Source organism: Corylus avellana, chromosome 4 (genome assembly GCF_965113065.1).
Source record: "Corylus avellana chromosome 4, dhCorAvel1.hap1.2, whole genome shotgun sequence".
Classification (NCBI taxonomy): Eukaryota; Viridiplantae; Streptophyta; class Magnoliopsida; order Fagales; family Betulaceae; genus Corylus; species Corylus avellana.
Genome location: NC_142493.1, coordinates 35544445 through 35678326, shown reverse-complemented (window position 1 = coordinate 35678326; position 133882 = coordinate 35544445). Strand labels below are relative to the sequence as shown.

Below are 133882 nucleotides of genomic sequence, written 5' to 3'. Positions count from 1 at the left end.
ATTTTATTTTATTTTTCAATGTGGGACTCCCAATGCTCATACGAAAGCTCACCGCACCTGCTGTGTGAATTTTGGTTGATGCATTTTATAGCATATTCGCTCAGACAATGGTGTTGAGACGGTGGTGAAACGCTACTCGTCTATTAATCTGTCATGAAACACAAGGAATAAAGCAAAAAAACTGAGGGCCTCTTTCGGGTAGGAGAAGTAATCATTGATTCTTACTGTTTTTCAATCGCCAACTTCGAATCCTTGAGCTTTGCCAGACACACGTAATGCAATCCAAGATGTTTTTTCACACATACACATCGTCTTCGGCGAAATCTTCGGAGAACCATCTCCCATTTTTGACCCTTTTGCATACCATGTTGAGTAATTTCCGAGAAATTTAACCTTGGCTTTTGATTGAGTAAGTAAGCGCGTAGGCAGGTAGGCTGCATTTCGATTAAAATGGGTCAAAAGCTTAAAGGGCTACGCTAAATCGATCACTTTATTTCACATGACGGTGCCCCCCATCCGTATCAATATATAAAAGCTAAATCTTTAGCTAAATAATCCGTATCTTTCTAGAATAGCTCAAAGCTCTAAACAAATAAATGAGAATCTATATCCAACACATACTCAATCTAGGACTAAAACGCATAATTCTTTCTACATTTTAGAACTTTCATGCCCTTCTCAATCCACTCCTTTAATTTAACCCATTATTCGTGCAACATATTGGTGGCATGGCAATTGGCAAGCTCTATAAATAGCAAACATGCCTCTTGTGGTGGATATAGCACAAACTCATCCTCTTTATTAATTTTCAGTGTATGTCCAAGATGGAGAGAAACCAGAAGCGAAGAGGGTTCATGAAAAGCATATTATCTATAGTTGCCAAGCCATCTGCGCCTGTGCAATGCAGCAACAAGGTCAAGCCAAGCCCGCCTAGCCCACTTCGCCAATCCAGCCATGTGGGTTTCTACAAGGAGGAGATCAGTTCTGCAAAAACCCCGCCAACAATGCCAAAGACTTTCTCCGCGGCAAAACCAGTAGCCGGTTTCTATGGCTCCAGTACTACTACTGGAGTGTTTGATTACCATAGCGATTATGGTGGTGACGAAAACGTGGACATGAAGGCTACCAACTACATATCAAATGTTCGAGAGCGTTTCAAGCTTGTCAACGTTGATTTGGATCACAGGATGCGCTAACGATCATCACCTCCGTACATATATATATGTGTGTGTGTGTGTGTGGTTCCAAAAAGAAATCACATGTACCTGATTTATGATCAGTAGTAATCTAGATTACGGATAGCAAATCAATATGCGTCCTGAACTGTATCTCTAGGAGCCGTTATGCATACCAATTTTATCGTTTTCCTTTGAAGTTGGTTCTTATATTTTTGTGATTACATGTTTGATCTTGTCATAATTCCATCAGATTGAAAGTCCCAAATATCTTTGAGGTGTTAACCACTTAACCTCCTTTTAGACATCAGCCTTCGAGGTTCATTGGAGTGTAAATCTTCGTGCTCACAACATAGCTCAATGAGTCTCTAGCGCTTTCAAGTTTCAACGAGCTAGCCTCTCTGAAAGGGTCCCAACTCCCACGCTTTTTTCCTATAAGTGCTTCAATAAGTGCTTGGTGTGAAGTTACAGCTTTTCGAATATCTCCTTTTCTATTTTTTATTTTTCTAAAAAAAAAAAAAAAAAAGGACATAAAAAACGTAACTTTCACAACATGACAGTCGACAGACATTATTGTGAATGCTTTTGCCGTGTATATATCCAACTTTTTTGGCACAACTTTGGCTCATCTGTTTTCTTATGTGATCATTTTTAAAAAAAATAAAATAAAATTATGAAGCAATAACATCCTATATATGAGGTCCTTTTTTTATTTTGTATTTAAAAAATGGTATTTTTCTTTATAAAAGCGATCATTTTTTTAAAATACCATTTTTATGAAGAAAAATACAATTTATTTATTTTTATAAAAAAAATAAAAAATAAAAAAAGCCAAATAAAAAAAGGACCACATTAGATGTTATTGTTTCATAATTTTTTTTTTTATTTAAATAAGAGAAAAATTAGGCCAAAATTATACCAAAAAGTTATTCCTTTACCATTTCTCTATATATATCCAAACAGCAAACTTACGTAATGAGCAAATTAAGTAAATAAATAAAGGATCGGTTCTTTTGCATATGGCCCACGCGGTTGATCATGAGGGTAAGTAGATCCCAATTCAATAAGTGCATTGTAGGAAAGAAAATAAATAAATAAATAAAAAAGGACGAGAGTTTATTATTATTATTATTATTATTATAATTGTTGTTGTAGTGGTAATAATAATTGTTATGCTTTTGGCATATGCATCTAGTGACGCATTGCCTTCCATCTTACGAAATGAGAACATGCGTCACAAAATACAGATAATGCTCCATTATGCTCAAAATTGTTGCATATACCATTGGAATATTACTGGCTAAGCGTGAAGTTAATGTTGAACATATTCTCACAAAAAGTTGTATGAACAACCAATAATTTGTAAACCCATAACCGTCCATTAGCGCACTTTAAGATATATATACCATTGCGAAATGTTGTGCGATAGACCACTAGCTATTACACGATAACACAAAAATTTACGTAGTTAGATACTTCCATAGACAAAGATGATACTGAAAAAATCACAAGACAAATTAATTGGTGCAATAGCTCAATCTCTCTCTTTAGCTATTTTTTTCCTTCTTGTGCACAAGTGGACTCAAGTCTATTAGCTTAAACTTTTGGGTTAATGTGATGTTCAAATATGTATAATTCAATCGGCTGGAACCACGCCTAATGCAGCGAAGGTCACTAGTTCAAATCATCCTCTCCCTTTTATGCGGACATGTCAATATATATATATATATATATATATATATATATATACTCTTAGTAAAAATTCTCCAACGGCTTATTTCCTCAAAACACACAAGGCACCATGCGGCTCTCACAATGAGAGAAAAAACCTAAAAAAACACTAGGGTTTTGTAAGATACAAGTGGACTAGGTTTTGTAAGATAAGTCGGCTACAATTTTTTTTTTTTTTTTTTTTCAACTCTTACGATGATGTCTTTAATGGGGCCAAAAGTTAAGCTCAACTCTCTTGAAAAGAGAGGTTATTATACATGTAGCAAAATTAAAACCACAATCTAACAATATTTCTTCATTGTTAAAGTGGATTTCTTAAAGTAGCTCAATTATCTTCCTAGAAAATGAAAAGGAAAAAATAAAAGTGATTCTAATCCACTTGAGAGAAAGAAAGAGAGAGGATTCTTCCTACATCAGATATGGAGTAGTAGTTGGATTTGGTGCAATCTTATTTAGTGGATTAGATATGGTCTGACACAGCAAGCATAACACGTTGAAGTAGAGTAGTGCAGTTCTAGTTGCCAAACTTACAATATATTAATTTACTAGAGTAGTAGATCGAGTCCGTTTGACAATGTAATTTTCGTAGTCAAAAATATAATTTTAAACAACTCATGAAAATTGTATCGATTGAGAGTCTACTTCTAAAAACTTACGATTTAAAAAAAAAAAAAAAAAAATTGTGTTTGTAGATAATGGGTGTGTATTTAAAAACAAATAATGAGTATAAAGGCCAAATTATAATTTTATTAAATACTTAATATTTTTTAAAATTTTATAATTTTAAAATTACTACTTTGTAAAACGAATGATTTGAAACCACGGATCCTAACAAACCCACGGGCACTTGGAAGAGGTTTACCTGTTACTGACTGAGCATATCCAGCAGTGTTTCTAAACTAACATTTTAGTCAAATTTAGCTATTTTGTTAACTTTTCTTGCTCCAACAGATCCTGTAAAATAGAAAGTTTTTCTACTACTGCTACAGTGAACTTTTATATTTATAAGTTACTGTAGCAACTTGTAAGTAATATTTAATTATATTTTCTCTTTCATTCTATTTTTTTAATCTTTTATCTCTCCTCTTCTCTTTATCTCTTTTTATGGGGAAGACAATGAAATTATAAAAAATTAATAAAATAATACTAAAAAATAATATTTAATTAGAATAGATAGTTAAAATAGATGTTCTTGTTGGAGTGTGTAGTAAAAAACTAATAACTAAAATAATAATTAAAAAAAATTATATTTTAAGTAGTAAAATGAAAACTGCTGAAAATGCTCACATAAAATGACATAATTATAGGATGGGTGCCCTTCGTCTTTTTTGCCCTTTATTGATTTTTCTTCTGGAGGCATGCGAGTCATGCGAGGTTGTCTCCATTTTTGTAGACAAATTAGGCCTGGTCCACGCAAGAAGACTTTTATTTGTGTTTTTTTTTTTTTTTTTTGGTGTAAAAAATAATTTTGCATTTGGTTCTTTGTTTGAGTAAATCTGTTTTTAATTTCCCAAAACTCTGAAAGATCTAGAAAAAAATATTCTAAAAATAAGAGGATTAATAATTACCTCCGTAATATTGAGATCATGTTGACAACACATTAATCAAAGTAATCTATAACAAATTCACATATTAAGTTATTCAACATATATATCCAAGATAGAATTGATTTCTTGGAATATTAATCTACCAACAATAATTCCGCCAAAAGAAGCAGACCCTAGCTTCCACACTATTGTGTCAAGCTGGCATTCGAGATCGAGTTCTTCTGAAAAAAACGATGATTGAAAAATCGCATATTTTAAAATATACTGTTTGAAAAAAGATTTTTGAAATCACATTTTTTTTCAAAAAGCACTTTTGAAAAGGGGTTCAATCAAATGAGTTCTTAGTAAATCCAAGCAGCATTATTTTGCTTCTGTCAAAAAGTTAAATGCATTCCTTTTAATGCATGCTTCGAAACAGCATACTTTCAAGAGTTGTGCATAGAGGTGTTGGACTTCACTCGTCTTCACTCAGCACTGACTTAATATTTCGTTGGAATTGGAATTTTAATTACCACTTCTCGTTTCCTCCCAATAAAAGGACAGGTGAGAGTGACAGGCATATACAAGGCATGATATATAATTAAATGCAATATGGTTTCCATGTGACTGGGTCCTGCCACAGCATCTCCCATTTTTCACATTGCTACAAATATTTTATTTATTTATTTTTTTTACATAGAACAAAATAGGTAGGAGAATTCAAATTAGTGACTTTCGTTTCATTGGTTTTCAACTAAATGAACTATCCCAAGAGAACACTATTGCACCTAATTTAGCCACCTAATCATGATATTATCAACAATGGTTTAATTTCCATTTCAATTCACATAGAGTAAGTTTATTAATTTCTTTTAGTTTGGTGTTTGTTTTATTATGGTCAATTATTGACTTCCCGGCCAATTCATTTACTTTTACCAACAACTAAACTTAAACCCGGCCCACAAGCGGAAGATACTACTCTCAACTTCTTATTGAAATTTTGACAAAAATTGTCAATCCGCCACGTTAATATTAATAATAAAATGACAAGTGTTCCCCTGTAATAAAAACAGGCCTGACCACTCCTAAGCCGACCAAAGCAGGGAATTATGCTTACAACCAGAAGTTTTAAGCCATTTTTATACCCTAAAAGCTAGTGAAACACCATGGACTGATTTTGCATCTATCTTAAAAAATTAAGCAACAAAATTTAACATATAAATTTAATTGTTTAGTAGCAATTATATATGGTAAGTGTTAAGATCACGAGGTAAAAATATATATATATAGGATCCATAAAAGCATTAATGTTAAACCAAGGGTTTGCCACTGCCAGCATAAATGCACAATGAAAAGGGGTTAAATACAATATATATAGATTTAGAATTGAGGAACTTCAACTCCACCGTTGACTAAAATGCAGAATGGGAGAGGGAAATCAAAATCCTATCAGATGTAAAGTGACATCTACCTACAAAGCTCCTTTCCAACCAGCTCACTGATGTACGTCCTACAACTACAAGCTCCTTCCCAAACGGCTCCACTAATGTACGTCACAGGAACGAACGATATTGCAAAAACAGCAGGTCAATGACATATTCTTTGCGGTCCAGCCAGCAAACTATAAAGATCCAGAAATACTCATATTATTATATATCCTTAATTCTTCCCCCTACAATGATTCCTCCAATAGTATCCATATTATGCTTGAATGGGTGATCGGTGGCTTTGCATAAAGATCTCTGTAAATCTATTCACTTCTCTTGTTTCTAAGGGTACGTATATTATGCTGCAAAAATGAAATCTTCCTTTGATCGATATTGTAGTTAGTATTAATTTTAATAATATTAGTCTACTACAAGTAATGCTACAAGTTCCTCTTGTGTCCCTCTAAGAATAATGTGGTTATTAAAATCACTATTGAACTTGTAATTGATCATTATTGAAACAAATTGTAATTTTAATAGACGCATCATTCTTAGAGGGACACAAGAGAGACTTTTAGAATTACTCGTCTACTATTATCATTTTTAGTGAGGAAAGCAAACCAAAGTTGCTTCCCTAATGAGACCCTGGGCATCCATGAAATTGACAAAAGATGAGTGAAATTTAATCAAGCACTTAAATTGCATGATAGACTTTGATAAAAACCCTCATGATGCATCATCATGTAACTCAAAGAGATGCAAATTAATGAGATGTGGGTGTTGCCTTGGGGAAAGTGTCTTTAGCCCCAAGGCCCACAACCAAAGAGAGCTTTCAACAAGAGCCAAGGGAAAGAAATGTGATGAGTGTTTCTCAAATTGATAGGACTTGGGCTTTCGGAGGAGAGCCCCACTAGCCATGACTTCCCAAAAGAGAAGTAACAAAAATGGTATAAGGTCCACGTATCATAATGATTGACGTTGACGGTGTCGATCTGAAAATGGCAATAAATCTGACATATCCATAAGTACTGGTGGCCTCACTCAACATTGAGCTCCACCACATTGCCATTGATCAATGGCTCCAAGCCTCCAAGCCTTTTGCTTTAATCTATTTAGTTTCTTGACTTTTACACACCTTGTTCAAGAACCATTTGGCCTCATGTACTTACGTGTACACAAGATGATAGATAATAAGTTAATATACAGTACTCGACTGTGTTACATTCCTTGCTTTCACCGTATAAAACAAGGTGTACAAATATTCACATTTAAAGGATACCATAATTTCTCAATTTTCAGCACAAACGTTTATGCCAAGTAGAGTCCATTAGTACCTGCTGGCACAATAAATATGCATTCAAGGCTCACTCAATCAGCGTCATCAATATTATCATGGCCGGAAAGCAATCAAACAACTTGAGCCCGAGAAATGTAGTTGCAGCTCATGAACAAGATAAAGAAGATCATAAAGCTAGAAGATGTTAAATATTAACGATCTCATTCAATTCAAACCCCTGCAGATAATACAAGACATCTAGATAAGAAGATAGTGTTCAGCTCACCCACGAATTCAACCAACTGAGATGATATGTAAGCTCTCACGGGATGATCAGCTTCAAATCTGCCACCAGATATACAAGATAAGCAAAGGATCATCAGATTATTAATTAATTAGATTGATTTGTATAGTACAAACTTTCAAATGTATTAGATAACCATTTTTTCTATTTTCCATGGGTATCCGGCCGACAATCTACTTCAACCGTACTTGTTCAAAACTATTGACCCTCCGGTAATATCTTGTGCTTTTGAGAGATTGACAAAAGAAATCTGTCTAGTGGCCCACTCTGATCGATGATGGGAGAGGTTGAAAATAAAAGCGATGGAATTGTCGCAATCAAATTTGGAATTTATTTCAATGCCCAAATGTTCAATCTTTAGGTTACATTAATTCCTCCTTCACACACACCCCACCCCCCACCCCACACCCTCCCCCCCCCCCCCAACCCCCCCCCCCCCCCCCCCCCCAAGCCTTCTATAACTAAGGTTATTAATCTTTAAAATGAGGGGGCCATGACCCAGGCCCCCTTGTTGCGTCCTGTATGGCAGGGATATATGAGGGAAACAAATGTTATTGAAATGGTTTTCATGTGAGGAAAGAGGAAAGAACGAGCAACTAGAGCCGTTTTACTATGTGACTCATACTTGATCCAGGCACATTTGACAGTCACCACAGAACCGCCAAATTGATCGGAAACAAAAACAAAACAAAAAATTGGACCTAATAGATGCTGCCATATTAGTTTTTTTTTTTTTTTAAGTGTTTTGTGGTTAGTTTAAAGTCATGAGTGTGTTGTGGGGGCACATATAAAAAATCCATTTAATCAGTAATTATTGCGTGACAAGTGTTTTTCGAAAAAGTAAAAGCAGCTTTCAAAATGTTTGCCAAACAAGATCCAATTGGAGTTGAGGAATATTGATCGAGGATGTTATGACAAATATTCAACATTCAATTCAGCGTATTCCGTCGTCCAACTGCAGTGCCCTCTAACGTTGGACTTTTTTGGTTTTAATAGTTGAGTGTGAAACAATAAATTACGGCACCAATCACAAACAAACTAAGAAAATGACAGATAACCAAAACTGAGTGTTCGAAATTTGGCTTTAATTTGAGATACCAGGAGCCCCTCTGGTTTTGATTCTCTAGATCTCAATCCACACCTGATGTGCTATTATTGGTCCCCCACCAATGTCATAATTAATTAAGTTGGACTTTATCGAATTTTTCCATCTTACAAACAGCACGTACGGATCAAAATTTATGTGTGAAAAATAATAGCCATTGGATTACACAAATATTTTTAAAATATGAAGAAAATTATTAAGTTTTAACGGTTTTTTTTTAATTGCAAAATTTTGATCAAAACCAAAGCAAAGCATTGATCTTTGGGCAAACAATTTTTAACACGAGCTTAACGCGAAATTAGCAAATTAGAGTTTAGGAGCATAATCAGTTTAATTAAATAGATCAGAATATTAGGAGTTGACATCTATTGTCTTATATACATGCTTCAACAGGACCCGAATCATGACACACGACATAATCAAGGCTGACAATTTTCAACATAACTTATGAATCTAACACGAACCCAACACAAAATTAGTGAGTTAAGATTAATAGGTCTAACTCATTTAATAAAATGAGTCAGATTAAAATTGACCTATATAATCTTATATTCATGCATGCCTGAGATTGCCACTCGTAACTTGTTAAATAATTTGCTAATTTCGCATTGAATCCTTATCTTCGATCTCCTCAAACTGCCATCAAGGAGGAGAAGATAAAGATCCAATTTTGGTCCGTAAGAGCAATATATGTTGCATTCTAATAATTCAATGACTTTTCCATGGATATATGTTGCAACTACTCAAAAAATAATCCTTGAAATTTCTAGTATTAAACAACCAAGTTAACATTCTTAACACGAAATATACTTGATTAGGAATGGTTAACTGGACACTCATCATTCTAAATCAAATTTTAAAGTAGGATTAAAACCTAAGATCTGTCCTAGTTCTGAACCCCATCACAATCACATCTTTACCACTATCACATGCACTTACTAATTTTTAAAAAGACACATTTAATGATGTGACTTCTTTGTTGTTCACTCTTTTTCTTTTGTTCCACAAACTGCTAAAAGCATTTACTTAGCTTATCTAGTGCATGCCTTTTGAATCTGATCTTGGAAACAGTAACAAATAATACACTGCATTTTGCTGTCCAGCCTAAAAAAACATTAAAAACAAGGAAAAGGTACTTCCAAAGTTTGGTGAAAAGAATATTCATAACTGACTCAGCAAATTTATTTTTTATTTTTATTAAAAAAAAAATTACATTTTTTATATTTTAATTTAACTATTCACTTTCCCAAAACATCGCATAAGGTTCTATTTTATCTATCAACTCTTATTCTTTTATTTAAATATTTTTTGTCAATAATTTTTATATTCTTTATTGAGAAGAAAGAGAATATATGTGTTAGAGCATTATCATCCGAAAATGTTACAATATGATCAAAATGAATTACATTCGGATCAGCAAAATGCTCAAACATTTGGTGAGCTATAACATTATCATTCATTAACTAAATGTGAAAGACAACATTTTCTCTCCTCTCAAAGTAGCAACTGACCAAAATATTTTTTCAAATTGTTGAACCGTATTCAACTTCTTTTTTCCTCCCATTTCAGCATCTCAGCTAGGTGGATGAGATTGACATAGGCTATTATAGCATTCACACAGCAAGAAGAAAGGAGTCTTACAATAGTATTATTATTGAAGAGTCGGAAGAAGATGCATGCACCAGTGGATGCTTATGTAGGCTATGTGGTTATCACATTTTCCAAGACTGCATATATTGGATGTATGTGCAGGGAGGCTTTGGCTCGCTCCATTCTCCAATATCATCCACAAATCATACGATCATGTCAATCTTGTTTAACAGCACGGTGTACAGTGCTTCACTGAGTTCACTCCACGCATCGCTCGCTTCTGGAAACTCTTTTCTTTATTTTCTGTCTAAAACCGCATTTTCACCATTTCCACGGTCACATGCATGTTCTCTCTTTTCTTCTACGTGCATCATCAAAGTTCTAAACCTATCTAATTATAATATTAGAAATAGTTTCTGATACGAATAAAGGAAAATAGTTTCTTATTTGTTGTAAGCTGTTATCTTGTAGTTATTATAAAACGTTGGTATATATATGACTTGAAATAGTTGCATGTATTTCGTGGCAGAGTAATATAACTAGATTAATGTGTTTTGAGACATAACTTATCTCAAGTTATATAATTGGATTACATAAATGTAGGCGGCTCAATAAAAATTGAGGCTTAAGGGAAAGTTAAGGTTAAAATAGAGCATTTTTAATTTTGGAATATTAATGTAGTAAATTTGTATATTAAATGTTTAAATTAAATTAATTTAAAAACCATTCTTATAGCTTTTTGAGATGTAAAATTACTAATAAATGGATAATACGAGTAATCTATTTTATTTTTCTTGTCAGATAAACAATTGTAAGTAGAATTTAATTAGTTGTATATTAAAATCAATAATACACGATCGAAACTTGTAACAATGACCAACTAAAACTAATAAGGTTTGATAGTAAGTATAAAATACAAAATATAAAACAAATAAAAAATGATGGAACCAAAAAGCAAGAGATTATAAGTGGTGAAAGAAAATAAGAGAAAAAAGAAATATAAAAAGAAAGTGAGTCATACTTTAGTTTAGAAATTTTTAAGATTTTAAACCAGCTACATCATTTTTTATTATTATCATTATTATTATTACTTTCTTTCTAAATCCTCATAACATGTCAAATGAACTCCTCCCATTTATTTTTCTTGGGGCATTTTACATTTTTTTTTCTACTCTAGCGATCTTTTTGACAAATTTAATATAAAAGGTCATTCGAGAAGTTTAGCCACTCGAACCATCTTGCCTAGGGGTGCGTCATACACCCTTGATTTTTTCTTCTTTTTAATTTTTTTTTATTTATTTTTTTTTAAAAAAAAAATTATAAGAGTATTTTTGTTTTATTGAAGAAAAAAAAGTTATGAGACAATTTCTGAATAAAAAGTCTGAAAAAACATTATAAATTGGGTTATAATTTTTTAATGAAAAATTCCGTAAAACGAACGGAATTCTTGGTATTACTATTAGGTCAGATGACATGACATAATAGCCGGAACACGAAGATGGTGAGGTGGGATCAGAAGTTCTTCACTTCACGGATCGACACGTAGCAGTCTCGGGACCTTAAGCCATTCATTACAATCCCTACCCTTTTTAAGGTTGCTCCCACTTCGCTCAGTTTTCCCTTTTTTGGTACAATCCCCTGGTTCTCACGTGCAACCAGTCCTAAACTCTCCACCGTCCGATCCACATCCTTTTCCCATCAAACACATCAACAAACCACGAAACCAAAGAGCTTACGTACACCTTCGTAGTAGCACATTTGCTCTTCCTTATTCGCTTTGTTTAGAGTGTCCTATCATTGTTAGTCTTAAGCCAAGGAAAAGGTTTGTAAGATTCTGAGAAAGGAGAAAAGCTCATATAGCTAGCTGAGAGAGAAAGAAGTAAAATAGCCTTTTGATTTCTGTATTTTTCTCTCATAGTGATCAATATTTGCGTGTGGGAAGAAAATGGGGAGGGGGAGAGTGGAGCTGAAGAGAATTGAGAACAAGATCAACAGGCAGGTGACCTTCGCTAAGCGAAGGAACGGACTTTTGAAGAAAGCCCACGAGCTTTCCGTGCTTTGCGATGCAGAGGTTGCTCTCATCATCTTCTCCAATAGAGGAAAGCTGTGCGAGTTTTGCAGCAGCCCAAGGTATTCACCAAAACAACAAAACCCATTTTGTCAACCCCTCCCAAACACAAAAGGCAAAAACAAAAATAATCCTTTCTAATTTTTGTGTTGTTTTTTCTCTTCTCGTCTTTTTTTTTTTTAGACCTCCAAGATGATATTTGAAAGAGAAAAAAGTAGATTTTTTTTGGGTGTTTGAGTTTTTGCCGTTTTAGTGAATGTCTTGGCGTTTTTAGTAGTTTGCTTCGGAGTTCGTATTCCTGTTAGCTAGATCTGCAACTGGAAGCGCCATAAAAAGAAGATCACTGTTGTATTAACTCCCTATCTTGTTTTTTTTGTTTTCTCTTTTGGTTTCCAAAGTCTCTGCCTTTATTTTCTTTGCTTTCCCTTTTCTAGCACTGATTTTTAAATCTGATTTTTTTCCATTTACATTTAATTTGGTTTCTGAAAGTGATCTCAGAATCTGATCTTACTTCTCCATGTGGTGTCTTACACTGCGTTTGGTTTCTGTAAGAACAAGTCAGGAATTCATTGTGCCTTTCAAGCTCCGACTGAGCCATTCCTCTACGCTTTACAGGATCTCTCTCTCTCTCTCTCTCTCTCTCTCTCTCTCTCTCTCTCTCTCTCATGGTTTTCATCTCTCAAATGTTTTCATGATCAAGACTAAGGGTGAGAAGATGAAGATGTTTGTTACATCTGCCTTGGAGTTTAATTAGGGTTTGATCTTCCCAAAGCCCCTACTTATTTTTCCCCCAATCTCCTCAAGCTCCTTCTAAGTTTAATTAGGGTTTCTCTCTCTCTGTCGCTCTCTCTCTCTCTCTAACACCAAACCTTTTTTTTTTTTTTTCCTATCAGATCCGAATTTTTGTCAAGAATGACATGTTTCGAAATCTGCCAAGTTTAAGAGTAGGTTTACATGTGAGCCCTAGCTAATATCCATGGGTTCCCCCAATTTCCCCTTCCGACTAGTTCCAAACCATATATTGTGCAATAAATTGATTTTAGGGCATAGTGTGTCTACAAGGAATTATGAAAACAAAGAATTAAGAGTTTTTTCTTCAAGTTCAGGGTTTGGCAATAGGAGATTAATCACTTCTATGGGTGTTGATCAACTTGATCTAGAGTACATACACACATGAAATCAAGTAATAGCTAGGATATATATATTACTTCCTTCTACCTGAATTTGTTATTCTAAGAAATTAGATCGTGCTCTATGTTAAAGCACAACTTATATAAAAAATTTAAGTTAAAATGTAGGTAAATCGATAGAGGTAAAGTTCGAACTCATAACCTTTGTTTTGATACTATGCATATTAAAAACTTGTTCGAGATTGTATTAGGAAATAGAACTTTTGTCTATAAAAAATGCATAATTTTTAAACTTCTCCAATTTTGGGGTTTTTAGAGGAAAAAATTAATTTTTAAGTTTTTTAGCCGAACCAACATTTTTTACCAAAAATATCTATTTTTAAGTTCTAACATACTCTATATCACTATTTATCCTAAAAGTTTAAATTAATAAGAGGTGGTTAACTTAATTATTTAATTTATATTATAACACTACCTAATCAGATCATTGGCCGGTGTACCATTTTCAACATTAAGCTGTCTAAAAGGATTACCAATATTATCATATTTTAAGTTGCGCCCATGCATGTAGTTGCCAAGAATTAATGGAGTAATTTTCCTTGATCTATATAGCAAAATACAAATGCTAAATGACTTAGGAGGATTGTGTGCATGATTATTCGTTGTTATTTATTTTTATGACTATCCATCTCATGATAATCAAATATTTACTTATTATTACTATTATTATTATTATTTTCACAGTAAATCACTTTTTTATTATAATAATTATAATAATAATAATAATAATTATTATTATTATTATTATTATGTACACTTGAGACATCTTTTGATCATCATCTATGCTTGATATATATTATTCTTGACATTTGAGAAATTAATATTCAGCATGCTCAAAACGCTAGAGAGGTACCAGAAATGCAACTATGGAGCACCAGAGCCAAATGTGTCCGCGAGGGAGGCCTTGGTAATTAATGGTTTTTTTTTTTTTTTTTCCTAATTAACATTCTTTATTATATATATTATTTAGCATGCCAAATTGAATAATGGAAGTTGATTCTTTACATAGATTTTGGTAGAGGTTATACGGCTTACTACTGTAATAATAATGAATTAATGATGAAACAAAATACAGTGGAAGAAAGCCAGTGCCTTAAATAAAATACTATAAAATTGTGGGATATATATGTCTTGAAGAGAATAACTGAAATATCTGTGCCAAAATACTTTGAAAAACACAACTTCGTTGGGAAGAAAAAAAAGAGAGCCTTTGAAAAATATCGATCAATATATACTTGAGTTAGCAATTTCTCTCTGAACACTGACAAATTGCAATTCATACATTAAGCCATTGATATTTTGGGCTTCGTCAGTAATGTTAAGATCATAGACAAGGTAAATGTTGCTTAAGTTAATTAGCATAGAATTAAAATAAATCAACATTAACAAAAAAGTTTTCCCATTTACCTAGAAAATATGTGGCTGCTGGCTATAAAGAGTAATTAATTTCCTGGTTAGATTTACCAATGTTTGGAGTCTTACATATCTTCAAAGATTCAACATCAACAGGGAGTTTTTTGAGGGAGGTGGTTGTTGAAAAGATGAAGTTGAGAGAAGGGTTAAGGCAAATTGCACTGCATTGCATTTACAATATATTTTTGTATTTGATTCTTAATTTTTTTTTTTTCCTGAAGTTTATAATTGAGTGCCTTTTTGAATTCTATATATTATGAATCCCAAACCAAAGCACTTACTCATGAAATTTTAGTAGAATTAAGTGGCTGTATATTTTGAAGTATAACATTTTAACATATTATCATGCTATATATAAAGAAAGTTAAATAAAGAAAATTTCATGATAGAGGGCTTCAATATTAAATTACCACTTATTTTAAAAATTTAAGCTGATAGAAAATGATATTGTAAAGCCCAACACGCAAAATAGTTGAAATGAAAGATGAATTATGGATACAAAGTTGCAACTTGAACCTTGTTCTGATACCATGTCAAATCAACAATTATATCAAAAATTGAAGTTTATAGAAAAAGAAAAGGTTAGTTTAATAATTTAAATAATATTTTAACAGTAAAACAAGACCCCTTCCCAGCAGAATTGAATGGATTCAACGGTTTTCTCTTTCTTTCTTCTCCTTTTGCTTTATTTTAATCAAGCAAGACTCAACTCGATAGTAACCTATTTCAAATATCTTTTGCCACTTAAGTAAGAGCTAAAAGACATATTGCTCGATCTGCCACAATTGTGTTCTGTTGTGTAAGTTTCTATATATGTTCTAACTAAATTATACTACTATACCTAGGAGTTGAGTAGTCAGCAGGAATACTTGAAGCTAAAGGCACGTTATGAATCCCTACAAAGAACCCAGAGGTACTGCCAATTCCATTCTCAGTTATGCAAAAATGAAAGAAAATATATATATATATATATATATATATATATATTAATGCCGCTTATGCATTTGATTGTTATCATATAGGAATCTTATGGGAGAAGATCTTGGCCCTTTAAGCAGCAAAGAGCTCGAATCACTCGAAAGGCAGCTTGATATGTCACTGAAGCAGATCAGATCGATACGGGTACACAGACCAACAGCCTTAATTATCATATTTATATGGATTTCAGATATAATTATCCTTCCAATACTGTGTTTTTTCAAGGTGCCTGTTATACTATAATCATGCATTTTCAATGATCACACAAGTTTGTATGTATACTTGTCAGCACGAAGCTCTAGGGATTTATGCCTACATTCTAAGACACTTAGACTAGTAGAGGAGTGGTCTCAGAAGATTCAAATATTGTTAAGAGTAAAGTTCTATTTAGAACATATCTCCCTTGTCCATTAGGGTTTGAGAAAATGAGTAGATTTTTAAAATGATATGCAATCGATCTTGACCTCACAACCTTTATTCTTGTACCTTGTTAAATCACTATTCAATTATTTAATTAATATTCTAACGTACTTAATTATGTGACTCCTAATAATAACTTAAGGTGTCTTGGTGTTAAAGAGCATCAATACAGAGTGCATGTAACCAGTAATATAAAATAAGATGGCTTGGAATTCTTACCTTCGACACTAAAAAGATAGAACTTGTCTTTGTTGAGTTAATTAACTCGTCTACTTTTTCTGGCCATAAATCAATTGAGCAAGGCAGTGAAATTGATTTTAAATACTCAGATATGTATAACTTTTGTAATTCTCTGAATTGACAGACACAATACATGCTGGATGAGCTCACTGATCTTCAACGCAAGGTATGAGACTACACCTTCATAACTTCCTTATCATCATCTTCTTTATCTCCACCAACTTATTTATCGAATTTTATTTATGCAGGAACACATGCTTAATGAAGCAAATAGGACACTGAAACAAAGGGTAGGCCACCTTTCCAAAGAAGGGAGAGAATTAATTTCTAGCCATGCACTAAATAGTTTTCACTTGTGTTCTAATATATATATATATATATATATATATATATTCCCCGTCTTACATAAACTAACTAAATTTGTGAAAAACAACAATAATAATAATAATAATAATAATAAATAAATAAAAAGTGATAATTTTGGAAACAGCTCTAATTGCATATAATCCAAATAATTATCCATCGTACGTAGTACCATGAATATGACTTTTCAGCTGATGCTTAATTTGCAGTTGGAGGAAGGATACCACATGGACACACTCCAACTAGATATTCAAAGTGCCAACGATGTGGGTTATGGCCGACAGCCTGCTCAAACTCAGGATGATTGCTTCTTTCATCCCTTATGTGAACCCACGTTGCAAATTGGGTATGCATTCCTGACCTTTTATTAAGGAACCTATTTCAATTTAGGAGCCAATTACAGTCCCTTCTCCATGTCTACTGATACTTTCAAGTTTCAAGTACCCTTGTACTAGGTACAGAATGGCTAGTGTCAGAAAAAATTCAAGGATTCTCCATGAATTACAATTGTAGGTTCAGTTTTTTTTTATCGGAATCCTTACAATCGATCGGCTGCCTAAATTGCTTGCAAGTCTGGTAAACCAATTGCAAGGATCTTTATTAGGGCTTTTCAGTATCACCCTTGACATAAGTACGTAGTGAATTTAAGAAGCCAGTTGGCTAGCTACTTCCAGCTTTTTTTTTTTTTTTTGGGTGAAGGAGTTGGCTTGCTTGGTGACTTACCTAAATAACTGGAGTTCTCATCCAATCTTGCAATCTTCAATGTTTATTTGAAGCACACGAAGGTCTCCGGTTACTTTTTCATGGGAGGCAAGCATGCCAAACTCAACCAAAAGAACAACTAACTATGGTTTTTAACTTCAATGTTCTCAAATAGTGTAGGATCAGGCAATATATATGGAAATCCCATTTGGGGCTAGCTTCATGCAATTATAGTCAAAATCCAGAGATGAAGTATCAATTTTCTCATCTTATTAGAATTAGGAAATGGGGTAGCTAATCAGGAATAGCATCATCTTAGGCCCTAAGGGTTTTCTAATGTCTAATTCACTCATGCACAAACTCACCAAAACCATAATTATATATCCCAGATTAAGCATGCATGGATGATGGTTATTGGCCTAACCTATCAAATTGGCTTATTGAATTATTGCAGATATCAGCATGATCATCCTATGACAGTCGTCACAGCAGGATCAGGATCAATCGTCACAGCGGGACCAAGCGTGAATAACTACATCTCAGGGTGGATGCCATGATAAGAGAAGGGCATGCATGGTCAGACATGGTACATGCATTCCTTCCATAAGAATTAGTATATTCATCTTCTTTATGCTGTTGGATGAAAAGTGACATATGTATAACAGTACTATGGAACTATCTTTTAATTGTATGCATATATTTGTGTGTGCTCAAGCACTGCGCTTGCCGCTTCTTTCTTTTAGCAGTTGCACGCGTTGTCGTTTGCATGTCAGAATTGAGCAGTTAACGTGTATACGACTAATCTTAGATAAGAAGCTAACAGGAACGAACGAGCTGCATGTAGACCAAGAACACCCACGAAAGTGCTCGAGCTCATCCATCAATTGACCATTAAAATTAGGGTTTTGGTCTAATTATAACCACCTTTCAAACTGGGGCCTTGTATTAACCACGTGCATAAATGAACGACCAAATATATATAACTGCATTGACCACCTCTCATCTGCTATCCCTCCTCCTTCCGTTTGGAAGATAAGAATAGTTCATAGAAGTGTAAATTGTTGCGCCTATCATGTGGCTTATTGGGCCACTAGATCTCATTTTGGCTGCATTCTTACTCATCTTCTCCTTTTTTTTTTTTCCGTTTATTTATTTATTTATTTGACATGTCCACACAAAAGGAAGATAATAGACTCGAACTAGTGACCTCTATTTTATGAAGCGTGATCTCTAGCTGATTGAACTACCCCGGAAAACCCCTCTTTCCCCATTTGTAGAACTGGCAAAGATCCATCCCCTCCCTCTTAGTTTGTTTTTCTTTTCCTTGTTTGTTTGTGTTGTTGATTTTCAATTAAAAAAAAAAAATTCCAAATATATAGAGAAAATTTTTATGATTAAAGTAATGAAAAACCATCTGCCATGTCTATAATGTTATGCAACTCGAACAGCATCACCCGCAAAGCAATTGGGTAGTTTACCCGAAAAACTTGAAAGAGGACCCCCCAAAGTGAGGGTCTTGCTTATACTCCCAGCAAAGGATGATGTTTTATATACCACATTTTTTTATTATTATTTTTCTTTTCTTTATTTATCAAAATAAGTAAGACTACAAACTACATGTTTATCTTACTTTTATCTCATTGTGTTGTTATGACAATGCCAATTAACCTTTTGATCAATCCCTATTTAAAAAAATAAAAAATAAAAAATAAAAAAATAATTGACTGGCACTCCCACAAAATAAAAGTGTTTTTTTGAGCATCATTCAATCGGAATTCGTCACAAGCTTTAATATGCAAGAAGACTTTGGGCCTGATGAAGATAAAAGGAATAGAAAACAAATCTTCCAGTGGCAATGCCAATTAGCCCCCTCAACCTGCCCATCCGCCTGAACCCATAGTTATGTATGTATATATATATGGGGTATTGGAAGTCGATCGGCTTGAAAGCTGAAGCCCGTAGTCTATTGTTGCAAACATTGGCAGTAGAACTTCCTGGGCCTGGGTTTGGGCTTCAGTTAACAGTCTATATCTTGGCCCAGTTTTCTAATACACTGGATGGGGATCGTGGAGATAAATGAACAGCCTCACCTTGTTCAAAACACCCGGCGTATCATTCTTGTTATAGCTGACGACTTTTTCTGCTTGGTAAAATTCGTATTTTCAACCCTCTCTGCAAAACCACCCATGTTCGGGCATTGATAATTTGATAGGCCTATAAATTTATATGGGCCTATATATTTTTTCTGAGTAAGACTATAGGCCCATTTAAATTATTGATCGATAAAGTTCCCATAATAATACTCTATTTTTATAATAAAAAAAATATTTGAGTAATCCTAAGGAAGAGGAAGGAGAAAATTAGATTAGTAACTTCTCTTTTATAAGACATGTTTCAAATTGTTGGATCTGTGTTTTTATCAAATTATTAATTATCTTAAAAGTTTAAATTGAGCATAACAAATTAATTTAATAATATCATGATAATATATTTAAGATTATCATAAAGAAAAAAGTTTGCAAAATATTCAATGTTCATCTATGCTTTTACTCAACCAAAATGAGCTAGCCACAACTTCAGTTATTTTTAGGGAAACTACACTTAACTTTTAGAGAGATGGAAGGTATAATAGAGTGATGTATAGCATTACTCATTTTAATATCCTCCTGAACTATTGCGTAAAATGTCCATTATGTCTCTAGTGAGATGAGTGGAGGTATCAAATTGCCTTGATAAAACGAGTAAAACATACTAAAATGCCCTTAAATTATGTTTATTTAATATCAATTAACGTGATGTATTTTAAGTAATTTCTCATGCCAACTACTTTTTAAAAAAATAAATAAAGTATGTTAAAATGTGTGAGATGAATTTTGGGGGGGGGAGGGGTCAATTTTACTTTATTTGTTTATCTTATGAAACACTTGAAATTAGGGGGGGGAGGGGTCAATTTTACTTTATTTATTTTTCTTATGAAACACTTGAAATTAAACATAAACCCTTAGGAAAAAAAAATAAATAAATACAACACTTTAGCCTAATATGTAAAAGATAAGTGTAAAGAATATCGTTAATACTGTTATTTTTTAGACATTCTCAGCCACCTAAAATGCAGAACTGTAGTAGCCAAAGGCGCCTGTTGGTCGGTCTCTGTTGGGCATAATCTGAATGTTTGGAACTCTCCATGGATCCCCTCCCTTGCAGGTTTTAAGCCAACCCCTAACCCATCTTTGTTTTCCCTCCCCAACCTGGACGTGTCTGATCTTATTTCCCCCATTACTAGAGATTGGTTCTCACCTCTCTTAAACCTTCTTTTTGATCCCATTTCTGTTGCTCAAATTCAAGCCATCCATCTCCCCCTTTCCCCCTCTTTGGATCGTTGGGTTTGGACTCCTTCTCCCAATGGTTCCTTCTCAGTTAAATCTGCCCACTCTTTGATCTCTAGCCAACTCAACCCTTCTATTTCCCCCCTTTCCGAGTCAGATTGGAAAAATCTTTGGAGTCTTAAAATTCAGCTCAGACTCAAACATCTTTTATGGAGAATCTCTTGGAATATACTTCCTGTGCGTACTAATATTTTCAGATTTCTTCCTAATGCAGATTTAGAGATGCTTTGCTGTCCCATGTGTTTGGGCCCTCCTGAAACTTTGCAACATTTATTTTTGGGTTGTCCTTTTGCTAGAAGATTGTGGCTTAACTCCCCATGGCCTTTGATCACCGAAGTTCTCAGTTCCCAGCCCATTGCTGTTTGGGCCAAGTCGTTGCTGCATCCAACCACTTCTCTTGGTATTCAGCCGCAGGATGTCCATAGCTTCCAGATTTCTGTTTTGGTTCTTTTCGATCAGATTTGGCTCTCCCGTAACTCTCTTATTCATGGTGGATCCCATCCTGACCCGGAAGCTGTGTTGAAGAAGATTCGCACTACTACTCTCCACCATCTTCATGCATGGAAGTCTGGAGATGCCCTCTCTGCAGAATGGCTTTCCCCTCCTCCTGGTTCTCTTAAGGCTAATTTTGATGTGGCCATTAGGCCTAATTTTGCTGTAGCTGCAGCAACTCTCAGAGATCATGAAGGTAACTTCTTGGCTGTGTGCTCCAAAAAATTGCCGTCTATGGATGCTAATTTGGGTGAAGCTCATGCGGCTCTGTTGGCTACTTCTCTCGCTGTCTCAGTAGGTTGTTCCTCTTTGATTTTAGAGGGTGATTCCCTCCTGTCTATTGTAGCTATCAAAGATCCACACCTTTTCTCTGATTGGGTTTCGGCTCCTGTGATCTCTGATACTCTTGATCTTCTGCTCTCCATTCCTGTTTGGTCAGCTTTGAAGATTTCTCGTAGTGCAAATGTTTGTGCACATAATGTAGCTAGATGGGCCGCTTCCCACCATGTGTTTGGAAGCATTCCCACTTCTTCTTCTTTTCTTAGTTCTGTTCGTTTTAGGAGTGGCAAGGACCCTCCCTTGTAGCCCCTTTCCCTTTTCCTTTGTTTGATTATAAAAAAAAAAAAAAAAAAAAAATGTTTGTGCCAGGTTGAAAAGGCCAAAAAAAAAAAATAATAATAATAATAATAATAAAATTGGATCTCTCATTTGATAACGGAAAATCCAGTTCATGTCGATAGATAAGGATCGATGTTAGTTAACGGAAATCCACTTTGATGGATCCCATTACACTCCAATTTAAAGGCACCCCTATTCCTGACATGAGTCTTCTGTTTGTGGACAATGACAAATCATATCATCACCTGACGAGATGTAAATATAGGCACAGTAATTCTCATTGTCCAATGCCAAACACCCCCATAAGTGTTGGTTCCTAAAATGCCCCGTACAATCATGTTTTGGCAAGGCACCACAGATCCACAGGCCTGCACTTTTGTTCATGTTCCTGATTTAACCCCCGCCTTTCCCTTTCCTTTCTTTTCTTCTTTTCTCTTCTCTTATCTTCTATAATGTTCTTCTAAACAGTTTCATAAAATAAATTTCCATTCTTTAATTAAACAATCAGTTGGGACATTACAAATATTAAGAGGATTCAAACTTCAGAACAACAAACAATAAAGTAAAAAGTTACAACCCACAATTTTATTAATGTGACACTATCAATTAATCCTTTTTAATTATGTTTAATCTAAATATTATATATTATCCTTTTATCTCACTTTGTTGATGAAGTATTGCAAACTAGTCCTTAAATAAAAAATGGCTAATTATAAAATACATTTTTATCTCCTTATTAATGTAATATTGCAAATCTCCCTTTCTTATCTTAAAACTCTTAACCAAACACAATTATATTTGTCACCGTCCTATTCGGCTATTCCCTTCCTATCCCCGAGGCCAAAATAAAATACTTACAATAAAATAACGAAATTTGTAATTAAAATTTGGTTAAACTTTGATTAGTCCAACGTAAATGTTTATTCTTTTCCTGTTTTTTTTTTTTTTTTTTAAATTTAATTTAATTTGTCGTTTATCGCTTTCTTATATTCAAAGTCCGTTAAGATAGGAGCTTTTTCTTATTCTAGACGATAGACCATAGACCCAAAAATAGAAAAAAGGAGAAAAAGAAAAGGACTGCCCGCGTACAAAGGCAGCCGCAACGAGATAAGACATGCGCATGGAAGAACACGTGTCAAATGGTAATCGTCTGAGTCTCCACTAATTCCACCATCCCATCTCTTTCCCTCTCTCTGCTTATAAATAATATCCGCTCTGATCCGGAATCTTCATTCGAGACTGAGACACTGGAGAGACAAAAAAACAAATCACGGAACAGAGAGAGCAATTAGGGCTTTGAATGGGGCGGAAGAAAGTGGTGCTGAAGCGGATCGAGGACAAGAGCAGTCGCCAGGTGACCTTCTCGAAGAGGCGAAACGGCTTGATGAAGAAGGCTCGCGAGCTCTCCATTCTCTGCGACGTCCAGGTCGCTCTCATCGTCTTCTCCAGCCGTGGCAAGCTCTACGAGTTCTGTAGCGGCAACAGGCAACTTGCTTTTCTTTTTTCTCTGTGTATTCTTTTTACGCTTCAATTACACTCTGTTTAGTTGGTCCGAAACTATTCCTCTGAGCTTTTGAAATCGAGGAAACGTAAACAACAGAGAAGCTCCAAAGCCATTTTTCTCTACTTCCACTGAAAATGTTCTATGCATTTTTATTCTTGTTTATAATGTTTAACTGCGTATTTAAGTTCACTAAAAAAAATCGCTTTGAACTTTTTTGATCTTCTTTAAATTGATTATTATATTCATCCTTTCTGTCTGAATGTGGTGCTAATGTTAGTTTATTGCTAGTTTTTTGATTACTACTTGTTAGTGGACGTCCGAGGGATACAACCTTAGAGGGTTTCCTTAATTTTTGTCATGGCTTCTGGTTTGTTATGTTTCGTCATGATTCCGCTGCACTCCACGTGCCTTTTGTTACATTCGTGAGGAATCTCTGCTCTCTCCCAAGTTTGTCGCCTACATAAACTTATATATTTGTTCTATTGTAGACATTAAAGGTTCCAGCTGTAGTTTACAGAATGTAGGCCGTCAGCCTCGTAATTAGATGTTGTATGTTCTGTCTCATATTGGCAATCGTGTTTTTTTTTTTTTTTGCATTTAAAGACGCTGAATACTAGAAAACCCGAAGAACGTATCTTTCATTTGGCGGGGCTAGGTAGGATCGCCCATTGGATCAAGCTAACTGGTAAAGAAGATCCACCTTGTTGGCAGTTGTTTTTAGTGCTAAGCACCAACAGCTCTTGTCAGTTGTTTTCAATGCCTAACACGCGACTGCACATAAGAATGATGAGACAGAACTAGCCAACGCATTCCAAAAGGAGTGGCTCTCCTTGTGGTTGACCGAACCATCCTTAATTAATAGTCTTTGAGGGTGGCTAAATGATGCTGAACATAATAAGAATTGCTCTAACAACATAGAATAATAAATAGAAGGTTATAAGGTAATTCAGAAAGGAAAAGAAAGTCGAATAGGGTTGAGAACAAACCCGAGCTAAATCCCCAAGTAAAAAGAGGATAATCTATGAAAAATACTCAAAATTCGAATGTCAAACTAAGCCCACAAGTCAGGCATAAATAGCTTAAAAGGTCCAAAAATTACAAAAAAATGATAAAAATGTCTAATTCTGAAAAATAAAACTGCAAATCAAAACAAGGATTTCGGTGATAAAATATTTCATAAGGTTTTAATTGAAATATTTCCTAAAATTGCAAAAAATATTTTGAAACTCTAATTCAGGGGGGAAACAACGGATTTGAGTCCAAAAATAATGCTCACTTAAGAGCTTTTCATAATTGGTGCGCCGAAAAGAGCTTTTTAGATTGAGGCCTTATGCGCGATTCTTATACTTGTAGCAAATGTTATACCCGTTTTACTGCACACCGCACAATATTGCCCCAGTTGTGCCTAATCATGTTGATTCTTTCTATTCTTTCAATGATATTCTCTGTCGAGATACGCCAACACCATCGACTTAGTATCGGACAGTTCAGCATCTCTTTGTCCTATAGGGGTGATTTGTCCACTCCCATTAGGAGTCTAGATGAGCTTAAGGGGTCCAGATTTGCATCACTAAAGCTTTGATTCTTCTGCCATTTGTTGATGTTAGGTTTTTTGTTGGCCAATTTGATGCCAAAAATTATTGTATGTAAGTGCAATTTGGTTGGGGTAGCTTGCACTTGGGTATGATTGCTAAAATCCATCAAAATGATGAAGAACCGAGGAATTCATTCAGTATATTGGTCGCTACCGTCTGGACAAGTATTGTTATTAAGAAGCTACTGAGACACTCGTTCGGTACTCGTCTGAACGAGTCACGTAAGAGTTGAATTGAAGAAGCCCTTGAGAACCTCGTTTGATAGGAGTCCAGACGAGCCATATTAGAGCACTAGCAGCAGCTTCCCTTTGATTTCTCCCAAGTTTAGGGCACAAAACTACTTTTTCATTCCCTATGAAAATATATTTCACAATAGTTTCCCTTACCTTTCCCTATATCATTAAAATATTATTTCTTTACAAAATACAAGTTTCTTACTTACCCTCACTATTTTCACAAAATCTCAACACAATCCCCAGTTAAAGACAAAAAGATGAAAGATGAGAGAGGAAAGAGAAATATTTATATTAAAATAATGTATAAAGTGGTTCCCTACACATTGGAAAATACTGTAGCAACCCTTGAGGGTTGGTTAAATGTAGGGAATCTAATGTGAGTAGGTTTTTGTGGTTTTTTTTTTTTTTTTTTTTTTTTTTTAATTTTTAAATTTTCCCTAAACATAAGAAAGAGAATGACATATAGGGCATCTGCTGCTAGTACTCTTAAAAAGTAAATTTGAAAGCCTCGGGTTCGGATTATATGAAGCTCTTGATAAGCTCATTTGCAAGGCCATTTACTATAGGTCTAGACAAGGTGAAGATCATACGAGTCCCAAGATGGTTGTTTTCAAGCCTGTTTGGTGCAGGTATGACCGCCACTAGGATATAAATTGTGAAGCCCTAGCCTAGTCCGAATGAGCCTACTTATCCGTCTAAACACTGCCATAAGAATCACACATTTCAGTGTTTGATTTGGACAAAAAACTAAGATATTGGCTTAGGGTATGTAAGGATTACTATGCACGACTTTCAAGGTGGCTGAAGCCGATGTTTATGTGAGCCAAGAGCGAACTCAGAGTTCTAAGTTTTTTCTTCCAAATCTCTATTGTAGTTTGATAATCCACACCCGAAAACCATTAACCTTCAACCCCTGGAGTTTCTGAGCGTAAGAGAAAATCAAATAGAGAAGATTGATCAGTGTAACGACCCAGGAAAAAGCGATAGCCACATTTGCGCTATCACCCAAAAAAGACTAGTCAATTTTGCAGTTTCCCTAGAATTCATTATAAAGTCCAGTTTCACCTAGTAACTAGGCAATGTGGAACTTAGTATTCATGACTATCCACCCTATGTGGGTTATTCCTCATCTTAGCAATATGGGATCAGGGTGTTACAATTAGAGTTCTGGAGCTACTGCGGTAGAAACAAACAAGTTTGGTACAAGAGTTATTTGCAAATATTTTGTAAATTGAATTATTTGTAATTTAATCTTCTATAGCGGAGTAATTTCTTGAGTTTGACTGCTCCAAAGTGTTTTACCTTTGAAGAGTTCTTCAAAAGATTTCACTTCGTCACCAAAATCCTATTAGAGATTTTGGAGGAGTACATATAATGAAGTTCCAATATTATTATGCACTATCACCCAAAAATGACTAGTCAATTTTGCAGTTTCCCTAGAATTCCTTGTAAAGCCCAGTTTTACCTAATAATAGGCAATGTGGAACTTAGCACTCATGACCACCTACTCTATGTGGGCTGTTCCTCTTCTTCCCAATATGGGATTAGGGTGTTACAATCAGAGTTTTGGAGCTACCGCAGTAGGAGCAAACAAGTTCGGTACAAGAGTTATTTGCAAATATTTTGTAAATTGAATTATTTGTAATTTTATCTTCTATAGCGGAGTAATTTCTTGAGTTTCACTGCTCCGAAGTGTCTTACCTTTGAAGAGTTCTTCAAAGAGTTTCACTTCTTCACCAAAATCCTATTAGAGATTTTGGAGGAGTACCATATATGTTGAAGGCCCAATATTATTATTCTTTAAAAGATTATAAATGTTTTTTGTGTCTCTTTATTCTTATATCTTTTTGTTTAATACAAAAAGCAATTCATTTTCCAAAATATCTATGTAAACTAGAATCTACATTTCCTTTTTACTCAATGTAATTCAATAATATCTACATTTTAATTTCTAATTACAAAGGTTTATGTAACTAGTTCTTATTATTCAGCTTGGCTAAGATCCTTGAGCGTCACCGGAGTCGCTTTAAAGAAGAAATGAAGACATCCAATGGTCTTAATGACATAGAAGTAAGTAGTTACTTTTTCATTCATCTCTATTAGAATATCCTCGGGATTTCTTGTACTTATGTTATAATATCCTTACGATTTCTAACATAATTGCCTTGCATCAGACGGGATTTCTTGCCCTAGTTGCCTATGATTAATATCATGATATTTGTCTTATTTTTTTAATGTAATTATGTAGGAGACTTTATTCTCATTAATTATTATTTTTACTCCATATACTGTATCAACAGGCCATCTTTCACTATAATAGGCCTACTCTGTTTTTTTTTTTTTAACGAATTATACTAGGCATACTCCTTGTATAGTTATAACATAAGAGCAATACTCTCTTTTAGGCCAAATATGCCTCTGATCTTCTTTCATGAGTTGGGCTAACAAACAACAAAATTATTGACAATCCTCTCGAGTCGAACACCAAACTTCGGGCTATTGATGGTGAGCTACTTACTGATGCTACTCTCTACAAACAATTGGTTGGATGTCTCATCTACCTCACAGTCATTCAACCAGGTCTTGCCTATGTGGTTCACTTGGCCAATTTATGACTGCACTACGCTCTGTTCATTTTATGACCATACTATGCTCTGTTTACTACGTCAAGCTAACGAACAGTAAAATTGTTGTCAGTCCTCTCGAGTCGAACACCAAACTTCGGGCTATTGATGGTGAGTTACTTCTTGATGCTACTTTCTACAAACAACTGGTTGTTTGTCTCATCTACCTCATAGTCATCCAACCAGATCTTGCCTATGTGGTTCACTTAGCCAATTTATGACTGCACTACGCTCTATTCACTTTATGACCAAGCTATTCTTGGATCCTCCACTATGTGAAAGGCACCCTTTTCCAGAGTCTTCATTTTTCATCTCCTTCATCCTTTATCTATGAATGTATTTTGATGTTGATAGGGTAGGTGGCCTCATTGATCATCCTCATTTCTTGACGCAATGAAGAAACAATTTGTAGTTGCTCGTTCCAGTACTGAGTCTAAATATTGTGCACTTGACGCCACCTATGAACTTTTATGGCTCCACTAGTTACTACGAGACATGGGTGTATCGCAGAATACTAGCTGCCCTATCTACTATGTCAATCAGAATGCCATTCAGATTACACACATAATGATGTTTTTCATGAACTTACGAGATTGACTGCCATTTTGCGCATCATCATCTATAATATGGAACTCCCTGCCTCTGTCCTATTGCCTTTATTGATCAATTAGCTGATGTTCTTTCTAAAACCCATCCTTCTCAACTTTTTCATGCGCTTGTTTCCACACTCAAAATGATTTTTACAGCACCAACTTGTGTTTGCGAGGAAGTTAGAATATCCTTAGGATTTCTAATATAATTGCCCACATTAGAAGAGATTTCTTGGCTTGAGCCTGTAATTAATTTCATGATATTTTCCTCATTTATAATTTAATTATGTAGGATATTTACTCTCATTACTACTTGTATTTTGTACATTGTATCAGTGGGTCATCTTTGAGTATATGAATAGACATACTCCTTGTATAGTTAGAACACACAAAACAATACAGTTCACTTCTCCACATCTCTCTTTTTTCTTTCTTTCTTTCAACAGTCTCGAAGTTAGACGACTATTTGATTGAGAAAAAAATTCTGCATCAGGTAACTCAAAATGTTTAATAAATCCATTTGAATAATTTATTAATGAAATTCAATGACTGGAAATTAGTTTCTTCCCCTGTTTCCTAAAACAGTTTCTATTGCTTGCGAAACAAAACTTATAAATACATTAATACCCAAAGCAATTATCCTGATATTTCAAGGAGCTACTTTCGGATAATTAATCAGAGGAAGTTTAATTGTTAGATCCCCTCTGAATCCATGTGTAATCGTTGAGAACGGCAAAACTGCTAGCTCAGGGTAAGTGTTGGGTCTGATCAGGGAGAACTACTTGACCTTGTCCAAAATGCATATTTCATATGCGTGTAAAGACATGCCCTTTTTAAGTTTAGGTGGAATTTGAGCTCAGGCAAAACTTAGGAAAATTGCTAGACTATTAATGCATTTAGTGAGCCTTGTTATCGTGCAGAGATGGATTTAATGGTACTAGTGAGATGATCAATAACCTTGTATTTCCAAATTGATACCTTTTTTCTGGATTTTGATATACAAAAGGGGCCCTCCATGTCCCATCTCCATTTCTTTGATTTTATGGACCCTCGATGTTCTAAATGGTGGCATGTCTTTGGTGGTAGACTTATTTGACGTATTCCATACTTGTGTAATGTCCCTTTTGGCTTTCTTAGTAATACATCTTATTTGTCATCATGGTGATGGGAGTATAGGTCGTATTTTATATGGAAATTGTATCAACTACACATTTAAGGTCTCTCTAAGATCAAGCATGACTAATAATTTGAGACTTGTACATAATAGATTGCTGTCACTGACTAACATGTATTTGGTATTTGAACCTCCACTTAATGAGAGAAAACAGTCAATCAGTACTAGATTTGGACAACAAGCGAACTTCTCTTATGGAAGTCTTCATTGGGAATAGCTGTGGCATCATAATGGTGACGGTGATGCTGAGTTTTCTTGGGGGGGGGGAAAGAGTGATGCAAAAGTTTTCTGTTTTTTTCTTTTAAAAAAAAAAATGTTTTCTGTCGCTGCATATATGAATTTGGTGTAATATTCTTCTTTTGCCCTGCAAGGAGGGCATGTACCGTATTATTGCAAGGACTGCTGTCTCTGATACATAATGGTTAACTGCTAAGTTTCTTGTCAACAGAGCTACCATCCAGAATATGCAAATCAAGAATCACATGTGGAGCTACTAAAACTAGTACAAAAGTAACTATTCTTTCCTTATATATTTGCTCTTCCTAAATGCTTATCGCTTATAGTTGATGGATTCAAAAAATGTCGCATCCTTAGGCAGCTAGAAGGGCCAAATATTGAGCAGTTGAGTGTGACTGACCTTGCGCAGCTGGAAAAAAAGTTTAATACTGCACTTACATACACGAGATCTAGAAAGGTCAGTTTTGTCTTTTCCTTTTTTTCAATGAAGATTATAAACTCTTACATTATGTAAACCCTTGAGTGTTGCATCTAGAACATGGAATGCTGGCAAACCATAAAACTCATTAATGTCCAGATTTGGGCTATATTATCACTCTTCTCATCCTATTCTATCTAAGAGTTGTACTTGTAGTACCATATGATTTTCAACTGTTCTGTTAGTTTTGAATAGTGGCTGCTGATGGATAACTGATAGTTGCACACTAAAAATAACTAAACTAACTCCACTTAGGGGGAGAGTACCACATATTGATTGCGAAATACTCTGCCTATTTTATCTCAATCTTCTACTCTTTATAGAAAATGAAACCAAACTCCTACTCAAACAATTTCCTAATCCTAATCCTACTAAACAATTGCTCATAAGAGCTTATTTAGTTTTATAAAACTCTTCTAAACAATCAACTAGACCACTGCAACAACAAACTGCTCATCAAAGCTTATTGAAGGAACAATGACTCTTCTAGACAAATCCTACTCCAAACCTACTTCTGTCAATATCTGCTGCTGAACATCTTATGGCCTTGTCCTCAAGGTTCAAAGAATGAATTTGTAGACAAGACCAAACCAAATACCCCCCCTCATTGTATGATATCCACTAACCAGCTCTCTTTCAATGAGAGCTAGTCCCCGAACAATTGAAGCTCTGTATAATATAATTCCACCAAAAGTTCCTGCTTTTGTGTTGCATGTGCTAACTCATATGCATGTGGGACCTTGCAATTTTTGGGATTTTGCCCTCAATCTTTTCAAGAGCTTCAGTCACAAAGTTGGATTTGTCTTGTTTCACAATATTGTGACTCCTCATCTTTTTCCACAGAGGTGCTAGCTCATCCTCAAGAGGTAATATCGCTTCCTCTTCTTCTTCCTAGCCAATGCCAATTCCGTGGAGTGGAGGCGACACTCTTGCTTCAACATCAGAGCCTTCTTTTCCTCCACAGGCTTCTTTGGTTGTTTCTCATCTTTCATCTTTGTCTTCTCCTCCTATGGTTTTTTTCTCCTCCCTTGTCTTCTCTTCTGCACATTTCCCTCTCAAGGATAAACTTCTGAACTCGGTACGTGATGTTGCAAGCTGCTACAACATGTGCTCAAAGAGTTGCTCTAAACGATCAACGCTATGCTCCAAGAGTCGTTTCAAACGATCAGTGTGGGATATCGCTGGCTCTAATACCAATTAATGGACAACTGATAATTGCACACTGAAAATGATTGAACTAACTCCACTTAGGACGGGAGAATAAGACAAATTGGTTACAAAATACTTTGTCTATCTTATCTCAATCTTCTACTCTTTATGGCAAATGAAACTAAACTCGTACACCAAAACAATCTTTTAAATCTAACCCTATTGCAACTAAACTATTGCTCACACCATCTTATTTAGTTTTATAAAAAAATTTCTAAACGACCAATTGCTCATCAAAGCTTATTGACTCCTACAAGGACTCTTCTAGACAAATCCTACTACAAGTCTGCTATAAAATGTGGCATTTGTGTCTTGCTTCAACCTAGAAAGTCAGATTCCAGACACTGTGTTGGGGTGCATGGCTTTCTATTTAGCAGCACCATAGGGTTCAGGCAGATATTGCAATGCACAATGGAAACTCTACCGGCTTGTCCACTTGTTTTCTTATATTCAAAAAAATCTCCATCATCTTGAGCAAGGTCATGAGTACACCCTGAGATATAAGCAGGTATAGGAAGTCATGTTGCCAGATCTATCTTGTTCCAAATATTCTTGTACACATAATTTATTGAAATTTCTGTGATTACATGAAGCCAGGGCATTTTATATAGTCTTCAACAATTTTCTTCGTTAATCTGTTCTTTGTAGTCTAGCCAAATGTCTCTGGCTTTTATACTGTAGTAACTCTTCTTAGGCTTGTTCTACTATCTAGTTAACGATTGAAACATAAGGAATGTGGGTCAGAGATTCTTCCCTGGGGACTTTTGTTTTTTTCTGATCAAAAATTTCTTACCATATGAACATTTTTCACTTCTTTCCCCTACCGAATTTAAAGCATCGGCTCGTAAATATTAAGGGATCCTTGCAGCTTTAAAATTTAACCACTAATAGTCACATGCAACTTCAATCATTGTAGGTAACATTTCTCAGTCATGGTAGTACGTCTGGCTAAGCTAACTACATTGAGTGAAAATAATGTATTTAAGTCTTTCTAGTTTTTTCTTTTTTTTGACAAGTAATTAGCTTCATGGAGAGGAGAAAGGGGAGATTTTAATTAATGACCACCGTTTCTTGAGGCATGGTCATTTACCATTTGGGGTCATTCTTTCAGGTATTACTGATTAAAAGAATTAAATTCTGACAAATACCTATTTTAAATAAGTTCCATTAGGAATAATTTACTAAACTATGTCCTCAGGATCTAAAGTCAAATATCCATTCGGGAAAATTATGCAGCACGGAATTGTCTGCTATTTTGTATTGTTGTGCTCCATTCTGCCTGCACAAGAAAGTATCATTTGACCTAGGATTCCATCTGGACAAGTTATATTGCTATTCCTATTCATTATTGTTATTTATTTTTTCAGAGACAGCTGATGATGGAGTCCGTAATGAGCCTTCATGAAAAGGTATGCAATTGACATTGCTCCTTTGGGATATTTACTTTGCAGACCTCATTTTTTGATGTTAATTACACAACTTGAACCTTGAAGGAAAAGTTTCCTCTTAGTTTTTGTGAATCCTCAAAAGGTCAATGTGATGTGATGAATTTCTTATGAGCCGGACTATAGTTACTTCTTATTAAGACATTGATTACCATATCAGGACTCCACTTGAATCTTGAAGGATAAGTTTTCTCGTATATTTTTGTGAGTCCCCAAATGGTTAATGTGATGTGATGAATTAAGATCCCTTATCAGCTGGATCACAGTCAATTGTTATAAGACGTTGATTACCATATGGGGAGAAAGTTTCATCTTATACAACTTTTACTGCATCACATTTATCTAACCCTGCAGTTTGCTGGCTGCTTAAATCAGTAAGGCTTGAACACTGCCTCCTCTGGTTTTTGTAAGAAATGATGACCACTTGGTAGTTGTTGCTTATCATACAATGAAATTATTTTCCTTCATACCCAAATTTTTTGAGAAACCACCCCCCCCCCCCGGCGCTTCTACTTCAAAATCTTTGGGTCATTTGTACCGTCTATGAAACCTTGCCTGCTTTAATGGTTCTTACAATATGTCATAGTAGAATACCAAAATAGAGATGTATATCCAATTATCCCTCTCGATACTCCTCTACTTTATATCATTCATGAACCCATCAGACCGTTCAAAATCTTGGTGTTTTAATCTACTCCCAAGAATTTGGAGATATGCTTTTAACAAACTTTGTTGTAGGTTGTCTGGTTTTGTTATTAGATCCACTATTCTGAAATGATCTAATCATGCCTACTCCTTTGGATTACCCTGTCTCTGGCCAACTTTCGGATTAGGGATTTAAAGCTGCGGCCTAGGCAATTAATAGAACATCGTGAAGAGGAAGCATTCAGTTCAGATTTTAACATGAAAAAAACGAACTGCTGAATTATCTGTAAGAAATAGCAAACATAGCCCCTTGTATTGTACATAAATGTGAACACAAAAATCATCATCATCATGTATCCCAACTACATTAATGAGCTAGTAGAAAAAGAGTTGAAGAAAGAAAGTGCAAGAACTTTGGTTTATTTGGAAAAGCACCAGAAATGATAACTGAGAGCAAGATGAAGAAAATTGGGAAATAAAAAGCATAGCATGATTCAGTTTCTGAAATTGATTGTCTGCATGTATCTGTCTGTATTTTTTATATATGAATTGCAGCATGAATTGCATTGGCCAATTGTGTCTCCTTTGCTATGAACAGGAAAGGATGCTAAGAGAAGAAAACGAGCTATTAGAGAGAGAGGTAAAAGCATAGATAAAAAGAAAAGGCCACAGTTTTTTGAACTATTTTGTTTAAAGCATTACTAGTGGCAAGATAACAAAGAGAACTAAATCATTATTGGGGTGATTGTTTGTTACTTACAGATTGCAGCGATGAAGAATAGTGAAGGCAGAGCTGAGGTGTTGATCGGGTTAAGTCTACATGAAAACAGCCCCTTGCCTCATCCTCCGCAACCAGCAACACTACGTTTGCTTCCATAGCAGGTTAGAGCTGGCATCAACAGGTGCTTCACATAACCTGCAGTGATAAAAGGAGCCTCTGATACTCTTTACTGGTCACCTTTTGAACATTTGAGTGCATGAAATAGCCTACCGTGTACCATTTAAAAGTTGGTTTCTAAGTGTGTCTCCATTGCTCGAGTGATTCATAATCTTGTGTGCTCTGGTTCTTTATTATGACAATAAAATAATTCAAGGATGCCATTTGTAGTTTCTTACATGTTTATCTGATCACCCGACCTTTACCAAGATGTTTGCAATGTAGTTTCTTACACCATGTGGTAAAGAAGAGCGACAGAGACGAGGAAACACAAGGTGGTGGTGGTGGTAACTAGTAGGGTTTGGAAGATTGCAAACATCCATGTGGAACACTTAGCGGCACCGCATGCATGCTTAAAAGGTGAGTTGCTGACAGTCTAATCACTCTCTTCTAAGACACATATGCCAATGCATGCATTCCCAATTATTTGCCTTAATTATAACATTCACCGCCAAGTGGCGGACTTTCTCCTCTATATTGGGTTTCTTCGCTCTCAAGAACTAGGTTCGTGTAAGTGTGTGTGAAAAAGAACTAGGTTCTCTTATCAAAGCTGACTTTTGTAACCTCACCGCCAAGTGGCGGACATTCTCCTCTATATTGGGTTTCTTCGCTCTCGAGAACTAGGTTCGCTGACTTTTGTAGCCTTTGGAGTGTGTTAAAAGCAGTTTAATTTTAGTGTCTTTATAGACCTATAGTTTCTTCTCAGCTATACCAAAAATGGCACTGGTCACAGTTGCACGTTCTAGTAAACCATTTTTGACATGACCCGCAAATGGTATACAAATTTAACATAAAATTAGTAGGTTATGATTGAGGGTATGACCCATTTAATTAAATAGGTTAAGTTTAAATTGAGTTATATAATCTTGTACCCATGCCTTGACACGACCTAACATGTAACATTTATAGCTTATAAGTTTTGACATAACATGCAAATCCTACTCAAATTAACGAATTAAAGTTGAAAGGTTTGATCTATTTATTAAATAGATCAAATTATAGTTAAATATACAATCGCATATTTATGCCTTATCACAATTTGAATCCAGGAACACAAGTCATCCCTAAATCCCTAATAGTGTCATAGAAATATGTCCTACTGTTATGGTCCATTATCTCTCTCAGTGCCTTACTTTCATTGGGCTTAAGCCCCTCTCTCTTTCTCTCTCTCTCTCTCATTTTACGGCAGTAATGCAATATGTCGCCTTTTTAAGGTTCACTGCTTTAACGTGGTCCATTTTTGTGTTGGGCCGTGCATGGTTAGAATATGGGCTATGATAAAAATTTGCGGTCTATGGTCAAAATGGAAAATCAATCAAATTTGTCTGAGGGGTATAAAGTGGCAAAGTCAGGTTTTATACCTTGGTAGCTGAACTAGTATATGGAAAAACTTATAACAGAACAAACAAAAACCAAAAAAATAAGTCAAGGTGGTCTGACTTTTTGTTACAACAAATCGAAGAACTTTCCATTACAGAAGCGAAACACAATGACACAAAAAAATTTCTCAATACTAGTCAACTGTTTTGCACATATTTTTTGGCAAAGAATTTTGAAAGAAAAGGGAAAAGGGAATTGATTGGTGGGATATTACAACTAGAAACGAATTTTGAAATTTTAACCCAAAAAAAAAAAAAAGAAGTTATTTATTAATGAAAAAAATAAAATAATGAAATAGTTACCAAACAAATCATGTTAATGTTAGTATAGAAGTCGGTAATTAGCAAGCTCACGTTAGTTGACCATTGCATGTGTTTTTTATTTTTTATTTTTTTAACAACGCTTGGGTTTCTGTCGAGGAGGAGCAGTTTTCATAATGCATTCAAAAGTTTGTTAGCTGTCTCTAACTAAAATAAATTCACTCCTCTAAATTCTAATAATGACGTTCGATATGAAAGGGTACTTCTTTCGATGCCTCTACGAAAGAAGTGTTCATTTGTCAACAATTAGGTGTTTAAATTAATGAATTTGGTTTAGGTGCTAAAAAAATTAATTAGCATAAAATCGCTCACTTTTCTTCCAAATCAAACATTTAAATATTAATATTTGATAGAAGTCCTTGGAATCCAAGGTGGTAGGGTTTGACAAGACATTTCAAATTTAAAGCAACATACCACCAAGTTCACAAGTTATCGTACCGAATTTTCTGGGCTTCCCACGTCATTGCTTAACCCTTGGGCTTCCCAAGTCATTGCTTAACCCACGTGCCAATAGTAAAGTTTTGAAAAGTGTTTTGAAATAGTTTGATAAATTTTTTATATTATTATTCTTTCATTTATTAAATGCTGAATTTTTTTCTCAAATACGACTTAACCAAGTAGATTTACAATTACGAGCCTACCGACAAATTTGGTGGCCTGCCAGGGCATGTCAGACAGATTTGGTGACCACCGGTCAGTTCTAGCAGTCTCGCAGTGGCCGTTAGTTAGCTCTAGAGGCCTAACACAGCTACCACTAGGATTGCCATACCACAATGCCACCACCGACACCGTGGTCCATACTGCAATAATTTTTATTTCTATTTTTATCTTTTCCTTTGTTTTCTTTTTTTAAAATGAAGTATTTTCCCAAAATAAAATAAAAACAAACTATTACATTTCACACTCCAGGGTAGTGATCGCCTAGTGACAATTACTACGATAGTCCACACCAAATGGTCAACCACCATAAGGTTGACTAAAGTTCATAGCACCGTCGCGGGACTGTCAAAAGTTCTTGGCAACTACTGTAAGACCACCTAAAGTTTACGGAGGCTGCTGCAGCTGTCCAAATTTCACATAAAATGGTGCAAGGTTATTGAAGCTTCATGGCAATTGTCACAAAATCTCAAAAACAGTTAATTGCGGCCAATGTTGGGTTACTAAAAGTTCATGACGGCTGCCATAGGCCGCTCAAAAGTGTTTTTCGTTTAGTTTTTTATGAGAGTTTTGATTTTTGAAACGAGTTTCTAATTTGTTTTAAAAAGTGTTATAGCACATCATAACAAACAAGTGAAAATACAAAAATAATTTTCAATTTTATATCACATCATAACAATTTTTATTTTTTATTTTTAAAAAATACACCTCAACTTTCTAAAACAAAAAATACCACTCAAAATATATGGACGAAATAATCCGTTCCGTTCATTTGTCTGTATAAAAATTTGATTTTGAATTTTCAATTGGTGAAGGTCGTTAAAAAAGAGAGATGTATAATAGCAATTTATGATTTCTTTTTGTTCACTCTTTACCAATTACCATATATTTTTACCTGTTATCGGTTATCACTCAAATGGGTGTGCAGTTGTACAGTTTTTAATAATTTTTTGGTGAGAGTATCGACCAAGTTAGTTAGAACACTGATAGCAATCATATATAAATACAATTGCCAAACTATTAATTTCTATCTTAGGCTTCTGTTTCTTTCGTTTTGTTGTTTGTTATTGTGAAGTTTCATCTTTTTCTGTTGTTTTAATTTTTTGTACTCATTTCTAATTTGCTTTAAAAAAAAAAAAAATTAAGGATCGGTAAGAGAACAGAGAGTACAATTGTGGGACTGTTAAAATTACTGTTCAAACCATACCTATAGATCCACTTGTTAGGAATAGGTGGGTCCGCAACCTCTTGTGAAATTCGAACAACTTAATAGCAAAAAAACAAATTAACTCTACTTATAGATAAGGAACAGCCCCAGGAAGTACTCACACAATTGCAATCCCACAGGCCACAGGGCCACAAATATATAAAGTATTTAATGAATGTCCTCTTCCTGACCTTTTTTTTTTTGTTTGTTTCTTATCACTGTGGGAGAGGGGGAGTCATCTTCCTGACTTTGTAACGTAACTATCAAATATTATATAATTTGAAATAGTTTAAGAAGACACTATATTAATATTTTAATCAGCATGGGAATCCATATCTTCACTTTCCCATATCATAATTTATCCTTTAAAACACGATAGACTTAAAAATTAAGTGCATGTTTCACGAGGAAAACTATCATCCTAATTGAGGCTAACCCGTGATGGTGGGTCTTTCAGTTTTCATAAGATTCAGGATTAAGGCGATAAGACATCCGAGTCGCGACAAGAAAACTTTTATTGCCAAGCTTTGTACTAAATTTAGCTGCCTTTGCCCGTAAACCATGTTGCTATACAAAACATGATTGCCCACAATTATTGACTCTTCCTAATTATAATTATAGGAGTAAATCTAGAAATTCTTTATATATATATATATATTATTCTAAAAAGAATTTAAATCTAACCTGCCCAATACCATTATTTTCACGAAGTTTTTGCTCAAAACTCATGAGTATTTTATGAAATTTATCTCCATTTATTTTGTTTCTACGACAATCGTTTGTAGAAAACATTTATAATTAAAACATTTATCTTATAATATTATACCAATGAGGTTATTCTATTCTTAGACAGATTTGTTTGTTTAGTCCAAAATCTTAACTCCAATTGATGAATACTGAATAATACATATTTATGTGAAAAAAAAAAAATTAAATTATTCAATTTTTAAAAAATAATACCGAATAATAAAATATTTTTAAAATTCTGGTGAAATTGTGAAAACCACATTCAGCCCCAAGTACAAAGTTATTATCCTCTGTGGGATAATTAGTGCGAGCGACCCGAGGAATCTGCGCATTACGCCACGCGCTTAATCAATATACGTGAGGCTGTCCACAATTCGTTGAAGATAAGGTCCCACGTCACCTGGCCACATATAATCACTCTGGTCTTACAGATCACACCCACTCCACAACACGGAGCGTTCTCTAAACGCGCACTTATTACGTGTGGGCGTTATCTTACCCGCCACATAAAGCACGAGCCCAATTGGAACGAAACACCACGCACACAAATTCTTTTCATATGTATCTGAAATTTTCTCCCTATCCAAACGAAAAGAGTTTCGAAAAAAGCGAAGCAGAGCTGACTCTGCAATCAGAATATCACCGCCGCGTCTCTTTCTCTCACTTTCTATCTCTATTTTCTAGAATTCGTCTGAAGAATTTCCTGGGAAACAAACAAAACCCTTGCCTCTAATAACTCTCCACTTGTAGTAACGTTGAAGTCTCTCCAATCAACTGAACCGCTGTAGATAAAGTTTCTGAGTCTATCCGCTTGCCTCGTTTTTCGCGAATTTTTTTGTTAAGATTTTATCTTCCTCGTAAAAATTTTCTCAATCGGATAGGGTTTCGAAGATTTCGTCGGAAAATCTCCATTTTCCCAGTAAAAAACGAAAATGATGAGAAGGCAGCAGCAAGATCAGCAATCAAGGGTTTTCTACGAGCTCTCCGCTCTGGTCCTCAACATCCTACGATCCCCGCCGTCTCAGATCCCGTTCCCCGACCACTCTACGGCGGAGGCGGTGTCAACGACGTCGTCGTCGTCGACGTCCCGGCGGTCATCTCCGGCGGCACAGATCTCTCCTGCGGGGTTCGCTTCGCTGCTCCTGGGGATCTCGTTGGCGCTGATGCTCTGCGGGTCGGTAACCTTCTTCATCGGCTTCATATTGATGCCATGGGTTCTCGGGCTGGTCATGGTGTTCTACGTGGCGGGGATCGTCTCGGCCCTATCCATGTTGGGTCGCTCGCTTCTTTGTTACGCCACGGCGCCACCCACGCCGCGAAAGGACATTCCTGGTGAGAGATATTCTCAATTTCTTGGGTATATATGTGTTTTGGTTTGTGTAAAATTGGTGTTTGTTTCTTTGTTTTATTGGAATTTATTGCGTTGTTTCTTGCTAATTATGCCAAGGAATTGGTTAATACTTACGGATTTCGGAGATTCTGTTCCGTATGTTTTGTTTGGTTCTTGGACAGCACGTGTGAAAGGGAATTGAGTTGCTTATAAATTGGGAAGCTAAGCGAATTTTGTAGATTTCTTCCGATTTGAGTACTTTACAAATCAATTAATTTATGATCTTGGTGTTGGGTCTGGGTTCGTGTTTGGTTCTCGTGGTGTTTGGGTTGGTGGGGTTTAGGAATTATATGCAATTAGGAATAATTATTTAAATTAATTATGCAGAAAATTGTTTTTGAATAGTAGCGTGTACGTTTCTCAATTGGATGTCATGGCTTAAGAGGCAATTGAGGCGAATGTCATTTTTGCACAAGAAATATACAAGTTTTTAAAATCTTCTTGGTCCTTCCACCTCACAGTTCATCCTGCTCAATCATAGTCAAGCTCAAAACTTTTTAACTTGTTTCTCTTCTGCCTCATCCATGGCCTTGGTTCTTTTTACAGGAATTTGAAATCTCAGGGTCCTCCGCACTTTCTTTTTGATTCATATAAGACTTCATTTCACATCGGAATCTTTGTACATGTGAGGTATACGCATAGAGAAGATGTGAATTTCAGCTTAACGGCAGGATTTGGAAAGATTCCGTAGATACATAGGTCAAAAAGTTACGGTAGCTGTCAGTAGGCCCGGCTTCATTGACCACACACTAGATGATTTTTGCTGCCGTGTGGATATCTTATCAAGCAAATAGTACAAAGTTTCTTCTTCTTGGATATGGAATAATTATGTGATTTACCAACAAGCGAAGGAGAGAACAGAAGGGCGGGAAAAGAGGGGGGGGGGGGGGGGGGGACTTCAGGTTTTAGATTGATTGAAAAGTATCTCATTTTATCAGATATGTGGGATACTTTATGTTGGTAGTTAACAACGGCAAAGATGGGATTATCTTTTTAGCTCTCATTTATATATTCTGTGATAGTTTTTAGCTGTTATATAGTTTTTAGTGTGTGATAACAGTTGATATGTTTTTTGTTTTGTTAGTTTGCTTGATTATGTTAATTTGGATATCCAGACAAATGATCGGACACCCAAGTGTTGTGTTATTGCTTATTTTGTCAATGAACAAATAAATTAATAACAATATACAAGTCTTCATTGTTCATTTTAATGCCAAAAGGCTAAGTACCTGCCCTTCTTCCTCATTCTTTTTTTACTTTTCTGATGGTGTATTGTTGTTTAGTTATAGTTATTAATTTAACATAGGCATGAATATGTATTTAAAGTTTTGATATGAAATCGCATTTGGCAAAAACTATGGTATTTGAGGATCTTGCTATCAGTGATTTTTCTACGTTACCTACCTTGAACGATCGATCTATGAGACACAACAGCTGAGAGAGTTTGCTTGTACTGTGATGCTGATAAGGAATGTTAGTCACATAAAATCCATAGTTCTTGAACATTCCTTTACGCATACTTATCTTGACAAGTAAATGGAGTATGACAAGCATGAGATGAATAAAAATTGAGGCACCCTCCGCATCTCCTATCAGGTTGGGAAGAAAAATCGTGGGAAAGGGGGAGGGGGGGTGGAGTTGCTTGAATATAAGATTTTGTTTACTATTTATGTGCAGCGGTGTTCATGTTAAACAGTTTGGAAGATTGCTGATTAACTTTTTCTTCCCCTATGATTTCCCATTTATGCAGCATGGAAACTTTTGTGAAGATTAAAGGTGGTTCGGAGAATTATGTAGGGGAGGATCTGAGTGGCGGCAACGTCCCTCAGCGTATTGCTTCTTCTAGCTTGTGGATAATTGTTTATTTATGAGTTACTGGATGTGTGGATATTAGTTGATATAGTGAATTGTTAAAAGATTTTTATGTACTACACTACTACTGCCAAACGAATTCCAAGTTGTGAGAAGAATTAGGAGGGCTTTTCCCAGTTTCTTTCTTCTATGCTATTTCGTTTTACTATAAACTTTATGTATCCTTCTTCATGGATATATACAATTTTACCTTCTTCTTTTTTCCCATCTTTTTGGAACAAGATCCTGATTATTATCTTCATAGAGACGGCGATGATAGAAATGAAAGGAGGAGATGAAAGAAGTGAAACCAGGCTTGTTTTTAAAAATATACTTTTGAGTGTTAATCCTCTTTGTTTTCTCCTTTCAAAATAAAAATATCAACAAATAATTTAAAATATAGAACTTTTAAAACTGTTTTTTCCTTTATGTTACATTAGAATTTTTTTTTTTTTTTTTTTCTTGAAAAAGTCATTTTCCTTATTGGATCATGGTTTTCTGGCGTGGAGTTGGGTGTGCAGTTATTGCTTCAATTATTAATAACAAAGTAGAAAAATGAATATAATAATGAGGATAAAGTATTCTTCTGAATTGGGTTTGAGAAATTTTTTTTAACACAATCTATAAAAATAACATGTGTTATTTGAACATGTATTTTTAAATAATAGGGACAAAGTTGAAAAAAAATAATATTAAAAATGTATGTGCATTTTATATGTTATTAAAAAAATATACATGTTATTTTTATAAACTGGCTTAGAGGAAGTTTCTTTAATCTAGTTTGGAGGAAGAGAAATGCTACTCATCTCAAATTATTTTTTAAAAGTTGACTCCTAAATAATGTATCAAAATTTGGTTTCTAAATTATTTGTGACTATCTTATGAGATGGTGACATATTATTTATGAACCAACTTTTAAAAAATAAATTTAGGATGTACCACTCTTTTTTTTTTGGGAGGAAAACTAATAATAAAAAGCCTGATATTGGGGTATACTTTAGACTTGTTCAAGGATAAGGTTGGTTGTGGGTCAGGATGAGAATGGTAAGAAGCTTGCTTATCTGTTTCAGAGTCAGATACGGAGGCTTCGAATCGAGGTTTCTTAATAAATAATGAGTTGGTGGGCTGTCAGTTTTATCACTCTTGTCTCTTTTCTTCTTTTGGGGTTTTCTTCCGGCCCTGGCTCGTTTTATCGCGGCTAGTTGTTACAACTATCTCATTATTATTAACAGGTAATGCTGAAATAATTTATTTTCATTTTCATTATCTCCAACTCGCATAAATGAGCCATTACTATTTGCTTCCCTTCAAACATAATTGAGATCTACTGCATTTGCCCTCACTGGTTGGTTGCAAATTTCAACACGCAATCCCTTCCCCGGTTTCCCTTACTTGAATAAAAAAATATTAAAAAAAAAAATTCGAACACGCAATATTATTTAGCAGGTTGGTGAGGAATGGTTAGCATTGCTTACAAGAAACAGCAATATGAAAAAGTCCTTATAAAGGCTCTTTAATGTTTTTTTACTTTAACTACTAACTCTGAACAACAAATCGGTAGAAATCCAAATTCAGATGAACATGGATGAAACCATGGGCCTTGCAACAGTAACTGGGGCGTAAGAATTAGGAGTCTAATTGGGCCAAGACATGGCCGGCTCTTTTTGGATATCACTTAAGCAAATTTGTGGTCCAATTGTAAATTGCAGTCCATCACCAGCCAAGTTGGACCTTATCCAATGTGGAATCAAAGACAACTTCGGCAAATAGATCCAAAACTAAGGCTGCATTTCTTTCAAGAGAAATTGAACAAATACTCATCTTTAGGAAATGTTGAGGCCCATTGGGCTTTGTCAACCTCCAACTCTGGTCTTGCTTGTCGGACTGTCAGATTCGGCAAAGTCACGTTGGTTGATTAAGTTAATTATAAGATTCATAAAAATTAAAATTAACCAAATATTTTCAGGCGATTATTCATGTACGCAGACAGTGGCACTGATGCTGAATTGACTCACCTTTATCTTAATTTGTTTTTCAAAATCACAGACGTAAAATTTCTAATTTTCCTACCTTTTATCTTAATTTTTGTTTCCAATTATTAAAATCCGTAAGGAGGACCCAATTAGAAAGAAGAAAAAAAAAATGTCATTTAGCTTAATTTGGGTAATTGCGTGATAGAGTATAATCATAAAAAGAAGATGACACAATGCACAAAACTAAAACGTGTCCCTGAAGATCCTAACCGTTCCGTGTATCTTAGATATATAATTATCATCCAACGATGGTGAGCGAATTAAACACAACATAAACCTCTCATTAGAAATTTAATCATCAATCACTGTTCAAACTTGAAAGCAAAATAACAAAACCGGAAACATTAACAACCAAAGACAGCAACAGTGAACAGAAATTAGGCAGATCGAGCCAATTGTATGTGTACGTTTTAGCTGATCATCCGGTGTAGATGTGGACGCCAACAGCGATGAGAAAGATGGTTATGATGCCGAAGAAGATGATGGTGTGGACGAGGATGGATATCCCACTCGTATGCATGTTCCCAAACTCCACCACTCTGCCCCTCCCGGGTAGCTGAAACAACAGCCCCGGGCTCAGCAGCACGAAGAACACTACTGCTATCACCACTGGACCCCAGTCCGCCATGTTAATTAATTAATTTCCACGTAATTCTCTCTAGCTTTAATCTCTTTCCTCTCTGAAACTGATGATCACTAGTACTCGATCTCTCACGTACATGAATAGAGGAACATATATATAGTAATCCAAACAAGTTTTCTATTAATTGGGTTGGAATGGCAAGGAAGAAAGGAATAAAACAGAGCGTATATCTGAAGAAGAAGATATCTTGGGTTGGGTGCCTTCACATAGATGCCAATCTCATGCGTACGCGTCAACACGTGACTCGAGCTCTTTCAAAAGACCACATCATTTTCCTAGCGATGACAAGATTTATCAAATTTTTATTACAATGCTGAGGTTGTCATGGGATTTGTTCTTCTCAGATACGGCACAATTATTTCAAAATATATATGCCAATAAAAATATTCTCGACACTTTTTCAATCCAACCAATCGGCTACAGCTAGCCGCTAGCGTCCTCTCATGGAGAAACTTATCTTTAAATTAATTAACTGTGTTAAATTACAGGATCAAAGGATTTTAGTTTATTTCTCTGCTCTTTTTTCCTTGGACGATTGGTTCTTTTCTTCGTAAATTGCCTGCCACGACTACGCCTAATTATTAGCATGGTAGTGGGCGATATTGTTCAATAATATGAACTATAATGAGTCATCTTAATTTCTCCCTTCTTCCCTTTATTTTATAGGCTAAGCTAACTAGCTAATTAAGCATCCTCCATTAGAGTTTTACTTTAATTATTTCTCCTATTTAAAAATACAATTTAATTCCAGTTAAAATTTCATTAATAATTTTCTTATTACCAGCTATTTTCAATTTGTACTCCAGTGATCATCTGCACTGTTGCATGTTCAAACGTGTTATAAATCATCCAATCACTCTTTGAGTCTCCAAACATCATAAAATATGCTCAATTATTTTTTTGGGTCCTTGTCAACTTTCTCCGAGTATCGTAGACTTCTATATCTTTATTTTCCTATATTTATATAAGAGAAAAATGAAAAATTAGTTCTTATGGTTTACCTGATTTTTGTGGTATCAAAATGAACTTAAAGGTCCTCAAAGTATGCCAAAAAACAATTTAGTCCATAGCGTCAAATTCTGTCTACTAATTTAACAGATTTTGTTAGTGTGACACTGACTTAAATATGACAAGTATCACAATTTTATTGGTTCTAAAGTTTTATGTTATCATAATCTGTTAAGTTAGTAAACGGAATTTGACTGTAGGGACTAAATTATTTTTTTGGCACACGTTAAGGACCTTTGAGTTCATTTTGATACTACAATGAGTTAATTGCAAATTAAGTAAACCACAATAACTGATTTTGTATTTTTTCTTTTATATAAAGGGATAGATGTAGATATATTATATATTCATATACAGATTTGCAAAGGTGTTTCTTAGTTTCTTTGTTTCATGGGTGACAAAGACCATGTATGGTTTAAGTAGAGTCCTTTTTGGGTTTGCTTCAGCTTGGCTTTGGAAGTTCAGATATGATATATGTTTATGTAACATTCATTTTAGTTTTAGGTTGGTGTGTCATTTTTTTATATTTATTCTATGACACAAATAATTTGGTTTGTATTAAGATTCTATAAAGTTATTCTTATGGCCGAGATCACATACAACTCATCTATTTAAAAAAGTAGCTAAATAATTCAAAATTTATTTAAACAGATAAATTTTATATAAGATCTTTCTCAACCTATAATTTATGTAAAAAAATTGTAAAATATCTGGATCCCTACAATCACTATCACATGTTCTCCCTTACTCCCACTTAATTTACCTTTAAATATAAATGGGGTGCTGATGATCATATCATCTCCAATTCCTAAGGTTCTTCAAGTTCTAGCTACCATCCGGATCGGAATTTTTTTTTTTTTAATTTAAAAAAAAAAAGAGAAGGTACTACTGGCCATCGATGAGCATATAATTAACGTACTGTGTTGAAGCATATGGTTTTTACAGCCATTTGAGAATAGAAGAGAGCATTTTGTCCATTCATAAGCTCAGCCAATCAAACAATGGATAAGGCTCATCCCGTGTCAATACAACCACCTAACTAGATGTTGCTAAAAAAGCCAGCACATGCGCGCAGCTGCGATCACCACACAAATACAATGCTCTATTGCTCAGGCGCCCAAATCAAATGCTTGATTTATATTTCTATCTTCATTTAAACTATTTCTGCGCAACTCTACTCGATGTTAATTATGGAAATTAACAAAAATATTAATTGCTTTCCCTAGTCCCAGTAACCAATTATTATATATATAAGCAGACAGAGACACCTCCACTATGTCAATTGGCGAAGAATATATAAATGTTCCGATCCTGTGCATGCACTAGCCCTTCGAAAGCAGCATTTTGTCTAGTTGGGTAATTCCTTGGGCTGTTGCTCATTCCCATTTTGAAAAATCATTTTTCTTGCTCTTAACTCTTTAAGCAACATAATTTGCGTAGGCATAAAATGTAAGCTGACACTACTAAAGATGAATCAAATCAGAAGCCCTGGCCTTCTCAATATTATTAATCAATAACTAGAATTAACACATATAGAACACTCTGCGATCATGTTACAAATGAATAAAAACATACACCCCCCCAATTCTCCTCCTTTTTTTTTCTTTTTTTTTTGGGTTGGGGGGGTTAACCAAGATACAAGTGAACCTTAATGGCGAGCAAGAAGATGCAAATGAGACCAAAGTAGAGGAGGGAATGGATGAGTATGGATGCCCCACTGGTCTGAAAGCCGCCAAACTCCACGCAGCCGTGGCGCCCTGGCACCTGGAAAAGCAGACCTGGAGTTAACAGTATGAACAGCACCACAGCCACAAGCACTGGGCCCCAGTCCGACATCCTTCAGCCTTTCCGATCCTTGTGCACCCTCGAATCGTGGAAGAGAGAGAGCAGAGGCAGAGAATACACACTAAAGAGAGACTTTGGTGTTTATATAAGAAGGGAAAGAGAGAGAGAGAGAGAGAGAGTAGAGACTAAATAGTACTAAAGAGAGGCTTTGATGGGAAGGAAAGTAGATAATTAAAGAGAATATGGGGCGGAGGTTTAGGGGAGTTGGTCACCTGGATCCACTTCTGCCGACCCACTTGTGTGACCTGTGCTTCGCACGTGACAACTGGGAATAACGTGCTGCCCATGCTTGCTTTCAACGAATAATTAACACTACTTTTGTTCCAGTTCTTGTGGGTTGTTAAGAATATGTAACGCAGAAGCAAATACAAAGTGGAATTAGATTAGACGGGGGATATTGTACGTTACCCTTTATGGCCCGTTGGGCATTTAGTGAATATTGCGTATAATCAGGGCTTTGTTTAGCTGATGGCCCAACTTGTTGATGGGCATTGTGTCGGTCTGCTAATCAAACCCAGGCCTATTTCCCAACATAATTTTCCATTTGCCTTATGTTAGCACGGGCCCCCCACGTGATGTGACCCAAGTACGTGTGAGGAAAAGGTCAAGGTCAAGGTCGAGGTCAAGAGCAAGTTGGAACCAAGTGTGAACCGATCGAGTTCACCGAACCTTACCTACCATAGTTTGACCTCCGGTTCCTCGTTTTGTAAAATAGGAAAAAATTATTTTCTGCTCTTCTTATTCTATACTATGAGCCACTAGTTATATGTGGTTTTTGTCATGACTCTTATGGATCCAAGGGCTTCCTAAGTCTTAAAATAATGCGTGGAAAGTGAAGTCCGTGGACCTTGAACAATTCTCACCTCTCTATTGGCTTCACATTCAAATTCTTTAATTTGTAGAAGGTTATGTAAAATAGTTTGAAAGTCATATTTAAAACTCTTCCTATTATATGTACAACTAGCCACTAGTTATGGGATCAGATTTTTTATAGTTTCGTGTTAAAAAAGAAAAGAGTGTTGAAAAAGAAATGAGCAAGTATAATATCATAAGGTTGTGAGAGGGAGCCTCCTATTTCAAAGACTTCTCACTCATGTGAGTCTCTTCCTCGACTAGAAATTCTCACATATTTTTGTAAAAAATATACATATATATAAAATTAATAAAAGTAATCTCTAATTATGGGTGATCCTCGTCCTTACTTGTGCATATTTGTGTGTATAACTCTTATGAGTTCATAAAATTCCAATGCATCTTAAAATAGTACCCGAAAAGGTGAAGTCCGTTGACCTTGACCACATCTCTTTTTCTTTTTTCTTTTTCTTTTTTTTCTTCTTTTTTTGACAAGCCTTGACAACTTCTCACCCTTCTGTTTGCTTCCGAAGAATAAAGAAAACAAAAATGCTTAATTTGTTTGGCATATCTTTTGTCAAAATGGTTGGAGGAACTAATACATGGTAAGCAATAGTCAGTAGATATGGTTGTTCTGTATCATGGGTTCTATTAGTCCAAATTCGACACCCCATATGCTCTTTGATACCCAAGATATTATAGGTGAGTACAACCACTAAATTCCAAAATTATGAAAATGATAGATATCTCTCCATCGAAAAGCTCTAAAAATGAGCCCAAATTGCCCAATTAAAAGAGCCTAAATATGGACCCACGAACCCACTGTGGCACTACCCAACCCGACTTTAACTTCCTTTTTCAACTAGGTGACATCATGGATTTGGTCCATTGGCTTGGTGATAATTGACAATATACGGAGGCTTCAGGCCCCCAACACCAAAAAATCTAATTGACACGTCGTGATCTCCATTGCAATTAATATTAAGGGAATCCTATGTTACCTATGATACTAAAAGATTAACCATTCATTTTATGTGTTTATGGAGTAGAATTTATATAGCAAGTATAATTGTTAATGTGTTTTGTTATTTTTTATTTTTTAGCTTGTAAAAAAAGTTTGGACTGACATAAAAGTGAAATCAATTTAGGTGTTTTGAAAAATATTTTATATTTTAAATTGCTTGTTAATACATTTAACTTTAAAAAAAAAATAAATAAAAATAGGCTGTGTTTGGTAATGTTTTTTAAATGGTATTTTTTGTTTGAAAAAATTATTATGTTGCGACGTAAATGTGAAAAGGTTTTGAGAGTTTTTATGAATAGTTTATGCTTTGGGTTATTTATTAATACATGTTTTTAAATATATAAAAATAAGAAGAAAAGTATTATCAAGCAAAAATTAATATGAAACAAGTGTGTAATCACAAAAAAGTAATACTATTTTTTACACCCATTTATTTATTACATCCATTTCACACTAAATGACATGATGTGTTTTAAGTGGCTTCCCATATTAACCGCTTAAAAATAAAAAGCTTATTAAAACACGCCACACTAACCAAAATATGATGGACGTGACATGAAGAGTAACATTGTTCATCTCAAAACTCAGAACTTGGGGTATTAATCTCAACTAGTTAGTGTTGGCAATTTTTTACACAACTCGTGAACGTAAACCCAACATAAAACTAGTCAGTTAGAGTTAAGATGTTTGATTCGTTTAATTTAATAGGTCAGGTTAAGGTCAACATATGTAGTTTTATATAAATGTATAGATACAATTCGAACCTGGCATGTGATATTTATGACTAACAATTTTTTATATAATCTATGAATTTTACACAAAATTAGTGAATTAAGGTTAAGAAGTTTTATCTATTTAATGAAATTGGTCAAATTATGATGGATATATATAATCTTATACACATACCTTAACACAATATGAACTCGATACACAAACGAGTAGCTCCTAACCCATACTGCCATGATTCACATCACACTGAACGTGCATGAACAATCATGCATGTCCAACTAAATTTTTTTTTTTTTTTTTAATTTTTTTTTTTTTATAATTAAAATATTATATTTTAATATTTTAAAATATTAAATCAGCCGGGCGTGTTCATGCGCACGCCGGCGTGATATTTATCATCACTTTTTATAAGTCTATAAAATATTCAGATTTACCATTTTATTTGAGAAAACAAAAAAGAAAAAGAAAAAGTTGTTACGAAACACGCCAGTAATCTGAAAACTCAGAAGTTGGATATTGACTTAAAAAAAAGAAGTTGGATATTGATCTCAGCATCGTGACGTGGGCACTTTAAGAGCAGGAATATATTATATACACCTGTTCCACGTGTTTTACATATGTAAATCTTAAAATATTCAGCTCACCATTTCCATTTAGCTCTGTCCATCACTTTGACGAGGACCGAGGTCGAGAATCAACGGGTGGGATGATGAGATTCCCATGATACCCCTGGATACTCTCAGTCAAGACGTTCATAGATGAAAAATACATTAGGCGACTTGAGGAGATTAATGGCCGTGGGATGGCATTTCAGGACAATGATGGGATGGCATTACAGGATAATGATGGGAGATTAGTTGGCCAATCCAAGGATGCGCCTTACCTTAGAGTCAGTCCAAAGGGTTCAGCAACACAGCTGTGGTCACACATGGTCAAGGTCACTCTCGTAATTTAGTGCGTGCCATAAATAAGCCACTTGGTTGGCCCATAATCCACTTCTATTTGAGAGATATTCAGCTGCGGCCGAACTAGTATTAGAGAGAGCTCAAGCAAGGAGTTCATTGGGTGGGCAATTAATTAATTAATTAATTTTTTAAAAGAAATTATAGATTTTAAAATTATATAAATTTTGACTTTTTAATTTTTTTTTTATATATATTAAACGGTATTTTTAAAAAAGTGGCATTTTACTAATAAAGTTTAAGTATATTTTCATAGGTTTTTTGTGCTTTATGTTATAAAAAAAAGTTTGAGTTAAAAATTATATTTTAATTTTTTGAAAATGAGTGTTTATTTAAAAGTAAAGAATAAGCATTTTGGCAAGAAATTTGTATTTTACAGTCTCAATAATGCCACATTTTTTTAATAAATAACATTTTTCAAGCAGGTCATGCAAGAAATGATTTGAATTAAAGTAAAATAAAAAAAAATTACAGGAAATTTTGATGGAGGCAATGGACCCTACTTGAGTAGAGAATCCCTTCCCGGGAGGCTCCATCAGACCGTTCCCATCTTTTGCCCTCTGGCTCTATAGGAGATGCTGCCCATATAAGATGGCTCACTTGTTCTCATACCTCTTATTCTTTTCTACGCTTACCGTACTAGGCCGACTATTTAGTTGAAGTCAAATATCTTCCTCTTTCTCCCTGTGTGCGCTCTTTCCTTTGTTGTCTGAGCCTGGAGGTGTAACCGGAACGAGTGTGATCCGGTACCGTGATTGCTTCGTCCTGGAATTGCTTCTGGCCCCGACTTCCTCTGCTCCTGGAGTACGGATAATAATCTATCAGCTGCTTTTCGAGTCCTCTAGAAAACAGTCCCTCGTTGAACTGTGGAGACCGACGATTCGGATGAGCGCAAGCGAAACGCTCTCTCTGCAATTCGTCCAGTTTTGATTGTTGTAGAATTTCAGTAAGATGCAATCAGGTTCGGTCCATGAGCTTCTCCTTCTTCTATGTCACTCTATGGTTCCACATTTCTATCGAAATCGTTTTGCTTTGATTCATTCAGTCAGCAAATATTGTTGCCTCATTTGTTATGATAATTGTTTTCTGATTCTGGTAACGAATTTGATTCGCAATATTAAAGAAAAAGAGAAAAAGAAAAACTAGCGGTATTCTATATTTTTTAGATGGTAATGATTGATTCGTGTTAGTTTGGATCAAAAAGTTAGTTAAATTGACCGAGTAATTGAAATTACAAATATGTGTTATTTTTTGCCTTTCCGTTATTCTTTCAGTGACATGTCTGAGTGCTATTCGCTTAGGAAACTCAGGATATGACATCAACGATCTGTTTGGAGCAGCTCAAACCCGTTGGCTGAAGCCTGCGGAGGTGCTCTTCATTTTACAAAACCACGAGAAATACAAAATCACAGAGGAGCCCCCTCGACAGCCAGCTAGTAAGCTTATTGTTATTTAGAAATTTTGTCGAATACCTATCTGATTTGTCAGGTTTACTATGTCTTACTGGCTGTCCATATTACTGACTGGTGATTCTTCAACAGGTGGATCTTTGTTTCTATTCAACAAAAGGGTCCTTAGGTTCTTCCGTAAAGATGGTCATAATTGGCGTAAAAAGAAGGATGGAAGGGCTGTTGGGGAAGCGCACGAGCGACTTAAGGTCTGTTAAATATGGCTATGCATTTATTACACTGATTTCTTATTTCTTTTTCTGATAATTGTTTCTGGGGAGTGATTGATTTAAAGCTTTTGAAGTTTAGTTTTTGATTTTTGCCATATTATTTGTTCATATATGGTGGTGGTGTGTATTTAGTTGTTTGATAACTCTTCTGTTGAATTCGTGGTTCATGTACAATTATGTTATATGGACATGAAGGGGCTGGCAGAGAGAGAGAGAGAGAGATACTTGAGAAGCTGCACTGATCTCAGGGCACCTTCAAATTTCTCAGTTTTTTGTATATTTTGAAGATCAGTTGTGTTTAATTCCTTAATGTGTTTATTATATTACAGTTATTATAATCTCACTTTTATTCAGTGATAGGTCTATTTGGGTAATTTCCATAATGGCTTTTTTTTGTTTTTAATCTGGAAGGTCGCTGATAGTTAAATAAAGTATCTATTGATGGAAATACTGTTCCGATAAGTTTAATGCATAATTAATGCACTTACAACTTTTTTCTGAGGTCAATGAAGTTCTTCTACATGTTGATTTCTTCAGTCTGAGGATGACATTTGTTTGCATGGCTAGGTTGGAAATGTTGAAGCATTAAATTGCTATTATGCACATGGAGAGCAGAATCCCAGTTTTCAGAGACGTAGCTATTGGATGCTGGATGCGTGAGTAAAGTTTTTATTTATTAGCAGACTGTATATGCCTTATACCTTTGCATTTCCTGCTATGACTTATGGTTTTTACTTCGAAAAATTCTTTATACAAACCTCTGTTAGGAAAAGCTTAGACAGGTCTTGACTTTCAATATGTGAGTGCTTGGTGCATATAATATGTATAGTGTCAGTTTGCAGCCTTGCTATGTCAATGAATAACATAATAAGCATCGATATGTTGTTGAGCATGTTGGAAAGTTATTTATTTGCATGTTAATTTCCTTGGCAGGGCATATGAGCACATTGTTCTGGTACATTACAGAGAGTTAAGTGAGGTGAGTTTGGAGATACTGATTATATAGCCAAGGTTGATCTCACGATGCTTATACTTGAATCTTTGTTATAACCTTTTCTTGACCTTGCCTGAACTGTTTATAATGGCTTAGACCAATCAATTGCATTTCCCAGTATATATTCTTCCTTCCATCTGCCAAGTTTTCAATGCTTTTTAGCTGTACTTTGCTTTAATCCTGTCCTAATGGATGGGCCTATATTGCATGCCCAAGCCTGGTTTTCGGACCTACTGGGCCTGAAATTGCCATCTTTTATGAGATCATAATCACCTACGAAGGACTTGTCTCTAGTTTCTTCCAGAACATCAGTCTCATAGAACCAGGATGGGTTGATAATGCTGTAAAGTTTTCTTATGTTAGGTACTTCTGAATCGGGTGTCAACCATGTCACTATCTCCAGTATTGTGATCTGATTGTGTCCTAAATATGCTTTCTTCTTTTTTCCTCTTGAACTTTTCACTAGTCCATGTATTTTATATGAGGATCACTAGGCTTCAGGAAACTAACAGCCCAAAGCCTCCAACCCAAAACAGACCAACAGGGTTGGTTTCCAATAGTTGGGCAGTGTGGTGCGGTTTTGGACATTACAAACTGACACCTATCGGGTTGGTGGTCTGTTGAAGCCCGAACTAACGGGCATCAATTAAAAACCCAAATATCCAATTTCCCTTCCCATCTCCTGTTTTGAAACAGCACTGGCTCTACTCTTTCGAGTCATCATACCTTTCTGATCTGTGCTCTCTTGCGTTTCAGTTCTATTCTCTCTTGTCATACATATTTGCTCTCTCATCAGACCGTCATCAATGTCATTCCTAGCATCTTGAGTCCCTCCTCTGCCTTCGTTGGATTTCCTTCTATTTGTTGAATTGTGTTCCAAATGGTGTCTTGTGGTTGTAGCTGCAATTGAATTGGCGGTGACTAGTGAGGGATTGAGATAAGGAGAAGCAATATGAAGGATGGGTGGTTGAGGAGGACATGGAGTCGTGGATCAAGTCGTGAAAAGGAGAGCCAAACCAAAAGGTCCAAAACTAAAAAGCAGCAAACTGACCCTCACTGCAATGACTACTGCTTAGTTTCCATCAACTGAATGGCGTGGTTCATGGACAGTTTCCAGGAACCAATAGTATCTGTTTGGTTGTCTGAATCCAGTGAAAATCGATTGTACTGGTTACCCAAAGATTGCATATTTTCGATGTAGCACCATCATCTATTATGATCATAACCGCCCCCACCCCCCCGCCCCGGTGGGCTCAAAAATGACGCATCCTAGATGTCTAGATGTACTTTTTGTGAAACATTCTCTTCTACTTCTATGCTTGACTGGTATTTAATGTTTTCATTGTTTGCAATGGTAAGTATGTTCTTCAATTTAATATCACTGGTTGCATTATGGGTTGCAGGGAAAGCCCAGTCCTGGAGCTGTTGCACTGTCATCTCCAGGATCCTCTTCTCCCTTCAGTCAGAGTCCTAGCTGTTATACCACTCCAAATCCGGGCTCTAACTCCATAATTACTGATTTCTTTGAGCCTTACCAGAGTTTATCAAGTCCAGAAGTTAGTTCTGAGATAGCCACCCAGAATAATGGGATGGATCACCTGGACAGGATGGGTAGAACAGCACAGAGAGATAGTTCTGCTGACATTGAGGTTACTCAAGCTTTGCGAAGGCTTGAGGAGCAATTAAGTTTGAATGAAGAGAGATTCCAAGAAATTAGTCAGTTCAGCAATCAAGATCAAAATTCAAATGATTCAAATATTCTGGAATATGAAAGGGAGAACTCCAAGCAGGATCAATATTCAACTTTACTGCATGGACATGCTACAATGCAGGATGACTCAAACAACCTTGAGCTTCTGCATGATGCAGGTTCCCTTTTGTGTCTTTCATCATGTGCTTAGAATTGGTTGTAATGAACTTGTGTGTCTTTAATCAGATCTGGTAGATTCTTAACGCTACATTCTGCTTGGCTCAGTGGCTGTGTTAGGTTTTAGTTATATTTGTTAATTTATTTTCTGACATCTTGCTCAATGGTGATGATATTTGTTATTGAATCAAATGTGATGTTCTATCTTATGTTTTATTCTATAGCATCATCAGCTAGTGTTAGTCCTTGGTCCTGCAGTTTTGATTTTTAATATGTTAGTTATCATAACTTCTCTTCACTCTTTTTTAGATCTCTCACAAATCTACATCATATCAACTGGATCTGGTGTAACATACTGTAGAGAGGTTACTGGGCCAAAAATAAAAATAGAGTGTAGATAGGTTGTGCAATCGCCTGTGCAAAAAAACCCCATGTGCATGCTCAAACATAATAAAAGGGAAAAGTTACCACAAGAAAGAATAAAGGTTCGGAAACATCTGTGCATGTGTTTTTTAGCCTGAGAAAAATGCCTACCTTCCCTCGTACTTGAGCACAAGCTTTAGAAACATGGCAACTACTGCCAGTTGAACTATATAGATTTTTTAGCCAGTTGAATTATATAACTGCAATGCCTATACTCTCTGGTAGTGAAAATGAGGCTATTCATTTTCTTGAAATTACTATAGACACGTGGAGGAAAAAAGCAGTTGAAACTTCATGCCCCTCTTTCCTGTTTTAAAAAATAGGTTTATACATCTAAACTCTGTTACATTAACTTTCTAAAGTTGCTGGTCAGACCCTTTACTTTCCTACTTAACCTAATGGTTTTGTGTGCTTGCAATAGTTTCCTGCTTGTGAAATGTCATAATGTTCTCAAATTTGCAAGTCCAAAGCTTCACACTCATTTTGTCCCTCAGTTACTGCTTACTCTGCTTTCTCTATTACTTCATTTCTTTTTTAATGTAAAAGATATAATTAAATCGAGAGGAAAGCAAGAAAGAGCTGCTGATGGAGAGTCATTTTCAGCAGGTGAGAATGGCAAACATCACAATCAATCATTTGAGCATGATTTTGCAGATGGAAGTAAAGGAACTTTATCTTGGGAAGAGGTGTTTGGGTCGTGTAGCACTTCATTTGGTGTTGGGTCCCAGGGAGAGCATTTCTATACATTGGATGGAAACGTGAGTATCACAAAGAATCTCATGATATCTCCTAGTTCACATCTATGATATCTCTCATATTATATCTGTACTCAGATTTATCCCTCGGAGAATAGTAGTTACTTTTTCTTTTGGGACGCAAGTTTATACTTATCATTTATAATATGCCTTAATGCTTTCTGTCCTCTATATAATATTCTTAGATAATCCTTTTGAATTATCACAAAATTGTTTTATTTTTAAGTTCACTTCATCCTTACAACAGGAAAAGCCCCTTTCTCCTACAAGGAAGGCACCAAAGGAAGAGCAGGAACATAGTAATTGGCTAAATTTCAATGTAGATAATGTTGAAAACAGTAAGATCTCCTCTGCTTCTGATAACAATTTGACACTGTTTTAGCATCTAGTGGATTTTTATAATGCTTTGACGACTATCTTGTATTACCAGCTTCTTTGTTGCTGCCTAAAGAAGCTGATGGTTTAAAGTTTCCTGAATACTCTTCAGTGATGGGAACTCATGAAACCAATTCTGACTACTACACGACTTTGTTTGACGAAGGCCAAATAGCAGATTCAAGTTTGACTGTCGCACAAAAACAGAAATTTACAATTCGTGATATATCCCCAGAATGGGGTTATGCCACTGAGACTACAAAGGTATGAATCGTGTAATTCCTTGTCTTGTGTGCTTTTTCCTTAGATTTATCATTCTTCTTTCAGTAAGGTGGTAGTCTTGTTTCCAAGAGTGAATATTTGGTTTATTTAATGGATCTACTCCTCTAGAGCATCTAGAACTAGGCTGCATCTCTTGAGTGGTTAATGGAATCCTTATCTGAAATTAACATATTCCTTGTTTCTATAAAAAAAACTAGGTGCCCTTCTGTCAAACTTTTCAAAGCTCGTTTCATTTTTAAAGCACTGAAAAACACTCTTCAGACAATAGTTGCCAAATGGGTTTTCAGAGGTGGCCCCCACTAATACAATTTTCAAAACAAACCACAAAACACTTTTTGAAAGCCAAAACATGAAAAACTTCTCAAAAAAACAAAGCACAAATCACTTTTTTGAAAAGCTTCTCATACCTTCATATAGGAATGTTTTGGAAACACATGCTTGCTTTTGTAGGTGTGGAAGCTGGCCTAAGTAAAAAAAAAAAAAAAAAGAAGTGAAAGCTGGTCTCCACTGGTGGAGGCCGCCCTTTACCAGAGGTGGGTCTCCCCTCCCACCTCTGGAGTGGGGACTCATCCCCACTGCGTCTCTCACAGAGGCATGGGGGTCTCCATCCACCCCCTCCACATCTCTCATGAAGGCCTAGAGGTGGGTCGTCCACCTCCGCAAAGGCTATGGGGTAGGAGGCCCACCCCCTGCCTCTTGCGTAGGCTTGGGGATGGAGACCCAAGAGGCATGGGGTGTCTTCCACCCCTATAGAAGGAAGGCACATTGAGACACATCTCCTCTATGTCTCTCGCGAGAGTGTGTTGTGCACCCCCACCTCCATTTTTGGGGGGGGTCTCCACCCCACTGCCCCCTCTGTTTGGGTAGAGATCCAGGGGGGCAGTGGAGGATGCGACCCACCCCTTGTGAGAGAGAGAGAGAGAGAGAGGGGGGGGGGGTGGTCATCTCTCCCCTCAGTTAAAGGAATGGCAGCCGCTGCCACTTGTGGAGGTTAGTCTACACCAGATTTTTTTGTTTTGTTTTATTTCTTTTATGTTTTGGAAACTTTTCTTATTTTTTCTTTTTAGAAACACTTTTCAAATTGATCAAACAAATTTTCTTCTATGGACCTACGAACAGTACTTTTCAGATGTAGACCCCATACAACACTTCTCAATTTTCACTTTTTAAAAAAACTATTTTCAAAACCAAGAACTTTACCAAACAGGACCTGTTCTTTCAGCTTATTCTAAATGATTGAATGAACCACGATTAGTTTGATCCTTTTACTAGACTCGGTTTTAATACAGACGCAAAGCCAGTGTATCTTTACAGCCTATGACTGCTTATCATCCCAGCACTGAATGATGGTCCACTTCTTGATGATTGAATGAATTTCAGAATCCAAACTTAGGAAACTATGAATTCTCTAAGTGCCTATTTGTGCTGCTGAGCAAATAAATGGGTTTCCGTGGATAGTCTTACTGTGCTTTTTATTAAACCCTTTTTTTGGGGGTGGGAGGGAAGTTGTAGAGAAATGAACTTTTTTTTTTCTCCCAAAAATGTTGGTTCTCTTGATCTAGATAGCATTAGGTGCAAGCACTCAGGTAAGGTCTGCCTCAGTAAATTCTGGTGTCGTAAATTTTCTTTCTATTGTTGAATTATTTATGGAGAATCTTTTTAAAAAAATCTCTGGCAAAACGTAATTCGATTGAAACTGAGCAGCTAATGGCATTTCTGTGTTAAATGACTTTTGAGGATCTGTCACATTAATCTAGCTATTTAAGGTTTGGTTTAGATCTGATGATCTGATGATCTGATGATCTGACATGCACCCCCCAAGCAGATTATGTCTCTATTGTATGATAAATTCTGGCTTAAAATTTCTTTGTTGATGCAGCTGTTGTTTCTAGAGTTTTAGTTCAAACTATGAAGTCCATATTTTTAATGCAGGTTATCATTATTGGATCTTTCCTCTGTGATCCATCAGAATCTGCCTGGACTTGTATGTTTGGTGACATTGAAGTTCCTCTTCAGATCATTCAGGAAGGTGTCATCCATTGCGAAGCTCCTTCTCACCCTCCTGGAAAGGTGACTCTCTGCATTACTTCTAGCAATCGGGAATCCTGCAGTGAAATCAGAGAGTTCGAGTATCGGACCAAGACTGGAACTTATACTCGCTGTAATTCACCTAAAACAGAAGCCACCAAGAGCCCAGAAGAGTTGCTGTTACTTGTTAGACTCGTGCAGATGCTTCTGTCTGATTCATCAACAAAGAAAGGTGACTCTGTAGAATCTGAAATTCATCTATTGAGAAGATTGAAAGCTGATGATGATTCATGGGATCATGTCATAGAGGCTCTATTAGTTGGTAGTGGAACTTCATCTGGTACCATCGATTGGGTTCTTCAAGAGCTTCTAAAAGACAAGTTGCACCAGTGGCTTTTATCCAGATCCCAGGACGGATGTGATCAGTTGGGCTGTTCCTTGTCCAAGAAAGAGCAAGGGGTAATACACATGATTGCCGGGTTGGGCTTTGAATGGGCTTTGAGCCCAATTCTCAATAGTGGAGTCAATATAAATTTCCGCGACATTAGTGGGTGGACCGCTCTTCATTGGGCTGCACTCTTTGGAAGGTAATTGGAAACCTTGATGTGTTTTTGACAAACACGTATCCTAATTCTTGTAAAATAATTGATATTTCCACAAAGAAAGAAAGGAGGATTATAGCTCTCAAAGAGAATGAAGAAGCATCTGTTCTTCAAAGTTTTAGGAACTGATAAAATTGATGTCTTCCCTGGTTTTGTCCGTGGGGTACTTTCTGGAGAGACATAAGGGGGTTAATTTCTAGTATCACTTATCAAGTAACATAATGCACTAAAATGAGAAAAATAATATGTTAGATACATAATTTTAAATATCAAAGAATACTACATACTCTTATGTTTCAGTTAAGCATAGAATTATACACTGCTGAACTTCATATTATGATTCTCTCTGAAGATTGGAATTCAAATATTAAATGTTTGACCTTTCTAACTTGTTCATGAGGAAATGTTCAAAAAGAATTATTACACAATTCAGGGATTGCCACCCAAATGGGAGAGAGGCACTTGTATTATTTCACTCTATTGAATACATATGGCTGAAGGGAAAAAAATATGTAGGATGACGAGCAGTGAAGTCAATTCAAATTATTATAGATTATTGTATACTCACGGTGTCCTTGGATGTGCTGAACATGACTGGAAGAAACCAGTTTTTATAAAGTCATAGCAATACTTATATCATTAGTTTCCATGGTTAAAATAAATGTTGATAGTTGTAGGTTTTATGTTCCTCAAATCAGGTTGTTTTAGCCAGTATTAAAGTGATACCATATCATTATTATTCAGGTTGATCACTATGTCAGTTTATATGCAATAAATCTTATCTACATAATGGTTAAGGTTGTTGATCCCTATGTCAAAATTCTGCATCCTCTTCATCTGGTATATTATTTAATGCCTATATGTTCTATGAGTGGTATACCATTTATATTGTTCTTCTGTAATAGGGAAAAAATGGTTGCTGCACTTATTGCTTCTGGTGCATCAGCTGGGGCAGTGACAGATCCCAGTTCACAAGATCCAAGAGGTAAAACTCCAGCATCTATCGCAGCTACCAGTGGGCACAAGGGACTTGCAGGTTATCTTTCAGAGGTGGCACTTACTAGCCACCTGTCATCCCTCACACTGGAAGAAAGTGAGCTTTCTAAAGGCTCTGCTGAGGTTGAAGCAGAAATAACTGTGAATAGCATCTCAATGGGGAGTCTCACTACCACTGGGGATCAGGTTTCCCTTCAACATACCTTGGCTGCTGTCCGAAATGCAGCTCAAGCTGCTGCACGTATACAATCAGCTTTCCGTGCGCATTCTTTTAGAAAACGACAACAGAGAGAAGCTGCTTCTACTAGTATGGATGGCTACAGCATCAATTCAGATGAAATTTCAGCTATGTCAAAGTTAGCCTTTCGTAACCCACGTGATTACAATTCAGCAGCATTATCGATTCAGAAGAAGTACCGAGGTTGGAAGGGTCGCAAGGATTTCCTAGCATTTCGCCAGAAAATTGTGCAGATACAGGTATCGCATTTTCCATCTGATTTATTATTTTCAATATGTAGTTGTATGGCTCACTGAAAATTGTTATTTTTTGCTCTGGTGCTTTACTCATTTACATGTATCAACTTGCCTAAAGCATGACTCAAGGAGTATACGAATTATATCTCTTTATTTTCTTAATAATAGCTTACTATTGAATATCTAGTTTAAATACCGAAAGTGTAAGCAATGGGTTATTAACTTTTCTTGCATCGGCAGGCTCATGTGAGAGGTTATCAGGTAAGGAAGCATTACCAGGTAATCTGTTGGGCTGTTGGAATTCTAGACAAGGTTGTACTACGATGGCGACGGAAAGGAGTTGGTTTGCGAGGTTTCCGGAATGAGACTGAGATCATCGATGAAACTGAAGATGACGACATTCTCAAGGTGTTTCGCAAAGAGAAAGTGGATGTGGCTATTGATGAAGCTGTCTCACGGGTAATGTCCATGGTTCAATCTCCAGAGGCTCGCCAGCAATATCATCGTGTGCTTGAAAGATACTGCCAAGCTAAGGTTAGTTGGCTAGAAATTTTGAATCAACATTCAACAAAAGCAAAGTTTGTGGACTATGATCTGTCTGCTTAATACGTGCTTTCAAATCACTAAATCTCAGCCACAAGTTCATCTCTAAACATTCATTAGTCTTGCAATTGACAACATTTAGAATTAGAGACTACCATATAGAAGGGGGAACTTAGAGTTCTGATTTATTCATGTATATAGTTAATGAGAGTAAGATAGAATCAGCATTACTGCATGACATGATGCACCAGCATCCAATCTTGTGTCTAAGATTAACCTATATACATTTATCACCAAGTGTGTTTTGGTCCATGTGTTCCAGTCCTCCAGACCCCAATCCCAACGCTTCTTCTATCTTAAATTCAAAGTTCAAACTGTCTGGAAGTAACTACTCTTCAAATGAGTTTAGAAGTTCAGTCAGTTGCTAGTCACGATTTCTCTTAGATGGTCAGGATGGACTGGTTCACTTGGTGTCTTCTTTTGTTTCCAGAGCATGCTCATGCTCTCTTGAGAATGTGAATTTCTTCTGTGTCCAAAGTTCGAAGGCAGGTTCTGTGTATATTTCCGACTTTAGGTTTCATTAAGTTATGATGTATGCTATATTTGATGAAAATCATATTTTGGGACTTGCACAAATGAAGATGTGATTCAAGTTGAATCATGATAAGCGGATTACTTTAGAAGGGTCTCTATTCCATAGATTTGGGAAACCGGGTGAATTGTCTTCTTTTACCATACATCATTCACTCGACCATGAGAATTGGATTAAAGATGGCATGACTCCAATCTCTTATATAAAGTTTATCCCGACAGTTGGGGTCTTTTTATTTTGGCATTTCTATTTGCTTAGGGGTATAACTTAATTTATTCAACCATCATGCAGGGTGAACTTGGTGGCATAGCTAGTGAATCAGTGGGATCAACTTCTGTAGGTGATATATCCAGTATGGAAGATGAAGATATGTATAAATTCCCATAGAAGCATCTGTTGATCGTCCTAACTAATCTTAGGTTGACTAATTTTTTGCTTTGGCTAGATGGTTTAGACGTTTTCTGTGCATAATGGGCTGGATTTCGCGTTCTCATATGTAAATGCTTCGTGTAATTGCTGTAAATGGGTTTTAGAGGGGTTGAATGGGTTTCAGTATCTCTCTTTCGATAAATTCCTCTCCATCTCTTTTCCTTCTCTATTATTTCAATTAACTTTCTTAGTATGGTTTCTTTATCTATCTGTAAGGTGTATTGGTGCATTTTGTCTTTGATGCGGTTATCTTCCACAAGTGATACCATCATGCATCCCACTATACCACATGACCCAGTTATAATCTAAGGTTCTGTTTGTTTTGATGTAAAACATTTTCCGTAAAATGTTTTCAATTTTTTTTTTTTTTGAGGGTTTTGCTGGGTTTAGAAAACTTGATTAACTAAAAGAACATTTTCGATTTACTCTAAAATACCCTCTGCTTTTTTTAAAATGGGTTTCAAATTTTTATGGCGTAAAACATTTTCCGTTGACAACTACTTTCTTCAAGTCTCTCCTCCAACAATCACCTACTTCATGGTACACTCCAGAAACCATCCCCTTTCCCATCTGGCACCAACCCAACCCAACATAGATGTACGCACTCCCTTCTCAGTACCCCCTTAGTCGCAACTTATTAGACTCTTCAATTCCATAAGCTTGATTCACAACCTTTAAAGATGCTGAGAATGAGGGCGAATGTGGTTACATTCACAAGGTCTATGTGACTCATTTTCGATTGACATAATATTTTATATATTATGTGACTAAAGAGGATTTTCTCTATTTCAAATAAATTAGATATTCAAATAAATTAGATAATATCTAGTTAATTATAGTGAAGATATGTTTTTATCTATTTATTTTGAGAAAACAAAAATATCTCTACCATATAATTAACTGAATATTATCAAGTTCATTTAAAAATAAGAAGATGTTAACTCATTTCAATTGTTTTGAATTGCCAAGTTTGAATTTAATTGACCTAAGTTTGATCAGTTGCGTTCGTCTGCTGCCGCTGTCATCTCTCCTCAATGGAACGTGCCACGTCAACCAGCTATTAAATTTCAAAATTGACACCAAAGTTTGACCGCTTTCTTTCTTTCTGTTTTATTTTTTTGTTTTATTTTATTCCCTTTCTCCACACCTCTTCGTCTTCTTCTTTTCTCGCTTTCCTCCCATTACTGGTTCTTGACTGACCTGATGACCGACCATCTAAGAATAAGATGGGTCGAAAACAGAGAACCCCATAGCTGTCTTTTCTGAAATGATCCAGATTTTTCAGGCCACTTTCTTTCTTTCTATCTATAATTCCCTTTCCCCACTGATGTTCTTTGTTTTGGACCATCTGATTCTTTAAACTCCATCACCAGGGGTTGAAATTTATTGTCCCAATAACAAATATAACTTCGATTTTATCATATTATCGAAGTTTTATAGGAGTCACGTGGTTAGCATTCCATGCCAAAATTGCAAGAATAACGAGAAGATCACATCATAAAATATATGGTTTAAGCAAAATTACTTACTAAAAAAAAAAAAAAAAAGTGAGCAAAATCATTTTCAAATGAAGTTGACAGACATGCTTCATAGCATGTCAAATTTTGGTCCTCAGATCCGGGGACAAGTAGCAACGGCAAGAAAATTTGTGGGGGAGAAAAGAAGAAGATGAAGAAGCTTGGTTGGCCCTCAGATCCGGCGACAAGTAGCAAGAGCAAGGGGGGGGGGGGGGGGGGGAGTGAGAGAAGAAGAAGAAGAAGATGCAGAAGTGTGGGAAGAAGAAAGAAAGAAAGAAAGAAAGCGTCAAACTTGCGTAAATTTTGAAATTTGATAGCAGGTTAACGTGGCACATTCCTGACCTTGCATTTCAAAATTGCTGACCGGCAATTTTTTAGGTATTGCCGTGGATCTTGATCTTGATCCGAAATGGAAATGGAGAGGAGGATATTGTCCAATTATTTGCTTTGCTCTTCACATCGCTGTCAAAGTTGAAAGAAGTGGCCATTTCACTATCTCACCGCAATAACCGAAGTCTCAGTCACTGCGCATGGGCCACGATAGGCTCAATGACCACGTGTCTTCCCAATAAGGTGAGATTGACTTCGTTCTCGAACTCACGCACGCGCACACAGTACAGACACAAATCTGGTAATTTCACATCGAAGTTCCTTCTCTCACAGCCTACCAGTGATGGATTCAAACCACAGGATGGAGCTCCTTAACATCGGAATCCAGAGGGTCATAGAGGAGAAGAAGATCAAAGATGCCTCCGGTGATACCCTCATGCTCATGGACGACAACGTCGATGACCAGCTTCTCCTCTCGGGATTGCTCTCTCAGGTCACTTCCATTCTCTTCTTAAATTCTCTTGCAAAATAATAGGATATTGAATTAATATGACCCAATAATTTATAAACATCAAAAGCATTATATCGATCAGTATAATATGTTCTTCATCGCCTACAAACTTTGTGTTCATTTGTCTTGATCGATCCCTCATCCCTTGGGCAAAAAAAAAAAAAAAAATCTGACTCCGCTACTGTTCATTCATGCATCTCCAATACCCTCCTTGCTGTACCATTGGATTTATGTTTCTTTCATAGGATTTCAGTTTGTTCATGGGCCAGTTTCGGTGCCACAGAGGACTCTGCTTTTACCAATGTGTGTGTGTGTGTGTGTGTGTGTGTATATATATATATATATATATATAGAGAGAGAGAGAGAGAGAGAGAGAGAGAGAGAGAGAGTTTTCTTAGTAATACTCATGCTTGCAATAGATTTAGCAATAGCATTGCGAGTACAGTTTCAAAATTCCGAAAGATACAACAAAGTTATGTGTAACTTTGCTTCTATAAACAGTTGGAATCGTTGAAAGGAGATGGCCTGATTGAGGAACCTGAAGGTTCAACTGAGATAGAGGAGGTGTCTTCTGGAGAAGTTGATAATGTGGAGACGAAGATGGAGAATGCTGGTGAGGTCGATGGTGGCAGCAACGTCGGCATTGGTACAGAAGAGATAGTGAAAGAGCTTAAGAAGGTGAAGAAGCAGAATTTTGTAACTCACTGCCTTCTTTCTGTCATGATTGTGCTCATTCTTGCTTGGCAAGTATCTGAGGTCTCCCTAATATGGAAACTTAAAGATGGGTTAAGCCACCCATTTAGGTCCTTCGGAGGTGTGTTCTCACGGATTCTGAAACCTGGCTCCGATACAAATGGTCAAGATGCAGAAAAACAGTTCTCCGCTGCCAAACAACGCCTTACTGAAGCAGCTGCTGCTCTCCCCGCTGCCAAACAACGCCTTACTGAAGCAGCTGCTGCTCTCCCATCTGTCATAATTCCAGAAATCCCCCTTGGGGATTTGCCGGATTTGGTTTTGGACGATGAACATCAATGAAAAGTGTTTGTTTGATACGAAGCCAAGAGAGAAATGTATGGTCTTGAATACAGTATTGCTTGGTTTAATCTGCAATCGTTGTACAAAGCTTCCTTCCTCTAAATTCATTTATTGAGATGTTTGAAAGACAAGATTGTAATATATCTTGCCCGTAGTGTAAACGTTTGAAGTTCTCTTGGAGGCTTCATTGAAGACCTATGAAGCCATGCCTAAGGGGTGACCTGTCATTTCAAATTTAAAGTTAATATATCTATTTGATGTCACATTATTTAATTTTTTTTTAAAAAAAGAATAATATGCAGAGAGTTAAATACACAATTCTTTCATTAATACTATTATTCCTAGAGCCCGACTGTTCTTGAAGTTGAATCTAGGAAGACAAATTCTTATAAGAACTTTTTATCAACAACCGATCGAGCCTTTTTTTTTTTTTTTTTTTGTCTTAGCCGTAAATTGTTAATAACTGAAAAGAGTAATGCTAGGAAATTTCCTTTAGAAAAAATTGAGGGGACGTGTTCTCCCCCTCTCCACACATTTAAAAGAAATTTCTTTTCATCCTCTTATGCATGAATAGATTTTCCCCACTGTGTGAGGCGTACAAGAAGCATACAAGTCTTCTGTACAAGGATTCTGTAATGGATTTTTCTTATTTCCCTACTGTGTGGGGGCGAACAAGAAGCAGACAAGTCTTTTGTACAAGGATTCTGTAATGGATTTTTCTTATTTTGCATTTTGCTGAGCATGGTATAATTTGCATCTTTTGTTTTTTTATTGAATATGAACTTCTATTTGACCCATTTCCGATAATTCCCTTTTTCCCCTCCCCACGTTGAATAGAAAATATATATATATTGGCAAATAGTAAACAACCATATGAGCAGATGCAAATTACCTACCACTTCAAGACATTTCAACATTAGAAGGTATTAAATTGCCCACAATTTAGGTCCGTAATTCGTGGTTGCACATCAAGTTCAAGTCGTGTCGAAATATAGTATAAAATTATATAAGTTAATCTCTAACCCGATCTATTTAATTAAACAGGTCAAATCTCTTAAATTCAACCTATTAATTTTGTGTCACGATCCATATCTCTGACTCTTCCAAGACTAAGACTACATTTTACTTTCGGAGATGTAAACTAAAATGAAATAAAAAGTCTTCAAATTTTTAATATACCCAATTCATTCAAACAGTTACCCAGAAAGGTATCTTTCATTCAAACAATCACACCCAAGAAATCTCTGAAATATGGGACAGAAAAGCATAATGAAACGTTGAAAACAAATATCCAAAGAACAACCCACTTTCCATGCGATATGCCGGGAACTAAACAGTGATAAGCAAACAAGTTCTAACCCAGGACGTTTTGGCCATGTATTCGCGCCATTTGTTGAATTTGCGTGGGTTAATCTTGTCTTCATGCATAATTCAATCGGAATATGTCATTCAACACGTAAAAGCTTCCTTGTGGTGTTGGCATCAGATGGAACATCTGAGTGCATAAAGCATGACAAGAAATTTTTGTTAGAAAAAAGAAAAGCAAAAATAAATAACAATTTCTCTTATTGGTAATTTACACACGCATTCAAATGGGGGGGTTCAAGACCTCATCCTCCAACCCGAAGAAGGTGCCATCAGAGCTAAAGCTCACTAGAACAAGAATAAACTAATAACATTTTGATCAATTTCTCAACACTATATCCAAGGATAAAACTACATGTAAAGATACGGCACATATAAATTTACTTCAAAGGGAAGATAGATCGGGGTAGGTTTTACATTTATTCAAGCACAAAAGCACCATGCAACTTTTCAAGCAATGCCAAGTATGAAATGCTTGCATGGCTAACAATTAAACAGGGGGTCATGTCCTTGTCACCTAACCACATCAAAATTATAGTAGGCCTGCTTGATGCAGACTAGCATTAGTTACCTGAAATATGTTGGACTAGGAGTCAGAGATTCAAGTGCAATGATTGCTATTAAAGAACTGAGCCTTAATAAATAGTGAAAAACATTTAAGGAACCAACAAGTTTAATAAACAACTCGAAACATTTCCTAAAAAAGCTTCTACTAAAGCTGTCCTCATAATCTTGAACTTGAGGTTCTAAATATAAATGCATGCATAACAAATACCATAAAGCACTGGAAGAATAATCGAGTTGGACAATAAGAGCTCAGCATGCACGTAATATAAATGGTTCAACACTGTCTATAGCAGTTGGTCTGAAGTTGGACTTTTCTTGTGAATGTTCTGATGTCTAAAAAAAAAATTGATGTTAATTCATGCAAGGCTTATTTTTTACAATTAGTGGGGGGCACATCATTCCAAAATCTCGAATGAAAGGCTATGTTAGTCTGCTTCTTTCTCATTATAGGGAGGAAAAAGATTTACAAATTCAAGTTTCACGGACAAAATTACAAATTGCTGTCAGTAAGAAGGGAGACCAGCGCCTTATGAAAATGATAAAGAATTCATTGAAAAGAAAATCCACTACGTCGTGTTCCTTTGAATCTCAGATATATTGTTAGCATTAGTAATTCAGTTCTGAATACCACCACGGCAACAAATTGAGGGAGATATTGAAATGGTACACCTAAAGGAAGTGAAACGTACTGCTATTAAGCAAAATATGCACCAAAAAATGTTAACCAACGTGACAGACAAAAAAAAAAAAGAAATAATGCAAATAAGTACCAATGTCATAAAAACGATATCAATATATTCATCAAGCCATGCCACAAAACACTTGCAGTTGAGTATATACATGTATAAAGTATAAAAATGCTGTCCCATATTAGAAAGATGTAACTCGTATGAGTAGGTAATCTAACATAGTTAGGTCCAAACTCATAGATTTAAGTTTTTAGATTAAGTAATATCCTAACAAGTTATATCTCCTCACCGTGTTGTTCTCGCTAACAAGTGTTATCAAAACCAATAATGGTGCACGGTATGATGGATGATAGTGGTGCCTTTTACAATTGGAGCTAGGATAATTTGTATGCATAGATAGTGGGTCCTTTTTGCGGATGGAGTAGGAGCAAAGGTTCATGGCACAGATAAAGCCTATATGACTTACACAAGTGATCCTAGAGACAGGTTCGAGGAAGAGTATAGCAATGTATTAGTAAACTCGCACAGGGAGATTGTTAGGTATTATCAAAAGGTTAAGTTCCATGTTAGGAAGATGTCATAAGTATATCCAAAATGTTACATTATGAATCCTACTAAAAGACTAGGTGTCGATCTCCTAACACTTGATCAAACAGAAAATATTGATTAGAAACACTGCAAGGATATAAAAGGTTCTTTTTAAACAAAAGTGTAGATCTGCCAGAAACAACGATAACTGAATTCTTAGAGAAAGCCGCAAACTCCAAATTCCAAGCAAAATCAATTTCAAGTAGATCTAAACCTCGCAAGCCAAAACCTTATAATCCTACATAGATACACGTAATACACACAAACATAATCAACAACTATTTGAAATTAAATTCTCCAACTATCTCGAGCCGATTAGCATCGGATCAATCGGAACGCACCTCGAAACCCTAAAAGGATTACAAATAGAGATCAAGACGCGGAGATCGAATGCGAAGAAGTGAAAGAGAGATAAAGAGTGTGGTTACCTGGCTGAACTTGAGAGCGTGCTGTTCGCCGGCGAGCTGGAGGTTGCCGCTGACGAAGACGAGCATGCCGCCGGCAGGTCCGGAGGGCTGGCAATCGACGGTGGTTATGCTGTGCTGGCACTGCTGGAAGGGGAGGCTAGTGAGCTTCGCGACGATGTTCTGCGACCCTTGGATCTTCTGGCCCTCGAAGGTCAGCATCGACTCGTCCTGGTACAGGATCCCCAGGCCCGCTCGATTCGCATCGAACGCCGAGTAGTAGTGCTCCACGAATGCTCTCGACAACTGGTCTGGATCCATCTCCGCCGCACCCGATCACTGCCCTCTCCACCGCTCAATGACTCACGCAATAGAGAGAGAGAGAGAGAGAGAGAGGGGAGAGGAAGTTTGGGAAAAAAATATTGAGGAGCGTTTACTGTACGCTTGTATTTATAATTTATGGAATTTATACCGTATCTCGCTTTTTTCTTTCTTAAATGAGAGCGTGTCTGAGGTGTTATTCCAGTTAATACAGGCTCCTACGGTCCTACCCCTTTCACATGTATTAATCAATTTCCAACATATTAATGTGAATATTTGTTTTATATTCATATATTGTGCGAGTTGCCTTTTTCCTGTTGTTAAAAAATTACAAAAAGTCTTGGTTGATTATATTCCGTAACTATTTAACCCTTTTTAAATCCTCATCACAATCACGTGCTAGGTTTGGTTCATATTAACCCTGCCCATTTAGTTAAATGGGTCATATTTTTCAACCGTATTCCACTAGTTTTATGTTGAGTTTGTAACGAATTCACGAGTTATATAAACAATTGTTGGTCATAAATGTTATAGGTTAGATTTAAGTATTATCGAGATATAGATATAAGATTATATAGCTCAATCCTAACTTCAACCAATTTAATTAAGGGAAATGCTTGGTGTTCTTCTAGTGTTTTTCTTGTATTCTCCCAACTGTGATGTGACTTTTAAAATTACCAATAAATTAAAAGTCAATAATGACAGTCTCAAATTTAACGGTAATTGTAAAAGCCACATCACAGTTGGGAGAACATTAGGAGAACATTAGAAGAACACCTAGCATTTTCCTTTAATTAAATATGTCAAATTTTTGAATTACAACTTCTTAATTTCGTGTTAGGTTTGTATTGAGTTCGTGATTCGTGTCAAAAATTGACCGTTCTACTTCAAAGTAATTATATAAAATGCAATTATGTGCACAATTTGTGGTATCACTAATTGAAATTGCTATTAATTTGAAAACTAATAGATACTCTTGTGATTACATATATAAATTAGTACAATACTCTATATAAAATAATCCCTTGATGTAAGTGATTACCACATGTTATTTTAATGAGAGTATGCTTGGTGTCATCCTTAACACTATTTCTTGCAAGTGCAATTGATGCCAAAGTTCCCGCAACTACAATGCCATTAAAAACCTTTTTTTGGGCACACCAACATGATTGGTGTCATCCTCATCACTGACTTCATATGTAATTTGCAAGCAACATCCGTGCGCGGATTTTGGATGAAGTCAACCCCAAACTCAAATTCAGTTAAATTGCAATTTCGCTGTGATTTTGTGAAGATTATAGAAATTGAGGTAAGTAGAGATTCTTTTTATTTTTCTTTTTAGCTGTGAATCCATACAATTCTATCAATGGGCCAAGCCATCAGTGGTTCTTCTGACATTCCGACCCTAAATTAAAGAAGACGATTCACTCCTATAAAAAATAACGCATGACTTTCTTAAATGAATGAAAATTTTAAAGTCTAAGGCGTCATTAGAGATGTTGGAATTGTGTGGTGTAATTTGAATGATTTTGGTCATTCATCCAAAAAAAGGAAATAAGTTATATCAATAAAAAAGAAATTAAATAAAAAAATTAATGGGTAGTAAGATGGTTGACCACCCTTGAAGGAATAACCAATCACTCCCTCACTTTTTTTGATAGTGAAAATTGACGTGATCACACACTCACAAATGGGTCAAGTCTTCAGAGAAGGACTCTAAGGGCTTGGAGTCACCCCTAAGTCATTGAGGGTGGTTACACCAGCTTATAATGACTCAAGGAGTGGATAACAATCATCTTTTAAAATCCTAAGAGATTGTGCAACAATCCTTAAAAGTTCGAGAGTAGCTGACCACTTTCTCAAATAGTAAAATGACGGTCAATAACTCTTCCAATCACCTCAAGGGTTGGTTATAACACTTCTTTACTTTTTTTTTCCTTTTTTAATTTAATGTAAAGGAAGATGCGGCTAAATTCAACCAATTTTCTATAAACAAACCGCATAAATCTTTGGAATTGTAGCTCCTGCAATTCCTTGGACCTCGTTGTTGAGAGAACCGAATATAAGAGTTAATTGGAGGAGAAGAATGGGTTGGTGAAAGAGAGAGAGAGAGAGAGAGAGAAATGAATAAAGAAAGAATGAGTTGGTGCCTAGTGTAAAGTGTGGCATAACACTGTTCACAAATATATCAAAAATGCATTTTGCATTTTGTTTGCATAATCGAATAGAGGCTTTTTTTCTTTTTTTTTTTTGTGAATTGGTTATCTGTTTTAGTTAAGAGAAATGCTACACATACTTTTAAATTCACACGTATACTAAAAAATCATTATTAAGTTTTAAATGAATTACTATTGAATTCTGAATCAAATGGTGATCTTTAGTGCCACATCAATGAATGTATATTTGAAAATATAAGTAACATTTCTCTTTAGCTAAAATGAAAAAATAACTAAGCGATAGCTCAATTGGTTGGGATCACGCCTGATGAAGCGGGGGTCTTTAATTCGAATTCTCATTTTCCCTCTTATGCAGACATGTCAAAAAAAAAAAAAGGAGGAGAAGAAGAAAAAGAAGAAAAAAATAACTAAGCCATTTAGAGTGCTCAAAGTACTTAAGTGCAATTTCAATCCCACAATACTACCACTACAAACTCAAAGGTAAAATTGGTAAAAACAGTCAACATGGTCTTCCAAACAAGAATAAGAAATTTTTTGGGATTGTGTGTTAAGAAGCTTAAAAAGTTTTTTTTTTTTTCCTCTTTTTCTTTTTCTTTTTTCTTTTTTCTAATTGAATAAGGAAGAAAGAATTATAAGGGAGGTTCTTTCTCATTTCTGATCCGAATGGAAGATAGAATAGGAGATACCGTGGGAATGCTTCAAAAAACAAGATTGGAAGCGGCCTATTTAACTAAAGCATGTGCACGAAAGTTGGCACATCGAGAAACTTTCAAAACATTCCAACTTTGAAAAGAAGAAATAACTAAACTAATATTAAAAATACAATTAGCAAAAGTACAATAAGAGAATAAAAACGGGTTGTTTATAGCCAAAATAACTAGAAGGGCATCACCTTCCAACATAAGCTTATCACAACCTGAGGAGACTGCCAACCAAGCAGCCAACAAAGCTGCAGAAGCTTTCCCTTGCAGAACATCAGAGGAATTAAGTTTCTGAGTGGCAGCACCTATAATGTTGCCCATATCATCATTAATCACTGCTGTCACAACCGCAAAATTCCCCTTCACTGCAACATCAAAATTGCTTTTTACATAACCTACAATCGGAGGCACCCATAGAGTGGGAAGATCAAGCTCACGCCATGCCATGCAGTAATATGGTAATTATGACTGCTTGAAACCTGAACAATAGCTTGACTGGAAGAAGGTTGAAGGCCATCATGGACAAGCAAGTTCCTAGTGAATAAAAAATGGTTCAAAGCAAAAATAGGCCCATTCAGTAAAAAACTAAAAAAAAAAATCTACTTTTTTGATATAATTAAAACTATAAAACACAGATAAAAAACGTCGACAGCAGGGTTCGAACCTGCGCGGGCGAAGCCCAACAGATTTCAAGTCTGTCTCCTTAACCACTCGGACATATCGACGTTGGTGTCAGGTATCCGTCCATCAAATATATATCCTTTATTATATGTACATTCACGACTGCATACGATCGAGGCATGACTGGATAATTTTTATCCTAGTACATGTTTATCTTTTACCGGAGTGGATAGCGGGATAGTTGCTTAAACCACTCATTTTGATGGCTGTTTCATGGATATCTGTAGTCCTCATCCCTTTGGAGTGCGTAACAATATCCAACAGAAAGCGTTCAAAATGTCACATTTTGAAAATTATTAAAGAAGCCAGAAGTGCAAATATATGTAAATTGCAATCAAGATTGCTGCTACAATGTTACAACTTTTTTTTATTTGATAAGGGGTAAAGGGTTATATGGAAAGGGTCTTTCTTACTTTTGAAGAGAATGGAAGAAAGTATAAGAGACCAATTGAGAATGCTTCCAAACATAAAGTAGAAAGCGGCTAAGTTAACTAAATAGCCTTTCTAGCTCTGAGAAGAAAGCAGATTAAAGTAAAGTGTTACGTGAATACATAATGGGGATAGAATTTAGGTTCTGAAGGGACCTACACCTTAAATTTTAAGAGAACTTAAACTTTTTAGATTTTGAGGAAACCTAAAAAAACCTTTTCAAACTCAAGGTTTTAGATTAATTTTCTGATCCTTTCATTAATGAGCTTGATGTCTTTAAATAGACAATTACAATGCATAGTAACATAAAAGACTAATTAGAATAAACTACTGATAATACTTATCCCTAATATTTAAATTATACTAACTAATACTTATCTCTAATACTATATAGATAACATATTATCCTAAGGTATTTTAAATCTAAAATACCTCTATTATTATACCCCTAACATAAAGATACAAAATCATGCTAGAAAAATTTCAATTTGTAAAGAGGCTGGGACGGTGGATGGCAATGATGATGGTAAGAACATCCACTTCAACAATAAGAGAATTGCACCCACGAGAAGCTGCAAGATGAGCAGTTAGCAGTGTAGCAAGGGCTTTACCAATAGAAGCATCATCAGCAGCAGTAAGGCGAAGATGTCTGATAGCAGCTTCAGTTATATTACCATCCGAGTCACTAAAAACAGCATCTGCCACAGCAAAATTTGAGTCACTTGCTGTCGAGGCTTAACAGAGATCAAGTTTGTTAATTAATCATGTTACATTGAATTTGAATCCCTGCTGAAGTTCGGGGTGTTAAATCAATTTCCACAATGATACAGTCTGTAAAGAAAACTCTCCTTTCATGTGTTTCTGCTAGAACAATTGAAGAATAAAGAGAGGAACAACAACTTGTAACCCATTAGTGAGGCAAATGGGCTGAAAATGATAGAAGGATTTCAGTACAAAGAAAAGCTCGACACCCAGAACATTCCATTGTAGCTCGTATCTAATATCGACTACATATGTTTACATTTATCCAGAGAACGATCATAATAAGCTTGTGGTTCAAAGAAATGTACACAAATGAGGCAAGAATTGTGATATTACTCAATTTTGATACAGCGTCGTGGTTACATGAATTCTCAGTTGAACAAACTTTTTGCATTGTTAGAACCACAAAAATTACAAAGAAAAGGGTGCTATGTAAGTACACATCAACCAGCTTTATTGAAGCCGTAATATACACAACGCATTCTCCGGTTGCTGAGAAGCTATACGTCGTTCCTTCAACTGAATCATTCACTATAATACAAACACTGACATTGGAGAAAGAGATCATTTCAAGAATTGCAAATTTGTTATTGAATGGGGAGAGGATGCAACCCCAGAGCTTCTATGATACATCAAAGTCCAGGGATTTTTCTCGGTCATTTTCGAGTGGTATCTCTGAAATTGAGATCCTCTTAGAGAACCTTTACCTGCAGATAACTCTCGAACAACCGACCCGCAACAAAAAGGCTTGGAAATGAGAGGAACTTTACACATGGAAAAATGAACTGTCTTCTATATCTGGTCCAAAAGAAAACCAACAAAAACTCAACCCCAGCCAATCAAGCATGGCTTCTATATACACTCTGCAACAAAAAGGCAGATGTCTTCCTGGATACAACAAGCACAAGCAACAAGTCAACAGAATAGCAATTAGACTATAATAATTTTATGTTTAAGAAAAAAGGATAAAGAAACACATGTAGTTTGATGCAGAGCCTTTGGCATCACTACAAATGCATTAACTCTCTATAGAACAAGAAAACTGGCATTCTTCAAGAGGAAGAACTATAAAATCACAAATCATATATTGGTTCAAGAGAACTTACTCTTAGGAGGAACTCTGAACCCATTTAAGCTTTCCTAAGCATCCACGAGAACAGCTAGTCATGCTTTTGTCAGCAGCAAGCCTTTGAAATAGAAATCATCACTATATATTCCCATTTGAAGCTGATTGGAAAAAGAGAGAAACCTCCCGATAAAGTTGTTGAGCTTCAAATGGTTTTGAAACATATCCATCCATTCCACATTTTAGGGATTGCTCATGTGTAGCCTGGATTACATCTGCCGTCATGGCCAAAATCGGCACATGCAAGTTTGAAATGTTTTGCGGCGCTTCCACAGATACTTCTCCATGCTGAATAAGATTATTGAAACTGTGTTCCATGTCCCTAATTCTTCTTGTAGCTTCAAACCTGCGAGGATGAGAGACAAAATGGTTCTCAGATCTAGTAGTACATCAACCAATCATGTCTATAAATTAGTAAAAATTAAACTAAATTATCAACCGAGAGAGCAAAATATGAAGCGTTAAGAGAGTTATTATTAATAAGAACGATAACAAATTTGACACAAACGACTCCCATCACATAGAAGGCAGCCTACAATTATCTAAATGGTCGACTTGCCAACTAGTAGTACAGATTCTAGCCTCACATCAATAGAATGATATTCTATTTATTTATTATCTTATAAAAAAGCCTTTAATCCCCAGCCACAAGTACTTGAGAAACTTTGTAAGCAATCAAGCATCACATACCCATCTATTTCTGGCATTTGGATATCCATGAAACAGGCATCAAAACGGTGAGGTGGTTTAAGCAGTGAGATAGCCTTTTTCCCACTGTCTGCACAGACCACTTCAGCTCCATACTTTTTCAAAGCACCAGCAGCTACTCTGAGATTCACAAGATTGTCATCTACAATAAGAATTTTTCTCCCAAGAAGAAGATTGCGAAGAGAAAAACCGGGGAGCTCCCCATTGCGGGGATTGCCCTTGTTCCCAACACCCATGGCTCGCTGCAATGAGGCAGAAAGCATGCTTGCTCTCAGGGGCTTCATGATGACAGGTGGAGTATAATCACCTGGAGTTGCATCACTTATTCTGGATGAACCAATAGGATTAGCTAGAAGGAACAACTTGGGAGGTATCCTACTATCACTTTTCTTGACAGACTCCTGATCCCAAACCTCCTGTTCAACAAGGACCATATCGATAACAGTGTTGCCACTGCTTATGTTAGCAAAACCTTGATTCAAATCAGGAACTACTTCAACACGAATTCCAAGCCGTTGGATATGATATCTTGACACCTTGGCCCGGACAGGTCTGGGATCTACAACCAATGCTCTCATGCCTTGAAATTCGGAGGATGTAGACTTGGATTGGTTGTTGATTGGTAGGTTTTTATAATCATTTGGATGGGGGCTGCCATTGGTAAAGACAGCAGTAAACGTAAAGGTGGAACCAATCTTTGGTATGCTCACAAAACCAATCTCCCCCTTCATAAGGCCAACTAAACATTTGCTTATGCTTAGGCCAATACCTGTGCCCCCATGTGTTCGGGAGATGGATGGACCCACCTGCATAAAAGGGGTGAAAACACGAGATTGTGCTTCTATAGGGATTCCTACTCCTGTATCCTCAACAGATACAATCAGGTTGATAAGGTCAGAGGAAGGTGATGAGAGGGGACAAGTGGATCCCTCTTGACTGAATGTCCTAAATCCTTCCCAGCTACGCTGTCTATCTGCAACAGGAAATCCGCTTAAGGTGCTTTTTGATAATGATTCTGTCTCAACTTCTATTGACCCGATCACCTCCTCAACAAGATGAACAGTGACAAATATGTGTCCCTTCTCAGTGAACTGCAATATAATTAAATTATCAGAAGCTACCTACGCAAAGAACAAGCAAGACAGCTTAATTTTAATTTTCATTAAAAGAAGTTCCTTTCAATTCCTAAAATTTTATAATGATACCATTATGCCTATAGCACAATTTAAAACATGACGGTTTCCAAAACAAGTTAAAAATTAAATCCATTTAATTTCATCATTCGACTCCTTCTCCACCAGATGGGGAAGACGCTTTAACTCGCAAGGCAAAATATTTAAATATCAAAACCAAATTTGCTTCGCATAAGGCAATGACTGAATAGATTCTCATGATTGATCATATTTCACCCTTTTTCAACTATACTCAACAAAATTTTCAAACCTACTGTGTACTTACTTTGATAGAATTACCCATAAGATTGGTAATGATTTGGCGAAACCTTCCAGCATCACCAATTAGCATCTCGGGAACCCGATCTGAGATATAAACTGCCAGCTGCTCTTCCCCACAAGTTTAGTCATGTAAATCCCATCAATTAAGTTATTAGACAGTGAAATTTAGAGCAGAGAATAGAATGTAATGAGTGACAATGCAAAACTAGAAACACTTGCTACCTCTACTCCTTTTCCCGGGGTCTTTCCAGAAAAGAGTGACAGAACATCATCCAAAATTGCTCGCAGATCAAACTGCACAGCCTCAAGCTCAAGCCTACCAGATTCAATCTTTGCCTGGTCTAAAACCTCATTTATGAGTGAGACTAGAGCTTTTCCACTGTCCTGTGCAGTTCTGACATAATCTTGTTGAGTCACATCTAGATCTGTGTCCATGAGCATATCCAACATTCCTGAAAAAATAACAGAATTTCAGCGGTATGGCTCAAAAAGCTCTATCTTGAGCATTGGTAAATATAGATTTCAAATACTCACCAAGAACACCATTCATTGGGGTTCTGATCTCATGGGAGACAGTAGCGAGGAACTACAGAGGGTTGAAATTAAATTAGGGCCACATGCGCATGATAAAAGCAGCCTAAACATAGTGTAATTAAGTAATTAAAGACATAAAGTACCTGGGACTTGGCAACATCAGCAGCCTCCGCTTGTTTTTTGAGCTCCGTCATCTTCTGGCAATCATCCTCCACTTTGGCAATTCGATTCACAGTTGCATGAAATATATATCCAACAAGTAATGCAATCACGAGGATGCCAATTGATGTTGTTATTGCTAACCATGGCCATGGTGGTTTTTGTTTGAATCTGTAAAGAATAAACTTAGTTCTGCATCCACTTCAATTCTTCAATTCCTAAATTTCTTATTGATACAATTACACTGAAGATAAAGGAGACTTTGGTCATTTGGGAACCAGTAACAGGACAGTCACATCAACTTATTCGAGATTGGCTAGTCAACTTATTGTAACCCCTTTTTTTTCTTTTCTTTTTTTTTTTCTTTTTTCATTTTTCATTTTTTAAATGATGTAACCCCTTGATCTGACTCTGTTATTGGTTACAAACTAACCAAAGAGGCCTACATGACCCAGAAGCTGAACCCAGAATAATCAGCATAGAGAAGAATTTATTGATTACCTGCAACGCATCTCATGCTTCCTGAAGGGATCTCCAAAATTAAGGGCACTAACATGCTGCAAACCATCATCTAATACATTTGAACCATACATGCTGATTGGATGATTAGTAGTATCATACACATTCACGAGGATGGTCTGTTTACTAGCAAGCTGTTGAAGCAACTTCTCCACAAGTGACTCAATATCGAAGACTCCACCAAGATACCTGCTTGGCAGCAGTGGGAATGGTGAAAAGGTTACTTAATAGTTTTTTTATTTTTTATTTATTTTATATGCTCTAGTTTAGATGCAAGCCTCCCATTAATGTCACCACTTCAAAGCCCTTTTGGTACCACCCACGAACAAGAGCAATCCATTTTACACCACATGGCATCTTAATGTTCCCAGAATGAGTTCAGTTTTTACCATAAATTTAAGTATAATTAAGGCATCTGTCCCTTTCCTTCCATTTTAATATTACAGGCTTCACTGCCCTAATGAGATGTTCCTAATCAACTTTGCATTTATCCGAGAAAATATACCCATCAGTGGCTTGAATCCTCTCATTTGGGGTAGCATTTGAGGGGAGATCCGTCTTGTAGACAGCAAATGTCAATATAACTCCAAGACGGTTTGTTTTCAGCAGCCTGAAAGGAGCAGTTAGAACCCCCTTCCCCGATGCTCTTGCACTCAACACATTTTCGCGATCTTCCTGTTGGTACATAATAGATTGAAATTTGTCAACTGAGGATTACACATGAAATAAAAAACTTCCAATAAAGCCGTGGTACAGTGTCAGAATGTTAAGACCTAGAAGAAGATCTTTCTGAGTCATAACCACATTATGTTTTAATTGAAAATGGTCAATCATTCAATGTGCCAATCACCAACAGACAAATGAATCACACAACAATATGCAGAAGATGAAGAAGAAACTTGCCTTCCCCGACAGCATATCCAGTGAAACCACATGAGAAATGGTATCCTGTGCAAAGATGACAGGAGCATATTCTTCCTGAATTGGTGATGGCTCTAAGGCTTCTGGGGCATAGTCATCCTCATGAACTGGGTTTTGTTCCAGGGTATCCATCCTCTTAATAGTCCAGCCTTGTTGCTTCTCGAATTGTTCCCTTTCAGAGTGGAGCACCCTTACAGCATATGCCACACCACTTGTAAGGGGCCTCTCAAAAGCAGTTCTTTCCGTATACCTCGCAAAAGTCCTCTATAAGTAGTGAAAGTTAGATTGTTTTGTTGAGCAAATACTAGTGATCATATGCAAAAGAAACCCAGATCTGGTTTTAGATCAAGTTAAATTGACCAAATTAACATATGGAACTGAGACCCCATATAGATTCACCATATTTAACACCTCGAAACTAATCCACCATATGAATAAAATGAATCCCATGACGCAGTTATGCAATGAAAATGAAATGAAAAGCTAAATGATTAAGAAATGCAAATTGATCCAAATAAAGGAGGTTATTAGACAAATAGCTCAAGCATGTTTGTGAATTAAGACATGCCTCATAATTAACATTCTTGACCGAAAACAACGGAAAAAACAAGGATAATAGCAAAGCAATTAAGAACTTATACTGGAGAGTTATGGACTCCGCCAGATTTTAGTATCCTAAATAGCTCAAATATGAAAGGAGATAAACGTACCTGATCAATAGCAGATGGGTTCTTGCCATGGTGAAAGATTGAGATCATAATGGACATGGCTTGAATATGATTCATACTCACATTAAACTGATCCTGCAACATCCTAGCCCTCTCATCACACATACTTGCAAGGCTCTCTTTCCTCTTCTCAGTAGCTTGTGAGCTCATGTACCAGAGGATCCACAGAGACACTATGGTCCAACCAAATACCCATGTAATCAAAAGTTTCCTCCACCATTCCTTTGGGACGCTCTTGGACCCAAAATACTGGGAGTAGTTATGTTGGATCTTACAACTGTTGCCTGAGATCTTCTCCCAACATCTGAGCCACATCTTGCCACTATTACTGAGCAAACCAGTTTTGCTGTCCATAATTCCACTATTAATGAACCAGTTCATGGAAATTACAGACACAATCCAGTAACATAGCATCAAAAGCAGATGCCCCACCTTTAGACCAAACCCAACTACGTTAAGCAAACTCATCAACAACAGTAACCAACACAAGTTAACAAGAAACAGTAACAATATGAAGTGAGTTTGACTTCTTGCTACTTCCAGCGAGAGAGGGAGAGAGGACTGTCAAATCCAAGGAAACTGTCTAGTTAAACCCAACATCGAACAAAACATTTCAAACTTGGAAGAAGTAGAGGAAGAAGAAGAAATGAAGAAGAACGAAGCTCACCCACCTCCTGACCTCCAATTTCACTAAAAACAAGTAGATTGAAAAGGATGTGTGGAAGTGGGAAGATGCTATCTTATCCACCCAAATAGCTTCAAATTGGGAATGCAAGAGAAAGCCCAAGCTTAAGGGAGATAAGAATTTCACATACCCGAAAGAAGGAATCAAAGAATCCCCAAGATTCTAAATTTCTAATCCCACACAAATTGATTTTATCCTGTTAACTACCAACCAAAACCCAGGACAAGAATTGGCAAGCTAGCCAGCAAGATTCGAAATTTAGCTAACCAAATCAGCAAAACCAGACCAACCCCAACAAGGAATCCGACAGGAAATCTAGCTTACGGGGTCCTTAACTTCCTGAAATCACACAATAAGGAATTTAAGCATGTGACTAGTGTTGGAGCTCGACTCTTTGAGTGAACCAACCTGAATAGACCTATGCACAGAAGCACCAAAGAAAGGACCAAAAATGGTGGTAGAAGAAGCAGCGGTAGAAGACAAAGACGCTGAGCAGAGTGAATTCATGGACGTTAAGGAAAAAGAATCTATGAAAAAAAGATGAGAAGAATATGGTGGTAGAAATGTCTGCTAGCATAAGGCCATTATCTCTATCCACATAGTCCATACCATCCAATCCCACACAAAATTTTTATTTTAAAGTAGAACAATTATTTTGACATTTAATAATGTTTTTAATAAACAGATAGTATAAAAACCATATAATATAAAAATTATAAGGGCATAAAAGGTATTCTCCCACTTGGAAGAAATCACTGCTTTTTCCAACTTTCCTTTGTGTTCACATCCCTTATCCATCCAATCCCAGTAGACAACTTCTACACGCTAAGCCCTTTAACTCTATGTGTTTGTATGGGCTGTACTTTTGTATGACAATATTGCCCTTTGCATGGAAACAGAATTTCACTTTACTGCCTCAAGGGCATTAGATGCCCCCCCCGGTACTTTTCCCTAATTGCCATTTGCCATTTGCCATGAGTTTTGACAGACCAAGAGTCAAAAGAGTAGGTAAAGAGCTATGGCAGGCACCCATGATTAGAACCCCTCAAGGTGTTATTATCTTTTTACTGTTTTGGAATCTAAATCAAGTCACGGACAGCTCCGAATTCATCGAAACCTCCTGAAAAACACATTTTCTAGCCTAAAGTTTGGTGGGTTAGGAGCTAGGCCAAATTACTTAAAGCAATTTTGTAGTTTACTAGGTCGGTGAGTTTTAAGACTACAGATTAAACTTGTCGTAATGTTGAGATCTAGTTACAGTTAAATACAAGAATGGTGGCTCTATTAGTAAAGGGATTGCACGCTGCTAATCAGAAGTGAGAATTTGTAAGAGAATAAAAGGGTTAGAAAATTAGTCAGGGTAGATTCAACAAAATCACTATGATGCTCAAGTCAATTTAGTGAGGATATGAGAAAATTTTGGCGGAATAATAGAAAAGTAAATTATGCTTACCCTTTCTTTCTTTTTATCTTTTTTTTTTGCTTTTATTAATTAATTAATTAATTAGGCTTAGCTGAGCTAGGGCCCTTTTGTTCTATTTATAAGCTATTGTCACATGTCTTACTTTTTAAAGTTTAAGGAATCTTTGTCAATAATTTGTTACTTACGCGGAGATTCTTCAGTTAGAGAAGCACACGACATGAGCAAATCGTTGGCTGAACTAGTAGAGTGGTGGATCGATTGTTTGGACGTTACATTTGGGTGAGAGTGCAACTGGATTCTTATGATTGTTTGGGCCTTCTCGACCTCTTTAGGCCCTTCAGCTATGGGTTGTCGGGGATTTTGGCAATATCAGTGAGTGACTTATTAGGAGTTTGCCATTAATTAGATTTTCTAATTCTATTTTTTAAAATTTTATTTTTTTCTCAAAACAGAAGTATTAACAATCCTTCAAATATAAAATACGACCGGAAATACAATAAATAAATTTTACCTTTACATAGGATCAAAATACTTTTTTAATCTAAAAAAAAAAAAAAACAAACAGAACTAAACATCATGTATTTTTCTTTATAATGATATTGACATCTCATCTGATTTATGAGTTGAAAGTAAAAGCCCCACCAATGATAAAATAACTTTATATAGTACAAAATGTAGTTGGAACCAACCCCCCAAACCTATGGCAAATAGGTTGGGAACCTTTATGGCTTTTGTTTAGCGTATAGGAAGCAACAAGAAGAATTGGTAGGACAAGGAAGTAGGTATGGCTGTAAATTATGTTGGAGTGGGGGGCAAGATGGTCATTAGGAGAAGAGTAACAGGGAAAAGTGGTTGCAGGACAATACATGACATAAGAGTAATTTGGGAATAAAGCAGTGGCAAAGGTATAAGGGGCACTTTAATCAAGGCTTGTCACGAAGTGATTAGGCCATCACTACCCACCTCTTTTTGGTGTCCTCGGGGTCTAGGGAGCTCTTTCTGACAGCGACGTCCCACGTCAGCGCACCGGTTCTCTGGCACGGACCAATCAAGTTGTCCAACGTGTAATGCCAATAATGGCTTTGCCGTTACACGTGTACGACGAGGGCTCTTTCTGCTCTGCTTGGACGTTGTCGCCTGTCGGCTCTGTACGCTTGCCTGATGAACTAATGAAGTCCTGCTTCATTAAAATATTGCTCGTTGAAGTTGCCCACATTTGGGTTGTTTTTGGTTCTCATGCACGATGCGGCTCAACTGGGGACACCAATATTGCTTTTTGCAAGAAATGCTATATACTCTCATTCTCTCTTTTAAAAACATATTTGTTAAAGTAGTATTCAAATTTATCCTTAAATTTAAAATTTATTATTATTAAATTTAAAATCTAATACTAGTTTTTAATATTACATCAAAAAATGCGCACGCGAGAACGTATGAGGGAGAGAGAGTATGTCTCTTGCTTTCATAGATCCAAATTTTTTAGTGAATTTAGGCAAGGCAAACTTTCTATTTTTATCGTGATAGGGTGCAATGAGATCTGTAGTATGTGTTCAATCACCAATTTTCTTATAAGCTTAAACTAATATAAATATGTCAATTTAATTATAACCATATTTAACAGCACAATTATGACCATATTTAAGCCACTTAATCGAGTAGTAGCCTTTGGCTTAGTTCGGTTGCAGGGAAAGAGAGAAGCCTCGAACAGAATGAGCCAGTGTTATCACTAGTTCTTCAATCGTTAGATAATTATGGACTGTTTTTTTTTTTTTTTTTTTTTTTGTGATAACCACGCATAGATAACACTAAATCACGAAATATAATTTCCAAAACCTTTTAAATATAAGTTAGTTCGAACGAAATTAATGAAGCCTATTTTAAGCTTTCTTGGAGCAGCTGAATGGACCTATAGTCACTCAGTACATAGGAAGCCATGAACTGGAATTTGAAGTATAAAATATGGGCATATAAACAATAATAGAAAAGTTCATATGGAAAGACATGCGGGCTTTATTTTGCTTAAAAGTAATGTTACTCTATTTATATTTTATTAGATTGATGTGAGAATACTCATCGGGTCTTTAAATGTTTACTTCCATTTTACTTGAGCTAATGTGGTAATACCAATTAACCATTAGATCAATCCTTATTATAAAAATAATTCAAAATCTAATAAATACTATCATATTATTCCAATAAAATAAGAATATAAATATGATATATAACATGCATTACTTTTCACTTAGACATCTGGTCGAACTATAGAACATCTATCCATCTAAATAGGATAAAATCGAATTGCATCCTTTCTTACATGATCTAACTTTGCACATAAACATGCAATAAGCAGCTCTCGCACCCAATTCCCATCGATCCCTTTTTTAACACGTATTGCAAGTGTATATATTTTCATGATGTTTCTTCCTATCGACAAACTCTGCCACTTTGGGACACCATTTATGGTCATTCAAAATATTTCAAGACAAGAAAGAACATCCACGTACGTAATTATTAAGAGTGATTTATTACCCTATGAAGTTGCAGTAATAAAAGTTATGAATTATGAGAATATAAATACATGTACAAATGCAAACACACATTTAATTACAAAAATACAATAATTTATCAGTTGTTTTGCTTAGAACTTATACTTTTAACTCCGTCAAGAATTAATTGGAAACAAATAAATAAGAAAACTTAGTCAAGAAAAAACAAATTAGTCCCCTGACGGCTGATCCTTGATTGTGTTGAGAAATAGTCTCATATTGCCTGTAGATAAGATCTTGGGCATGTTTATAAGGAATGAACAACCCTCTCTTATTAAACAAGTTTTATGATATGAGTTAGGTCTACGAATTTTCTTCATGGTATCAAAGTTTACCACAAGGCGAATGTGGTTCACACTACTTACCTCGTAACAAAGATCATAAAAAATACTGACCTGCACGTGAGGGAGGAACCGGAGGGTGTTGAGAAATAGTCTCACGTTGCCTGTGGACAAGATCTTGAGCATGTTTATAAGGAATAGGCAACCATCTCTTATTGAACCGATTTTATAAAATAAGTTAGGCCCACAAATTTTCTTCAAATTGAACGGCCCTAGCCCTAGATATATGCTTGTGCTGCTAGGGCAGTTTGTTTGGAGTGCTTGAGCGCCCTAGAAATGCATCACACTAATTATATAAGTATTATTATTATTATTTTGTAATATATAAGTATTAATTCAAACCAGACAACGTACGTAACATGTGGAAGTAATTTACTCTGAGAATGTTACCTTTTTGGAGGCGTTAGTTAAATAATATTGCATTATTGCTAAAACCCTACCAAGTCTAAAAATAAATGATCCATGCTCGAGTAGCCATTAATGAGAAACATGGAGTATTGCTCTGGATCCCCCAATCAGGCATTGTTGCCGAGCTTACATGTCATATGCTTGCTATTGCCGAAGGATCACCTCATTCTTGGGCACTGGGCTCCACATGATCACGATAATTAATTAAGCTGTAGCCTGTGGGTCTTGATAATATGGTATATATGATATGCCATTGGTTAGGAAAACCATAGCAATCCATGCTCCTACACTCCTCTAGAGGCAGATTTATAACTCTACATCTTAACTTATTTATTGCTTCAAGTGAATAATTCATTAAAGGTCATCATCGATCCGTACAGCAAAACAAAGAAAAAAAGAAAAGAGATCGAGATAGAGATAGCTTTCAATAATAATAAAAATTCTGCCTCAATAATAATTAAAACATAAAATACTTAAAACTATTTTTTATCTTTATGTTATATTATTTAAAAAAAAAAAACCCACATTTTAAAAAATATTATCAAACGAGCCATTATTTGTCACCTGTCTTGTAAGACACTATTTTTTAAGTGCAGAAAGTTGTCATTTGATGAAGGGCTTGCGTCAATGAGAATTTCATGGCATTTACAGTCATAGGCATGTTTAAAAGATCGTGGTAATAAGGGAGTTTGAAGATGAAGAACATATGAAACAAATCTTGTGCCCTTAACCAACCAACTGTGCTTGGGACCTTTTCTTTTCTTTTCTCCCTTGATCTTCCAAGAATCCGCAAACCAGCTGTAATAACTTTTTTTTTTTTTTTTTTGAAAGAATAATAACTTCCTTAGTAGTTCAGTGAAAGTTGTAACTTATAATATATCGGAACTAGCGACCATGTATTCCCTCCCCCCCCCCCCCCCCCCCCCCCCCCTTTTTTTTTTGTTTAAATACCTCTATAACTCTTTAAAAATTAAATTTTACCCTCCCAGACTATTAATTTTTTTAGTTTTCTCCCTCAAATTTTAAATGCTAGTACCACCCTGGGTATAATTAATATTTGTTTTGTCACCCATAACATAATTATATGGTATGTATTCCCTAGTTGAGCTATTTTTTAAACAAGTTGACATTATTAAAGAGTTTTGAAAACGTTCAATTAATACCATAGATTAATACATGCAGTGAAATTCTCCCAATAAAATTGTCATGACTTTCCAAAAAGTGATTAATTTTAAAGTCCTATTGTGGAAAATGGGAAGTGTAAGCTGTTGTCCTACATAAACAAATATATATATATATATATATATATATATATATATATATATATATTGACAATTACATCTTTGCAAACTAAAGTAAGGCTTTGAGCAGGTTAGTCTAGTTGATCAGAATATGTGTACGATTGATGAGTTTTTGTCCCTTCGTTGGGAAATTTCTTACTGAGGTAGTCGTGGGCTGGCTAGCTAAGACCTCTAGGAAAATTTGTTTTAAGGGTGTTTATTAGGCAGAAATTCAAGGTTAAGAATACGTAATAATTTAATTTCCACTCAATTCAAAAATTGTAATGGTCAGATTTAAATATAAAATACCAATTTTCACATATTATGCATTAATGGTTACAAACTATGCGACACTTAAGTTGGACTTTTTATTAAAAAGTATTAAGTTTGAACTTTTTGTTAAAAAGTAATTGTACAAAATTAAGTTTAGAAAGAAAAAAAGTTTAATTCGAGTGTATTTTTATCATTTAAAAAATTTATCTGTCATGTTTATATTATTAATTAATTAAGTCTACAGTTATTAATGAGAGATGCATTATTGTTTTAAATAATTACAATATTTTAATATTTTGTATACAATATTATCTAAAGTACAGTATAAATTTAAATTTTAAACATGCTCCAACAGTAAGACTATCAATCTTTCCAAAATTATAATAATATCAATATATATATTTATAACACAAAAGTTGACATTTTACTTTTTCTTTGTGCACATGTGTTAATTCAACGACTCGAGAGGGTAGCTTACAAATATAATATAAGCAAGAGAAAGAGAAAGAGAGAGAGAAGAATATATAATAATAAACTACAAAGAAAACTAATGTAATCTAAACAAGTAAACTAGCTAGCTTAGATTACTTGTTAAACACAAGTGCCTACTCTTACTATACCAAAATTAAAGATATAAATTATGCTTAACATGTTTTGACCCAATATTCAAAGAAGAATTAAATACTTTAGTTGGACAGCAAAATACCAGAGCAAGAGGAAGGAGGAAATGAGAAAAGAAATGCCCTAAACTTGAAACTTTCAAAATATTCATTTGCAAGGCTCAACCAATATTAGAGGTGAAGGGCGGGTCACTTCATACAAAAATACTAAACTTTGTTAAAGAATTTCATAAGAAATTAGCTTTGGGAGCAAAAAAATATATAAGTTTTCAACTTTTTTAATTAGGGGACAAGACATAAGGTAGGCCCTTCCTGCTGGAAGTTTTGTCTAAACCGCAAACTAAAGAAATTGATAGAGATTTGTCAACATACGTGGAAAGAAAAGAAGAAAAAGAAAAAAAGAAAAAGAAAAAAAAACACATATATACTTAAATATCTCATCGAACCAAAAATAAATAAATAAACATACTTTGGTCACTCTTATAATATATAAGCTCTGGCCTATGTGATTAACAAACAAAGTAGATGTCAGAGATTGCGGCATTTCACCCACCTCGACGAAAACGGCTGACGAGATGCTGTCATCAACAAGGAGAATAAAGGGTTAAAGTTTCTCAAAGAAGTACTCTCTTTGCTCATTAGGCTTCTCCTTTTAGTCTGATTGAGAATTTTATGTTTAATTATACTGTTTTTAACTCTTGCAGGCCATATTAGGATGCCGGCAGCCCTACACGTGGCATTTTACAGGATGCATACGTGGGAGGATGTAATGCGAAAGTAGGAAGGAACGTGAGGGATTAGAGTCTTAAATAATTTATAAATTCATTAGCTATGTTCACTTTGATTAAAATATTTGAGATTTTTGTTCACAAGAACATTTCCTTGGTGGACCAGCAAGCCCATTAAGTGCCTGTGTGATGGCGATTTCTCCACATGGTTCATGGTGAGAATTCGCCAACCTTATTCTTTTCTCAACCTAACACAGCACAACTTTTGTCCAAGTTAGGAATATACTTTAAATAGTTAATACAAAAATGATTAACTTTAATTCAAGTAGAAAATTAAGAATTGAGATATGTTGCCGAATTTTCTGGAATTTGGGCAATATGCTTGAGCAACCATTCAGGTTGGTCACAGTATTGAACCCATCTGCTCGGACACCCTAAAGACGGACTCCCTAAAACAATTCCAGTCCGAAAGTTAAACCAATTTGATAGCCGCATATCTATGCCATGTAGGAGTTAGGGTTAAGCCATCCTAATTCAGGTTGAGTTGATCGATCCTCCTCACGATGCATCTTATTCATCTATTGTCACTATAGGTTTGCTTTCCCCTCTAGGTGGAAGGCAGCCAATATTATTTTTTGTTCCTTCAGTGTTCCCTAATATTCAAAATATGGTCGGATCATCCCTCAAATATAAGGAAAAATCTAGTTTGGCGGGTCGTGGTTGATGCAGATGAGAATGACTGTCCCGTTTGGATTTGGTCCTGATGATTGGTTGAACCCTTCCCATATATGCTTCACCGACGTATGAGACGACAATTCATTTTCTCTCATTTCCTTCAAAGCTATGATTAGAATTTTCTCTTGAGATTTGGACAACGCATCCATGATCTCATTTAAAGATGTCTCCATATTTTGGGAACCAGCCGCCATTTTCTAAAACCCTTCCTTTAATTCTTGTAATTTGGATTTCAAGCTTTTCAATCCTGTCTTTATTAGAAGCCATGCTTAATTTGATACCACGTTTAATAGGAGCCCACAACGATAAACAAATTTATTAACTAAAAAAGTGCTCCACTTTGGGTGGGAGATAAACCACAAGTCTTTGATTGATTAGAATTCACAATGAAAATCATATTTCTCATACGCACTCTACTTAATAACTAGAAAGAGAACAAGATAACTACAATTAAAATCTATAGAGACTTGTGGTTAATTTAATTATCTCCCACCCGAAGTGGAACACTTTTTCAGTCTGTAAATCTATTTATGTTGTGGGCTCCCATCACAATGAGCAGGCCATAATAAAACATGCCTACCAAAGCGCCGCATGCACCATCAAATCATAATGTGTTTTAGCTGTTTATCCTCCTTTAGGGTGACTCATACCGCAATAACCTGACCAATGATAATGCATTATTAATCTAACTTTCGAAAGGAATTAGAAACCCAATACTGCAAGAGTTTCACACTTTTTTTTTTTTAGTTGATGGTTATGAGATAAGGAAAAGAACAATTCTTGTAACTTTATATATATATATATATATATATAGCGCTAGCAATGCAGCCACTTTAATTTTGACGTTGACTATTAAAGCCAGGACCTTTTATTATCAATGAGGAATCCTGTGGCCTAGTATAAGATAGCTCCATGGCCACCCAGCCAACAAAATGGACTGAAACGCATTGATTATCGGTTAGCAAGTCCCGTGAACCCTTGCTGGGTAAATGGCCTGAAACATTTAATTTGATGCGAACAAGAAGTGCTTCTCCATATTTCACTAGAGATGTGACAATATATATATATATATATATATATATATATATATATATATATATATATGTTGTTAAATTTAATATGAACGATGAAATAATTCTTTTCTATTTTAAGATCTTGCTCTCGTTTTTAATGGATCAGAATAGATTTTATATTGTTGAATATTCTAACATATATAATGAAGTATTATGACTGGCAAAATCGTTTCAAGAGAAAGATTATGCAGCAGAAACAGCCACTGCCCAGCTTAAATAGGCCTACCAAATGTCATGAGGTGAGGGGCAAAAGCACCCGAATCCAATGATTCCATAAGTGACTCATTCACATCAACCATTTAGTTCCACATGGGCAAGTTGTTTCTAACATTTAAAAGGCTGCAAAAATGCACAACAAATTCAAAAGCTATGGAGAAGTAGTGTGAAGTAGTGAAAACTGAAAAGGAAAGGGATTTGGATCACTTAGTCTTAGACAAAGGAAAGCAGCACCACATGGCACCCATGAGCAAGCACACGAATGCTGAAAACTTTTTCTATTACACGTGTCATAGTTGACAATCGGCACAGTGGCTGGCGTAGGGAGCACCTCCACTACTTGTGAACCCCTCAACTAGATGACGAAAGCATCCATCGACCGAGCCTTTTTGAAATTTCATCTCCAGCAGCAACCTCTTTAAATTTGCTAGTAATTTGAAAATATAATTGAAAAAAAAAAAAGTCTCTTATAAGGTTTACTTATCTGAACAGGTGTCGAGCACCTGAAACTTTTCTGCAATGAAATGGATCGGCCAAGTTGGTCACAATCTTCAAGCCAGGCAAATGGTTGTTTCAATCATTGTTATTTCAGTAAAAGAAAAGGGATAGCACCACCAAATAGAAGGAAGAAACACAAAGCACTCCACAAATCATAATCATGACATGCAACATCAAATGGATATATAAGAAACTAAATTGACGGTGGGGAAATAACCAAGTGGTCAAGTTATTGTAAAAGAAGAATCTTCGGATGGAATGGGTCCTAATTTCTAGTATATAGGCAAAAGCAATATTGAAGCAACTCTACAATTATTTTTTATTTTTGACAGAGTTTTCTTTCAACCTAATTTATAATAATGACATGTATTCTTTAAACATATAAAAGTCACATATTTTTTTAATAGTATAGACAAATTTGGAAGAATTTTTAATAGCATCTCATATGTTATTAAAAAATTATGTATTTTTCACATGTTAATAGACATATGTCATTATTATAGATTAAGTTGAAAGAAACTTTTTTAACCCAATTTAAAATAAAACTATGCCCTTTTTATTTGGGTTGTGCTATTTGTGGCAATCCATTACACTTTGTTGACGTGGCAATGTTATTTTTTCACTACATTAGCTATAATTGTTTTAATTTAATACATTAAAGTGACAAATTATATATATATATATATATATATATATATATATAGACAAGACTTGAAGAAATTAATCTAATTCAGTTTAAAGGAAAATAATATAAAAAATGAATCGCTTGCTATGTTGCAGATCGGACAAATTTAATTCGACAATCCAACATTATTGATGGGGCAGATAAGGTACAAATTGGTTCCAGGTACTCATGTTGGAAAACCATGGGGTCATAAACATAACTTTCTCCCCAGCTTTTTCTGTTTCTTGTTAAAAATATATTTGTAAAAGTAACCTCATATAAAGGGCCGAGAATTATGACTATCAATGATGAAGACTGGAAAGCGAGGGGGCTTGCCGACCAATATTAACACATGATACTATCGCCGAATGGAAATCAGAAAGGCCTGTCGTCATTAATATTGCAAACCAGATGGCAGCATTAAGCACAGCAATAGTTGTCCTGCACTCGCTTCTGTGCAGCTGCAATGTATCGGAACCAATCTGGTTTGAATTTTTAATTACCATATTTTAGAATTCTCTTTAAATTTATAAATTTTAACTGTTTATATTATTTAACCGTCTAAAATAAATCATGTTTTAATTTTTAATAATGAAATTTAATGAAGAAGTTACCAAGAAACATATATAGGTTTAGTAACTTATTCATTAAATGCTGAAATATAGTTTATTTTAGATGCTTAAATGATATGAACGGCTGAGATTTATGAATTTGAGAATTTCAAATTTTTTTAAAAAAATTAGGAGATCTCAATCCATTCTGAGATTGCATCCATAATATGTATCAAGGATTTAAATGCTGGTACACATGAGCTTTATGAAATGCATACTCGCATTGAATATGCAAGTTGAAAGTATTATGTGTTCTTAATTATTGATGTGACTCCATTTCTATATCCGGAAAAAGAAATAAAGCTAATAGCATATAAATTCAAGAGGTTTACCCTGTAGTTTTATAAATGGAGGAATGGCAAGTTTCCAAACGTTGGCTTCAACAACAGTTTCAGTAAAAATCTGAAAGAATTCGCTGTATATCAAATAACAAAAGAAGTCTATTACATTTTGTTGAGTTAGAAAGTTTTATTTAAAAGGGTTCTTTCTGAGGACACAAATTTGCTCCATATTAATTTGGAGGAAATTTTTAGCCATGGGCTTTTTCTAGTGGAAAATTTGGTATGGACCGTACTGACGGTCAAAGAGTTAGTGGAGAAGAAGGAGATTCAGAATAAGACCAGCAAACTTGTCTAAAACTTTTGCCCTAGTTATAAATTTGGAGAGTCCTTCTGAACCTTGGATATCAATAAATTTGCCACTAAAAAAGCCCATGGGCCAATTGGGCCTGGGTTATCCTTTCTCTCTCTCACACACCCAAGACTGAGACTCCTTGCTCCCCGTCCTGTAGAAAACCACCTTAAAATTAATTTTTATGTGGCCATCCGAACTTGCATGATTTTTTACTGTGTTGAACAAAAGGAGTAAAGTAATTTTTTTATTTTTTATTCATTTTTGTACACTGATCAGGGTGCATGTTGTAAAAATTTGTTTGTAAAATTTATTTATAAACCTAGCATTCCTCTTAATCAATTATCCCGTCTCCCTACTGAGGAGCTAGGCCGACTTGGGAAGAGACATGAATGAGAAAATGGCATGAAAAAAAAAAAAGAAAAAAAAAAAAGGCAGCTGTTGATGTAATCTGAAGGACGGTCGTGATTACTTGGACTGATACCGGAAAGGAGTGAGCAAGCTCTCCTGCGGATCTCCGATGTAGTTTCTCCCAATGCGAGTTTGCGAAGGAATGCTCTAGGCAGGCCGAGACATCCTGGGCTTTAAAGCCCATATTCTTTTCTCTTTTTTTTTCTGAGCAAATACAAACAAAAGCCCATGATTCAGATGGATGTAGATGGGCTGGTTCAGTTTTGAGTTCCAACTTCCACGTTTACGTTAGAATTTAGAGTAACGTGGGCATCATTTTGCATACAAAGCTTTGTGCCATGATGTGACCGTCCCTGCCATCTCAATCAATAAAATCATCAGATTAAGTGGTTACAATTACTTCCAACCACCATGCGTGGTGGTTGTGCTCACCATGTCTCGTTCTTTGAGAGTAATTGCAACTACTCATATAATGACTTCGAAAATAGTGCAACTACTTTTATCACCGTTTTACCTTTAACAGTATTCATATTTTAGCTAACAAATATTTAGCTTAAATTAAGTTAAATGACATATTAATCTTGTAGTGAAACTTTTGTAGTCGTCCGTTTCTTATTTACAGATTTCGTTCGGTTCACGGCAATACTTTTCCTTCGTGGTGGTTACAGCCTTTAGTATTTTGGGCACGTCACTGATTTCCTTTGCTCTTTTTTACCGTCTCTTGTGACCATTAAAAAAGCTTGGATCCTAATTCTATTGCCAACCAATTATTTTCTTTCTTATATTGCTTTTTTTGTTTTTTGTTTTATTAAAAAATAATCTTTTACCTATTTTTGGCTGCCCAAAGTAAATGCTATGAGGAATGATGGGTCACTCATAATGAGAGTAGTGAGATGGATATTCAACATTGAATGTTATAGCTATGTTTGTTAATGGTTTTTATAATTTTTTTTTAATTAAAAAATTATTTTAATGTGACATAAAAATGAAAATATTTTTAATTTTTAATTTTTTTAAAAAAGAAAAACAATATGAATTTTTTTTTTTTTTTTTTAGCTTATATGTATATTTGTGCAAATTTGGTTTCTGCCTGATATGACATTTTCACATCGGCACGTAAAATCGCTGTATGTACGTAAAATGCTACGACTGGCTAGCATTTCTCTTTTAGAAGCTTCTTTTTCTTCACCTAACGAATTCGTACGAGTTCTTAAGAGGCGTCCAAATGTCTGTTGCCACAATATCTTGTTGAACACTTTTCTTTGTTAGAGTTTGGGCTTGGATTTGGGCCTACATTAACTAAACCAGAAACCGTCTTTTCAAGTTGCTCACCAACCCTTAACTAATGCGATTAATGTTTGCGACCTCCCAGGTCCCAAGACCCCAAAAGAAACAAATTTACGAACCTCCGAGGCCTCAACAAAAAAGGATAAAATTGTATATAATTTATTTTTTTAGCTGACAATAAATTTATTTTTTGAGGCCTTTAGTTTACAATAATTGAATTACAACACTTTCCAATATGACATTTACCTTTGGAATTCCATTATAAGGTGAAACTAACAATTTACTTGGGTCAGACCATTCTTAATTTGTGCCACTCTTTTTGTTAGGGATGTCAAAAATTATCGAAAAATCGGAACCGGAACTAGGAAACTATAAAATCGGAAACCGGGAAACCGGGGTCCCGGTTTGAAAAATTCAAAAACCGGATACCCCAGTTTTGGTACCCGGTTTTTTGTACATAGTTTTTACCGGGAATACTGGAACCGGATTTCCATTTTATTTAATAATATATATATATATATTTTACACTTAGGTTTAGGTTTAGGGTATTTTAAAAAATTAAATTTTTATTTCTAAGGCCCAAATAGGCAAAAACATTGATTTTTTTGGATTTTTGGACTTTTTTAGGTTTATTTTTTAATTATTTAGAACAATCATAACAAAGCCCCTTTAATTTAGACAAAGAGACTAATAAATTTTTTAAAAAATGGGTCAACTTATATTAAAAAAAAAAAAAAGCTTATTTTAGGCCCAATACTTAAAATAAGCCCAGAAACCAATTTAAAAAAAAAAACCGGTTACCAGACCGGGTAAAACCGGAAATGGCCGGTAACCGGGACCCCGGTTAATCGGGGTCCCGGTTCCGGTTTCGGTTTCTCAAAACCAAAAACCAGGGTACCCCGGTTCTAGTTTCTGATTTTGGCCAAAAATCATGAAACCGGACTAGGTTGACACCCATACTTTTTGCCCATTGCTTCATTGTTTTGTGGTTCAAGGTTTGCTATAATTTTATTAGTTTTATTTTGGTCCAACACTATTCTCTCTTCTTCTTTTTTTTGTTTTTTTTGGTAAGTCCTACACTATTCTCTTAATCATACACTCAAATATTGATGGTATTTCTACTCTATGATGAGCATTCCCCATTGAACTTTGGTTGAATTGGAATCTCTTGAAATTAAGCCATCTGAATTTCATTTAAATTAAGTTTTTCAAATTTTACTAAAATTTGAATTGCCTAAGAGGGGATGCGAGGCTTATTTATCTCGGACATCTTAGAGTGCAGAACTTACTGGTTCGAGACAAGTAAGCCCTACAAGCTCTATCTTATGGTGCTCGAATTTTAATGAAATTAAGATAGCCCAATTTCAAGATATCCTTGTCCACTATAGTTAACTAACTTAACTCAAGTCGATATCATATCTTAGATATTAATATACAATAGTCTTTTAATTTAGTGATATTTATTATTGTACTAATAAGACAGATTGAGTTCAAACTATGATAAATTCGAGATATGGTATTAAGTTATTATTATTATAATAATATTCTAACACAAGCAAAATAAGAATGTAACCATATCTTGTGGGAAATTTCCCAATAAACTTGTTAAAAAAAAAAAAAAAAAATCTATACACAAAATTGGCATGTATCCTAAAGTTGAAAACCCATTTCAAGAGTTAAAATCTAACCATAGTTAGGTTCCAACCAATCAGAAAATAGAGGCTCGGTTTAGATTAAAAAAAAAAAAAAAACACACATTGTACACATAGAAAGCCCATGCTATCGTTTTACTTTGTGATTTGTTATTTGGGAAGCCTGTCCATATATTTTTGAGAAGTTTTGACAAAAGGTCCAGTTTTGGGGATTTTTTGGATTTGGGTGAGAAAAGAGGGGGCAAAAAGAGAAAAAGCTGGTGATGGAGGTTTGTCCATGGTGGCTCTGTGATTCAAATTCTTCAACCAATACAGCTTCTATTATTAGGTAACCTAACTCGCCTCTCTGAAATTGAAAGTTAACTGTATCGATAGCCTGATCACTGATTCTAGGGTTTCATTTCTGAGTATTAAAATTAGGGTTTTGATTATTGAGTTTGATTGTTTAACCTTGGCTAGAGTTTAAATCACGTAGATCCAATAATGATATTATAGTCTTTGATTTTAATTATGATTGCGTGCTTCTTAATCTTTGTTTCTGTCCCTGTGTGATGCATATTTGTTGGAAGTAATTAATGGCTCAGTAGTCATGTTGAGGTTCAGGAAAGAAAAATAGTACAAAGAAATAAGTTGTTATTGCAATTGAGCTTTTGCGAGTTCAGATATCTTCCAAGCATGAGCTTTTGTTGCTTATATCGCGGTTGCATGGTGGAAATGATAATCTGGAAAAAGGTCTTCCTCCCTTCCCAAATTTGACTGGGACTTGTTAGTTTTATTCTTTCAATTTAATTAGTTTTTGTTTGTTGTTGTAATTTGATTCGATACATAATGGTTTATTTTTTATTTTTTATTGTAATTTGATTTGATACATAATGGTGTGCTCATTACTGTTTGCCTGTTTTCATGCTTTTTATATGGTGGCTTTCTTACTTCAGTTCACTTTTGTCAAATAGGGGTTTTACTCATTAGGCAGATCCATTTGGGAAGTATGAGAAAACCCAGAATTCGTTGAATAGCTGGCTGGCGGAATTTTTTTAATAAGTGGCAGCCTTGTTGTAATAAGAGACAAAGAAGGGAGTGGAGGATATAGGCAAAGGAGATGGAATGCAATAAAGATGAGGCTGCTAGGGCGAAAGAGATTGCTGAGAAGAAGTTTAAGGCGAAGGACATTTTGGGGGCAAAGAAATTTGCTTTGAAGGCCCAAAATTTGTTTCCGGGGCTTGAGGGTGTTCCCCAAATATTAGCAACGCTTGATGTGTATATTTCTGTGGATAACAAAATAAATGGAGAAGCAGATTGGTATGGGATACTTGGTGTGGATCCACTAGCCGATGATGAGTCAGTGAGGAAGCAGTATAGGAAGTTGGCTCTCATGCTTCATCCTGATAAGAACAAGTCTATAGGAGCTGATGGGGCGTTTAAGCATGTTTCTGAGGCATGGAGTTTGTTGTCTGATAAGGCTAAGAGAGCAGCATATGACCAGAGGAGGAACGCAAAAGCATTCCAGAAACTTTCTACTCCAACTGGGGGTTCCTCAGCACCACCAGGGGGGAATGGTTTTTACAATTTTACCAAAAGTACAACTTCGAATGTGAGAGCTCACAAGAATACCAGCCGGGCAGGTCACTCTTCGACTTCTGCTGCATCTCATAAGTCGAGAGCCAATACCTTTTGGACTGTGTGCCATCGATGCAAGATGCAATATGAGTATTTGAGAGTTTACCTTAATCATAATCTCCTATGTCCCAATTGCCATGAGCCATTTTTCGCAATAGAAACAGCTCCACCTCGTTCTAATAGTTCTAAATCATCCACCCAATGGAATAGTTCCCAGCAGCAGCGAAGCTCAAATCATCAAGCAGCTAGCAAAAACACAGTTAATTCAGGAAGAAACAATGTGACGTCATCAAATGTTGGAGTAGGGGGGTTCAGTAGTCCTGATTCACATAACCAGACCAACTTTGAATGGGGTCCATTCTCCCGAACAGCTGGTGCTTCAACTGCTGCTCAAGCTGCAAGCATGGTTCAGCAGGCATATGAGAAAGTGAAGAGAGAACGTGAGGAGGCACAAGCAGCCACAAAAAGGGAGGAGGCCTTGAGGAGGAAGCATTTCTCTAAGAAGATGGGTGGTGCTTCATCCAGTGGGCACTCTGGTTCTGCAAAGAGAAGAAAAGGCATGGATGATGTTGGTACAAGCAGCTATGGAAGGGATGTTGCAAATCAAATGGGTTTAGGAACTGGAGGATCTGGAATAGCTGACACATCTGGATCTAAACCAGCTAATTCTGAAATATTTAAGGTAGCTGGAATCACTAAGCCCAGCAGCGTGAGGGATGTTTCCCAGCATGAAATCCGGAATCTAATGATGCAGAAGGCTAGGATGGAAATTCAAAAGAAACTGAATGAGTGGAAGTCAGTTAGTGTTGATAACCATGCAGTCAAAGAAGAGGAAATCGGGAATAAGAAATCAAATGAAAAAGGAGAACAATCTTTGGAAAACAGTGACATGCCTGGTCAGAACAAGTCTGGCATGTCAGTGGATAAGAAGATTGGATCCTATGCCATCAGGTCCTTTCCTGGCACTTCTGGTGCCAATACAGATGCAGAAACCTTGGAAACATTGTCGATTAATGTCCCGGATCCTGATTTTCATGATTTTGACAAGGATCGAACTGAAAGATCTTTTGGAGACAATCAGGTATGGTCTGCATACGATGATGATGATGGGATGCCTCGATATTATGCCATGATTCATAACGTGATTTCTTTGAATCCGTTCAAGATTCGAATAAGTTGGCTTAACTCAAAAACTAACAGTGAATTGGGGCCCCTAAACTGGGTTGGTTCTGGTTTCTCGAAAACTTGTGGGGATTTTAGAATAGGCAGACATGAAATTAATAACTCCCTTAATTCTTTTTCTCACAAAGTTAGGTGGACAAAAGGCACACGTGGAGCCATTTGTATTTATCCCAGAAAGGGGGATGTTTGGGCTCTTTATAGAAATTGGTCCCCTGACTGGAATGAGTTGACATCCGATGAAGTAATTCACAAGTATGACATGGTGGAAGTGCTGGAAGACTATAAGGAAGAACTAGGTGTAACTGTTACTCCCCTAGTTAAAGTGGCTGGTTTCCAGACAGTGTTTCACCGGCATTTGGACCCCAGAGAAATTAGGATGATTCCAAGGGATGAGTTGTTTCGGTTCTCCCATCATGTCCCATCGCACTTGCTAACTGGTCAAGAAGGTCCTAATGCCCCAAAGGGTTGCCGGGAGCTGGACCCAGCAGCTACTCCACTGGAACTTCTTCAGATAATAACTGATGTTAAGGAACAAGAGATTGTAGAGGATGAGGTTATACTTAAGACAGACAATGTAGTGGATAATGTTGAAAAGGCCAATGGCAAAGAGATGACAGAAAATCTTGATAAAGTTCGGGAAGAAGAGGAGGGGGATTCCAAAAGTATCCAGGAAGTAGAAATTGTGCAGGATACGGAAGAAAAGAAGAAAGACGAGGGAATCGAGCATGCCGAAGAAAAGGGGGTTAGTTGAATTTTGATATTTTTCATCCGATGTTGATATAATTTATTGACTTGGTATAAAATTGGGACAAACTGATTCATCATTACGAGCATCTTTGTCTGAACAACGCACTGAAGGTCTCTGGTTCAAGTCCAGGGGACTCCATCAAAGCTCTGCCTGACCCTCAATCTATATATGGCACATCTCACTTCCTGCTCATCTGGTGAACTCAAGGAAATCAAATATTTAAAAGCCTCCAAGATTTCATGGTGTGCGTGATCTGATAGAGGTGGAGGCCTGGATGTTAAAAATGGAGAAGGTATTTGTATTTCTTGAGTGCAACGATGAGAGAGTGAGATTTGCTGCATATATGTTAAGAGGGTCACGGCTGAGCTAATGGGACTTCGCAATTTCACTTGAAATTATGTGGGGAATCCCCTCCTAATAATCCTAAACTCTCAATTATCTGTGCAACTTGGAGGTGATTAGTAGGTGAACTTACATGGTACTTGGGAGTTCAAGCAGCTCGAAGTTGCTACCTCTAGTGATATACCAAATGGAGCTTCTTTCAACGGTCTGGAAGCTGAATACAACTCCTCCCAATAACTAATTTGTTCCTCGACGAAGATCTATTTATCAGCTAAAGTTCGTCAATAATGAGCCTGACAATGAGCTTCCACTTGATCTCTTTTATTTCTACTCGCTCTGTTTTTTTTTTTTTTTTTTGGACTGTTAAATTTCATGGCCCTTCATACTTTTCTGTAGAGTTCTACTGTTCTGTTTAGAGATCAAACGATAGCATAAATTTTGAGTTGAAAGCTGCCATCACGGTATGAGATTTTGGATGTTAATCATTTAGTTCTGGCTTTCATTCTTTCTGTTTGTGTGACAATATCATGTTGAAAATACATAAATTTTATTTCTGTCATTGTTTTTCTTTTCCCTCCCCCTCCTTTCATTGCTTTGGCTACTTCTGCTAGTTTATTTACTGCTGTATGCCTGTTGGAAGTTGGACTTTATTGGAGAACGACTTTGCAATGTAATGCTAATGAAAGTACTTCTTTTCCTTGGCACCGCATATTGTCAAGAGGCGTACCTTTAAACCGTGGTTCGAAGGAAGGACACGTTACTTATGGTTTTTTATGGGAGTTGTGTTCTAGTAATCATCTGCATGACTGCGTCTAATTTAACTTTCTCTATGTCATTTGTTTTTTTTTATTAATGTATATGGGCGTCCGACATATTGTGACACTGAGAAATCAATCTTTTAAAAAGAAAGAAAATTTTCAAAAATGGCTTGAGCCAATTGGATATCTTGCCGTTACCAAATGTATTTCTTATAGGCAGTACTACACCTTCGTCGAAACATCGTGCGTTGCAACAACTCTTGGATAAAGTAGATGCAGAATGTTACTGTGGGTTTCTTTGACTGAATTTGGGTGCTGGTGTCCTGTTTGCCACATGATTCACCACCTTAAATGGACATAATGCTCGCGTGTGCAGGCTCAAGCTTGCTGGCGGAAAAGAAATGGAGAGAGTGAGGTTCTGGGGAATTTAGGCGGTGTGGGTAGGCGTGGGCAGATTAACCGGTTACCGATTACCGACTAATTATCGAATTTAGCCGAACCGATAGTAACCATAACCGATAGTTATCGGTCGGTAATCGGTTAAAAATTTTATACCAATAAGCTTATCGGTCGGTTAATAATTTTTTATCGAAAAACCGATGTGACCAATAAGTTTTTAAATTTTTAATTTTTAATTTTTATATTTATTTTTTTATTATTTTTTTTTTTTTTAAAAAAAAAAAACTTCAATAAGCTATTTTAGCCAAAAATAACTAATTTTTAATAAGCTATTTTAGGCTTTAGCCCAACAAAACGTATTTGGGTCTCCAAAACAATTAATTTTTTACCCAATTAGCAACCAGTTAAGCCCACAAAAGCCCAAACCGATTTAACCGACCGGTTAACCGATTACCGATATAACCGATAATTTTCGGTTAATATTTCTTATCGGTCGGTAATCAGTTAGAATTTGGTTAACCGATAGCTTATCGGTTAACCGACCGATAAGCCCATTAACGGAACCGATATGACCGATACCCAGCCCTAGGTGTGGGGATGTAAGGGTGGCAGTTCACGTTTGGGTGTTGTGTCATGTCAAAGTATTGGTATATAGACTATATAAGTCAATCATAATCAATTAAATTGGTCAAACCTTTTAACCATAATTTATTAATTTTGTATTGGACACATTTAATGAAATTGGTAATTACGTTTTCATTGTCGCTCTAAAAGAGAAGAGACCTCTTTCAAAAATAAAAAAATAAAATAAAAGAGAAGAGACCAATTCTCAGTCGTAAAAGAAAATTCCATAAACAGTTGCCAGATTAAAGTCGTTTTTTGTTGGCAGAGAAAGAAAATAAAATTGCACGGTGGCAGTTCATCAAATTTGTGCCAGCCATTTTGATCTGTATTGTGCCGGCCACTCTCAACAACAATACGCGTGAACGGATAATAAAAACTTGGAAAGTATGTCGGTGATGCCAAATTCTCTACTATCTGTGCATTAATTTGTTGGCACTTCTTCTCCTTCAAAATACTCAGACATATATTTTATAGTCTTTGAATATGATAAATGTGTTAGATAACAACTGTCATTCACTAATTTAGACTCGTTCCTCTTTTCAAAAAATAATAATAACAATAACTCGTTCCTCTACATGTGACATATGACTTTTTCAATAGCTGATTAGTGAACCATATTTGACTATATCTAATCTTTTGTAGAATAAGTCTTTGTTGTTTTCTTTTTTTTTAGTAGAATAAGTATTTGTTAACATTTTAGTCTTGATGATATAAGTAAAGTATTAATATATATTAGGAAAAGATGCTATTGAGATCCATGTTGTTTGACTTCTTATTAAATCATGATTAATTAGTCCCTCAATTCATCACCAAAAATGAAAAGAAGATAAAGAGAGAGAGGAGGTTGGGTGACTGGACAATTCCAAAATTAAGCTTTGGGGGAGTGGTCAAGGGACCTCCTTTAGGGTATGGGGTTGTTCATTCAATTTTTATTGGGCATTTTGGGGTGGCTAAACTACTTTTAATCTTTAAAGGAAATAATCCAACCATACTTAAAAGTTAATAGAGATAGTTCGGCCATCTCAAAGGCCAAATTGAGAGTGGTCGAACAATTCCTAGAAGCCAAATAAGGTAGCCTAATCAACTCTAATAGCAAAGAGAGTAGCAAATCACCCTAACCACTTTTTATTTTATTTTATTTATTTATTTTTTTTTTAATGCAAAGTTTTTTAAATGATGCGGAAAGGTGGCAATAACTCAAATATACTTACATGTGTTAAAATCTGATTAGTTGTGGTATGACTATTAGCCTACATTTGATTTGATACTGATGCATTTTAATCCCGATAAATAATTGATGTCAATAATTTTCGTATATATATGAGTAATGCTGTAAGTATTCTTAGAGTCCTACTAGAGTTATTTCAAATGTGATATGGTTTTTAAAATCACCAATAGATCAAAAGTCAATAAATCACATACAAATTTAACGGTGATTTTAAAAGCCACATCACATTTGTGATGACTCTAGGAAGACTCTACAAAGACTTATAACATTACTCTCTCTCTCTCTCTCTCTATATATATATATATATATATATATATATATATATTGAGGAGTAATGCTATAAGTCTTCCTAGAGTCATCCCAAATGTGATGTGGCTTTTAAAACCACCAATAGATCAAAAGTCAATAAATCACATCTCAAATTCAACAGTAATTTTAAAAGATACATCACATTTGGGATGATTCTAAGAAGACTCTAAGAAGACTTATAACATTCTAGGAAGACTCTAACAGTAATTACTCATATTTTTGTACAAATTCAATAGATTAATAATTAGATTTGTGAGGTCAATCATTAACTTAACTTATGTGGAATCCACATAAATCTATAAATTTAATGATTGATTTGTAAGATGATATAAATAAAATATTGACACAAATTATTATTTTTTAATTATTAAGGTGTAATTTGATAAAAAAAAAAAAAAAAAGTAATTTTTTTTTTTTTTTAACATAACAGAAGGGGTGGTTAACTTTCTTAATAAAAAAAAAAAAAAAAAAGGAGAAGTGGTTAACTAGATGACTGTTTCCGACTCAAACCCGTCCTCCATCTATCTAATTGGATTGCGACGCGTATGCTAGCCTACGTGGTGCACCCAATCACAACGAAGGTTGCGACGAGACGCCCGGGGAGCCTAGCAACATTTATCTCCAGCTATAAATATAAAAGCGAAAAATATTGAAGAAAGGGGTCTTCAAACAGATTGCGAGAGAGAGAGACAGAGAGAGCCGGAAGGAAAGGAAAGGAGAAGCGAACGGATCGCCTGTAATTCTTCGACGTTGTCGTGCTCCCCGGATCTCCCAGTAATCATGGTACTTTTGCTCTCTTGTCTAGTAATTTGTAATTTTGTTCGTTTTTTGATCCTCGGTTTCCGGTTGAATGGTTGTTTAGTTTCGGTTTCTTTTATATTTGTCGTTTTTTTTATGATTACGCTGTTAGCATCGTAATTTTTCTCGATCTGTTATTGTACCTGATGATTTGATTGCGAAATCGATGTGATCCAGCGGAATTCAGCTTGAGCGGTTGTGACTAATGAAGGATCTGATATGTAATTTTGTTCTGCGGGATGTTGATTGTCGTAATTTAGTGATTGATTTGGCGAGATCTACTATAATTAAAAACCTAGAGATATGATAAGTGGGCATCATAATCATAACTTTGTACCATTCCTCATTTCTTTGATTTTTCACATTCTATTCAACTCCCTGAGGATTATATTTCATCATTTAAATAAATGCAGATGAATTGTGTTGTATAGCACGGATTAGGATCCTCTAGATTTTCTAGGGTTACTCAAGAATGAAATTCTCGTTTTTTAATTAAGTAGTTCAGATTTTCCCTAATTCGTTGTATCTCACTAAATTATATGCTGAGATGGTAATATTTGAACCATTTAATTTGTAATATGGTTCAGATTTCAAGAATTTCACCTTAGAGTTGCTCTAGAAAATCTAGAGAATCCTGATATAGTGATATGTGTTGCACATACCTGTGGCAGTTTATAGTGCTTGTTTCTATGGATCTTGTAGGCATTATTCTGATCTAAATACCAGCATAAGATGGTAATTGGCATGTGGATATTAATGTAGTTTGTCGCACCGTCTTACTATATCTATGGACTATGATTTTATGTGTTTGAAGCTTTGCTTAGCTGAATAAGGACAACCATTGGACTGCTATTTAAGGGGAAATTGTGAAATTTGAAACCCTTCTTTTTTACGGCTAGATATTGTTGAATAAAATTTGTTTTGTTCGTCGTATATGCAGACTACATCAAGGCGTCTTGCAGGTAGGAAGGTGGAGAAGTTTGAGAAGAACATTACGAAGAGAGGAGCTGTGCCCGAAACAACCACGAAAAAGGGCAAGGACTATCCTGTTGGTCCTGTTCTGCTCGGGTTCTTCGTTTTTGTTGTCATTGGTTCATGTAAGACTCTCCTTCCTTGGTGACCCCTTTATCAACATATTATCTCTGTTTTGTTGTCATCCAAGGTTGTGCTTTGGAAAGTTTGATAACTGAACTGTGCAATGCTGTGATTGTTAATTATTGATAATATACACTTGCTTAAATGATTAGATCATTGCCTTAGACTCCTATTTTTATGTCTTTCAAAGTTTGCTGATGAACATCTATTTCGTGGTTGCAACAGCTCTGTTTCAGATAATCAGAACAGCAACAAGCGGTGGCATGGCCTAAACGTACCAGGACTTTGAGAGATGGCAGCAGATGGGCTCCTATTTATGTCTTTGGACTCTTTTTGTTAGCTGTCTTAGGAAACTGATGATACATCTACTAGTAATCGTTCGTGTTGTGAAGAATTCAATTAACTTTTAATAAAAGAGACGCCATCCTTTGCCGCTTGTGATAAATTATCTTATGCGATTAGATATTGTTTCTTACAAATTATATGCATGGAAAAAGTCCACTAGTGACCTGCGCATTGTATGGGTTTAGGCTGATAGCACGCGGTGGATTGGGATGAGAAGACGCATTTGAGGTTTGAGAGAGAGAGAGAGATTCAAGCTTTTGTTTCTTTAAAAAGGCTTTTCACCCCTAAAGAGCAAAAGTTATAAAACCTTCCGGAAATAAATCGATAACTTTTGAACGGTGTCAACGATAAGTCAGCTGAATGCCAGGATACATGGTATTGAGGGAGAGTTGGGAGGATGTATTAATAAGATGATTCCAGTGCTCTGAGCTCTCAGATTGGCTGCATTACGGAATCAGGGTTTCGTATAATTGTAGTAATGAGGTTTAGATAAGTAAAGAAGCCTAATATTTAATTTGGGTGCCAGTAAATATCAGCAAGAGAGTGAATTCTGATTAATGCTGCAAGCTTTCGAAAGAGAATGCCTCTGTCCCGCGCCCTGAAATACAAAGCTTTATCTTTCACCAAGCTTCAGAGAGAGCTGAGGAAAGTCGGAGGGTTTTTAATCCTATTTATCTTCAGTTCAAAATTGGAAAAATTCACCTAAACTAAGCCAAAGACTCATATAGAGTAACATATAATACCGAAACCTCTAATGTATTATTTTCTTTTCCCGAGTCAGCCTCAGCAGCCAAACAAAGTTTAGTTCTCAGTTTTCTCCACAAGACAATTTCCACCAAAAACAGACGAAGACTTTATCAAACTAAACAGAGGGTACAGCACTCATATCCAGCTGACTTAGAAATAGGCATTCTGAACTTTGTTTTCTGAAACCAAAGTTATTTGTCTAAGTTTGTACATGAAAAAGGAGAAGCTGATCATCATGGAACCCATAGTATCATTTGCATAACTTAAACAACAATGAAAATTTGGCTAAGAAATTTGCAGCACAAGCTTGCAGCCAACCATGCATTCAATCAGTAGGGAAATGGAAAATCCCATCCCTGACGGTTGACATGCTGATGCTGCCAGAAATAGAGAAAAGCTGAATCAAGCGATAGCAGTCAGGCATGGGTGAAATGCAGTGCCGCACGCAATCCACTGCCGCTTCCTTCCCCTTGGCACCACACAACCAGGAACCTTTAGCCATTCCCTGCTCGATACATTATAAGTAACCAATCTGTTCATTTGTTTTGATCTCAAGGACAGCATGAGCAAGCCTTTGTTACCCAAGCAAGTCATCCTAACGTGCTTTCCATAAAACTCCAAGCACCATATGTTTGGCATTCTGTCAACCTCCTTCCACAAGAGCGTCATCTTCTGCAGCTCCCATATGCAAACGCACGTGGCCGCATTCTTTGACAGCAACCCCACAAGCATGATCCGGCCCCCACACTCTGCGAGTGTTTGGTCGGTCAGATGTAGTGGGGTGGGGACTACGTACTGCTTCCAAATCCCGGTAACCATATCATAGGAAACAATCCCTTCAGGATCTGAACGCATGAAGTAGAGTGTGCCATCAATGGCAACAGCCTGGGACCGAAAGTTCAAGGACAGTGGCAGCTTAATACCTGAGGGCATGTTTCCTGGACGGATCCAAGAGTTCTTCACCGAGTCATAAACTTCAAACTCCCCATCACACCCCACCCACAGGATCTTGTAGCCCCCACAGGTGGAATTCCCATTCAGCGTCATCCCCACTGCAACTCGAGACCAGACCTTAACCGACCTAGCTGGCAACTCTTTAAAAGATTGAGTCAGAGGGTTGCAGATGTAGAAGTTCCTATGACCAATATCGAGAAAACAGATGAGGCCCCCAGCTGAAGCCACTGGCAAAACGATCATTTTACTGGGCAGAGAAGAAATGGTGGGGTGGTGCCATTTCTTCAAGGAAGGGTCATACATAGCTCCAGAATTCACGTTTTCATGGGTAATGGTGTAAAACCAGGGATTGCCTTGTGGGACTTGGGCACAATGCTGAGAGAAACTTTGGGAGTTCAGCAAGGAATTCCATTTCCGGCAAACTGAGCGAAAGCGGAAAAATGTAGCAATGGGAAGTCTCGCGATAACAGCTTCAAAAAGGTCTTCTGGAAAATCTTTCCAAATTTGCTGTTCCATAACCTCAGATGTATTGGTAGTCCCAGATGATTTACCCCGGGTCCGCTCCTTCCGAGATTTCTTAGCAGCAGGAGGCTTGTAAGGTTCCAACATCTTGAAACTTCCGGATTTTCCAGCCGCCATTATAAGACTGTAGTAATCATCTGTAGAACCATCATCGACATTGAGAAAGCACCACCTGTATGAAAGGTAATCAAAGTTATCAATATATGCCCAAAATGACTTCAGAGAAAATTTGTATGAAAAAATATAGACTTGTAAAGGCCAATGAATAGTTTAGATATGAACGCTGGAAAATACATAAAAAGTTAAAGGCCATTCGGTTTAAACATGTCAAAATACATAAAAGACTGCTATTTGTTTAAGAAACATTTGCAAAAACCTTCCAGGGAGATGCATGTGAAAACTAAAACTCAAAAGTCAAACAAGAATTGAAGAGTTTAACGTCTTCATAATCCAAAGAATAAGGAAAGGTAAGAGAAGCAGAAGGCCAGATCTAAGGCACTGAATTTTCAAAGCTTATACCTCAAGGAAACTGAAATTAAAAACCAAACCACTACACCCAAGTTATGATTCTTCAGTTTTCCTTATCAATATAGATATCATTACTCACTAATCAAAAAAAAAAAAAAAACTATAAAAAATATAGATATCATTACTCAAGAGGAAGGAGAACAAGGCCACAATGGAATATATACCCACTGCAAAACTGTTATTTGTATAAAATGTAAAATAAGTAGTTTAGCGAACACTACATTTAGTAGCTCAGGAATGACCGCATTGATTACAACATGTAATTAAAACCAAAACTGGAACATAATTAGGTTGGAGAGAGAACAAATATCAACCTGCTTGGAAGGGAGATCACCATGGGAAATGAAAGGGTAGAACAACACCCAAGCCAAAAATATATGTAAAAAATGAAATGGGAGGAAAAGTTACATCCAAATATGAAACTTAGAGAAAAATTGATGTCAAAACGTTTGCAAAGGAAAATCCCCAGCAAGCACAAAAGAACAAAAGAAAAAAGGTAACTTAAGAAACACTTTTTGATAAGTAGAGCATCCACAATTATTCATTGTACTGTATAAAAACTATGCTGCAGGTCACGTAATAACATTCTCCTGTCACTAGGAAGGTGTCTGGGATTCAAATGGTGGAATGAATACACCAACTTGAGCCTTTTACATGCAAACTGTCTTACATACTTCAGGCACAGAGAACAGGATGTTTCCTTTGATTGGGCGGAAAGAGAGGGAAGAAGGATGGTGGGATTCCTTTTCCCTTTGGAAGGATATAGAGCATGATTCAATGTTAAATTGGGATGGGATTCACAAAACATTTTCCTCTCTCTCCAATTATTTCAAACCAAGCAACCACTCTCCCCTTCGTTTTCCCAGCCCAGTATCAGAGTATAGTAGCAAACTCACTATAATTTTAATTTCGAGTATTTAATAATAAAGGAGCCTCAAACTGTAGCTGAAACAAATTTAATCACGTAATTCATACTCCAGCAAGACGAAGGATGCAGCAGTTGGTTACTAGTAAGGTTTGCATTGAAACAATTTCAAATCATAATTACAGCGCCAAGAGGCTACAAGACTTCATGACGTTAAAAGTAATTATGGTCTGAAACTACCACCGCAACTTGTTCAAGCTTAATATTTTTCATGCTGCACATTACAAAATAAAAAATTAATAATAGATATCTGTAACGAGATGTTTTGTAATACTGTTAGTAAAGATAGTTTGCCATATCCCTAATGTGTTGATGACTAATTGGCTCCATAGGTGTGCTAGTCTCCATGTTGGAGAACTATCACCTGCCTCAGGTATAAATATCTCTGCTGCAAGAGGCACTTTTACAAAGAACAGGCACGAAGCAGGCAAACTTAGACTTATAAATTCATCATTCACTATAATGCAACGTATTGAATATCATAAAGCCGTAAACCCAACCAAATTAAACAATTTAAGGTAGTCTCAGTCTCTCAGATATCTTTGTTCAGCTTTGTTACTTCTATTTCTTGAATGATATCAATTCTAGAACAATAATCTTCTGAATAGGAAGAAAGAAATGGTGACTGGGCACAGCTAAAATTGTCTCTATCATCAATTTGATACAGGAAAGCGGGTTTTAAACGAAATTAGCAACGACCAGATATAGGAATTCAAAGCACATTTCAAGTAACAGTTATTAAGGAAGTCCCCGCATAACCAGCTACAACACAAGAGCACAAAGAGAAATTATTCGCCAATTTTATCGTTCCTATGACATGAACAATTTGACCCCAAGTTCTCCAACCGAAATGAAAAGGTCACATTACAAGAAAAAAAAAAAAAAAACAAAAAAGCACAAAAAAAAAAAAAAAAAAAAAACCAGGGCAAAACAACCCAATTCACCCAACTCACCAAGAAAGCAAAACAAAAACACCTAATAAACAACGAGAACAAACCACAGAAATTAAGGTAACCAGAATACCTAAGCGGAACAAAAAGAAGACACAAATCCGTTTCAAGAACATTAGAGAAAACAGCATACATATATAGATATATCGTCTGTCCACAGTACAGATTTCCAAAAACCCAACAAAGATCTAAAGAGAGAGAGAGAGAGGGGGCGGACCTTTGGGGTTGTTGAGAGTGGAGGTCGGAAAGAGGCAGTGGATGTTGCAGAGGTTGAAGCAAATGAGGAGGAGGATCGGGAGGATAAGGAAGAAGAGGAGGGTGAGAGCCGTAAACTTCCAGGAGCTCCTGAAGCTGACCGATGAGCTGCCTCAGCATGGCCAGCCCTTCCATGCCCCAGACAGGCCACCCCGATTCTCTCTCTCTCTCCCTCGCACACACTCGCTGAGAGAAACCAAAACTAAAAAAGAAACGAACGCCAAGCCAAGCTCCTCCCTCTTCTCTCTCTGGGGGTCACCCACTCTTCTTTTTCCACGTCGGAAGGCCCAGTCGATAAGTTGTATTATACAGACCCGCACGCAACAATTTTTGTCCTTTGGGTGCTAAAAATCCCATCATAGTCACTGCAATTTCTTTCTTCTTTAGTTTATCCAACTGCCCTTGTTTTTCATTCTAATTACCGGTTTTTTGTTGCGGGTGCTCAAACCTTATATTTGAATGAATCCCTCACCCGGTTACTGAAATTGGATGTATAATTGAAGAGTCCTCACTTGTAAATTCAAACTTTTTTTTTTAATAAGTAAGGTTTAATATTGAAATATTTAATAGAAATTTGATAAATTATAGAGTTAGGATTTGAACCCATTACTAACTCTAATATTATGTTAAACTATCACTTATCTCAAAAATTTGAGCTGATAGAAAAAAGTAAATTTAATTATAAATCAATACTTTAATAGAGGTATAGTCTAAACCAATTCTTTGGTCCATATTTATTTTAAAATAAAATGCACATCAACATTGTAAAATATTTATAAAATAAAAATATAATACATAGAAATACTCATGATTGAATTCATCAACTTTTCTCTTTTTCTTTTTTTCTGTCTTATGCTTTAATTTCTAATCTTGTAAAGGGATTTGGCCTTTACTTTGAGTTTTGTGCATAACAAATATGAACACTAATTTTATAAATTTAGAGCATGTTCTTTTTTTTTTTTTTTTTTTTAAATTAATAAATAAAAATATTTTTTGCTTCCCTATCGAAAAATACACTCCTACCATAGATATTCTCATTTTTTTTTTGAATACTATTAAAATATTATTTATTTACAAAATACACATTTCTTACCTATCATCATATTTCTTTTACAAAATTTCAACACATTTTCCAATGACAAGAAAAAATAAGAGGAGAGAGAAATATTTTGGATTAAAGTGTTATAGGGAAGCTAATTAATTAAAGTCCTTCCCAATATATTTGATAGCAAAGCAGTTGCATGTGACTTTTTGCAATTTTTTTAATTTTTCTTATATTTAGAAAAGAAAAAAATAAATAAATGTTACAAATTTTGAATTTGTTTGTTAATATGATAAAAAAAAAAAAACTGATATTTATTTATTTCATCAAATTTTTAGAAAATAATACTTACTTAAGATGAAGAGAATAGCTGCATTTTCCTTGTTAATATAAAGAGTCCAACTAAAAAAACGGGTACGGGTACGGGTTAGTGGAACACAAGTAATATTGGGGATATAAAAGTAAATTGAAAATTGACCACGTTCTCGTATTTGATACCCATTGTAAAGCGGAATATTTACTCATTCTGCATTCCACGTGTGTGAGCGGAAGCCTATTATGGTCAAGAAGACTGGCAAACCTTTTTGAACCAGCTAACTTTTAGAGAGATCAACGGCTGTGGTTACATCTCTCCAGCCACTTTCTTTCCCATTCTTCTTCCACGCACACGGCATGATTGTCCCACCACTTTTCCATTTTATGATGATTTTGTTAGAATTACGGAAGTACCTACTCATGCCTTTCTTTCTCTTCTCTCTTTCTCGGAATTGCCCCTCCAACCAGTAGCCATCATAATAACCCTTTATTTAATTATTATTATTATTTTTTTTTATAGAAATATTTGGCTACCATACTCACACTACACCTAATGCTTTTACTTTCAACACATCATTTAATCAAGTAACTTAAGTAAGGAAGGTTTAATGAGTAATATTAGGGATTATATTTTTTATTTTTATTTTTTTTTACATGATTTTTTATTCTATTTTTATTTTCTTAAAATTGATTACTATTGAATCAAAATTCAAGTATGATTCATCTAAAATTTAATGGGAATTTTAAAAGTCACATCAGCTTTATGAAGATAAAAAGATGGTCCCTAGCATTACTCTAAATATGCTTTCATTTTTTAGCTTGTAAGATTTAGAAAAATAAATAAATAAATGTGTCTACAAACTCCGAATCTAGCAAATCAAGTAAAATAGAAGTAACTTCATTTTATAAATGCTAAAGAAACTCAAACTTTTCTTTCAATTTAAGTATGAGAAAATTCATTTAACACATATAAGAATTATATATTATGTTAATTATACTTAAAAAAAAAAAGAGATTGTTAAGCGTTCTCATTGTATTCTCTTAGTGTTCTTCTTGCTTTTATTTCTTTTATTTGGTTTTTAAAAAATAATATCCACCTATAATCACGAAAACACAATATAAACATTGAGTATTTCCCTTAAAAATATGTGCTTTAAAGATAGATATTAATTTTGTCTCATTTGGATACTTTGCGTCTAAAGTTGAAAAAAAATAAAGGAAATAAAACAATTACACCACCAAGAATTGAAATGAGTAATAGACAACCAAATGAACCTACGTATTTCTCTTATTTGCAAAAGACACTTTGAAGCAAACTTGAATCTTGTTGGTGGAGGGTGATCCAACCGTGCAATTCATGAACGGGTATTATTCAATGGATGAGCAGGGATTATTGATTGTTGATTAACTGAAATTTCACCGTCCGTTACCTAATAAACGGTTACAACCAAACTGTCATTAGCCATTATAGCCCCTTCCCTCCCACAACCCCAACCCCGCAAGTCACGCGGCAAATGATGCACCAACTACCATTTAGAGTCACGGTAGATACATATGATTAATGTTTGCTTCAACGTAGCGCTCGGGCATCGTCTTCCTTTAATGTTAGGTTAAAGAATAACGACTATCCAATAAAATATATGGACATAAATTTCTTTAAAATAACGTTGGATGAATATCCTCCTCATCGATTCTCTAATCATGTGAGGAAAAACGTTTTTTTTTTTTTTTTTAATAATATTATTAAAAAAATCATGTAATTTTCATATGCTAATTAAAAAATCATGTGTTTTTTTATCATGTTAAGGAGCATATTACAATTATATGGATTTTTTTGGCAGAAAGGGAGTTGGTAGAGTGGCATGAATTAACTTCTTACTTAAGAGTGTGTTTGATATTATGATTTTTACATGCCAAATATGCGTTTGTTAGCAAAATCACAAAAAAAAAAAAAAAAAAGCGGGTCATATTTTTGGGAGTACATTTGAAAAGGCAAGAAAATTCATGTTTTCTTACCATAGGCAAGGATGTGCGTTTTGAATCGTATTTTTAAACATTACATCACATTATAAAATTGGGCGTACTTTTAAAGATCACATTACATTGTAAAATCTTTAAACAAACAGACACTTAAGGAAGCTCAATTTTTAGTCCTTTACCACCCATATGCTCAAAATTCAAGCTTATCATCATGTATAGGACGGCAAAAGGCGTTCAAGCAAGCAAAGTAAAAAAAGGTAGGCTCCTTGGTTGACCAAAAAAGCTCCAATTCAATATCCTCCTCATTTGAATTTGAAGTAACACACGTAAAAACTTGCAAGTTGCAAGGGAAACATGCAAAAGGAAAAAGAAATTGAGGGATGGCAGGAGTGTAATTTAGAGGGAGAGAAGTGGACAAGCTGGTAAAGAGAAAGTCATGATGACAGAGAGAGGGATAAAGTTAAGGTAATTGGGGAAGGTTATAATTTGAATGATTAGGTTTGTCAAAACCAAGGGGATGGGAAGCGGTGGGTAATGATTTCTTGTGTCTAGGGAAAAGAGGTGTTGGTCCATGGTGGGTATAATTCTATGATGGCTCATCATGATAATCATCATGGATTCCCTTCTTTTACGTGTGCACTTCGTTTACTCGAATGCTCGCTTTTTTGAATCTCGGCCTTCTACTCTACTTTTCTTCATACCTTAGCCTTATGATTCTTTCCGGTAATGGGCTTGTCACTTGACAACAAAAGGCCCATTTATACCCATTATGCTATCAAATATAGCATTCACAAATCACATTCGGCTGGGTGTATATAAATTTTCTCTCTATTTTTTTAAAAACTTTTTATTTTACCTACTTGCTTTTTTAAAATACTGTTTACAGACTGTTATTAAAACAATAGCATATATGCTGTACTTTAATCAATGATCAAGGGCTTCTATGAGTGTGCGTATGATGAGTCTAAAAGTGCGTGTAATACTCAAAAAGTCTGTTTGAAAAAAAAAAATGTTTGGTAAAAAAAAAATTAAAAACGCTTCAAAAGATCCAAAAAACTCAAAAATAGCAAAAACGCAGTAGTTCATCATTTTTCAAATATAATCTCAAACATGCAATACAATTTTCTTTTAGTAATTAAGCACTGCAGTAGTTCACCATTTTTTTTTTTTTAAAAAAAAAATTACTGAAAATGCAGCTCTTCTTACTTCAATTTTAATATTCCTGATGAGAATGTTATGAAAATGTCATCCTAGCTAACATAAGAAACTCCACCTGACCAAGAAAAATAGGCACCGGATATTTTGAAAGCCCAATGGGCCACTTATGTACTGAATTTTAATATAACCCGAATATGATTCCATTTGCAGAGTCGTCGTCTTTCATCATTAGTACAAATAGATTATTTTTTTGTTGGTCCACGAGCTGATAGGTTGACACAGTAAGCTAGAGAACAAGAGTAGTGTTGCGGTTTTATAATTTATTCTTGTAGCTTTAGGGTTACTTTTATAGTGGATCGATTAGGGTTATACAAAGGTAATATAATCCATCGTTATTGACTCGTTGTCAAAGAATTCATTAAACTTAGAACTTGTTTAAGATTGTGTTGAAAAATATAATTTTTTGATCTAACTTGTAGTAAATTAGTCTCTATGGTTTCAATTGAAGTTTGTATAATATTTTCCATATATTTTAAGAGTTTCAAAAGTATCCTGAAGGTCCTAATTAAGATTTTCAAACGGTTCAAATTAATTGATGCATGGCTAGACCCGTCAAGGATGATTAAACTCAAAGAATTCTATAAAAAATAAAAGGGATAGTCTTCGAATGCCGCTTGACAAGGCAACTTCCAAACACGCAACAATGCAGGCAACTTCCAACACAAACACAATGGTTTTTTTTTTTTTTTTTAATAGAATAGGGAAAGGGTATAACAATATTTATCAACAAGACTTCACAAATATTTTGACTAGGTTAATGACACCTTTCTAAACACTAAAATGTAAAAACACGTGGGGTTCTAACAATTACGCCTAAGTAATTTTAAAAGTTTTTTGTGTCCCTTTGAAAATGAAGTTGCTTTTAAATTTACCCTTTTATCAAAATCTAATAATGATTGATGAGATAGTCATGATTAGATATGTTGTACAAGACTCTGGTGAATGGGTACTTTCATATATATGTCAACACCAAACAGCCTGATACGTTTTTGGGGCTGTGTCTCTTCCCCCAAGGGTTTCAGAACCTTCGCCGCTTTCTCTGGAGGAACATATTGGACTGCTAACAACGCATGAGTCAATGGGTTCAGAACGGCATCCAAGTCCAACGCTTTGTTTTGATTTTCACTATCGGCATCAGAATAATACTGTGCCTCCTGTTTCAAAATCTCCTCTGCTTCACGTGGTGAAGAACCATCAGAAATAGATTTGAGTTGTATTGTTTGGGTTGGTGAAAAACTATCACAGTCAGACTGGAGTTCTGGGGCAGCAAAGTTCAGATCAACCTTCACCGCTATGATTGGTCAACTACCATCAGCCTGGAGCTCCGGCTCATCAACATCATATTTAAACTCCGGGGCTGATGGATTTGGAATTTTCGCGGCCTTTTTTGGATGATCATGTTCAACAGATGTGAACTTGGTGAAGTTCACGGAAGGAAAACTTGACGAGCGCGAACGTTTCATGGTTTTGGGTGGGTTTTGAAGCGTTTGATCGCGTAGAGAGATTTTATGGTTAATTTGTATTAGGGTTTTCATGGGAGATATATATTTCTCATTATATAATGCAACCGACGTGAAATTTTCATGCGAGTTCCCATATCATTCACGAGGTCGAGGCGCCACGCAATGATATCATTGGTTCCTAAATAACTTGCTGAACTAAATAATTGTTTTTTCCTTCTTTTTTTATTTAACCTTCAGTTTTACTAAATGTTGGTCATAGCTGTGCTATTGCAATTAATACATCTGCGGTTCTGATTCTGATGAATTATTTCCTATATATAAGTGAATTATTGGTTTCTGTCAATTACTTAGGGTTCTTCATCTGTTTGTTTACAAGGAAAATCAAGACAGGGGTCTTTGTACTATTGACAATGATGGTAATTTTGGAATTATTTGAGCCCGTAGGAAATTCTTTTTGGGTTGTGAGTTGTGACCATTCACATTCGAAAATTCGTTTAGAAAGGGAGAGTTTGCTTTAGAGGACTAAAAAAAAATGAGAGGAGAGAGAATGATAGAATAAAAAAATTTTACTTTTACGTTTGGTGAGCGTTCGCGAGCATGATAGTAGCTCAACAATTTTTTTTTTTTTACTAAAATAGCTAATTAGATGTGAGTGATTTTTCACACAATTTTTACTACAAGACTAGTCAAAATAACCAGCGGCCTAGAGACCACCTCTTTTAGGGGGGGTTTGTACTTTGGTAAAAGGATATCAAAAGTTAGCTTTGGGTAATGGGAATAGCATCTTTCTTCCAGAGAGTCAAAGGTTTCTCTTATTCGAACTTACATCAATGCTTATTGGAGAAGCTTGTATATACCATCTCTCTGTGTGTTTTTTTTTTCCCTAATAATTTTAAAATTTTTAGCAAAAGAAATGTTAATATCCCAGCTTGTTTGGCTTCCCAGTAAAGGTATTTTTGAAATTATATAGCTTATACATAGTTATATATATGGCAGATTCCAAATATACGATGTTGACAACAATTATCCATATCCACTACCGTATCAATCCAGTCTAATCTAAATTAATCTAACCCTATTTGACTAATTCAATCTGGAGTGCCAAACACGACCTAACATAAAAAGAAATTTCTACTACAAGAGAATGCACAACATGAAATGGCTACTGCTCTGAACTACAATGCATAATTCTACCGAAAAATCTCCCAAATGAATCGAGGTTCTCAACTTCAATAAATTCTACCCCCAGTACTGGATTTCAACTCATTAATCTCCACATTGACATTTGGCAATGTGGAATAGCTAGTGGAGCTTCACAGGCCACTTTCCTTACTCTAGTGCCTTCTGCGCTTGGCATCATCAATGTGAAACATAAGCTACACAAAAAGGAAGTGCAGACCAATAATTATAAATAACCAGGTGCCCAAGGTGCTAGTATTCTAAGAAGAGATCAAAACTAAGAAGAATACTTTTCTCTCCATTACCTTTGTCCCCACATAAAATGTTAGAAACATGCCAGCCAGAACAGACAGTCCTGTATGATAGAACTTTGCATTAGGCCTGTCTCTGGATTTGTCCAAGCAAACAAGGAAACTTAGGTAAAGAGTTTGAGATTTAGGCATACCTTCTTTTTGAAGGAAATGAGATATCAACCAATTAATGCTTGATAGTCCAACAACATAACCAACAAGGTTCGCAACCTGCACAATGAACAACTTAAAAGGTAATGTATGCAGATTGATACATCTTGATAGGGAATGGCATTTGAAAAGGGCATTTGTATTTGTTTTGCATTGAGACCATGTAAAACTCATTGTTTTTTCATTATTATCAGTTTGGTAACTAGATTTACACAATGAACCTGAAATGGTAGTATGGCAAGGATTAGTGGGATTAGTGGGCACAGAGGGTTCCATTTTTATTTTCCATTCACCTCACTTGTACTTCGCATTGAGCCCAATTTCAATCCATGAACTAGCAAAAAGGTGACCTTGTCCTCTCCTCTACCTATGTATTCAAGAAAGATTATGTACAACAATTCAACTTAACGATTTTTCTTTGCTAGTTACCTCACTTGTACTCCACATCGAGCCCGATTCAAACCCAAGCACTGTTAAATGCATGCATGCAATGCACTCATTTTAACCATTTACCTTGTCCTCTACCTAAGAGGTTTCAACCTTTTCAGAGTGAAAAACTCACAAAAGACAGACACAAGTATCTTTTCAGTTTTAGAGCCTTACTTAAAAGTATAGATGCTTCAGAAATGTTTTCATAATGGTCTTAATATACAAGAACTATCAGATTACTTTCAGGGAAATTTTCAGACCAAGGTCCAGACATAGTTGCTTTCTCAGTTGGAAACTTGAATTATTCGGATGGCATTGGCTTTTATCTACTTGGTTACCACTTCAGAAAACCAAACATATTACCAATTTACACAGGCATCACATGCTAACTAATTACTCAAGTTATTGCAGACTAATTTAAGGAACATAACATTGATTTGTGCTATTGTTTAAATGTAGTGTAGCGACAGACCATGAGACAAGTGATTGTGATAGCACCAGCAACAGCACTAAGTTCACGAAAGATAAACCGCCCCAAAGCACTCTCAACCTGACAATAGAACATAATAGAAATTAAACATCAAGAATCTTGTCAGAGATATATATTTAAGAAAAGGAAGATAAGAATGTAGCTGCACGGTATTTATACCTTCAATGACAACACAATCAGCAACAATAATAACGACAATAGAATAGAGATCTTAATTTGGTGCAGTGACAGAGAGCTATTCATCCATTCTTAATAACTTTATGTCTTCAGTTAAAGTGTGCTTCTTTTGTGCTTTCGCAAAAGTTGCCTCATTGGTCCCTAGAAAAGACCTGTTCAATTTCACATGATGACACCATTGCCATCTCTTATGACCCCACTATAGCTGCATAATATCAGCATAATGAAAGGTGTATTCAACCAGCGAGGTAACCACTTGCTCTTGAACTGTCATATAGCACAAGACGTATGGCAAACTTTTTCTCAAATTTTCAGGCCACGTTTATGCTTGAGTAGGCGAAGGATATTGGAAGGGCAGGTTTGCTAGGAGGAATCCTGTGGCTTTGAAAGCATCTCCTTTGTGTCCAATGTAAAATATTTGGACAGAGATGAATGAGGGGGGTATCTAAAGGGGTGAAGTCAATCTCCCAGCTTACGATGAGTTTTTTTTAACATGCTGTTTATGAGATGTCCACCTTTTCTTTCTCCACTAAGCCATCTTCCCCTATAGATTCTATTGATTGTTTGCCTGTTCTGAGATAAGTTTTGTTCCTTTTCTATCTTTTTATCGTTTTTCTGTCTGGTATCCTCACTTGCATGCTTTCTGTGTAATTGGGTGGTGTCCTCTTCTTTTTAGCCATTTCTTTTATAAATTCCTTTTGACTTATCAAAAAGAAAAAAAGAAAAGAAAATAAAAGAAAAATACAGTCAACAAGGGTGGATTATGAAAATAAGTATTGATGGTCATTCATAGGCACCCTAATTTTTTCTTCTGACGATTCTTATTACAAATCATAGTTTTCTACTTTTCTGACTATTCAGCATCGGATAATTCTTGACAGCCAAAAGCATAACAACTAAACAAGTAAGTGCAATTACTAAAATGAAGTAAATTACAGTAAACAGATCTGGCAGAGAGGCACACATCACCTGTAATGCACTTGTGGCTGATTTTAGTATCATTTCCGGAATAAAGAACAAGCATGTTAACCATGCCCATGAAAGAAGTTTCCTGATGTCCAAAACAATAAGAACTCAGAAGAGGTGTGTAGCTTTAAACAATTTTCTGCTTCTATTTCACAGAACAGAAAGAAGTAATGAACAATAAAAACTTGATGGGGAGCTTGGATTACCACTCTAAATCATGCCATATGGCCACAAATGTGAATATAACCCATACATTAAGCAGCTTCTTCCGAGATCCCCCTAGAGGAATGTACATATACCTAAAATTGCAATCAGTTCTAAAACATACATGCCATAGCCAAAAGACAGTATTACAGGAGAAAACAAACATAAAGGAGTTGAGTGTTGCACCTCACGAGCCATTTGTTGTAGGAAGCATGCCAGTTTTTCCAAAAATCTTCCAAGTTATGGCAATTATTTATACACCTTGGCATATTCTCTAGGGCCTCGATGCCACATATCTACAAGCACATAATTACAAAGAAATGACCTTCTTCCCACGTGTATTTAGACACCAATACTTAAAGCGTAAAGCAAAAATTGTAACTCAAAACAACATACCAGTGACCAAAACCGAAAAAAGCGCCAGATAAGAAAAAACTTTAGCCACATGAAGTTTAAGACCTGGCCAGCATAAGAATAAAGATAGACAAAGTATTATGGTAATTTCATTCCAAATTGAGAAAACTTAAATCCAAAACATATACACCTTAAACTCAAAAGGATTCAAGAAAGAGAAGTAATATCATTTCCTTGTTTATGTAGAATTTGCATAATTGCTCAAGTTTTCATGTAATGCAAGACAATGGATGTCTTCTAGGTTCTTACTCCTAAAAACGTTTTTCAGTATCATTCTCACTGACTTGAATAATTTTGAAGTTTCAGAACAATGCGTAGTTCATAAGTATAGTGGATTTATGCATTATCTACAAATTCCTGGCATCCTTTTAGTGCATATGGATACCCTGTGTTCTAGGATCCACTTGCACTACATCATGCCCAAGGGCACTTACTATAATAGACAGACAATATGAGGCCGTATTCTATAAGGAGTATACATGGATGTGCTGAAGGAGAGAAATTAGAGGACCTTTGGCGAAACTCAAAGTTCCACATTTTGGATCTAGGTAGAAATATAGTATTATATGCTAATGCTAATACATACAATATTTGTAGTGCTCCATTTCTCAAGCAAAAGAAAAACAACAAAGGTATCATTACCAAAATTATAGAACCTAGGTTCCCAGCAAAGTATGTATGCACACAATCAAATACACTACATATATGGCTCTACTACATCACCATATTCCTAGTTGAAAGACTAATAAATCTATTGTATACATAATAATCTTCACCTCTTACCCCATATCCGATAATGAACACGTCCATCGGAGATAACTGTTTCCACAAGCCACTAATCGACAGAGACAAATGTTACTACTAGACAATAAGACTGGACAGGAAAAAAAAAAAAAAAAAATCTGAAACAGGTCGATCCTCAAGTTTCCAAAACTCACCTGATTGCAAAGGCATTGTAATGAACGAGGTGTGTCATTAGCTCCATTAGGACAAGACTGAATACCCAGCGTAAACCGTAATGAGCCATATCTCTGATAGAATAATTATTTTGAGGCACGTCTAACTGCAAGAAAATTGCAATAGAGAAAATAAGTTTTCCAAGACATACTAGGATTCAAAAGTAAATAAATAGATATCCAGTGAGGTTGATAATTCACCAATATCAATTGCATTTACTATAGTATGGAGATTTGAGAAAAGAAAAGAAAAAAATCCTGGCTAGCAACAAGGAGAACATTCAAGAAAATTGGGTGTAGCTTGACAGTTCAATACTAGTTTGGATACATCACAAGAAGGATCTGGCTACATTTTAATTATTGTAGCTAATTCAAGTAAAAGTTCAGAGATCTGGCTACATTTTAATTATTGTAGCTAATTCAAGTAAAAGTTCAGAGATCTGGCTACATTTAAAATCTAATTATTGTAGCTAATTCAAGTAAAAGTTCAGACAACTGTAGCCAACTTTCAGCAGGAAGTTTGAGTGTAATAAGCAAATTCCCTTGTCAAAACACATTTGCTGAGTTATGGCTGTTTGTGTTTTCCATTTTTTGAGTTGCCAGGGCTATGCCCAATACAGTGGTTGAAATATTGGTTATTTGGAAGAAAGATCTTGTAGGCATAGAGATGTATGGTTGTTGATTTGTTGGAATGAAAGATTATGTAGGCATATATATAGTATGCCTTTGAAAGGTGCTAACACAGTGCCTCACGTGGTGATATTCATAGAGAGAGTAGAATGCATTTTTTTTTTAATAACGAGGAATCCCTTCAAAGCAGGGCCACTTTGTGTACTCATCCCTGTCAGGTAAACCTCGAGCACGTGTAAAGCATCCCCTACACACGGATCCAACGCACTAGCCTCAAGGAATGTTTGCATCTAAGGGGATTCAAACCTTAGATCTGATGGAAACGCCACCAAGACCAAGGCGTAAGACTTGAGCCAACCCCATAATTGAGTTTTAAAATTGCTTTCTCAATTAGAAGGCTGCAAATGATTGAGTTTCTAGATCTAATAACCTTTGTTAGATATTAGATTTTGTATGTTTTTTGGTGTTTCTATTGCATACCTCCCATGTGCTGGGTTGTGCTCCTTTCTTTGCACCTATTTTATTACTCTATAAAAAATAAAAATAAATAAATATTTTTTTTTTAAAAAAAAAAGTATCTTGAACTCAAAGAAATATGTTTTTCATTGTAATTTATAATACTCGAAACACAGCATGCTCAGGATCCACTTCAACCATAACAGATATCACAAAGACCACTTCCATATAAACAGAACACAATTATGAAAACAAGTAAAAATACAATCGACAGAAAATTCACAAACCTGTGAAGCAAATGCATTGAAGCTTATAATTGGCCCAGCAAGGTAGAGGGGAGCATATACCAAGTAACAAATGTATATACTAAGGGCATACTTATCGTTTTGGACACTTCTCTCCTGGAGAAGCACAAGAATAGTCATGAAAATGAGGAATATATTCAGCTAATCAACAAATGAATAAAAATAAAGGGACCCTTCAGATGAAAGCCGATTCCAGCAACCGATTCCAGCAACTAAACAATACTGGCTCGTACTAAATTAGCAGCTAAGCTAACCTGTAAAAGTTGGTAGCAAGTTTTTCCAGACTTGCAAACATGACAACGTTGAATATGCTTCTGCAAATGCCAGAGAGTGAATGTTATGAAAGCTAGTTTCTTAAGTTGTAAAGCATTAGATCCTTGACAATCAGTTGTATATATTCAAAAACCTTAAGCAAGCATGCCGCTAATTGGAAAGCATGTGAAGCTCCCACCAGAACATAAAGTCCACTATTGGCACCGTGTTAAACAAAATACAAGGTGCTGATACTATACCATAAAGAGCTGCATAAGCTAATAAATTACACCAGAACTGTAATTAAGCTCCTCAAATTCAAATGAGCCAATGTTCAACAATAAAGTATCAGGTGCAACCCTCATACACATAGCCATCTGAAAAAAAAACACATTCCACTGCAATATGTAACACGACAACACCATTCTTCTTCAATCAATATTAGTGGTGGAAAGAGACTCATCTTTCACTAAACTTTTCCAACCCAACACAATGTAGAGGAGCATATAGTCTCTATCAGATGTTAGCACAATATGTATGGTTTCTGAGGGAAAAAGTAAAGCTACTACTCCTAGGATGTTGTAGATAAAATTTGTCTCCTGGGAGCTTGATATTCGTATGATTCCTTCCATCCCTAAATTATTAATGTCCAACTTGCAAAATCACACATTTTTAGGAAGTGGTGTATTGTTTTCCCACCTATCTCTTTAAAACTTCATGTGATGACAGATGCCATTATGTGAAAGTCCAAAAAATGTGAAATTTGACTTTTGAAAAAAGGACAAACTTATGCTCAGGGGGATAGATGGGCCGATTCAGGCGAGATCCAATGTAGATCCAACTAAAATTATGACACAACAAAAAAGGCAATTCGAAGCATTGTTATTGAATGGAGGGAGTATGAAACTATCATTGCCACAAGCTTAGCAGGTTTGCAGTATTGATCTCCTAGTAGATATGGTAAAAGTACTTACAAATACAATCAAGTAATGAATATTAAGCAGAGAGCACGCAAACCCATGCAATCAAAGAAAGGGGGGAAAAGGTAGAATGGAAGTCAGAGGAAAAAAAAAAACCTTTTGATCAAAGCGAGAATCATGATTTGCCCAATGGTAATCATATCCAAAGCTTATCATCCGCAAGACAACTGTAACAAACAGTGAAGCTTGAAACAGAACCATATAAACCACAGTTGCTGATATCTCAAGATCTCAAAGTTAGAACTTATATTTTGGAATCATGCTTCCATTTTATATGACAAAATTTCCTCTCAGGATAAATCCAAGCAAAAACAGCTCAAGTGATTTTCTTCTAACAAACAGGATACAATATTTAACAGAATCAAGAGTCAGGATTTTACCTGCCATGGACAGTTTACACATTCTCAATCTCATTATAATAAAGTTTCAGAGTCCTATTTTCATGGGGTTTTGACCACTTCATATTGCTAAAGTCAAACAGTGCCTTACCAATTCTAGTTCCACTACTGGCCATATGATCTAAGGAGGTTCCTTTCTTATTGTATGGTCTCGTTATGAAAACAAAAGGGCTGTAACTTCATAGGTAATACTCAAACATCCTAACATTCAGTACATGTGAGTGGATATATGTGCTAACAAGTATTGACTTGCAAATATAACATAGATGTTAAGCATATTGCTGCTTCAACTCATGGAAGCTATATTATTTGTCAGGCTTATTCAATAGCCCACATATGGGACAAACGCATTTCAGGGAGTACAAAAAGAAAATAGGTTCCTAGAGAACCCAGTAACAGCTCAAGAACAGCAACAGTAAGTCAAACAGGGATTAACCTAGTCACGATACCTTATCTTCTTCCAAATTGATCAGGTCCTGAACTCATCCATCAGACAATTCCAACACCAAGAAACTAAAGTCCATATGACACTTAGATCAACAGTAAAGCTAACTATGCCTCAGCAATAAATTAATTAATGTCCCAGTACAGTCCTTTTATTATCCTTTTTATGAAACAAATTTACTTGATCACTTCCTCTGGGAGACAATCATCTTATAAATTCAGTGGGTTCAATTTAGAGTCGGATGCAAGCCTGTTAGAATATAACAAGCTCCAATTACATGACATGAAAAAGTAAATGCAACATGATAACACAAACCATTCATGCAAGCAATTATGTGCCAAAGAAATATATGGAACTTCAACCACAACAACTGAAGACGTATGGAAGTACCAAAATTGAAGCAAATATGCCATCGAAAGGATCCCCGGAAGTTGTCCAAATAAGCCCATTGTTGCCTAGGCAAAATATAAACACAACCGTGTTGAATAGATATGGCATAATATCTTGCATCTCACAAACAAACCTACTGCACGAGTCTTTAATGATATAGTTAACAAAACGCACCCTATTATCGAGAACGAGTATCCTTCATAAACACGATTGCATAGAAGAAAAAAGATGTTGAAACTCCAGATTACAAGTGAGAAGTACTTCTTTCGTGCAAATATCTGCAGAAATGCAACGCTAGTAAATATGAGAACAGTTAGAAACGTCAGTAGATAACTATGACAATCAACACTAAGGGACTAACAATCTAATAATGAAGCATGGAAGTCAAAATAGAAATCACAACATCGCTCAAATGCAATGATGAACTCAAATAAGCCCTAAGATTCAGAAACACAAACACCAGTAGAATACTTATTTTCAAGTGACTTTGACAACTCTGCCAAAATGTGCTCTATCTATTAAGACAGGGCCTTATAAGTGTGCAGAAATTTCAAAACTTAAAGGAACAAAGTCTTATTATCCCGAAGTCCAAAATATACAAATTTATGAAGTCAAAATTTGCAATTCATCAAAAAAATAAAATTGCAATAAATCAAGCGTCGACATTATAAGCCTAACACGCAAACAAGGAAATCAAGATAAATAGAATAGAAACGAACCTTTACTAGAAGATAATTAAGTGAAGCGATTGCTAGGATGAAAATGATGCTGCAGAGCAGAAAATAAAGCAAGAGAGAAAGAACAAAAGGGAGTCAGTAGTATATTAACGTTGGAAAAACCCCATGGATCACAAAAGAGTTCAAAATATTACTAAATCATTGAGTTATGAATGAAAAACGCATACCAAGCTCCGTGCAGATATGAGAGGTAACTTAAAGAAATGAAAAGCCAAACAATGGACATCCCCCTCGCTTTTAAATCAAAATACGCTCTCAATGTATTGGCCACCAAAGCAAATATCCCAAAAACAAAGGTAAGAATCGGTAAATTTCCTCGAAAGTTCCTCCATTGAGCATCCGAGACATCCTGCACCAAAGGAAAATATAAAATTTCTTTATGTAAAATTGAAACAAAAAGGGGGGGAAGGGCAGAGAGAAGGTACGTTGGGAAGATGAGTAAATTTCGTGAGCCATCCGGGGCGTAAACCGTAGAGTCGGGAGTGATGATCTGTGAGTTTGTGGAATCCAAAATCACAAACATTTTGAAGCAAATAAAATGAAGTATTGGATTTGGTAATCGGTGATTATGGTATTTTTGGTTACCACGAGAGATATGAAGGGATCGACGGATGACGATGAAGTAGAAGACAATCGCGTAGAGGATGAGTAGGCCGAGCTCTCTCCGTTTCCACCTCCTGCTATTATCACTGTTGCTAAGAGAATCGTTCTTCTTCATGGCTGCCATACCGTCAACCCGTAGAGGAAGGTAATCGCTCTTTCTTCATTTACTTTCGCTTTCGCTATTTCCCAGTTGCACTACCGTTGTATGATACTATCTAGCAGACTAGCAGTCTAGCACTGCTTCCTGTGAAAATGCATCAAACGATATGTCGTTGACATAGACAGTACCTGTGTCGTTTGGGACCTTTCTATATTCTAAACGTACATACTCATGAGTAATGTAAACCACATTTTATTTTATAATTATCTTTAATGTTAAAGGGACAATCTCAACTAATTATTGAGTTAGTTATTGTTAAAAAATAAAAAAAATACTTGGAACTGACAATTAGGATTCTAAAATAAAAATGTAATTTCTAACATTAGCCTGCATATTAATGTACCAAAAAATCCAAAAACAACATTAGCTATTTACTCCCTAAAATCAATTATAGAAAATTCAATTTTTTTCAAACTCACAATCCAAATAAATAAAATTATAAATTTCTATAACCGTATTCCTTTATTTTAAACCCAACTAAAATGAATAAATAGATAATAATTCTGAGATGCTGAAGCCATATCAGTTTAATTATACGAGATTCAATTAATCATCCATATTTGTAACATCTTATTCATGATACAGAGGACTCAATGTTTTTAACTTTTTAAGTTCACATGCAAAGGATTACAGTTTCATGCCTCTTCGTTCTTTAGTTCAAAGATAGATAGAGAATTGTCTCTGACGCATTTTCATTTATGAGTTGGTGCAAAGCTAGTTGTAGAAAGAATGCTGTTAGCCTGTGACGGTGACATGATTCAACAAAATCTCACCAACCAAAGCCCATCGAGAACTCACGCTCACTTGTCCGTTAGTAACTCAATAATCCCATGCACAAAACATGATCACAAAATTCACAACTCATCCTCCTTATAAAGCACGGGTCAATCCTGATCCCTTGCCCATCTATCCACATATATATTCATAATTATGGAGACTAATACGCAAAATTTGGCTGAAGATGATGAGCATATTTTCCGAAGCCGATTTCCGGCTGTTCCAGTGCCTGATATTACATTACCAGAATTCGTGCTTCAAGATGCTGAATCGTATGCCGGCAAGGTAGCATTTGTGGAGACTGTGACTGGAAAAGAAGTTACTTATGGTGATGTACTTAGAGACACAAGGAGGTTTTCTAAGGCCTTGAGGTCTCTCGGCCTTTCCAAGGGAGACGTGGTGATTGTTTTACTTCCAAATGTTGCGGAGTATGCCATTATTACTCTGGGAATCATGGCTGCTGGAGGTGTTTTTTCAGGTGCAAACCCCACTGCTCATGCATCAGAAATCAAAAATCAGGTGGAGGCTGCTGAGGCCAAGTTGATTGTCACAAATGGCCCAAGCTACGAAAAGGTAATTAATTAAATTGGTCTAAATCTGTAAAAAATTTCTATATATCCATTATAAGGTAGCCAATTGTGAGTATATTAATTAATATAATGCATATCTAAGCTATATTATGTTGAAAAGCGCAGGTGAAAGGTTTAGGCCTACCAGCGATCATACTGGGTGAAGAAATCATTGAAGGTGCCATGAATTGGAGCAAACTGCTTGAAGCAGCAGACCGAGCGGGCACAAGCTCTGTTAAGGTGGATGTGAAACAGACTGATCTGTGTGCCCTTCCATTCTCATCAGGCACCACAGGGTTGTCAAAGGGTGTAATGCTGACTCACAGAAATCTGGTGGCTAACCTTTGCTCCACGCTCTTTAGCATAGCACCGGAACTGGTGGGTCAGGTGACTACACTAGGCCTAATTCCATTCTTTCATATTTATGGGATCACCGGAATATGTTGCTCCACGCTTAGGAACAAGGGAAAAGTGGTTGTGATGGGGAGGTTTGAACTTCGAACATTTCTGAATGCCCTGATCACGCAAGAGATCACATTCGCACCAATTGTGCCACCAATTATCTTGCAATTGGTTAAGAATCCAGTAGTGGGGGAATTTGATCTCAGCAAGCTCAAACTCCAGGCCATTATGTCTGCAGCGGCTCCTCTAGCACCAGAGCTTCTTACTGCCTTTGAAAAAAAGTTCCCCGGTGTCCAGGTCCAAGAGGTGCATGAGCAGCACAATCATGTGATATATATATATATATATATGCTTTTGACGTACGTGTATTAATTTTTGCTAAATTGATTTGTGAGTTAATTACAGGCATATGGACTCACCGAGCACAGCTGCATCACGCTCACCCTTGCGGATCCTGAAACCGGCTCTCGCCTTGCGAAAAAAAGCTCCGTGGGTTTCATCCTTCCCAATTTGGAAGTCAAATTTATTGATCCTGACACCAGTCGATCCCTGCCCATGAATTCACCTGGTGAAATTTGTGTCAGAAGCGAATGCGTAATGCAAGGTAAATAAGATGATAGAAATTTATAAGAATTTTACTGTACTCCAAATTGCAGTAATGGTGAGAAATCCATATATCCGAGTAGGTCTCGAGCAGTCCATCTTTTTGTTCGGACATGTGAATTCGGCTATCTTACATTTATTTTCTGAATTATGAATTACTCCAAACGGCCTCCGCTTCTTAGGGCTGATAACATAAAATCTTAATTAATTCGACCAAGCTAAGAGACATATTCTTATGTGCATGGTAAGATAAATTAGCACTGTTTCCACCATTATACTCAGATATATATTTTAGTTATATATAGCTCCTTAATTGGTATAAATTTTTCAGGTTATTATAATAATAAGGAGGAGACTGCCCGGACCATTGACAAGCAAGGGTGGCTTCACAGTGGTGACATAGGATTCATAGATGATGAAGGAAATATTTTTATTGTGGATCGCATTAAGGAGTTAATCAAGTACAAAGGTTTTCAAGTAAGTCCCTGACATGTTACGGGTTAGCACTCAAACAGCGAGATAAGGAAAAATTAAAGAATTGTTTCAAATTCAAGGTTTAATTGATTGCTTGGAAACTAGAGATCGAATGTGAGTTCAATAATTCAATATCATAATATTCAAGTTTAAAAATTCATATGAAGAGACAAATACAAGTTTAATTCACTAGATTGGAGAAAATTTGAAAGAACAATTTGTCCCGGATGAAGAAAATTAAGCATTTACCAAGTTGGGACAAATACATTAATTTCCTTCGCAGGTGGCTCCTGCTGAGCTAGAGGCTATTCTTCTTACTCATCCTTCAATTGAAGACGCAGCCGTAGTGCCGTGAGCATCAGCATCTTTATTCTTCTTTTTTGTTCATAATTAACATGTTTCTCGAATTTATAATGGTGCTATGGAATTTTCAGACTGCCTGATGAGGAGGCCGGGGAGATCCCAGCTGCAAGCGTTGTGCTGAGCCCAGGTGGAAACGAGAGTGAAGAAGACGTCATAAACTACGTCGCATCAAATGTTGCACATTACAAGAAAGTGAGGGTGGTGCACTTTGTGGACACCATCCCAAAATCACCTTCTGGGAAAATAATGAGAAGGCTTATTAGAGAGAAGATGATAGGAAAGATGCGGGCAAATCTCCACAGCTAACCAACGCAGTCCAATCTTCGAATAACATCACGGCCTTCCTGCGCCTTCTGATCACTGAGACTTTGTGATTAAATGACGTGGCATTGTCCGGACGTTACACCGATCGTCTGAACGTTTTTCCTGATTTTCAAAATTTCTAAGTGTTTTTAAAGCTAAATTTCTTAATCCCTATTTATTGAAGCTCTCTTGTTAACTATTAGTCTTTGTAGTGTTTTTAGTCTGTCATACAATATTATTAAATCTCCCTTGGGTTAGTGTTTGAATTATAGATAAATTATTCCTTAGTTTTTTTTTTTTTTTTTTTTTTTTTAATTCGATGTGTTTTGGTGGTGGTATTACATTACCTCCCAAAGTATCACTCATTTAATTTTGGCTACCAACTACTTGGGGTATCACTCATTTGGTTTCGGCTATCAACTACCTAACCGTAATACTTACCAGTTACCACCCGTCCTTAGTTTTTTTTTTCTATCTGTCAATTTAGATGGAGCTCGCATCACATGCTCCCCACGCGACCTTTTTGAACATAAATTGTCCAAAATGTCCATTTTCTTATGTGATGTCCTGTTTTTTTTTTTGTTAGGGTTAACAAAATAACTGCACACAAAAAAAAGGTGGGGGAGAGTGGGGTCCGGGCACCCTTGAACATATTTATGGGGAATAGTTGGGCTACCTATAAAAGGTTGTTAGTGACTTAGAGCATTTTCAATAGAGGAGCCATATTTTTATGTAAAATAGTTTTTTAAAATTCACTTTTATCTAGTTTAGCTAAACTATTTTTAAATGTCTCTACATTCGATTAATTATATTTCTATCTATTCTATTAAAATATTATTAAAAGCAATAAAAGTTTTGAAAAAAAATAGAACATGTGAGAAAAAATGGGAAAAGTTTTAGAAAAAAGAGAACATGCAGAGAAAAAGTAAGAAAAGATTTGGGAAAAAGAGAAAATAGGTGAGAGAAACAATGAAAAATAAAATAGCTCCATTGAAAAGTGTTGCTACATTTAGCTGTTTTTTTTTAACTCTTATAATCAAATATATATTTTACATTTTCTTTCAGCTAATCCAATGTATGGGGTTTTTTAAACATTTAAAGAGTTATTTTAGATAAAAGTAACATTTAGCTCTTCTATTGGGAATGCTCTTAGTGGTGGTCAAGCCTGAATTGAAATCTCCTCCAATTACTTAAAATTAGAGATTCTCATGTTATAAATTGTGGCCCTTCATTTTAAATCTAATGGTCTATAAAATACTAGCTACTTTTGTATAACAAAGCATTAAATTTTGATTTTAAGCTGACTTTTGTTTTATCGGAATTTAAATGATTTTATAGACCATTAGATTTAAAATAAATGGTCACGATTTTGTAATATAAGAATTTTCAATTTTAAGTAATTAGAATGGATCTCACTCCATAAGACCCTAGTCCCAAGTGGCAGAGGCTCTCCACTACTTTTTTTTTTTTTTTTCAACTTTACATTTTGTATATGTGACAACATTTTATTAATTTAATGTGACATTCTATATACGTGGCTTAGTTGTTGGACCACCCCAAAAAAGTGCGTGTTTTGTCTTTAAAAATATCAAGCCATCAAAGTCTGCTTTTAAAATGGTTTTATCAACTATTAATGCAAAAATCCTTTAAAAAAAAAAAAAAAAACTATTAATACAAAAACAAATGAACTAGAGGCATTTTGGGGTTATTACATTTGAAACACTTGACATAAGTCCAGTCTAAA

General features: G+C 35.8%; 14 protein-coding genes and 1 non-coding gene across 20 annotated transcripts; 8 read left to right on the top strand and 7 right to left on the bottom strand.

The window, feature by feature from the left end:
* Positions 1-11905: 11905 nt before the first annotated feature.
* LOC132178758 (agamous-like MADS-box protein MADS4) lies at positions 11906-18260 on the top strand. The gene is made up of 8 exons (XM_059591291.2): positions 11906-12264; positions 14221-14299; positions 15651-15718; positions 15828-15927; positions 16568-16609; positions 16692-16733; positions 17016-17152; positions 17963-18260. Exons 1-8 carry the CDS (start codon positions 12080-12082, stop codon positions 18063-18065), a joined length of 756 nt encoding a protein of 251 aa, XP_059447274.1. The 5' UTR covers positions 11906-12079; the 3' UTR covers positions 18066-18260.
* A 4866-nt stretch (positions 18261-23126) lies between these two features.
* Positions 23127-35368, top strand: LOC132177176 (agamous-like MADS-box protein AGL27). Of its 2 annotated transcripts, XM_059589420.2 has the most exons (8): positions 23127-23489; positions 27331-27409; positions 30176-30237; positions 30322-30421; positions 33019-33060; positions 34340-34381; positions 34504-34623; positions 34904-35368. In XM_059589420.2, exons 1-7 carry the CDS (start codon positions 23305-23307, stop codon positions 34618-34620), a joined length of 627 nt encoding a protein of 208 aa, XP_059445403.2. In that variant the 5' UTR covers positions 23127-23304; the 3' UTR covers positions 34621-34623; positions 34904-35368. The 2 variants fall into 2 exon arrangements, with proteins under 2 accessions (XP_059445403.2, XP_059445402.2); XM_059589419.2 differs by lacking the exon at positions 34904-35368 and having other exon boundaries at positions 23128-23489; positions 34504-34852.
* A 4152-nt stretch (positions 35369-39520) lies between these two features.
* On the top strand, positions 39521-42458 carry LOC132179613 (uncharacterized). The gene is made up of 2 exons (XM_059592356.2): positions 39521-40321; positions 42130-42458. Exons 1-2 carry the CDS (start codon positions 39922-39924, stop codon positions 42144-42146), a joined length of 417 nt encoding a protein of 138 aa, XP_059448339.1. The 5' UTR covers positions 39521-39921; the 3' UTR covers positions 42147-42458.
* Positions 42459-44475: 2017 nt separating this feature from the next.
* Positions 44476-45026, bottom strand: LOC148586650 (uncharacterized). The gene has a single exon (XM_088515780.1). The coding sequence runs from the start codon at positions 44889-44891 to the stop codon at positions 44682-44684; it is 210 nt and encodes a 69-aa protein (XP_088371906.1). The 5' UTR covers positions 44892-45026; the 3' UTR covers positions 44476-44681.
* A 2364-nt stretch (positions 45027-47390) lies between these two features.
* On the bottom strand, positions 47391-47872 carry LOC132178487 (uncharacterized). Its single transcript, XM_088515781.1, has one exon. It carries the CDS (start codon positions 47748-47750, stop codon positions 47541-47543), a length of 210 nt encoding a protein of 69 aa, XP_088371907.1. The 5' UTR covers positions 47751-47872; the 3' UTR covers positions 47391-47540.
* A 4087-nt stretch (positions 47873-51959) lies between these two features.
* On the top strand, positions 51960-63506 carry LOC132177127 (Calmodulin-binding transcription activator protein with CG-1 and Ankyrin domain). 4 transcript variants are annotated; one of them, XM_088515778.1, is made up of 13 exons: positions 51960-52287; positions 52637-52762; positions 52868-52983; positions 53572-53660; positions 53938-53983; positions 55402-55867; positions 56892-57046; positions 57291-57381; positions 57474-57682; positions 59633-60315; positions 61236-61803; positions 62041-62334; positions 63227-63506. In XM_088515778.1, the coding sequence occupies exons 1-13, from the start codon at positions 52278-52280 to the stop codon at positions 63320-63322; spliced, it is 2949 nt and encodes a 982-aa protein (XP_088371904.1). In that variant the 5' UTR covers positions 51960-52277; the 3' UTR covers positions 63323-63506. The 4 variants fall into 4 exon arrangements, with proteins under 4 accessions (XP_088371904.1, XP_059445332.1, XP_059445331.1 ...); XM_059589349.2 differs by having other exon boundaries at positions 52628-52762; positions 56943-57046; XM_059589348.2 differs by having other exon boundaries at positions 52628-52762; positions 56895-57046.
* Positions 63507-65298: 1792 nt separating this feature from the next.
* Positions 65299-67020, top strand: LOC132177496 (uncharacterized). Its single transcript, XM_059589843.2, has 3 exons — positions 65299-65454; positions 65545-65704; positions 66224-67020. The coding sequence occupies exons 2-3, from the start codon at positions 65555-65557 to the stop codon at positions 66755-66757; spliced, it is 684 nt and encodes a 227-aa protein (XP_059445826.1). The 5' UTR covers positions 65299-65454; positions 65545-65554; the 3' UTR covers positions 66758-67020.
* Positions 67021-67940: 920 nt separating this feature from the next.
* On the bottom strand, positions 67941-70804 carry LOC132177495 (nuclear transport factor 2B). Of its 2 annotated transcripts, none has more exons than XM_059589841.2 (2): positions 70395-70800; positions 67941-68252 (listed from the first exon to the last, which is right to left on the bottom strand). In XM_059589841.2, exons 1-2 carry the CDS (start codon positions 70689-70691, stop codon positions 68178-68180), a joined length of 372 nt encoding a protein of 123 aa, XP_059445824.1. In that variant the 5' UTR covers positions 70692-70800; the 3' UTR covers positions 67941-68177. The 2 variants fall into 2 exon arrangements, with proteins under 2 accessions (XP_059445824.1, XP_059445825.1); XM_059589842.2 differs by lacking the exon at positions 67941-68252 and adding an exon at positions 70061-70316 and having other exon boundaries at positions 70395-70804.
* Positions 70805-74212: 3408 nt separating this feature from the next.
* TRNAS-UGA (transfer RNA serine (anticodon UGA)) lies at positions 74213-74294 on the bottom strand. The gene has a single exon. It is a non-coding gene; the product is annotated as a tRNA-Ser (tRNA).
* Positions 74295-75754: 1460 nt separating this feature from the next.
* On the bottom strand, positions 75755-82893 carry HK3 (histidine kinase 3). Its single transcript, XM_059592508.2, is given in 12 exon segments — positions 75755-76329; positions 76548-76657; positions 76660-76913; positions 77258-78366; positions 78734-78832; positions 78952-79181; positions 79264-79315; positions 79407-79593; positions 79924-80130; positions 80447-80616; positions 80845-81126; positions 81573-82893. Coding segments are annotated over 11 exon segments (3117 nt in total). The 5' UTR covers positions 82059-82893; the 3' UTR covers positions 75755-76329; positions 76548-76616.
* A 14942-nt stretch (positions 82894-97835) lies between these two features.
* LOC132178886 (uncharacterized) lies at positions 97836-102119 on the top strand. Its single transcript, XM_059591462.1, has 2 exons — positions 97836-97999; positions 98625-102119. The coding sequence occupies exon 2, from the start codon at positions 98771-98773 to the stop codon at positions 101219-101221; it is 2451 nt and encodes an 816-aa protein (XP_059447445.1). The 5' UTR covers positions 97836-97999; positions 98625-98770; the 3' UTR covers positions 101222-102119.
* Positions 102120-105523: 3404 nt separating this feature from the next.
* On the top strand, positions 105524-107207 carry LOC148586649 (Ribosome associated membrane protein RAMP4). The gene is made up of 3 exons (XM_088515863.1): positions 105524-105661; positions 106617-106773; positions 106997-107207. Exons 1-3 carry the CDS (start codon positions 105659-105661, stop codon positions 107041-107043), a joined length of 207 nt encoding a protein of 68 aa, XP_088371989.1. The 5' UTR covers positions 105524-105658; the 3' UTR covers positions 107044-107207.
* An 802-nt stretch (positions 107208-108009) lies between these two features.
* Positions 108010-112255, bottom strand: LCR (Galactose oxidase/kelch repeat superfamily protein). Its single transcript, XM_059592354.2, has 2 exons — positions 111960-112255; positions 108010-109511 (listed from the first exon to the last, which is right to left on the bottom strand). The coding sequence occupies exons 1-2, from the start codon at positions 112130-112132 to the stop codon at positions 108266-108268; spliced, it is 1419 nt and encodes a 472-aa protein (XP_059448337.1). The 5' UTR covers positions 112133-112255; the 3' UTR covers positions 108010-108265.
* Positions 112256-118958: 6703 nt separating this feature from the next.
* Positions 118959-128674, bottom strand: LOC132178865 (MBOAT (membrane bound O-acyl transferase) family protein). The gene is made up of 19 exons (XM_059591438.2): positions 128470-128674; positions 128310-128374; positions 128052-128233; positions 127867-127915; positions 127322-127425; positions 127148-127212; positions 126011-126081; positions 124937-124996; positions 124665-124778; positions 123274-123398; positions 123119-123170; positions 122318-122380; positions 122108-122217; positions 121924-122016; positions 121721-121802; positions 120557-120634; positions 119640-119715; positions 119500-119549; positions 118959-119391 (listed from the first exon to the last, which is right to left on the bottom strand). Exons 1-19 carry the CDS (start codon positions 128609-128611, stop codon positions 119350-119352), a joined length of 1623 nt encoding a protein of 540 aa, XP_059447421.2. The 5' UTR covers positions 128612-128674; the 3' UTR covers positions 118959-119349.
* A 903-nt stretch (positions 128675-129577) lies between these two features.
* ACOS5 (acyl-CoA synthetase 5) lies at positions 129578-132297 on the top strand. Its single transcript, XM_059592649.2, has 6 exons — positions 129578-129997; positions 130120-130701; positions 130801-130999; positions 131330-131475; positions 131756-131823; positions 131907-132297. The coding sequence occupies exons 1-6, from the start codon at positions 129578-129580 to the stop codon at positions 132139-132141; spliced, it is 1650 nt and encodes a 549-aa protein (XP_059448632.2). The 3' UTR covers positions 132142-132297.
* The last annotated feature ends 1585 nt before the right edge of the window (positions 132298-133882 follow it).

What these genes read in the sequence shown, in the direction of transcription:
- LOC132178758 (XM_059591291.2), top strand. Translation starts at nt 12,080, where the DNA reads ATGGGGAGGGGGAGAGTGGAGCTGAAGAGAATTGAGAACAAGATCAAC. An exon ending in AGCAGATCAGATCGATACGG is followed by an intron (nt 15,928 to 16,567) that starts GTACACAGACCA and finishes CTGAATTGACAG; the next exon opens with ACACAATACATGCTGGATGA. An exon ending in TCACTGATCTTCAACGCAAG is followed by an intron (nt 16,610 to 16,691) that starts GTATGAGACTAC and finishes TTATTTATGCAG; the next exon opens with GAACACATGCTTAATGAAGC.
- LOC132177176 (XM_059589420.2), top strand. Translation starts at nt 23,305, where the DNA reads ATGGGGCGGAAGAAAGTGGTGCTGAAGCGGATCGAGGACAAGAGCAGT. An exon ending in ATGGTCTTAATGACATAGAA is followed by an intron (nt 27,410 to 30,175) that starts GTAAGTAGTTAC and finishes TCTTGTCAACAG; the next exon opens with AGCTACCATCCAGAATATGC. An exon ending in CATACACGAGATCTAGAAAG is followed by an intron (nt 30,422 to 33,018) that starts GTCAGTTTTGTC and finishes TTATTTTTTCAG; the next exon opens with AGACAGCTGATGATGGAGTC.
- LOC132179613 (XM_059592356.2), top strand. Translation starts at nt 39,922, where the DNA reads ATGATGAGAAGGCAGCAGCAAGATCAGCAATCAAGGGTTTTCTACGAG.
- LOC148586650 (XM_088515780.1), bottom strand. Translation starts at nt 44,891, where the DNA reads ATGGCGGACTGGGGTCCAGTGGTGATAGCAGTAGTGTTCTTCGTGCTG.
- LOC132178487 (XM_088515781.1), bottom strand. Translation starts at nt 47,750, where the DNA reads ATGTCGGACTGGGGCCCAGTGCTTGTGGCTGTGGTGCTGTTCATACTG.
- LOC132177127 (XM_059589347.2), top strand. An exon ending in TGAGCTTCTGCATGATGCAG is followed by an intron (nt 55,868 to 56,891) that starts GTTCCCTTTTGT and finishes AGTCATTTTCAG; the next exon opens with CAGGTGAGAATGGCAAACAT. An exon ending in AAAGATACTGCCAAGCTAAG is followed by an intron (nt 62,335 to 63,226) that starts GTTAGTTGGCTA and finishes ACCATCATGCAG; the next exon opens with GGTGAACTTGGTGGCATAGC.
- LOC132177496 (XM_059589843.2), top strand. Translation starts at nt 65,555, where the DNA reads ATGGATTCAAACCACAGGATGGAGCTCCTTAACATCGGAATCCAGAGG. An exon ending in TCTCGGGATTGCTCTCTCAG is followed by an intron (nt 65,705 to 66,223) that starts GTCACTTCCATT and finishes TTCTATAAACAG; the next exon opens with TTGGAATCGTTGAAAGGAGA.
- LOC132177495 (XM_059589841.2), bottom strand. Translation starts at nt 70,691, where the DNA reads ATGGATCCAGACCAGTTGTCGAGAGCATTCGTGGAGCACTACTACTCG. An exon ending in ACGCTCTCAAGTTCAGCCAG is followed by an intron (nt 68,253 to 70,394) that starts GTAACCACACTC and finishes TTATGCACTCAG; the next exon opens with ATGTTCCATCTGATGCCAAC.
- LOC132178886 (XM_059591462.1), top strand. Translation starts at nt 98,771, where the DNA reads ATGGAATGCAATAAAGATGAGGCTGCTAGGGCGAAAGAGATTGCTGAG.
- LOC148586649 (XM_088515863.1), top strand. An exon ending in TTTTGTTGTCATTGGTTCAT is followed by an intron (nt 106,774 to 106,996) that starts GTAAGACTCTCC and finishes TGGTTGCAACAG; the next exon opens with CTCTGTTTCAGATAATCAGA.
- LCR (XM_059592354.2), bottom strand. Translation starts at nt 112,132, where the DNA reads ATGGAAGGGCTGGCCATGCTGAGGCAGCTCATCGGTCAGCTTCAGGAG. An exon ending in CACTCTCAACAACCCCAAAG is followed by an intron (nt 109,512 to 111,959) that starts GTCCGCCCCCTC and finishes CCTTTCATACAG; the next exon opens with GTGGTGCTTTCTCAATGTCG.
- LOC132178865 (XM_059591438.2), bottom strand. Translation starts at nt 128,611, where the DNA reads ATGGCAGCCATGAAGAAGAACGATTCTCTTAGCAACAGTGATAATAGC. An exon ending in TTAATTATCTTCTAGTAAAG is followed by an intron (nt 127,426 to 127,866) that starts GTTCGTTTCTAT and finishes GCATTTCTGCAG; the next exon opens with ATATTTGCACGAAAGAAGTA. An exon ending in TACAACAAATGGCTCGTGAG is followed by an intron (nt 122,017 to 122,107) that starts GTGCAACACTCA and finishes TTGCAATTTTAG; the next exon opens with GTATATGTACATTCCTCTAG.
- ACOS5 (XM_059592649.2), top strand. Translation starts at nt 129,578, where the DNA reads ATGGAGACTAATACGCAAAATTTGGCTGAAGATGATGAGCATATTTTC. An exon ending in CCGGTGTCCAGGTCCAAGAG is followed by an intron (nt 130,702 to 130,800) that starts GTGCATGAGCAG and finishes AGTTAATTACAG; the next exon opens with GCATATGGACTCACCGAGCA. An exon ending in TCAAGTACAAAGGTTTTCAA is followed by an intron (nt 131,476 to 131,755) that starts GTAAGTCCCTGA and finishes TTTCCTTCGCAG; the next exon opens with GTGGCTCCTGCTGAGCTAGA.